At 37.8% G+C, this 116,472-nt stretch overlaps 1 protein-coding gene across 1 annotated transcript; it reads left to right on the forward strand.

Moving 5' to 3' along the window:
* The first annotated feature begins 5,449 nt into the window (after window positions 1–5,449).
* LOC150101202 (E3 ubiquitin-protein ligase LNX-like) lies at window positions 5,450–87,667 on the forward strand. The gene is made up of 10 exons (XM_090401733.1): window positions 5,450–5,620; window positions 38,294–38,504; window positions 50,487–50,590; window positions 51,416–51,499; window positions 60,014–60,140; window positions 65,536–65,614; window positions 73,093–73,123; window positions 76,340–76,459; window positions 79,671–79,837; window positions 85,009–87,667. The coding sequence occupies exons 2-10, from the start codon at window positions 38,372–38,374 to the stop codon at window positions 85,283–85,285; spliced, it is 1,122 nt and encodes a 373-aa protein (XP_090257859.1). The 5' UTR covers window positions 5,450–5,620; window positions 38,294–38,371; the 3' UTR covers window positions 85,286–87,667.
* Window positions 87,668–116,472: the final 28,805 nt, after the last annotated feature.

Raw genomic sequence — 116,472 nt, forward strand, 5'->3', positions numbered from 1 at the left:
AGCTTTAATTTTAGGGAAAAAGTGCGAATTATATTGGAGTAAATACGGTAATTTTTTTTAGCTTTCAAATTCTTAAGTATGGATCATTGGATTTTTAAAACGCACAAAGGAGAGCAATATAGCAGATAAAAGAGTAGCTTTAAGCAAGAAAACGTTGATATTGCATCTGGATCAAATGAAATTGATGAGAGTGTGTCGTCTGACATCTCTAGAGAACCAACTAGGAAGGAGATGAAAATCTTCGTAAGTATGATATGAATTACTGGAAATGTGGAATTTCATGGACGGGAAATGAAGAGGAACCTATTCCAAATAAATCATATTTTTTTGTTTACATGAACATAAAAATTCAAATAAAATAGGCATTTACAATGAAATATACTTTATTTATTATTTGATAAGGGAATACTTGGTAATAATGAAAATTTAAGAAGGGGTACGCAGATATCTTGAAGTTTGAGAAACACTGCAGTGGGGTAAAAGGACCCCTACCAGTTTCAGAAAAACAAGTCCCCTGTCACACAGGAAAAAAAAAAAATCTGTGGCTTGCTTCTATGATAACGCGTCTCAAATGGACTGGCCCTTCACATCCCGAGCTAAGTGAATGCTTGAGGTATGAAGAACAGCGCGTGTGAGACGGGGAAGGGGGGGTCATCCTTAAAAACAACATGAAACTCAATCCGGTATGAGGGCAGTTTCCCCATAAAACTTATCAGAAACATTGAGGGTTTATCACATAGACCAGTGTTTCTCAACCTTCTTTCATGTGTGCTCCATTTTTAATACAAGTTTTGGTGCCCCCCCCCCTTGCAATTCTTGTGTTGGGACACTGGACAAAACCTATAAAAGTTAGCCAAACAACAAAAACTAGGAATTAATTAAAAATTTTAAGCATTCGTACAAATTTAAATCCGTCATCAAATCTTTCGAAAATTGTTTAGATCTGGCATCACTGCACAGCCCGTTGAATCGTATCGGCCTTTCGGAAACATTCGCGATACGAGAAGTCTCGAATGTTCTGGAAGTGTTTCTGCGAATATAAATAAGACTCGGAATGGCAAGACGGCACTAACAGTGAGAAGTCGATGTTCTTCGCTATTTTACTCCTATTCGCAACGACTGTGATACAAATTCTATAAACAATCTTTGGTGTAAAAAGGGATACATCTTTAATTGGACGTAAGCGGGCATCTGACGACTGTGGAACGTCGACGTCAACAAATTCAGGTTCACGAAATATCACTACGAAAGTAAAATCAAGGAAGTATGCAGCGAAATATTTAGATTTCGGTTTCACAAAGACTGAAGAAAATGATGAAGAAAGACCACGGTGTGTTATTTGTTCGAAAATGTTGGCGACTGATAGCATGAAACCGAATAAACTTAAGACATTTGGAAACACTTCATAAGGAGTATGTTAACAAACCTCGAGAGGGTCTTTGCTGCCAAACTGAAATGTTTTGAAAAGCAAAAACTAGCATTAAAAAAGCTTTGTCTTTAAATGAAAAAGCTTTACTAGCTTCTTACAAAGTTGCGTATAAAATGGTTTGGTGCAAAAAGCCCCACACCATAGGAGAAGACTAATTCTGCAATTGATATTGTTGGAAACTATGCTTGGAGAAAGTTTTACTAAACAAGTATAGTGCATAGCTCTATCAAATGATGCTCGGGGAATTGGTGATATATGCGAAGATATGCAGCAACAGCTTTTGTCGAAGCTTTGTGACCAATTATTCTCAATTCTGCTTGACGAGGCAACAGATGGCAACAAGGATTGTCATTTAATTGCTTTGTTCGATTTTGCGATGGATTATCAGCAGTTGAAGAGTTATTGTTTTGTAAACGAATAGAAAGTAGAGCCACAGCACTTGAATTGTTTAAAATATTGGACGATTTTATATGCAAGGCAAACATACAGTGGAAAAATTGTGCTGGAATTTGCACCGATGGTGCTCGAGTTATGTCTGGAAGGTTTAAAAGTTTACAAGTCCTTGTGAGGGAAAAATCCCCACAATGCATTTGGACACATTGCATGATTCATAGAGAAACTCTTACTTCAAAAGAAATGAGTCCTGGTTAACACTGTGTTAACAACAGTTATCACCGTGGTGAATTATAAAAACATGACTCTTAAAATCAAGACTGTTTTCTGCGCTTTGCAAAGACATGGCTGGAGCGGAATATTCAGCGTTTCTATTTTACTGCTAGACAAAATGGCTATCACAGGGAAAGTGTTTACGAATTAAGAGACGAAATAGCAATCTTCTTGGAAGAGGAAAATCACGAAGCAGAGAAGTTGAGAGACCACTTATTTGTGATGAAATTGAGCTACTTGGTGGACATATTCGAAAAACTAAATGTAAAAAACTTTTTTTATAAAAGTTTTTTTTACTTTTTGTAAAAAAAACTAGAGTTATGGAACTAAAAGGTAAAGCAACAAAAATTAGAAATGTTTTCAAATGTGGATGAATTTATCACAACCTACAAGGCAGAAAAGAGCAACCCATCAAAGTTTTATTTGCAACTATTGAAAATCATTTAACGATGTTGACGAAGAATTTTCGAAACTATTTTATAACCGACGACAACATGATGACAATGTACGAGCGGGTTAGAAACCCATTTCAAATTACCCCTGAAGGTTTCCGTGTTGATGAGGAATTTTCTGCAGGAAAGTCAAAAGCTTTTCGTGTACTTCTTCCATTTCCAACATCTTATCTTTGTGAAATCTTGTTTTCTGCAGTGGCTGCCTTAAAAACAAAATAAATCTCAGCTAAATCTAGAAAAAGAACTAAGAGTGTCAATTTCAACATCACACGAAACGTTTGCTCCGCAACACAGCCCAAGGAAGCCATTAATTTTTAGTTATTGTTTAGTTTTAATTAGTTGCTCGGTATATTTTGCAATGTTCCCGTAAGCAGTTTATTTTATACATTTTATTATTTTATTTTCAGAGTGAATTTTATGTTTTTTTGTCAAATAGTTTTGCAGTTTTTCTTTTGATTTCCACTTTCTTAGCGCCCCCTCCCCTCCCCATTGACAAAATGCTGTCTTTCATGCCAAAGATGACCCCAACACCTTAGCTAGAGAGAGAGAGAGAAGATTTGGATGTTGGATCGATAACTGTTAGAAGGTCTTATAGTATACGGCAACATGGCTACGAACGTTAAATGTGGGTGAACTTTGCGAATTTGTTTAAGCACGTTTTCAGTTGAATGGACAACGAACGTGTTTGGATTTCTGCTTCCTCATATGACTACAGGGTGGTGTGCATGACGAATGATATCGTACGGCAGTAAGATGGTGGATCGAGTAGAAACCTTCCGTCTTCCCGAGTGTTTTCGTATCACAAAGATGCTTTTCTTGTTCAATTTCCTAAATGGAATGAGGTGCGCTACTGCGACCCACTGGGTCAGTTATGTGTGACGTTCCATCGAAACGCCCTCCGTTGAGCGAAGGCGACATTCACCGTGCGAGTAACACGTGTGCTGCCAGCCGCACACGAAAGTGGTTAGGGTGCTACATGAGCATGATCTTGCCAATGATTTTTGACTACTGAAAAGGAATCTTGCTGACTTTGCAACCGAAGGAAGTGTGGATTCATGAGGTCGTTTTTCGCGCATATTCATTTGACTGGCATTACAAAGTGCGCGTGTGAAGATTCCCTGGTATAAAAAGTAAATAAATAAAACGCATAAATTAACAGCAAGCAACTGTTTCTCAAATCGTTGGGGGGGGATAACAAATGCAATTTTTAACACTAAAATAAGAAGCTAAAAAGTCCTTTCTTTTAGTTACGTCTCGCAGCTGTATTTACACTTACGCGATCATTAATATCGTTCTTGTTTTTTCTTCTTTCCTCCCGTTTCTCTGATATTTCAAAGCACGGAGGAAACGAAAAAACCCTCTCGGTTTACAGAATGGCAAAATATTAGAATTCTGTAGTATGAGTAGATCTCCGTAGCAACTTCCACGACGCCAGATCTAGTTATAGACTGCAAGGACTCTTTCAAGCCTTGTCCAGCTACTAGCCTATTGTAAGGTCAATCATTCTTTTGAAACAGCAATTTGAGGGAAGGGAGAGCTCCCAAAAGAAACGGAGGCGTTTAACCCAGCGCCGCACTTCATCGAGCACAGCGCAGAAATGCGCAATATACTTCTGCCAAAGGATCATTCTCTCTCTCATACACACTGCAAACCGTGAGAAAGTATAGTTTGATCGCGATCAGATCAAGACTGTAGACTACGAAAAATCAAAGAATCTTGGCACGTGAGAGCAGCAGCGGCCCGCATTGGATTTGTAAGATCCAAACCGAAAGTACATTGAAATAGCATTTCTGCTGTTCGATGTGAAGACTTGAATATAAAAACGCGACAGCATTTCAAAACATGAGGTAGCAGCGCATCGTTCGAGGGGACTGCAAAAGGTGAAGGGGGCGCTTGCATCGTATATTTCCCCATCCTATCATAAGGTGGCCGTATTGAAATATTATTTCAATCACATTTGGACCACACCACTGAAGGCGAATCTGATTGGCGAGAGGGTCTCGGCCAACGGCAATGGTCAGCATGCTGTCTTTTTCCGACTGCCAGCGATGCAGAATTCTTCCACAGCGCGACCTCGGAAAAATGCACGAATATCGTTGGAGGTCATTTGGATGAAGACTTCGTCACAATGGAGGCCTAGGAGCGATTCGTGCCTTCTTTATGAGCTCCACCCCTTCCCTCAAGGAAGGCCAAAAGCCGTGAAATTATCCGGAGAAGATTTCTGGAGAGAGAGAAGGGAAGAAAATTGTATCGCTGCATAGTTGAGTGCCGAAATAATAAAACCGAATGCGGCGAATCCACAAACCCGCTCAGCTTCAAACCAGACCGGATTATTTACATCATTTTCAAACCCGAGTCTCGAAATAACAAGCGGGTTGCTTTCGTTTACTGTCAACAACGAACCATCTCAAGCCTGGAATGTCTCTCTCCTTCTCTCTCTCTCTCTCTCTCCACAACTTCCGCGGAGTTATGAGGGAACAATCTCGGTTAACGGTGTCGGATGAAACGTTGCGTCCATTCAGGAACATTTGCTTGAGGAAAAACATCTTTATTTTGTCAGACTGGCTATGAATAATGAAATAAGAAACGCTAATTCGCCGAAAGGAAAGAAAGAAGAAGGATGTTTACAACGATCAATAAAAATTGCGTTTCTGTCTCTTCTTTTAAACTTTTCCAACTCCCAGCGGAGCTCCTCTGTCGACTTTAATGTATTGATCGCTGTCCGCCCACGAGGTGGCGCTGCTCAAAGTACACTGCGTGCGTAGACAGCCAGGAAAGAGAAGACAACATGAAATCCAGTGCGAGCCGTCAAACTGGCGATATTGAACGACCTGTGTTTTCGGGATTCTCATCCGATCGTCTGCAAACGGTGGAAGTATTTCGCTTTCTTTTTCATCTCCGCTGCGGCTCTCTTCTGTCGATGGCCCTCTCGCTGTTTTAATCGGTTACTTGTTGATCGTTACAAGCAGGGTTTCTCTCATCATCTTGATGGTTCACCGAACGTTTTCTTAAATATGATTGCGTGAAAGATCAGATAAGTTACGAGGACTGTGTGGAGGATTACTTAGGAAAGGTAGGTCTACGTCACAGTTTCATTTTTTTTTTTTAAGTACAGCATTTCGCAGCTGGTAATGTACGTCATTACTTTACATTCATCGCCGAGATCTATTCTCGACAAAGCCATTTCCAATGACTTGAGATGCGTCCGCTATTCCGTGCTTTGTTTCCGACACATGTAGAATGGATATCTTTCAATTATTTCGCAACACAAATTACACGAAGATATTTTCGTAGCGAATTGGATATTCTACTACAGGATGTAGTCTGGTGAACGAATTAGGATCATATCAGATAAAGCAAATTTAGATTTACGATATTCTCTTCCAAGTCGACAGACTCAGGAAAGCTTCGATATGCAGTGGAAGCAAACACTATTGACGCAAGGTAGGATAGAGCAATTGAAGATCGGCTCATAACATGTGTTTCAAGTAGAATTAAAAAGAGGCGATGTTTTCATTTTAATGCCCCCCCCCAACTGCAGACACGCAGATGAATGAATAATAAGAGAGAGTCAAGTCGGTTATGTCTCCCAGAGCGCGTAGTCCCTAGCAGATTCGTCCATTTTTCTGTTTTGCAGGAGGCGGGGGGAGGGGACTTACCGTCTCTATATGAGAACAGTTAACTCACCTTCAGCAGAAAAGCCCTTGTCCTACGAGGAATTCACACAGTGCAGAATAGACGCGATGTTTTTGCACAATATACACCATTAATGAGAATTGTGTGCCCATCAATATTTTTTATAGCTTAGAGCTATGAACGTAATGCTGTCACTCTCCCTGTTATGATTTTGGATTCGCATTCATTAAGCTTCAGATGCATGCCGTTTACATACATTGCCTCGTTCTGAAAATCATAGGAAAGAGGAGAAAGCGGATGATCTCATTTACATTCACACCGTGTTGCTGATAGGAGCGTTTATCATGCGAGGGTTATTTCTCAGAAGAAGGGTTGTAAGCAAGAAAAGAGCAGTCAGAAGCGTGTGAAATATGGTGGGGGAAACTGGAGATCGGATGTTTTGTATGGAAAATGATGGATGAGTAGAACGTTGTCAACTAAAGTGATGAATGTGCGGGGAGAGAGAGAGTTTAAGATGCCGAATGGTAGGCATTGCAAGAGGTAGGCTGAATCTTTCAAGATGAGTCTTTCATGTAAATATACCTGTAGATTATAAAGCAGGGAGAAAGAGATCGAACGAAGGAGGATTCGATGGTGTGTGTGTGTGTGTTATCTGAAGAAAATTAGCAGCGGTTGCATTTTAGAATTATAACCGGAGACGTAGGAAGTATATCCCGGTATCCGTATGGAAATGAAAGAACAATCTGTCAGGCAGAGTTTTTTTTGTTTGTTTGTTTTCTGATAGGATTAAGAATGATGCTAGCGCCGTAGTTCGGACTTACGTTGATCTCTTGGATATAAAATTAAAATTGACTGCACTCTGCATCGCTTCGCTTTTCCCCCTTCTTTTCTGGTTGTTATTGTAAACGAAATGCGATTTAAAACATGCTTACAGTATGTTTTACATCATAATACCTTCGCTAATCCTCTTCACGAGGCTGTGCAGTGCACTCTTTCAGTGTGCAACAGATCGAAGGACAACAACTGACATTTCAATACCACCTTTGTTATCTGCGTAACCATTTCGTTACCGTTTCAATACCACCTGCCTCCGAACCATTTTCGGAACTGACTGATCGCTCATAATTCAAGTAAGCAAATCTGTATGCAGTAATCCGAACACATCAGTGGATTCGGATTACTGAAGTTCCTTCCTTACTTTACTTGGAAGTCGTCAACGAAGCGATCCTCATCTCTGATTACCATTCATTCACTGAGCAAGTAGTGTGTCGATTTTAATCCCTTTCGAATGTGCTTCGATCTCATCTCTCTCAGTAGGTATCGACGACACTCTTTGAATGGGAGAACCTGGATTCAACTTCGGTCTAAAGCGTGAAGAACTTTTACAAGGTTCCACGAGTTCTAGACGGAATTTCAGCTTAAAGTTTAGCCGGTCTCATGCGGTGTGTCTTCCTCCAGAAAAATAGGCACACACGGGCGAGAAAAATACAAGGAATTAAGACATAATACAGTGGCTTCATAGTCTTATCTGTTTCAGTTGCAATTCCAAACTAACCAACTATCTTAGCTCTTCTACTTCCATCCTAAAATTATTTCGCTACTCTGTCTCTTGCAATACAACCCACCAATATAAGACACACTTAATTGATATTCAGCTTATAATTATTCATGGAGATTCCAAAACATTCTTCATAACTTTCGATTATTTATCCGCAGACAATCGACTGTCGTCTTCAATGCAGGCTTAAATAATCCTCATTCAGTAACTCTCCTACTTGACGATGTTGCTCTTGCAAGCCAGTGCCCCATCCACATCGAATTCATTAACCAATATTTCAGCTGGATCTCCCATGTGTCAATTGTCAAACGCCTTTGTTTCTTTACTCAGTGCGTTTGTCGCGTTATCATACGATGAAAATAAATTTCCTACCGCCTTTTATTCCCGAAAAGGAATAGGCAAGGCGGCGATACCTAAGTTTTAGACTGGGGACAGAGCCAATCACAGACAGCTGATCCAAGGCTATCAGTGATTTTAAATAGGCATCCAGGAGGAGAAGTACAGCAGATAACTACCGTCACCTCGTGGTACTAACATTATAGTATTGTTTGAACCCACATTATTTTAGACTGTCTGAAATGCGAGTTCCACTGTTCGATTTTCTGTTTCTTAAATTATTAAAATAATTAGTAGCTTTAATAATTATTAAGATAGCATCGAGATTATTTACTATTCCAAAACCACCTCCGGTTTAGTGTAAAACGTTTACCTCACCATCATCAAGCCTTTGCATTGAATCTGATTGTAAAAGGTGGTCGATGATTTTGATTCCCCGATGTCATCACGCCGCCACCTTTCATAATTGCGAAATAAAATTAAAAACTAATACTCTGACAAGGCAATCATTAAATATTTCGTACTTTATGTTCGCCATCCTCATTGAACAAAGTAATTTCCCACTATTTCTGATGGGCACACACAAGAATTTTGATAGTATTTTTCTTACATTGTTTTCCTAAACTGACATCCTTATTTTCTTGTTGAGACCACCATGGAATAAAAGGTTCCCCCACCTTTTATTCCATGCTCTTCAATATAACAGTCCACAGGTTTTCTTTTACTTTATTTTTACGAGAATCCTTGCGAAAAGTTGTAAAACCTATGGTATAGTACGCCCACAGATACGAGACCCTTCGACACTTCTGCGCATGTAAAAAGAAGGAGAATCCATTCCGATAATAGGGTAATCAATCCGTCTTGTGAGATGAGTTGTTTATTATTAGACGTCGGAAAATTAACTTCTCTTTTATGATCATTGCAGTTTTTAAAGTGGTAACTATTTTGCTTGTGTAACAATTGGGAAATTTTACCTATAAAGCACGTGATTTCGCGTGTTGTTGACCAATTCGTTCATCGCCTTGTTTCTTTTCTCCCCTTCAGCATGAATTGATTATTCTTGGCAGTCTGCCAACGAGAGCTTCCGCTTATGTGGGCGTACTTTATACCTAGATAATTTCTGACCCTCAGCACGCCATGAACAGATGAAGGTTACATCATCTGGAAAGGTACGTCATTGTGTTCTAGAAACAGGACATGGAACTTTTCCAAGCCACTGTAGGACTCCAATAAGTGGACCGTGGTCTCAACTAGATGAAGTTCACTCACCACCTCCTTTAAAAGATATCCATGGCTGCACGAGGATGCGAATTCCCCCCCCCCCCTCCTTCCTGTTGAATACAGAAAGAGTACGCTATCTACTCCGACAACCGGATCTGCGTAACCTCGTTTTTTCTCCCCCTCAATTGGTAACATTTTATCCATTTCACTCCCTCTGTATTGGTATCAAAAGGTGCAGGCAAAATTTCGGAAAGTCGTCACTAGGGAAATGTTTTACTCGGGGAGCAGCGCAGGCTTTAATTAGTAGATCACCAATTCTTATTTTTACAGTGAAAATGAGAGCATTCTTTCTGAGAGATTCACTGCTTGCTTTCCTCTCAGATTACCAAGAGATCTATGCCCTCAGTTTTTCTTCATTATATTTAACTTTTCCGACCTGGTTCATATTTTAATCGCAGTTCCTACTCACCCCGATTCGGATGTTTGTTGCATTTATAAAATTAACAAAATAAAGCAAAATGAATTACATTCCGTAAAATAGGCAGAATATCAAGAAGGAGAAATGAATAATTTAAATTAATAATCGCAATAAATGAAAGTGAGGAACTGGAGATCACTTCCACATCTCCGGTTCCCCCGCTCCCCCCCCGAATGCTACGCCGGACATCAGCGGATGAAACAGAAGGAAATAAGAAAGGTTTCGGATCTACTTCGTACACTCGTGAGCCAAAATATTATGACCACCCGGTTTATTTACGGACTGAACTCGTGGGCATTACCGGGTCTCCTCGTCCCCACCAAACACCCATCAACCGCTAATTCTTACCTTGGAATTGTTTCGGACCAGGTTTTGCCGTACACGACATTATGGCCGATGGATCCTTTCGAGTAAGTCGACGTCCCATGTTACGAGGTTCGCATTGTACAAGCATCATTCGAAGAACACGTCCGACACTGCACGTGTTCCATCGAACATTCGTGGGCTCATGTGGCACGCAGCATCCGCCGGTCCATGCCATTGTCTCGCTTTGTCGGTGATCTTCGGGAAGTTATTCTGTCTCGTTGGTCGGGAATACGTGAGGACACCGTCCGTGGTTTAGCGGAGTCAATAGCAAGCCGGTGCAAGCAGTTATCTTGGCCAAAGCAGACCCAACACGCTACTAGGTAGTGGTCGTAAGGGCTGTATGGTTCGGATGCCAAATTTTACTCTGCATGTCCTGTTTGTGAGGGAGCCCTCACAAACAGGACATCAACAATATAAACATGGAACAGTACAAAAATTCAGATGAAAATTTTAATATAAGACTTCTGAAATTCTTTAACAGGGTCTTAATTTCTAGAAAACCTCCAAATTCTTAGGGAAAAAAAAAACACTGGTTATCCCAATATATATATATATATATATATATATATATAAGATTAGTGCAATGACTTTAGGGGAATTAGTCTGCTAAATGCAGGATACAAAATATATGCAGGAATATTACGAGAGAAACTAAAAATAGTATTGTAGAGGAGAAATAAATTACTAGAAGAGAATGGATTCCGAAAAGGTCGATCTTGCAGAGACTCGATTTTCACTCTAAAAATATTAATTGAAAGAGAGAAGGATTTTTAAAAAGAAACACGCGTGGCCTTCGTTGATTATGAAAAAGACTTATGAAATTAATAGACAAAACGTATTTAAAATATTAACCGATCTAAATATACCAAACCAGCTCTTACGGACTATTCCAGAAATATACCCACGAAATAAAATGGCAGTCAAGTGAGAACAAATATCAAAATGGAGACATATCGAGAGGAGTACGACAAGGATGTACTCGATCACCGCTATTTTTTTAATATATATATAAAATTTTAACAACCTGGAAAGAAATAGCATATCCCATGTGGTAAACAGTTTAATATGAGAATATCAAAAGTAAAGACAAAAATAATGGCTTTCAAAGGAAAAACCTAATAAGAAGTAAAATAGATAATATTAGAGGAAGTAAATACTTTCAAATACCTGGTATGTGACTTATCATATGAAGATGAAAAAGATATAGACATTAAAATATCAAATTATGTTCAAGTAAATGGCATAATAAACAATCTATTTAAGTCATCCTTGATACAAAAACACAAGAATTAGACTATAATATCCTGTCTAAACCAACTGTATATGAAAGTGAAAATGGACCTTAAAAAAGAAAAATGAAAAAAAATTCAAACAGCAGAGATGAAATTTCTCTGAAAAACAGTTGGATGTACCAAGTGGGACCATAAAACCAATTAACTACTATATAAGTTAATATAAACAAAAATGTTTAGAACAGTGGACAATAGCAGACTGCCAGAAATTTTATATGGATATAAAATAAATGGAAAAAGAAAAATTGGAAGACCAAGAAAGTGATGGCATGGGACCAGAACAGGCCACTTGGCCTAAAATCCATGATGGGAAGAAGATTTGTAGAATTCTCGTTATTCTTGAGTACAAACAACTGTGGATCGCTGCCAGAGAGGGGCTGTTAGGGTTCAAAATCCAAAACATTTCAACATACTGGAAGTTTGTTTGGCACATCCTGAAGGAATTTTGTCGAAGTTCTTTTTTGGTGAATCAAATCTTTTCGGTTGCTTTTGTTTATTGTATTCAACCATCGAAATGCTACAAGTCAGAAGCACGATCTCTCTCTCTCTCTCTCTCTCTCTCACACACACACACACACACACAGATGCTGGAAGTAAAAGTCATCTCACCAATAGGACATACGGTATTTTTCCACACCTCGCAGGGTCGTCGTCTTCCCATTCCACTACCGAAATCCTCGCTGAATTTAAAAAAAAAAAGCCAATTCGAGGGTTTGTTTTACAGTCATCCGATCACACAATGGATCAATAATGTTCTCCGTCAGAACAGCAGTTTGTGTTTAGTATCGAAATAACGCGACACAATCCGCATGTTTATGTCAGAGATGCGTCATCTAATATGCAGCAGCGTTCAAAGGCAGCGAGTTTCACGCAAAACTTAAAAATGTGAAAGGAAAAAAAATACTTTGCGTTGCACGCATGAGTCAACTCATTAATAATTCTGCGAGCGCATCGCTAAGGCTCTTAAGAGTTGTTAAGATTTAGAAGATGACTGGAAGATTTAGGCATGTTTTCCTAGAGGAGACACAGCCGGAAGGATGAAGTCATTCAGTTCGGGATGCTCACCTCGTCAAGCACACATCGGAACATTCCGGCATATCTTTCCGTCTGTAAATAGGCGACAACTGATTGTTTCCTTTGTCATCTAATATTTCGCATAGCCATCCGTGATGTCACCTGCTCTTCTGCGCACTGCTCTCGACGAACGTGATGGGACACGAAGTACATTCTTTTCATTGAATACGTCGTTACGTCTAAGTGGGAGTTTGCTGTTAGGCATTGCACAGCGGAAAATAATAAAATCCTACCATTTCCGACTACACGATATTAAGTTAGTGAGATTTTTTCACGCCATTTACGGTGTATGCGAGAGAAAAACAGCGGAAGCACCGACGCGCTTTAATGGGGAACACCCAAGATTCGATTCATAAATATTTAAGGACTGTTTTCAGTACGTTGGAAAATACACTTGACAAGAATTGTGACAGTCAACGCATTTTTAAACGTGCGTTAAATATCCCATGTTTAAATGAAGCGGGACACGCGTGTCCCGCTTCGCTGCTTCGTTCGGTAAACCTCAAAAAGTTTGAAATAATTCTGAATGCGCGTTGATGCCTTTTGATCTCCTCTCATCTTCGACTTGCTCTCTCTGATCCTGTTTGTTTTCTGGAATATTTTTATCGTTTCGTTGTCGGTTTTCAACGATTCAGTACCGTGTGTAGAGCAGGGGTGGCCAAACTGCAACTCGCGAGCCACATGCGGCTCTTTCACATTAATGTGCTGCTCGCGGAAAATTTTTTGCATCATATTTAATACAACACGTAAATAAAAAACAACAACAACAACTGAAGCTTTATAATTATTTGCTATAAACTAGGAGTCCACTGGATTACGTTTAATATTGGTAGTGCTAGATTTGAGTCAGGGATTAAAAGAAATTTCGGATCAGCGAGGTTACAGAGGAATTGTGCTGGAGAATCAATAATCGGGCAAGCAGGTGCTGACAATGTTTGGTTTTAGTGGGCGTTTGGGTTTGTGGTCATTGAAATTAGCAGTGTATGTGTGTGCCTTCAGCTTGGCTATTGATGAATCTGCAGACATATAAGACAACCCACAACTGATTGCATTTATCCGTTACGTTTTTTCTGATGTAATTGTGAGAGAGAGGAGATGTTGGACTTAGTGACACTTAAAGAAACAACTCGTGGCGTTGGCATTAAAAATGCGCTTGACAGAGCTTTAACGAATGCGGATATTCCATTGGATAAACTCGTCAGTGTTGCAACTGATGGAGCGCCTGCAGTAGAGGGGGGGGGAATGCAGGATCAATTGCACTTATAAAAAGTGATCTCAGCTTTCCGGAGTTTCTCCCTCTTCACTGCAGCATTCGTCGGGAACACCTGGAAGCCAGATACTTCAAGTGCGAAGATGTTAAGAAATCTGTTCTTGAAATGGATGCGTCTTTCTGCTGCATTGTGAGGTGGCTTGGAATCTGTTGGAGCCTATTATTACTCTTCTTGAAGAAAAGAAAAGATTCTATCCTCAACTAGAAAATGATCAATGGATGTAAGATTTAATGTTCCTTATTCATATAATGAATCATGTACAGACTCGCAACTTGGCACTCCAGTGGAAGGATAAGATTTATTTCTGATCGTACTCAGACAATTTTCTGCTTTCACAACAAAATAAGAAATTTTCAAACAGACAGATTTTCAAGAAACTTCGGTTACCTTCTCAATCTAAATAGAAGAGTCGACACATTCCCTGATATTGACATAAAAGACCACAACTTGGAAGAATGCAGAAGATAAATCACAAGGGCTGCTTGATCATTTCCTACACAGGTTTGAGGACTTGCTGCAGCTGAAACCCTCCTTCGTCCTTCTTGTAAATCCATTCATGGTTGATTCGATCAGTGATGGTTGTCCAATTCTGGTTACGGAATCATCTGCTGTGGAAACGGAACTAATAGCAAGACCTGGATCTAAAGAGGATCCATAAATCCTTGGTCTACAATTGAGTTCTGGGAGCAAGTTTAAGAAATGCAATACACTGAACCGAAGAAAACCAGTGTGCGACTTCTCAGTTTTCAGCGCAAAACTGCCGTGAATCTCCGTAATGAAGTTTGTGAAGTCAAAGCATCGTGCAATCCTTAGAAATCGACACCTTACGGAACTAATTCGTACAACCTCCACGAGTCACAGTCTCTGGAGACTCACAAAAATCTCTGCTAGCAGTAAAGAACCCGATAACTGTCTGCTTGTGTCATACAAATGTTATGATAAGACTCATTTTGTAAGTTGGTATCTGATTAAAATATCTCAAGTTTATTGGTTTACATATTTTCCTTATGTTTTGACCAGATTATTTACTAAGACAAATAAATATCATTAAAAAGATCTGTTTTTACCCCTTTTATTTTTGGCATGTTCATTTAATGCTATCGTAGCAAATCTGTATATTTTGCTTAGATGTGTCCCCAATGCATTACCGTATTAAATACACTCAATATAGTTAAAACAATGATGAATGTATAAATGTATTCTGTAATTTTTAAAATTAATACAAATTAACAGTTCAAAACCTACATCCATGAATAATTATTATTACCTGTTTTAATATTTATATCCAATTTTTGTAACAAAATATCACAATGAAAACGTGCGTGCAATATTTGTTCGGATCTCGCGGCTCTCAGACATCTCAAGACTTCTCGTATGTGGCACTTACGTTACGCATGTTTGGACACTCCTGCTGGAGAGGATGAAAACTGCTCCATTACGAGTAGGGCGAACTATTTCTGGATTTTATTTTATTTTTTCTTTCTTTGATTCAGTGGTGGTCCAGACGGGAACCAATGCTAAAAGTGATTGTTAAGACAATCAAGTCCATGGAAACAGAAATAAAAAAACCTGCTCGAGTGTATTCACAGTCCTTGAACGTTCTGACACAAATATCACGTTTCATTCCCGTGCGGCCTAAAAAGTAGATTAAATTTTTACAACGATGCGGGTACCGAGTTTGTCGTAATGTATTTGAACTAATCAAACGAAACAATAAAACGTCTTGTAATGGTTCTGCGTGTTCTTTGTTTTTATTTCTCGTGAGCTAAGAATAGATTACCTGGAAGCTTCATTTCCTCTCCTCGGTGACAATAGCGGAAGTCCAACATTTTCTTTTCTTCACAAATGCTTGATTTCCGATCTTTTTTATATTTTTATTCAGACTACGAGTCTCCCCCCCCCCCCCGAACAAATGCTGGCTAATCTAATCCGAAACAGATTATATTTGTACGTGGCTTCATAGTTGTGCTGTCTCAATATTTGCCTTTCGGTTATAGAGTAGGAATTCAAGTTGAAATCTGTCCAAAACGTCAAGTCTTTTATAAGGGCTTATAAACAGAAACCTCTCAGAAGAACACACACGAACTGAACTCAGCCATCGTCGCTTCGACTGCCATTCAGAGTCCTGCACACTTGAGTGGTGTTTCAATAAATTAACTGCAGACTCTTTAATTTTTGGACATTTTTTTTCTCTCTAAATATCGATCTGGTTGGTCGAGTGGATAATGTGAGTTTGCTTTCCAATCAATAGGGATGCGTCTGTTCAAATGCCCCTGATTTGAACACACTTTTAGTGAGAGATGAATTTCATCACCAGTACGAAACCTGCTAACTGGAGGCCTGAAGTGGTTTGAAAAAAATTCCACGACTGCTGATGTATAGAATAGGGTTTCCAGGTTATCTAATCTTTATTCGCTCAGGGTACTAATAAACGATGAATTTTTAAGTAGATTATACTATATATATTTATACGAAATGGAAATTTTCGATGCAAGCTTCACGTGGGCTGTGCGATCTCCGGAGGTATTTACGTCAAACTACAGAGAATTTGTGTTTTGTTTTTGTAAAGCCCCATAGAACTCACTTCATCAATGTAACCAACCATTGATGAAGTGAGCATTCAAAGGCATCGACTCAACTTTTGCATGCTGTGAATAGCGAGTTGAGTTTGATTGGATTGGATCCATCTTGACACGGTCAATCAGAATGGGATGAGGACTCATTTAAGAAGAAGGTGACCCATCCCTTATATTAAGAAATTATCCACGGTTTCCTCTGAAAAATATACGCATTTAAAATGCGGACATGCTTTGATCGGAAACCCACCCGGTATCGTTGAAGGAAGGTGTATTTCTATAGAATTCATTTCTGGTTCCAACACAACCACTCATTCCACTAAACTGATCATGGACACTAATAGATAGATAGAGAGATTTTCTGTTCCCGGAAAAAAAGGTTAAAATACGCATTCATCAGCAGGTCCTTTTTCTCTTCTTCTGCACATAAGGAAGTGTCGTCCAATTATACAACTGATGAAGCGAAACTTAAATTATACCAATACCTTCCTTTTCTGTCTGCGATGATCCAAACGAACAATTCCTTACCCAGCTAACTGTCTGGCTTCTGTTTTACTGAGGTGGGATATAAAACCTCACGAAGGAACAATTATATCTACTGGATAGCATTGACTTTCTATTAAATATTCTTTTTCGATCGTCTAGCTCTTGAATTCAATAATCAAAGATTCGTTCTTCTGGGCTTCTCTCTTGCTGGAAATTTCCTCATAACATCTCCAGCGTATTAAATAAATTGGTTAATGGGGAAGAATCCTTTTCATGGGCACAAAGTGGAGACTTTGTGATCGGATTTTATTTCAAATTCAGTTTCCTAGAAATTATGACACTATGAGACTCTTCGCTCCTGTTCATCAATCCCAAGTCGTCTCTTGTATTTCTTTAGAGATTCCAAACCCCCTCTTATCTGTTTAACTCACCCGATTAGAAATATATACGACGTTATCAAACCTTATGACCTGCTGGATGATGAAGCAAAGAACGACTTGCAGACACCATTTCCATTTCTAGAGGCCCATATTAGTAGCAGAAAGGTTTCTGTTTATAATTTCGGGTTTTTTGATGAACCCTTTTATGTTAAGGAGGAAGATTTCTGATTTGCGATGCTGTGTTAGATTTTTGCCGACACATCAGGTTGACTTGCACAGTGAGCAAGAAGCCACGGCAAGAAAAAGTGTTGAAACTGATCGGCTCCAGGTCGGCAAGGGAATTGGGATGTCTACTTTCTCCTCACCTGTTTAGTATGTATGCTGACGACATCATGCACGTAGAATTGGATGAGCCTCAGACAGAAATAAGAACAGGTGGCAAACTGATCGGAAATGTGAGGCACGCTTATGATTACAGCACTCCTTTGTCATCACAAAGGAAGAACTAGGGCGAATTCTTGACAAAGTTAATGAGATTAGCAAGAACACAGGACTTCAACTCAATCCTAACAGATCAATGATTGTGGTACTCAAAGGAAATAACACAGAATCTCTAAGACAAGTGTACCTCAACGGAAAAAGAATTGAAATCAATAAGTTGGAGTACCTGGGATCCATTATTAATGTGAAGAATTGCTGTTCAGAAGATATCAGACGAAGATTAGGAATGGCTAAAACGACAGCCAGAGACTTCTCTCAAATCTTGAAGGATGGATCTATCTCCATGAGAACAAAGTTGAGGATTTTGGATGCGGCTGTTTTTCCAATAGTAACTTATGGATGTCTTGGAACCTAAAGAAATCTGATAGAAAAGGATAGCAGCTTTTGAGATGTGTTGAGGATATCATATACTAAAGGACGGTCAAACGAAGGGGAGCTAGAAAGGGTCGACAGAACTTTAAGGCTCCTTAAAGATAGTGATAGAAGAAAGAATACAAGTTATTAAATTGGTGAACAGATCAAAAAAGTCTGCTCCGTAAGCTAAAAATGGAACTTTTTAAGCCACCTGAGGCTTAGTGTAAGTGGATGGTGGTTTCACATCAGGCAATGAAAATCATCTACTGCCTTAACTTTTTTAAAACGAACATCCATGCCGTAGTGTAAATCGACTCTGATGGCATCTTTTAGTTCGGGAGGCTGTCCATCAGGCGGACTCGGCCAGCAATTTAAACCGAAACCCAATATGGATCCACACATTTTAGTTAAAATACAATTTTTCATTAATATCCTAACGAAAGCTTTTGTGCTTGTGGGGAGAGGGAAGATGGATAAACAGATGCTTAATTAACATTGAGAAACTCATAAAATGATCTCTGACTGTCCATTTTCTAATGACGAAAATTCCTCCTGAGATATTCAAGTCGATGGCACGAGTCCCAAACTTCAGGTATTGAAACCTGAGTGAGAAGTAACCATGGCGACAAAAGAACGCTTTTTATGTTCATCTCACTCACACACTCTCACTTACACAACCAAAGGCGTGTCACATGTGGAGTGATAGTTGCGTGAAAGAAATGCGTCCAAGACTAAGTGCAGACCATGAAGAACTCCCATTCTACCTGAATTCCGTCCAAAAAATTGTTAAAATGCATCATCCATTAGTAGCTACTTGGAATGACGGTAAGTAATCTGGAAATCCTGTTATAGTGACCAAACACAGATGAATTTTATCACCTGGTCTGAGGCCCTGTGACGGTTCACACTGGGTGATGAAGTTCATCTACCACCTAATGACATTCAACAAACATCTATGACTACAGCGGGATTCGAACCAGTGATGGTTTCAGTGGAAACACTATCCATTCAGCCAACAAGACGGGCAACGAAAACAGTCAGGAATCAAGATTCTATTCTTGGCTTGGCTCTTCCAAAACTGAATGGGAAAAAAATGCAGTTACGAGTTGTAGAAGATGCTCAGTGTGGAGCTGGAGATTCCCTCGAGCCACTTCTAGGTTTTTGGCTTCGGCTGCCTTGACACAGTTGAAGATCGAAGACGTAGGGGAGTAGTCTGGGAAACGAAAGCGGTCTTCACTGTAGCAAGAATTGTTTACATTCGGTTGGAGTCATCGTTCTGGTCAGGAGAGTGGAAACAGTAATCGCATCCGACGAAGGAAAAGCAGCAGTCGCAGATCGCGTTGCTGAAGGGCAAACACGAAGGACTGATAAGACACAAGCGAGTCGAGTTTAAGGTCTGGAATACCAACACGAGAACCGGTAATTCCATGGGAGGAAAATTGGTTTAGGGTTAAGAGTATTCGGGAGGATGACGAAGATGATCAGTTTTTTTTTTTTTTTTTTTTTTTTTTGAGGATGCTAATTAACATTCTGTTATAATTAGTAGATCAGGTTCAGATGTTAGTGGTGCTTCGTATCATTCATATTACGGCCACTAATGTTGAACCCTATGTGAAAAAAATTTTGATTTCTTTTTGTTAGATTTTGTCTCTCGATGTTTTTTGCTCACTAATATTCGAAATACAAAGATAAGCGGCCAATTAGAGTTCATGCAACGCACCAAAAAAGCAGTGAGGAATTTCTCTCTCAAATCTGGCATCCAGCACAGAGCGATGACGTAATTCTGGAATTACGTCATCGATCATGGCATGGATGCAAATTTAATAGTCCTGGGAGTTCACAGTATACAACTGAGTATTAACAGAAGTCATAGCAAGATTTAGAGCCATTAGCTTCCTGGTTTAGACCCACCAAGAACAAGCATCGCACTGCGTTCATTTAAACGGAAACGACGAAACTTTCCCCATTAGTTTAACTGGTAAGCGATAACACTTGTTACGCAGTCCACATAGCAACTATCGAAGCAAAAGAAGCTTTGTCAGTCTCTAAAGCGAATACACTATACATGCGCCCGAAGGTTTATCCCTTTCTGCTTTTGTATGAGCGCACATGCGCAAATACATCGACTATATTGATGGTTTCCTGAACAAAAGCTTGGTTTGAGTCTGTTAGTCTCTAAATTGACAAATAGGCGAACAAACACAACGCTGATGGCCTCCCTTTAAAATATGAGATTTATTTATATTTATGAACAGATTAATAATATACAAATGCAGCAAATGACGTAATCGCTTTAGAAACAGACCGCACAAAATCGTCTGCTTTTGTAACAGCATTTGACTACATAACCACCATTAAAAAGAAGAAAGTTCAATATTCTATTGTATGTACACGAACTATTATTAAATAAAAAACAGAAAAATATAATTAGGAAAAGCATTATAAATTCTGAATATTATGAAAAAGGAAGCAATAATTAGAACAGTGTAAAATCTGTCAGAGGACACGTTAACATATCTGTAATTCAAACCAGCGTGTTAAAAGCGACATCGCTAAATTCAAATTAACTAAGTAGCTCAGAGAAGTGCAAAAAAACAGAACATGCCGCCTTACATCACCGCGAAATCCACGGAAGTACTGAATAAATTCTGGGTGTTTTTAAAGTCACGTTTGTACATACTAGAAAAGAATGTATTAGCTTTATACATCAAACACTTTAAAAAAAAAAATCAACATTAGTTTCGTTGTCCAACGAACATTGTGTTGCAGCTGAATGCGATGTTGGCGCAAAAGGATTAATCAATTAGGGAGTTTGCATAGTAAATATTACGTTAGCAAGCGGCATCTACGTGTTAATATTGATTTAACTCTCGTGTTGCGCGCGGATGGCCGCGTGTTGATAAGCAAAATGGAAGTTAAATTAACACGGGTTTCAAGTATTACGTTGTTGATTTTTTATTTGAAAAAGATTATGCGTTTCAAAGAATAAACAGTGAGGAAGAAGAAAAATAAGTTAATTTGCTCTTCAGTAATAAAATGTTGTTGGCCGCCTATTACAAGAGTTACAACAAGAGAATTAAAAAGTGGATGTAAACAGAAGACTGCGGGGAAATCTACATGCAGTACAACCCACTTTAAATCCTCCGATCTCGAGGAGGGATTAGAGTATTAACCACTTGCCTTGTGTCGCACAGCATCTCAAAAAAAAACTGCCCTTTGATCGGAATGATGTGGATTCGCATGCCTTGCGAGACGCTACCTTTTATAAGGGCTGTCGACTGAACACAAGTTGGTTGGCCTAGTATTGAAGTGGGGGGGGGGGGGGTCTTTTCTTCTCTCGAATTTTTTTTTTTTCTATGCTAATCACATCTACGAGTGGATAGACAGAAAGAATAACCCATGGTGGAGAAGCACCAGACAGTCATTTCTCTGCCGCTTTAATTTTTCAGGGATGGTTGATTGCCTCTTCATTCTCTCCAAACTATAAGCGGTCCAAAAAGTTGGCCTAGCGAGTGGTAGACGTCATAACGGATGACAAATAACACTGTTCGCAACCCATTCCACAACACAGAAGGGAGGACGAGTGGACACGATGAGTATTTCGTAAGGTCGTTAAAGTTGAACCCAGAGGCGTAGCTAGGGGCTCGGCACTTTGAACCTTTTTGAACTTTTGCAGTTAATTCTGAAATAGTCTCGAGAACTCATTTCCAAGTATTGTAATACTTCTGAATTTTCCTCACAATTGCTGTAAGTATTTCTAGTTGTGAGAGGAGTTTTTCTAAATAAAACTGATTAAGAATTACTTACATTACTATGAAATAGACTTCGCCAATGTCATCGACGATTTGCTAACAGAAAAGCAAGCAAAATAACATTTTAGAATGTTGAAATTAAAGTTTTACTTCAAAAATAAATATAGTGTTTTAATTTATTTCCCTCTACGTCGTTTTGACTTTTTGCAGTATTTTTGGTGCGTATTGAGAGGGGCGACAAAAGCTCTAACTACACCACTGGTTGAACCTTCGGACTATCTAGAAAGACGAAATATTCCAAAGAATAAAGCAGAGTCAAATGTGAGAAGGAAAAATTTAGTTGGACAACTAAAGAGTAACTAAAGATTTATTTTCGTCCGTAAATCATTCGGTTCCATAAGAGATCGGCGTTTTTATTGACTTGGGCCGCAACCATCTCGTCGTCCTCCAACGTGCGAGGTTTCCAACTGCGAAACATTTCCAGCGCGCCTTGTTTCAGAATTCGAAAAGTGCTTGAAAGTACTCAAATCACTCCTGTAAGATACTTCACGAGAGTGTCAATCGAATAGTTTAAAAATTAAAAATACTTTTACTGAAGTCGGCAGAGTCAACTTCCATCAGAGAAATAGCGTCGGTGATCAAATGACGCGCATCGAGAATATCTTCCAGTTGAATTCCCGCACGCGCAACTACTCTCGAACTGAGGGTCGCATTTGAAATTCTGTGGCAGTTTAAGAAACGGACCTCATCCATCAAAGTTCAGACGAACGCATCGAAAAATTTACTCGTTAGAAAATACAGATTATTATTTATTCATTCTTACCTCATAAGTTACAAGAAAATCTTTTTTCTTTTACATGAAAGTTATCACGTGACACTACGAGAAAACGAAGTCTTCGCGGCTGCTAGCAGAACAAGAAATTTCTAACAAGATGTGACGCGCGATGACGTCATTTCCGTCGTTAAGTGCCAACCATGAAAGTACCTAAACATGCAAGAACAGCTGAAAAAAATTTTTAATATCGGAACACCTCTCAGATTGAATCGCAAGAAAACAGTTAGCAAAGCAGCGCCACCTGCCGACTATGAGCATGGCTTATTGTTAAACGTGTTGGGAAGAGTTTGGTAGGTTCGAGAATATTTTTGGGAATTGGGCTGGTTTGCGAGTACAGAGGAGCTGTGTTTAGTTTCCATGAGGGGAACAGTAAGTAGGGTCTTCTCGTGCTTATGGCGGACTGTCGGCTCTTGCTGCTGATGATTCAGAACAGCGTAATTTGGATTCAGTTTTCTTGGAAATCGATAATGGTGACCTTTTCGATTTGAGGGGTGTGTCGAGACTGTTTTACATGCAAGAATATTTCACTAGCGGATAATTGTTCTCTGGAAACTGGACGGTCTGTTTTGGGAACGCCAATTTCCTGGTGGAAAACTCCCACTTCCGTATGAAGTCAGTTAACCGATCCTCAATTGTGAATGCGACTCGAGTCCTAAACGAATTCAGACCTGCGGCGGTTCTTTTGACTGTGATTTAGTTTTTAGTTGTCTTTGAGGGAAGGGGGGGATGGTCTTCTTAGCCAGCTAGTAGAGAACGTTGCCAAATTCATTTGCATATCTTTAGCAAATTTGGAAATCTGAAGATCAAAAACTGTCCAACTGAATCCATCGCTAGAACGGCCTTGCTCGTTTTGTTTGTGTCGCTTTCAGTTCGCCGAGTAACAAGATCGCACTGCTCGGTGTTTTCTTTGCCAGTTAGCGGCGCACTTGGTGTCGGCGTGTATTACTCGCGTGTCACAAGTTTTCGTGACAGGAGGAGGCCAACGCAATGGATGCGCTTTTGTATTTCTTGTAGCGTTATCTGAGGGGAAAGTTCGGGGTGGGAGTTTTGCGATGCAGGCAGTGCCGGATTTACGTATAAGCTAAAAAAGCTACAGCTTAGGGCCTCAAATAAAAAAACAAAAAGACCAGCTGATGTAATTTAACTGATTAGTAGGGGGCCTCTGGGTTTTGTATACCCTAGGGCCTCAGCAAGTCTAAATCCGGCCCTGGATGCAGGAAACGTTTTTCAACTCGTTTGGCAAAAATATAAAGAATGTATTCCCAAAATCCAATCAGCGGATAGCTCTGAACTATGTGGCGAGTTCGCAAGCATTTTAATGTCCACTGACGGAGTAGGCATTTCACGAAAATCCCAAAACGCAGAAGACTTGCTTTCGCCACCAAACAGCACGATCTTCGAATTTCTTTGGCGCTGGTGAATCATGGAATGTCGCTTGCTTTCAAGACCAGATTTCAGGCTCAAAAACTCAATCGCTACACCCACTTTCATCCCTACTGACGTCATCTTCTCCCCCCTAATTCCACTTTCGCTGGTACGTCAACCGATAGAACGGAAAATTCATTAAAAAAAAAAAAAAGAATAAGTGAGAATATTTTAATTTGGATTATTTCCTTAAAAAAAGAATAATTGGTAGCACTGCTGTCCTCAAGGCTTCTTTCTTCAACAACAAATATCGCTAGATAATTTAATAATTTCATTCCCCACACAGATTCCTTTATTCCTATATAAAAGAAATTATTTTCTTAAATTTCGTAGGTCCTTTATCTTGCATATAACAAGAAACAACTTCTCCAACAGGGTGCTGACACGCATTTCTTTTTTGCAGCTCAATAATGCAATCAACTTAACGCGACGAGAAACACGAAAGTGGCTGTCGCTATGGTTCGTAGCAGAAGAAAACAAAAATGACAGAAAAGTACATGCGCTGACGTCACTAACGCTACTAAGTGCTCAAACAAAAACAATGAAAGAAAGAAAAGTAATTCGAGTGTAGTAATAAAGAAACTGCAAGAGAAAATTAGCTCCTGTTTTTTTTTTGTTTTTATTATTATTTGTTTTGTTTAACTACCGAATTGCAACGCCACCTATTCTCGAAATTACAATGAAATAACATTAGCAGTTCATTCACTTAATAAAAAGGCATAAAATTGTTGTAAATAAGCAGTGTCGCTTGCTACGTGCAGCAGGAAATATTCTCGATTTATGAGGTAGAAATAATTATGACCGCTAGAAAAGAAAAGTGCAAACAGCAGATTGGACCGGCAAGGCGTAATTTGGGAATGATCATATAAAAGCGAGAAAAAAGAAGTATTTGTTACATTCTACACGAAGCGCTTCTATAAGAGAGAAACTCGTAACTTATTCAGTTTATAAAATTACATGTAATTTAGAAGAAAAAAAGTGTTTCGTATATCTGTGGCCTTTTGAAAATGTAATAAATATCAAATACTACTTTCAATAATTAATATTTTTGATTTTAATAACAAATTAATGTTCATTTTCTCTTTCATCGTGTATAAAAAGCTTAAACTGAGGAGCCCAACCCCCGTAGTTTTGGTAAGTTAAAGCTCTGTTGCTAATGCAATGAAAAACAACTTGCGAGGATTAACGTCTGCGAGAAAGAGGTGACGTCACCAAACCTTCCAAACGACAAATACATAAAATAAAATTAAATGTAGCAGATTGCATGTGACATCGGAAAAACGAGTAAATGAATAAATGCTAGGAAAGAAACCAGTAAGGTTCAGAGAGAGAGAGAGAGAGGGAAGTTGTTAGCCTGTTCACTGTCTTTAAAGGTCATGGTTAGTTCATATAGAACCGCAGGCTAGAGGAATGTGATTATTTTCTTACGGCCGCACCGGTTCCGAAATCATGTATGACTGCCTCATTTTCTCATAATTCGGTCACTTCCACTTACATTGCAGCAAGCAAACTTCATTCTTCTCGAGCGCCCCCTTGTGTGTGTGTTTTATTTTAACCTTTATCACCTCGTTAGTTGCACTGCTTTTTTTTTTTTTTTTTTTTTTTAATGCCAGTATACCAAGCTTGTCTATTGTCAACTTCCTTAAATTTATTTAAAATACAAGAGATACTAAGGTGTATTTAGAACACCCTAGGAACCTTCGACAATAAATTTACCACGTTTACCGTCTTGTCAAATTGGTGGATTTGCTGAGAAATCTGTTAAGTGATTCAACTACTTTAAAATGGGTTGAATTAGATATGAAAATTGTATAAGAATTCCACACAGAAACACTTCAACATTATTACTTTCTTACTACGGTCGTAGAAGAAAGAGAACCGAAGCGTAAAATACTTGAATTGAAACCAATCACAATCTCCAAATCAGAATCGCTGACTTTCTGATCCACCGCGTTCATTCGTCCCAAGTATTCAGGGGGTTTAACCCTAAAGTCTCTTACAACAACAACAACACACTAAACATGGCATGAAACTGTAGTGTAAACTCGGCACTTATAATGCCTCAACGGCTTCACTGGCTACACAACACGAGGTTGCTAATCCATCGAAAGGGCACGTGCTGTATTTACCTAACTCGATTCGCTATCTAAAATGCGATCACAAACAAATTACCGTAATATTCTTTTAAACGCTTTATCTCGCACCCTGCTAATTTCATAATGTTTGTATTTGTGACAGCAGCTGCAAAATGATATTTGAATGCAATTAGCAGCGCTACGGCACAGAATTACTCGATAAAGCATAGCGAGTCCGGTATTAGCTGCCCCACTTACAAGATCTAAACTTCCCTGTTTAGCATCCGTGGAGGTGAGTGAACAACATTAACAAGTCCCCTATTAGTCCCATTACAGCAGTTAATTGAACATTAATGAAACTCGAGATCCAATATGTGTGTTCGCTTGTATGGAAAGACGCGCGTCAGGCTTAATACGGCTGTCATTTCGGCTTCATTGATTATGACAGCAGCGGAACTGCTGCAGACGAGCTCATTATCTGAGCCGGTGTCTGACAAGCTTCACAGTTTAGCAGATCGCGTTTTTATTGCTTTTCTGCAGGCAGAAGATAAAGCGAAATGGCGTCTAAGACAACAGCAAATGATCGCGCTTAAAAAATATGGAACATTCTGGAAGCAGTGTTAAAAAAAAAAAAAATTTTTTTTTGTTAAAAGGCAGCGCTGGTGTAATGCTATACAGTTGCCTTCACAACATCGCACACGTCTGCCCGCCTAAAGAAATCCACAGGGTATAAAACTACTGTCTTTCTTGCTTGCAATCGCCACTTGACATCAACACACACAAGTAATAATCAGCGTCTGTCTCAACCCATTCTGCTTGCTTTTTAAGAGTATCCTGAACACGAGAATACACTTAAATCAGCAGTCAATCATCTCATAGTTGAAAGAACTGCCGACACAAACTGTGTCGCTGGATTTAATAATTCAAATGATCAACAACGAAAAAGAAATTTCCATTAAAATAAACGGGGATTTCCACGTGCATATTTATCCATATATTATGAAGCGCACACACCGAGAAGCATTTTCACCCCCAAAGCTCTCTGGGATAGCAATTTCTCTTTTGAAGATGAAAGACTGAAATTATCGATTAAAAATTAAACTTCACGGGAAAAATATCCCACGAAACTCTTCAGTGCATTTAAGTTGCTACTGTTGGTTAGAAGATGCGAGTTGAAATCCCATCTGCGTGAAGAACTTTCATAAACTTACTAAAGGCAAGGTGATCGGCCTTGGATGGAGGTGGAACGCTGTCCCCTTTACGAAATTCAAGTTTTTATGAATTATATTAATGCAGTTCGAGATCTTAAATGGTGTTGGGTTGGGATGTTACTTTTTAACATTTTATTGGCGATGATGTATTTTTCACATATCGGAAACTAGCGCTTTATAAAAACCGCCGCAATGGGCTGACAAGCATCAAAAATGTCGACTTTGCACTTCGGTCACAGGATCACGTAATAGACACAAATGATCAATTAAAACAGAGCGCTGTCTCCGAAAAAAAAAAAAAAAATGCACCGTCTTTTCTCCATGTTGACCCGCGCCACGCATGCGTAATGTCCTTTAACGCCTAAGTTCGCTTTCAGAGAAAGAAAAGGAAAGATCGAAATCGAGTTACCTCAGCCACGCTCGAAGAAAAAGCATCCCCACCAGGGACTGAACTGGACGGTGTTGTCGAGATGTAATCCAATACGGAACACTTTCCGAGAGATGAAGAAGTAGACTTCCCGAAGAGCATTCAGCCAAAAACGGCTTTCATTTAGCACTGTCAAGTAGAGGTGTTTACTCGTTGCAAATAAACCATCTTTACAAGAAAAGTGGGTTCGGTCTCATAAATTTCTTTTGTAACTTTCATATAGAAACGTAACATAACTCAACAGAATGTTCTCGAACTTTGCGATGTCGTGACTCGCAAAAAGTAAATTTTCTCTTTCAAGTGGCTCGCGAACTCCAAGGATGGAAACGATGGGGAGCGACTAAAAGAAAATGAATCGGCAATCTGCATTGAACTGCTTTCTGCAGCACGAAAGTCTTCTTCAACTCTTTCAACTTATGTACTGGCGCGCGAGCTGCTCTCACCAACGTTTCTTCCATAGAGGATTAAACACCTTTCGTAGCCTGTCTGTTATGTTTAGCTAATACGGTCTGCATTTCGATACCGTCTGCAAAATGACATTCCTTCTTTCGTATTATATGAATTTACTGCAATTTTACTTCCGATGAGAAAAAAACTGGTCTCATTTAGCACTAAAATCGTACCAAGTGGTGAGATGACCACTCTGTTTATTTTCTATTCGTTCCTTTAGGCGGCTGGATTACTGTTCTCATTCTTTTGATTCAAAATAATGAATTGATTCGGAAAATATAATTACTGCCATAAAACTATTAAAGCGATACGAAATCCTCATGTTAGTCAACAACGCTAAGATGATAAAAATACAACGAAATAAACATACAGGCCTGTCTCGTGGGATCACATGACAGAGGGAAGCAGACGCAATGTTATCGTGGTTGGAAATAAAGTAATTTATGATAAGCGTAGAATTAGGCAATGCACGAGGAACGTTAGCTGGAGCTTAAACTCGAGCTCTGCTGGAAATGGTGAAAGAAGATTGTAAAGGTCACATGGGGGATGTAGAGTCAGACATTTCTAGAACAGTCTCCAAAAATAGCAATCCGAGTTATTGGATGCTACCGAGACAGATGATAGAAACACTCGCTGATACGCGAGTTTCGGAGGTAGAAACGCGGAGGATCAAGCAGGCAGACGAAACAGAAATCGATGTGCGGGGCCATACTAGAGCACCATGAAAAGATGCCTTCTTTGCTAACTCTGATCTCTCCCGGTGTTAAATTGCGAGCGTTTTTAGAGGAATGATATTTAATTCTTATTCCTTCCACCTTTACGATTCGATCATCAACCAGTCAAGTGAAGGAATTAATACGCTCGGCTTTAAAAGCTAACGCGAGCAACTTCACGTGCGAATTTTTCCATTCCATGTTTCTCTTCCGATTCCATTTTTATTCTGATAAGTCGAATGAACGTCGAATAATTTATGCCATTTAGTTCCCCTCCAACTCCATCAGTGGAGAGAAATCGCCCTTCAAACTCATACACCGATAGAATCCCGAGATGAATGGAAATCACAAAAAAAGAAAAAAAATAGGTCATCAGAATCTGTGGAAACCCAAACGCTATTTGAAGGGGCTGATGGGGTGGACATTTCGTGCTCGACATCGAATAGTTTGCGGACTGATGCTCTCCTTTTACATCTCGTCCGGACTCCATTACGTTTTAATGCTGCCACCTGTTAAAAGAAGTTCTTTCACTGCCTTCCTCACGTGTTTTTTTTTTTTTTTGCTCGATATTGAGACCACTGAAAAGATTTCGATTTCTACTTCTTCCTCGGCTGCATACGGCACTGCGAAAGTAATTCCTGCAAAGAACCCACATTGAATACGTTGGTTACCCTTTTCTGTTTTCAGAGTTCGCACACTTCTATTGATGCACGAATGGGAAATGTTCCCGGGGAAATTCCCATTTCCCGGGGAACAATTGTCCTCGCCCTGACGCTGCTAAAATGTCCTTCGAAGAACGCTTTCCCTCCAGCGAAGTTGAAAGGCAAAAAAAAAAAAAAAAAAAAAAGAGATCCGTTGGGACCGGTGAAAGGTTATTTTAAAGAGATGAGTGGTTTTGGATATGAAGATTGCGGCTTACGAGATCTTAGAACAGTGTCACCAGAGGAACGAACGGAATCCACCTCCGACACTTCAAATGATTATATCGTATGGATTCGTATTTACACTTGGCCCATCTGAACTTGTTTCGTTCAATTACGGATAGGACTGACGGGTTTCAAGGATAAATTACTTAAAATTTATCTAAAGCTGTAGTTTGACAGATATCCCTGTCGTTGTCTAAAAGGTCGGATAATTATACGAAATATATTGGATATTCTCTGCATTTAATGTCTTTTTCCAATTTTAATTAAATGAAGACAGTTTTTCACGAGCTTCGAATATCAGTCGAAGTTACATTATCAGATCGTCCAAAAATTTTGCTTTTATAAGGCTTCCAATTGCCGCATTCTTTAACAGAATGCGAATTCCGTTTCGTACCAGAACTAAGTCTTCGCCCAAACAGCCATTTGAAATCTCCCTCATTACTACGGCGAGGTCCTGTCTTTAATCATATTTTTTCTATCTTTTCCCTCCTCGTTTGTTTTCAGGGTGTTCAAAACTTGTGCCTGCCAAGTGATATCCTTTCTTTCCTAAGCTTTGTTTAGTAGGTGATATCCTTATGCACATTGGAATATTTTGTCCGTAAATTACGTTCGTACATCTGGCGGTTTTGTTATTCGCAAAGATTTAAAAAAAAAAAAAAAAAAAAAGCCAAAAAACCCCTGCCGACTCCAGCTGAAACTGGCTAATTCATCTTTCGTCGAAAGCCCTTAAAGGTTATCCGCATTCTAGATGCGATTCGAACCCAGGACTTTCAACCGAAAAACATCGTCGCTATCAAGTGCGCTACAGCGGCTCTATTCCTTCGTTTTCAACTATTCTTCGACAGATTTAAATATTCTTGTTCTGGGAAGAGGAGGAAATACAATCTTTGAGAAATTAGCTGCTGTTTCCCCAAAAGAGAAGTTTGGGATCATCACAATAATTGAACAACGGTGTTCTTCATATCCCCCCCCCCCACCTCCAATGAATGAAAGTTAAAAATGCGCGTAGAGCAGGAGGAGATGTGCATTTGCGCGCTGAGATAACGGTATTGTGAGACATAACACATCGAAGAGGTGCGATCTTCATTGCCGTTAGAGAAGTGTGCGAAACTTTTGTCTGCTTAGATAAAGAAGAAAAGGAATGGACATTATTCGATTTTTTTGCAGGCTCCGCGCCCACGAATCTTTGGAGTGTTCAGAAAACAGCAGGCAGAACGAAACCATTAGCACTTTGTGTGGAAGAGCGTGTTGTGTACGTCGAGTGCGTGCTGTTTTCGGAGTGCTCCGTTAGTTGCTGTGGGCAATGGGCGAAATCAGAGAATTTTTTTCTCTCTCTTTTCCCCCTCCTCTTTAGGAGGAGCCAGTCGCTGCACACGATTTGGCAGACCACTACGAGCCATCCGTGTGATAGGAATGAAGCGAATGACTTAAGATTTAATCTGGATTAATTCTTCAGAGACGAAGATCCCTCGAAGAACCTCGAGCTGTTTCCTCTTAAAATGCTTCGGTACAAACATCAATTAGCGTGATTACCTAGAAAAACTAAATTTTTATCGTTTTCATTAATTAGCTCTACGGCCGCAGGTTGAACTTTTACGGATCACGATGCAAATGTAATCAGTCGTGTTAAACAAAGTAGAATAATGCGCTGCTTTTTAAATTTCATTCCAACGTGCTGTAGTCGTGGCCAACTCGTGGACGGCATTCTTTTATTCAGTCGGCTGAGCGAAAGAAAAACTAAGGAAGCAGGTTTTAGTTTTAGCTTTGACGTGATTGGTTTGACACGAAACAAGTTGCTTCGATTAGCCAAACCAGCAGAGGATAAGCTGACAGAGTGAAAGGCGTCTCGCCGGTTTGCATGATGATGAAATTCGAGTGTCCGGGAAAGAGTGCCACCACGTGAGAACAAGCAACAACCCATTCTACGGATCCCAGAAGGAATTCGAAGTGCGGTCTTTCCATCAAAAAGGCTTTAACTGGGCGATGCAGGATGATGGAGCGAAGAAAAGCGTCTAAAAGATAATTAATCGTTTAAAACATAATTTTACACCCAAATAGCAAAAGAACGTTCGTGTTTGAATTTTACGTTTCGAAAGTGACGGCGAACTTACAAGAACAGAACCTTTTGGAATGCGAGTTGCCTTGGTATTTAAAAGACGATGAGCACCAACGATTCAAAAACGGTTTTCAAAAAAGATTCAAAAAAGAGTAATAAAAGATGAATATACGAGTTCCTGACAGCCTAAGCACTGCAATACTATGTAAGTCGCACTACCATCGCAACTTGCGACAGTGGTCGCAATGTCAAGTTCCAAAAGGTGTGCTCTTTGGCTACAAAGTTCTGTTAATAAGCTAAAAACTGTTAGCTAAGACAGTATTAATAGAAACATTATAATGCAATGTCCTAACAATGGGGTTAGCAAACTTCTTTAATCTTTCCCTCAAAAAACACTCCCCCCCCCCCCAACGCCTCCTAAAACTTTACATCTATTACCGCACTGTGCCTAGCAGTAGGAAATTTCCCGGAGTCGCAGTTAATAATTAGTTTTTTTTTCATTATTTTTATAATTTTATGCGTGATGGCAGAAAATACTGAAACTAATTCTTAATTAAATTAACACGTTCAAAAGGAATGGGTCTTGCTTCTTACATATCTTAGTCACACTTATTTGCTCAATGACGGTGCAGGATCTTTCTATAACTCTGTTTTCCATCCTCTTATTTCGGTCCTTGAGAAGTTTTTTTGTGTCCTCGATGATTCATTGAATTCAAAAAACGAACTTTGGGAAATCCCTCACTGTGGGACGCCATTAAATTATACGCTTGTTTTAATCCTTTATCCAAGAGCGATCACACAAAGCGCGTGCGAACTTTTGTTTGTTTACCCTCCGGTAAAAGCTTAAAATAAGAATTAATTTCTTTTCAAGAAGATCTTTCTGAGCGAGCGAAGAACTCGACTGCGCATTTCCACATCAAAAGCGACTTCACTCCTCATTCGCTAAGAATACCGCAGACACGGAAGATTTTGTCGTTAAGATAAATCTTTGCAAAGCGACGTTTAAGAAATTTCGAGGGAGTTTTAAACGCATTTTTCTTCTTTCTTTAAAGAATTTAATTCAAAACGCGTTGATTTTCCACATCCTGCTGGAGAGAAGACTGCACAGGAAATAATTCGGCCTCGGGTCGGAAAATTGGCTACCTTGACAGAGAGGATCAAGAGACGATGCGCGAGCAGTGACACGGAGCACGAGCTACGATTGAGATGACACGAAGCACAGTGACGAACGCAGAGGGAGTTTTCTTCCTCATCCGCAGGTTAAGAAATGTATTATATTTTCATGAGTTTCCTCTCCAAATATTCTTCAGTTTCAATAGTTCCCCCCCCCTTTTTTTTTTCTTATCTGATTTTTCGGGGCTAATCTTCTTGAATGGCAGGCAGTCTCTACTTGAGACTGCCTGCCATTCGGGCAAATATCAGAATGGGGGAACTGGACAATGAGACTTATTTGTGCCTATGGTCCCACAGAAGGTTCTACTAACAAGTGGAGGAATTTCTTGATGCTGTAGAAAAAGCAACTGACACAATGAAAAAGGAAAAACTGGTCCTTGTTGCGGATCTAAATAGCAGAGTAGGAAATGATTGCGAGACATACCAAACTATTTTGGAGAAAAGAGCAAAGCTAATAATAATAGCAATACATGTTGGATTTCTGCTCAGGACATGGACTGGTTATTACTAACACCATGTTCCAACATAAAAATGTGCACAAATTCACATGGAGAGAAGAGGCTAGGAATAAGAAAAATCTCATTGACTACGTTATTGTTGATAGTGATGCTTTCTCCCTGATGCAGAAGTATACTGATCACCATTTAGTCTTGAGCAGGATAAAATTGAATTTCATATCGAAAAGAAGAACATGTAAGAAAGTTTTAAAGCGAATAAAAGTTGAGCAGCTCTCAGATGTGAACTGTAGACTAAAATACACAAACATTATTCAAGAAAAAATGAGCGTTTGAGAACAGCAACCAAACCTTGGAGGTTCAGTGGCAACCCCTGAAGAAAACATTGATTAAGCCAGAGAGGCATGTGTTGAGGTTGTGTGCAAGGATAAAAAAAATCAGAACTCCCTGGTGGACACAGGAAGTTAAAGAGGCAGTGAAGGAAAATAAGAAAGCATATCAAAAGTTCCTGGCAAATAAGTCAGCTTGTGCTCTTAGAGAATACAGAGACAAATATAAGAAAGCTAAACACTGTGTAAAGCTGGCTAAACAAAAGTCATGGGAGGACTTTGACAAGAACACAGAAAATAAATATCAAGAAGGTGGCAAAATATTATGGAGGTTGTTGAAGAAGCTTAAGAATGGAGGAAAGAGTGCTGTAAAAGGAATTAGAGATAATAAAGGTGACATGAAAACGGGAGAAAAAGATATTCTTGAAGTATGGAGTAATTACTTTGAAAAACTGCTAAATGAAACAAGCAGTGATGACAGCACAGTGGTAAAAAACACTGACTAGGCATAGTCAGGAATACATATCCATACTTGAAGTACAAAAAGCCATCAAAATTCTGAAGTGTGGAAATGTAGCTGGAGTAGATGATATTCGACCAGAAATGCTGAAGTATGGTGGTATAAAAGTCTTACAGTGGCTGCACTGCATAGTTCAGAAAGCCTGGACAGAGGGACGAATTCCCGATGGTGGGAGTAGAGCTCTCATAGTACCCATATATAAAAAGGGAAATAAAACTGAATGTGAGAAATACAGAGGTATTTCCCTACTGAGAGTTCCTGATGAGAGTATACGTTAAAAAGTTAAGAAAGATTGCAGAAGGAAAGGTTGGTGAAGAACAAGCTGGATTCAGGCCAAATTGAGGCTGTCAGGATCATATTTTCACTTTACAACAAAATGTTCAGAAATCATGGGAATATAACAAAGATTTGTATTTATGTTTTGTAGATCTTCAAAAGGCATATAAGAAGATGCCAAGTGTAACCTCCAAGGTTTTGAATAGCTTTTCACCCTACAGTAGTGTGGTGTCAAGGGAGCATTATATCAAGCAATACTTACCCTTTATTTGAGTTGTAAGTCAGCAGTGAGAATTGAAGGAAGTAGAGGAAGATGGTTTAATATTAATTCTGGTGTGAGACAAGGATGTACATTATTCTGCTATTCATTATCTATATGGATCACATTATGAAGGAATGTGGTATTAAACATGATATCAAAATTGGAGATGTTAATGTCAGCTCTGCTTTATGCAGATGATGTTATACTTCTAAATAAATCCGCTACAAGATTCCCTGACTAAATTTAATAACTGTTGTGATAGATATGGCATAAAGGTCAGCAATAACAAGACAAAAGAAAATGAAAATAAGCAGAAGCATTGAAAATATCAATGCATCGTGAATGGAGAACCCGTAGAACAAATAAAACATTTCAGCTACTTAGGCACAATTTTTAGTGAAGATGGTAAATTAAATATGGAAATAGACAACAGAACCAACAAATCTGGTATGGTGAGATGTCAACTGAATAAATTTATACGAAATAAGAGAGAAATTGGTCGGAACACTAAATTAGCTGTATACAAGACAGTGTTCAAACCAGTTTTAACTTATGGATCTGAGAGCTGGGTCAGAAGTAAAACACTTGACCAAAGACTAGAGACCGCAGATATGAGAGTCCTGAGAAAGATTAGAGGCGTGAACAGATGGCATCAATGGCAATATCATATTAAAAATGAGGATATTAGGAAAGAACTTGACATTGTTAGCATCCAGGAATGCTTCAGCAGAGCTAATCTCAGGTGGTATGGTCACTTAAACAGAATGAGCGAGGAAAGATTAGCAAAACAAGTGTTCTCTGCCAAGTTGACAGGAAAACCCAGAGGAAGAGACCAAGATATAGGTGGATTGATACGGTACAAAGTGCCTTAGACGATAGAAATATAAGATCTGATAATGTTGGAGTCTTGACAGGTAACGGACTGATTTGGAGGAAAATTGTAGATAGGAAGTTAGTAATGATGTAAATTTTTCATGTAGTACTATCATATCCTGTACACTCCTTGAGGGTACATGGTAGGAATTTGATGATTTTTCGGTAATTTTTCTGCGCTCATTCAGATGCAGCGGTGGGCCACCAAAATCTTTCACCAGATTCGGAATGGTCTGCCAGAGAAACGAGTGAAATAATTGAAAATGATTGTCTTACTTTTGACGACTGCGTGGAATGACTATCTCTGGTTCAGCCACATGAAGAAATCCTAACATGACAGATACGGTCGGTATCGAACCGCCATCAGCTGTCGGTGTGCACGTCAATACGTCATTATCTCATCATTAAAAAAAGAACGACTAACTTCTTGCAGTTCCACGAATTCCAAATTCAATTTTAGTTATGGACTTGCCATTGTAATGCGAAAATTTCCTCATTAAATTGATCGCACGTGCCATTGTTTTTTTCCCCTTCCTCCTCAAAACACTCCGAAGTCCAGATTTCTTTTATTCATACGAGTGCTCGCAATTGTAACAACCCCTCTAGTTTACTGCACATTTCGCTCAATTAGCATGCATAAGAAATATGAATTCTGTATAATACATTGAAGATTATTTCGATTTGGGATCTTTCAGTCGAAGAAAGGAATACACAGTATCTGGTACCGGACTTGATCAAGTTGAAAACGTTAAATTTTTAATGTACAAAATTTTAAATGTCAGCAGCATATTTGGTCTTCCTTCTCCACATTTTCCCCAATTTTCAACTCGGTCAAGTGAGGCTCTAAAAATATGTCGCTCCTTCCTTCAAAAAATACATTTTTAATACTCTTAATACATCCAAATTAATTGGTTTTATTTTAATTTTATCCTTAGATGAACAGAGGGGCGGCTTCCTTACGATGAAAGCTTTTAATTGTTTGTCCATTCTCTAAAATAAGGGCGACATAAAAAAAATGTAAAATAAATCCGAGGCATTTTGGATATTTTAGCATTTTAAACAAATTTAGGGTAACATTCTTCTAAATGTATTCATTGCAGTACGCTACACTTTTAGCAGAGGAAAAAAAATTCAGATAACCGCAAATATTTCAATATTTCACGCGCCCAGTTATTGTTCATAAAAATGACAGTCATCTCTCGAGAGGGGGGAGAGAAAAAAATATATTTATTTTACGGAAGTATCTGTGCGATAGCAACGCATTTCTGTGAAGAAGAAGAGTCACGAAATGTGGGAAAGGCGTTCAAAGAAGCCTCTTCGCCGAAAAGAAGTAAACTGCAGATCTCTCAGGTGGAAAAATGAGCCTTTCCCATCCATCCAGTCACACTACTTGGAATGTAAAGTCGTTCATAAGACCAGAGAATTTCTTTTCTGTTGTTGAAAACGGTTCATTTCCTTCTGGCAGTATATAAAAAATACGTCGATTACAGTGATATTGAATGAAAGAGAAAAACGTGGGAATTTCGGCCGCGTGTTGTACATCAGATATTCCCCCTCATAAAACGGACACTTTCAATACTCTCGGGTTGCGTTTTATCAAAGCAAAATACCGACCATCAACAAGTGCGTTGTCTTAATGGCGTGTGTTCTTATGGTTGGTTTTTCCGGGATGAAACCCCTCCACCACCGTATGAGACTAGTTAACTCAACCTTCACATGAAACGTCCTTATATAATAAAGGTTCTTCGCTTCGGACAGGATTCGAACCCAGGTATTTGCAACCGAATGGCATTGGGAATGACGAATAAACAGGATATAAACAGGTCTTACGAGCACCGACTTAAACCAGCATTCGCAGTCGAAATGTCCCTCGCATTCTAACAGCATTTTCAACCAATTCACTCCGCCAAAAATATTGCGCTCTTTATGCGTTTCCTCTTCTTTCTTGCGCGATAGCGTCCTATTTCGTGTTATTACGGCAGTAATAATTGAGACCCTCTCCGAACGTGGTGTATCCGTAAATGCTAAGCTGCACTAAAACAGCGCTTCCCTTTAGTACAACAACGTTCGTATAGGAGGCACTCGAGCATTTCGCTGTATTACAAGTCATCGTTTCTGTTGGGGAAAGGAACTCGCGATTGATCGAATGCACGCGGGTTCACTCTAATCAAGAGAGGATTTACGGGACTCTGCAAGCAATGAATTGGAGATTGTAGAGAGTCAGAGAGCTAATATTGTCCTCCCTCTTCTTAACTGTTCTCTTCCTTCGTGTACAATTCTGCATAACAGAACAGCACGTGGCGACCGTGCAAATTTGCATAACCGACAACGGGCTACGAAGGGAATCGTGAAAATAATTGACGATTTTTTAAAAAAATATTTGTCTGATGAAATTATTTCATAAATCTAATGAAAGTTTTTTTTATAAAAAGGTGAAAAACTTTGGTGTTTTTCGGCAGGTCAACAGCACCAATATCCAGACCTGATGGAGACGACCTCGCAGGTACGAACCATGGAGGCGTGTTGAGATCGCCGTCATGGATCTTGAAGATCTACATTATGCTGACGACAGTGATGACACCTATGAAATTGTTCTCTTGAATGACAGCAGTATCCCCCCAGAAAATCGTCTCTCCCCTTGTCACGCCATACATCTTCCCCCAGCTAAAGGTAAGCTTGGTTTAATTACTTCCGGTCATCTTTTAATACGTATACACGAACAACTTCCACTAAGAGTATTTAAATGCTATGTGAGGCTTCAGTTAAATTGTGACAGGATCAGGACTGTGCTGCATGCGACTTAATAGGCACGTATTAATGCAGAGAGAGAGAGAGAGAGAAAGAGTGGATACAAGTTGCAACAGTGTGATTGACTTCTAGACTAGAATAGAGTTTAAGTTCACTATTCATATCATGGTAGCTGTGAACGTTTCTTCGTTCAGAGCTGCTGTAATGTATCAAGTATAAGTTGGCATACGGAGAACTCTGATAAATCGGGTAAAGTTCATTTCAATCTACCAATCATTGAAATGAACGTTTAAATGAAGAGAAACGACTGTTTCTCTTGTAACAGAGTTCATTTCGAAAGTCATGCCCCCCCCCCACACACACACACGCGTGTGTCAGTGTGGGAAGATGTACTTTCCCCACCACATAATCTGGACATGAGCCCTAGATTTCGATCTACTTCCTAAGTTGAAAGAACGCTGCACGGGAAAGGCTTCGCTACCATTGAAGGTTTCTTTGAAGCGACCCAACTCATCAAACGCAATAATAACTGAAGTTTGCTGACAAAAATGAACTTAACCAAACGCCAATTAGCAGCGATGATAAGCAGAATTGCGACCGCATTAAAAAGGTTCGCAAATGCAATTAAATATAAATGGATTAAAAGCCTGTAATTTTTAAATATTCGGTTTAATAACAGAAGTGCTGCGTGCAGAACTTCTGAAATGATTCCATGGGCAAGGTGAATAAACACAAGCCTTCTTTTGGGGGGACATAAACACTTTCCTTCGCAAGGGAAAACAATAATTCACTGAGCACGGACAAGCCGACAGCAAATCTAACAACAACAAGCCGAGTGACAAACTGATATTAATCGGAGATGAGACTGGCTGATAAGAGAAGCTGAAGATAACTTGAGCAAAGAAGACAAGAAGGACATGTTTACCAAGAGTAGGGATTAAGGATGTGATGGACAGATTGGATTCCTTACGAGATACAAAAGGGCACTCGCTATTTCATATCGGCACAAATGACATCGCCAGCAAAGAATCCAAGATTAATCAAACGGACAGTTAGGATAATCTCATTGAGGACATTACACAGCTTGGTTTGCACAGTACACACACAGTCGAGACGTATTATATATATACGTAAATTAATGTCTAAGAACAGCAAATCAATTTCCTTGAGATATCTATTGGGGATTATGATGTTCGGCTCATAACCACCTTTTTTCTTCGGTCTATTCCATGCTTCAACATCCCACACAACGAAGGCACTCTATTGGACCTGGGAATCAACCAAGGGATTTTCTGATACGATCATCCTTCAGATTGGGTACGGACTTTCGACTAATTAGTATAATTATCAATAAACGGTTTAATTTGGTCGTAAATACAAAGATAATGAATTTTTCGCCACTAATACTTGTGGCTTCTTGTAGGTTAAAAATAGAGAAACAAATGCAATAAAGGCAAACGTGAACTTCTATTACTAAGAAATAAAATCACGTGGGAACGGTTAGCTATAGTTCAGCCGTTGTGCAGACAGGCCAGACATCGAGAAGGTTTGAAATAAGACAAAGAACACATCGGAGGCAACTCTGTTTTCATTTATCCTACACGCACTTTATTGAGCGGAGAAAGCCCTCCGCGCTTTTTCACAGAAGACAACCTCCCAACATAAAAGAATCTACTACGGTAATCCTGGGCGATATCTGGAAATCGCTTATCAGATCTTTCCGTACATCGGCGAGAAAGGGTTAGAGATCGAGAACGTCAATGAAAACACACGCACTGTTTTTATTTTCAGAGGAGTTTAGTGATTCTCCCGATTGCACTGGCTTTTTTTTTTTTTTTTGCCTCCATAGCGCAATTGGAAGAACGACGGTACGTTGCGCCCTTCAATTGGAAAAGGCCTAAGTTCGATTATCTTCATGACAGGAGGAATTTTTATATGAACTTTTTCAACCTAAGGTGAGTTAGCCGATCTAATACGGAGGCAGCAGGGTTTTTTCTCCCAGAAACTCGAGTTTCATCCGCATGCAGACAAACAGGCCCTTCAGAATACACGCAATTTACAGACAAAAAAAATACTAGCTGTGATGGTGGTAGTGGCCGGTAGATGGCGCTGATGTCGTGTACTGCATTTTATAATGTTGTAAGCATTGCTATTATTTATAAACACAAACAAAATTTAATTTTAATTTTTTTCCTTGGGGTTGCTGCAGTGTCGCAGTGCTTATGTACGAGCCGCCACTGATTGGTAGTAGAGGTTCTGTGTAGCAGTGGAGACGGAGAGTTGTACAGTTGGTGTCCTCCAGCGATGAGTCTTCGGACTCCTTGGAGATGTCACGAATAATAATCAAACTCCAACTTTTCAGTCGGCTATTTGCACACATCGCTAAATGAGCACTAACTCGTGCAACCTCACTTCCAACGTGGTTTTTCGGTCAGGTTATAAACAGTTCCCACACACACACACGCACTGCCACTGAATTAGAAACCTTCATGCAGATGTACGTAAACGTCGCTTACACAGCTTATATGAAAAATGCTTAATCTCTTGTGTCACTCTGGCCAACTATTTAAGAGTGCTGCTGGTCAGTAATCGTCAATAGTGTTGGTCACAGTGAGAAAAGCAAAAGATCTTTTGGAGTTCGATCAAGTGCTTGTTGTGAGTACCCGTCTGGCTGGAGCCACGATTTTGAAAACAACAGAGCTGACCGGTTTCTCAAAAGCGAGACATCCCGAGTGTTTACTCAGTGGTAAAATAACCCACATTGCTTCTCTAAGAGGCATAACTATGGTCTTAAGACGGCCTGTCAGGAAAAGAGACGGCCGTCTTCTGAGAAGGCTTGTACGACAAACAGAACTTCGTGTGTGTGTGTGTGTGTGTGTGTGTGTGTGTGTGTAGCAGTTGGCGGAAGCATTTGATGAAGTCTGTTCTCGACCTATATCTCGCCAAACTCTGGGCACGAAGAGGATCAGTCGCAAGCCTAGACGTAAAATGAAAGTTCCTAATTCGATGACCGGTGTGTGCAGTGTAAGTAATGCTGTCGTTTATGTTTGCTTTTATTGCATTTACTTTTATGTAAAACTAGTGGGTTTTGTTATCTTTGTGTTTACGACCAAATAAAACCCAGTTTGTTTATAATTAACCTTCGTGGTGCCGAACCGAGCCACTCACAAGTAGGAAAAGTTATTTTGTGGAGTCCGTGGTACGAGGATACAACAGTGAATGGAAGTTAACGGTAAGGATTTTTTTTTTTTGTCTTACATTACAAGGTTATGAGGCAACACTTAAGATATTGCGTGGACAAAAGAAAATGCGTGTTTCCAACAGTCGGACCTTTTCAGACTCGCGGGGCACATTCAACTTTTATTTTTAATAATCAGGCCGCAAGCGTTTAATTAAGCGAAACTAGTAAGTGAAAAAAATATTTGAGCTATCAATTTAAAAAAAAAAACATCAGAAATATTTAAAGTACGAGATATGAAACAAGCATGAAAATGAAACTCAACGAAGAATTATTATCACCTAAAAACAATAAAATTAATCTAGATTATGCATCACAATTTGTGTTTCCCTGTCTCCCTTTTTTTGGCAAGCATCGATAACATTTTTGGATATTTTCTAACGAAAATGCGTTCTTTAATGTGCTCCAAAATGTCGGTTGTCGTCGGGTGAAGTCGCCTTTGTTATCCCCACTCATGATGACTCACAGGGTTGACTCCCATCAAAGTTACACGGCGATGTCAAGAAGTGTAAAATTATTTTTAATTTATTATTCATATTACGAATAATAAATTAAAACCATCGGCGGCCCGCATGCAGCTCGCGGGCCGCCGATGGTTTAGACGATCACGACCTTCCGAGGATACCTGGAAGGTCATGGGTGCTTAAGCGCCTGTTAAGACCACCGATGACGATGATTTTAAGAAAAATGGAATAATAATTTAAAAAAGGGATAAATCTCGTTGGTCTTCTAGCGAACAGCACCGAGAATTTTTCACAAGCCAAGCGAGATGGCTAAAGATTGAAACTTTTAATTATAATTAAAATGGCAGCAATCAACCCTAGAATGGCATGGGGACAGACGATCTGCACCCACCACGTTATATGAAGCAAGCAGAGGGAGTCGAACCGTTAACTATAGCAATGGGAGGAGAGGGACTTCGTTGGATATTCTCTTCCCTCGGCCACTGAAGCCTTCGTTAATTGGGAGAAGGGAAAATGACATTCCGGTCCATGAAAGATCGAAATGTAATATTCGGGACTTGTAAGTTCAAAATTGTTATAGGTAAAATAATGCCGTCTGTTTTTAAGGACAGCCCACCCCGCGGAACATTTAAATGCCAATAAAATTATAAGCGACTTGCAACGTGATTCTCTTCAATGAATCGCCATGTTTGTCGAACAGTTACTCAAGGATTCGACGCGGGTAATACAGGGTTCGACATCGTCTGTTTGGATTTTAGCACAACACACTCGTTTCAGGTACGCAATGAGGAACGAGCATGGGGAGGGCGAGGTAATGAAGTGGTGAAAAGAATTCGTAAGGAAGAAAAGAATTGTATTTTAGGGATATGCCTGGGGAACAGGTAACCAGTACGGTTCCACGGAGGTGATATCCACTGGTATTCGTGAGCGACTTCAGATATTCAAGATCAAAAGATACATCTTCCCACAGAAAGGCCTTATACGAGGTTCTTCGCGTGCTAGAGGGAATTCGACCCCCCCCCCTGTCTTTTCGACCAACCGGTATCGTCGATAGCAAATGACCTACAGAGGTTTCGCGTGCTGTTCGATAACGTGCAGACTTTCAAGGGAATCACGCACCGACCACCGTGTCGCAGATCTTAACTCCGGGAAAGATCAAATTCGTATCATAAACGATGCTCCCTTCTACTGACGGCACTTAAAATGGGTATCGCACGTGCGATGAATTGCAAAAATATTCCTGTACGAGTTACGATTAATTTATCGGACAGTTTTTTAAAAAAGAAATCTAACGTTAGCAAAACTACTCGACTATGGTACTGATGGAAATATCATTCTGAGTGTCGTCAATCGCAGTGTTATTGCACGGTTTAAGAGTGTTTTCTTTAATATACACGCCGTATTGAATGATGGGCACCAAATAGTACGATTAACATATGCTTCACAAAACTAGATGTTTGACCTCATCGGTCGTTGGCCTTGCTCGGCAATCTCCTAATTCTGTTTGTTGACAGATCTTACCTAGTTCGCTTTTTATTTCCCTCCAAGCGTTTCCTGAATACTCAATTTTACGTTGCGAGAGAATTTTACACGCCGTAAATAAATTTTCATTTACTGTCTGATTGTGCTTAGGAAAACAGATGGCTGACGAGTGAAGCACGTGAGGAACGCGTCGGAAACTGCAAAAAAATTCCACTGCGGAAACAATTTACTGCAACCGCTTACGATGCTCTCCACTAGGAGCAAGGGCGGATCGCCACCGCTGTGCGGCAGTAGAGGAAAATCCATTTGGTACGGCCATCGGGATGCTGCGTCTATCCTAGGCGGGGACCGAGCGGCATTTCAAGTTATACGTCTACTGCACCAGCAGCAAGACACGCGCCGCCGACACACACACACACACGGGGAGGGAAGGGGAGAGAGATTGTTTATTTACGAGGTGCTGTTCCGTCTCGATTCACAGCATGTGGTTCCGGCATTAGTCGGAAAACATCCCCTGCATATGATTCCCGGGATGGTCAACATGCCGCATCCTCCTCGGGTTAGAATCGATTTCTAATCTAAATGTTTCGCTAGCGGAGCACACGACTGCGGCTCATGAAAGCCAATTAATGTGCTGCCCTCATCTTCCTCGTCCCTTCCGACGCACGAGGACAACGCAGAAATGTTTACTCCGGCAGATTCGTCTTTATTTAGTTTTAGAAACTGGGACGAAATTATGCTGCCCCCTCTTGCTGAAGGCTTTTCATTCGAATTCGATCGATTGGAGTTGCGTATTTCTCTTGTTCGCGGCACGTTTCGCATTTCCCGACATCCTGCTTACGATTCAAGTTCTGCCTAGCGAAGGGCTCTTCGCGACTGCCTGCGCTGGATTTACACCCCATCTTAGAGGCTTTTTCTTCGAGCCTCTTGTTCACGTATGACCCCGAGGTTCTTAATAGAGCTGTCTTACGGAGGTTGTCAGCGAAGCGTGGAACTCGCGTTGGTTGTTTCTGCCGTGTTTGTGTTGATGGGAGACGGCGTGAAGATCCCGGACAAATCTCTAAAACAAAATTCTCAGTAAATGTTTGTTTTTTTTTTATGTTGTGATTATTAAGCAAATTTTGAATCCTTTAATCCTTCAACGTGCACCGTACTCTTCTCTCAAGTACAAGACATCGATAAAGAGAAAAAAAAAAAAAAAACTGAAAGCATTTCTTACACTTCAACAAATCACTATCGCATCTTCCTTCAAACTGTTCACTTCAACTGGAGAAGATGGATGGAGTAAAGTGAGATGATGATTTGTATGACAGTGATCATCCCTGATTTATGTTAATCAAAATTGCATTTTAATGTCTTAAAGTGCCTTCCATTTCTTAACCCATAAATTGGACATTCAAATGAACCACAGTATCATTAATTTTGCGTTCCTACAAACCACTCACGATACACTTAATGTTACCAATATACAGCTTAAACAAGAATGGCCAACGGCGATTTTTGAAAACCTCAGCAGCGGGCACTCGCATTCTGCTTAAGGTCACATCGCTAGTCTACGTTCGGTTGAAGTGTCAATCGAACTGTCCAATTCACAAAACGCCAACTTACATAGAACTCAGTAAGTCAAACAGATACAGTAGTTTGTATCATTAGACAAGATTTCACTCCCGCCTTTGTGCTCATCAGCATCATTTTACTTTCTTTCCAATAACTTAGTTGAAGACTCCTTCAACAGCCCGTGCAAGGGATGTACGACTCCTTAGCCCGTGGCGATAATGATCATCAACTGCACTTCGTTGTTTGCAATCAAACGACTCAGATGAACATGGGATTTCCTTTTTCCTCGCTTCCACCATCGCAGCCAGGGGGCTCCTTCTCACCAGACCCTCGTTGATATCGAAAATTATACTCCACGTGAAAATAACTGCATTTTCCCGAAATGCAGCACACGAACAAAAAGTAATTCAAGCAAGCATTTTCATTCTTCACATTTACTAAAAAGGTTAATGTGAAGTATCCTAAAAATATAGATTTGAAATTTACCGTATTTTTCTCCTTATAAGGAGAAAAATACGGTAAATTTCATATCATATCAACAGCTTATAAGGCTGTTATATTGGACGCATCGCATTTTTCAAGTCGAATTTGTTGGGGAAAAAAAAAAATTCTTCCCAGTATAACACAGATGAATTATGCATCACATTTTTTATGTAAATATTAATTTTTTTAATTTAAAATTTTAATACATGTATTATCCGTTTATTAGGTTAAAAACAATTATTCTTAAAATCATCAAAGAACAACATGATAATATAAACAAAATAATTTTCATAAATTTCATTTATCTTCTTTTCAAATCTTTATTCATCTTCACTCTCCAAATTTTCTGAACTTGATTCTTCATCAGAAACAGAGTCATCGCTGTCTTGAAATAAGCCATCCTTCGTACCGTCAAGAGAATTACTAATGCCACACTTTGGAAAAAGATTTTATAACATTTTCCGGTTTCACTTCGTTCCATCAACTCTTTTGCCCATTCGCACGCCTACGAAATTGTGGCTTCTTTCTTCTATCTTCCTCAGAATTTGGAGATCGCATCCAATTCTCCCCTCATAAATCCTTTAAACGGTTTGTTTGTTGATACAACTAAAGGTTGAAGTGCAGAGGAGAGTCCTGGGATTCCAGATATTTTTGCGAAGTTCATTCTTCACAGCTTCGGTTTTATGGCACCTAAACTGATCCCATACTAACAAAGCAGGTTTCTCACGTCAACTGCCAGGACGTCCTGGCCACACCTTTATCCATAACTTCATCCCTTCCTCATCCATCCTTTGGGATGTAAACTCCTATGATGAATCTGTGAAACTCGATCGTTTTATTTTCGAATTTGTTGGCATTATTTTTTTGATATTTTCGTTTTTGCATAAAATCATTTCTCTTCATAAATCTAAAGCAACATGATGGCCACCCTGTAAAATCGATAACATTTCTTTCTCGTCGAATAATCCTTTTTGTAGATACCCAGCAACCCGATCTTCTTTGATCCATTATCCAAGTTTTAATTCATTTTCAGTTTCTGGCCATTTTGTCTGTTTCTTTTGAGATTGTGTTTTTTAGAATTCGCTTCCGCTAATTGCTGCTCTTGTTTCCTCTAAGTTCGTACCATCTTTGCTGTAGGCAGAGGCCCAAAGAAGCCTAATTGCCTTTTTTTTTTCTTTTGCGTGCTCAATCACACTACGCTTAGACGCAATCGACAGCTGTCTGTGATTCGTGAAATCCACGAGTTAAAGAAATAATTATAATAATGTATCGATGACTAGTTTAAGTGCGTGACCGTTACCGACCGTGCAACTATTCAATGCACCGTAACTGGAATACATAAAAACGACATCAGTGTATAAGAAGCACCGCAAGATGTAGCGGTTTATAGATGCATTCGGCTTATAGGAAGCATTCTAACTTTCAGATAAATTTTAGGTACAAAAAAGTGCGTCTTATAAGGCGAAAAATACGATAATTTTGAAGGAGAGAGAGAATACTGAATATCACGATTGAATGATTAACCAATAATTAATTTATGAATCCTAACTAAGATTCATAAATTAAACGGCGTGTCTGCCAATTTGGTATTTTGGATTATTTATTCCCTGAGCACCTGTGGGGAACTGGTCAAAACAGCAGCTTTGTTTATTCTGTCAGCTCTTTCCATATTTGCTTGTTGCAGACAGAACCAACCGCTACCAGAGCATCACTCCGTTTTTCTATGAAGCCAACTTTCCTGACTGCGACAGGATGTTGCGCTTAATACCCCAACAGGAACACATATTTACTTCAGTCGGATATTTACTTTTTCGGCTTCATGAAAACTGCGCGTTGAGACCCGAAATATATGGCCGCTTCTATAAATGTTTTACTGAGAATGTTGTTTACAGTGTTTTCCACTTACCTCCCCATTTCGTATTTTAATTTCCGATTTTGTAATTTGATCCAGCCACTCATTATTTGGCCTAAATCCATTTTTTTTTTTTTGCTTGCATAAATCTTACCAGAAATGTCCAAATGCCAGCCATCCGTGATTTGGCCTTCTGAATGCAGCCACCGTAAAACCTTCTTACTTCGATATTTCAGGTCGAATATTTTCAGCTTTCTTTACCTGAAGCACTGATGGATGCGTTTCTAAGTTTTTTCCCACGAGTATTTACAACATTTCTCACCACCTTCATATTTATCTTCTTCCTAAATCTGTCGCTCGATGCGGTTTCAATTGCTCTTGCGTCAGTACAATCCTAATCTCACAGTCTTCCCACGACTTCAGTTTAGTTGCTTTTACACATTACTTGCCAGGACTTTTCGACATATTTTCTGTATTTCTCTCCGCCTCTAACACCGCGAGGTTCCGACTTCTCTCTTTTTGCAGACTTCATCATATTCTGATTCAATCGATGTGTTCTTCAGAATTTTCTACCACCAATTCTCTAAGGTTTGAGTCCATTCGCAGCGTTACGAAACTTGGTAACGTTCTTAATTGAAAAGGCCTAATAAATGCTGCTACATCCAGGTTGGAATTCCGGTCTTTCCAGATTTTTTTCCTCCAGGCAGAAACGGTTTGGCACAAGCTGGCCTCTGTTTTCTTTTATGTTTTGCACATCACTGTGTTCCGAGTTCCTATGAATTTTCCCCCCCTCTCCAGTAATATTTATATATTTGAGTCTATAATTCAAGACCGAAAGCGGCTCGATCTTATAACTTGGACCCGCATTAAATTCACAGCACATAATACACCTAGCATTACTTAAAGAAGTAACTTTGATTTAATAAAGAACAGCGTTGGTGTTTATTTCAAGACGGGATCCTGCATCTGCTTTAGTTTCCAGATTATGTATCGCATGATTTAGAACAATATTTATGAATGGCAGTAACCTACCCCGTCTGGTGATATCAAATAAGTGAATGTTTCGGTGTGTTTGAGTATTTGTTTATTTCTCTAGCAATTTACACCAAGTAGAGTAAATAACTCAAACTATTATCGTGTTTATGAATATGCGTTGATTAAACCCTAACTCTTGATGGAGCCGGCTGAATTTGATAATGAATTTTCTTTCTTTTAGGGGGGAGGGGGGGGGAATGCAACGACAAGTTGGAGACTATAGCAGCACCACGAGTAATCCAAGGATTAGATGATCCTTTTCATGTCACTCCAGGCCTTCAATGAACGCTGAAGTTGCGACAGTAGGAGCTGTCACCTCCTGCACGCAGTTTATTTTTGAAAGCAAACGAAGAACCCGCTGTCTGAGCTCATCGCTCTCGAGCTGTTATACATTCCATTAACTCCATTCATCAGAAAAATGGATTACAGCACATTTTTCTTTACCACTAATGAGAATCGTTAAGTTACCGTTTTCTTTGGATCTCTCGACTGCCCAGTTCGTGGCCTTGGAGAAAGAGCTGTCAGGGTTAATGAGTTTATAAAATTCGCTGGTTCATAAATGAAGTCGACTCAAATGGATAGATTTCATGCGCAACGTTTACCGACCGTCTCGAACTCGTCGCTTTCTCTTTCTGGCAAAATAAGATCTGCAATGAATACGTCGGTAGTTTGCATTCTTACGCAGTTGCTTTGGTTTGTCATTGATTGTTATCGTCAAAACCTGTAAAAAGAATTCCAACTCTGAGTTTACTAATTGGTTTAATTTAATCCGTAAGAATATCAGAATTTATTTATTACCCAAGCAAGGGACATCACTGAAGTTCCCAAGAAAATCAGTTCGTAGTTACCTCCGGTTTGTGCAGGGAAATTACTATAAATGTGTGATGGTACACCTTAAGACGAACTTCTACTTTCCGTTGTAAGTGGGATTCGCATAACATTCTCCCTCCCGCTTCTTACTTGAATCGAATTCATTACTTTTTAAAATTCCACAAAGAAAGTAAACTTTTTGTTTCCTTTCCATGTACGTGACATTTCTCAAAAAGGCTTAGTCAAATATTGCTTACAATATCTTACTTTCAAGGTGTTCCCGAATTCTGAATCTAGCACCCACTTAGGCGGAAGGATACATGCAGTATTGGGGTTGAAAATACCTGGTTTAAATACAGTGATGCCAAGACTTTTCTGTCCTCATCGACAGAGGCTGAATTCACTGGTCTCAGGCATGTGGCAGAAGTTTTTTTTTTCTCCGCGGAATAGCATTTGCCAAAATTGCGAAAAGGCAATTAAGACCATGAGGGGATTTAGCCAGTTTGTTCTGATTGTGTGGGATCTTCAAACTGAAATATGAAATCTCTTATCAACGGAGAAATGCCCTTATAAATGTGCTTCATTGCCTAAATATGAGGATCGGAATTCTTATTTCCAAATGAAGTTTAAGAAGACAGAAACCGGATTGACAAACTGTACAGAAATACACGAGACTGCCAGGAAAAGTGTACAAATGCGTATGGCCTTAGTTAGCCCACGTTTTCCACATAACCGAGTTCTAAATGCTCGCCACTGCTATGTAAACGAAGGTTATTCTATACAAAATATCCACGAGCACTACGCAGTTATTGGAATTGAAAGAAAGATGAAACAGATAGTGAGATAGTGTTCGGTAGTAACGTACTCCATGCGTTCAAAAGCGGTGGGCTGTTAACACTTTCCGCGCGCACAAATTAGGCAATTTAAATACATATGAAGCGGATTCTGATTCTGTTACATTTATTACGTCTGTTTGTTTGCAGCTCTTAGTAACATTCGAGAGTTCATCGAAACCACCATCGTTCTGAAGAAGGACAAGAAGAACGAGTTGGGGGTTAGTGTTGCAGGAGGAAACGACACCTATTTGGTAGGTGAGAAATCTTTTTCAAAAAAAAAAAATCTTACTTTTCCCTAATTGTCATAATAAAACTGTCACTTACTCCACATGGTTTAAATATTAAATTCAAATGCTAGCGATGTAATATTTAATTACAGATTTAAATATACATCACTGATTCTCATTAACAAAATGTGATAATTTTTAAAATTTATTAATAATTTAAAAAATGGTCAATAATATGTTTAAAGACATTTTAATTAGAAGATGAGAACGTCATTTTGTTTATTTTACTACAAACCTTTTATATCAACAAACGTAGAATAGATATTCCCTGGAATAGTAGTCGACAGCGATGATGTTAGCATGCAAATTTTTACAAGTAATCGGCGTAATAACTCGGAGATCAGAAAGAATAAAAATCTGAAATTATAGACAGCGTCGTCTGTTGGCCAAACCGCAAAGTATCTTAATAAGATCGAAAATGTTAAAATATATTTTTTCTTAACATAAAAAAAAAAAAACGCATGTGCTTTGAAATATTTCAAATTTTCTAGCGATGACATCACGATAGCGTGGAAAAACCACACAAATACAAGTTTTTAATCAAATTTCCTTTAAAAAATCGGTAATTTAATAGCTTTAAATTTAAACCATCGTCGGTTTTTTTTTTCAAGGTCACTCCTTATGTAGAGTTACGAGGAGGCTTCGGTAATCTATGAAAGCTCCGAACGAATAGTTCTGCAGGAAACAGATCTGTTTTAGTGTCCTGCTGAAATATTCGTTCAGTTGCTGCTCTGCATGTTAAGGCAACGAAATTATTCTAGTGTTAGTTGTAACTTTATTATTTTCTAGGAGCAAGTATGTGTGACGGAAGTTCACAAAGACGGAACAGCATGCCAGGATGGTCGCTTAAAAGTTGGCGATGTGTTATTAGCGGTAAGTGTCTGATTTATCAGTCAAGTTTCTAAGCTCATAAATGAAAGAGATTTCTTAGTTTATAAAATCGCTAACGAAAACTACTTCTTTGACTTACGAACTAAACAAAGTTTTATTATCTTAGAGTTCGGTGATTAAAAATAAAACCATTTCATGGATGTAAAGGATCAGTGCGAGTACAAACGTTTTGGGAAAATGATATCGTTCGATGATGACACGCCATTAATATACACTGCTTGGAAAGAAGTCAACGGACGCCATTGCGTGAGGAACAAAAAGCCATGGCTCCCACGTACATCTTATTATGGTGGTCTTTCGCTGCGATGATGGCCACAATCCAACGGAGGCATACTTCCACAAGATACCACAGTGATCATTGGGAATTTTGGACCATTCTTCCTGTAGGCATGTAATGAGGTCCTAGACTGTTGTGGGATCCTTGATCTCACCAGAAGCTCCAGTTAATCTCACAGGTGTTCGATAGGGTTGAGATCAGGACTTGTGGGGCGACGTCAATGTCTACAAACCACACAGTTACAGCAGCAGCCTTATAACACTGCATTGTCGTGCTAAAAGAGACTGGCTAGTTCTGTAGAAACGCCACAAAGTAAAAAAATTGCATTGTTCAGAAAACTCTCGAAGTTCAATATTCGTGGCACCACAAACAGAGGTCCGAGGCTAAACCAGGACCATGCCATCACCCCGTTAACACAGTTTTCCAAGCTTCCACGTCAGCTATACACACTCTTTGCACCAACAACACGATGCTGCATGTTGGTTCGGGTAATGTGCAACTCCACATTACCCGTGAGCCTCGTTTCTGAATGTTTTTGCGCAGATTGGCGTTCCAGTCGATGCCCGGAACTCTTCATTTTCAACGTGTCGGTGGACCAAGGGCTCTTTTTACTTCGTAGCACCCTACGGTCACGTTTGGTATGTCGTCCACTGCAGGTAGCACTTGCAGTTGACTCCATGCACTTCCATCTCCGTATGGTATCGCTGTTTGTTGACCTGGGATGGTGCAATTTGCCAACAGTTTGTCGAACAGATAGGCCTGCAACATGGCCTCCCATCGCCACGCCTCTTTCAAACCCCGTCAGTTCCTCCCTCGCAGCCATTTCACCCGAACACAGTTGCAATGATTAGGGCATCATATTTCTCCAGTTCATACCGGCTACAAACGCGTGACATGCACCTTGCCCATGGGTGTTCATCGACTTCTTTCTAAGCAGTATACTGCAAAACATGATTAACTACGGTTGGAACTAAATAAGTGATTTAGCAATAATGGCTTTAAAATTAATACCGATGAAACTGAATATTAGACTTCACCTTAACAGATAAACTAGGTCATAATTAACTACGAAATGGCATGAAACAACTTGTACTGGTACTCAAAATTGCAACTATAGTTGTTGTTGTTTTAAATCAATTAAGTATATTTGGGCGTCCATATTGACAGCAACCCGAAATGGAACTCCCATTTCACGTTTTTAACAAACAAGTTGAGGTTCGTAATTAACGGAATATTTTATGCTAAAAAATTATCAATGCAGCATTTTTAAGATGCTCATATTAATCATGGATCAATTCTTCACTGCAATGTTGTATAGGGTTCGTATACGTCCCTTATTTTACGGAATTGTCCCTTATTACGAGTTTGTGTCCTGGCGTCCCGATAAAACTCTTCGGGATGTAATTCGTGTTTAACATTCCCATTCTGAAACATAAAACATGTAATTGCCAAGAAATCGATATTAGTTATTGATCATAAAATTGTCTTATTAATTGACAATACTGACATGTTGCGAGAATAGTGCAACTAGCGGACGTTGTAATAACTAAGCACGGCTTATTTGATAGGAAACAGATCTGTTACGAAACGTAATTAGTTTTATTTTATATGCCTTTAAAATGCCAAAGAGAAAGTGTGTTCTCACAGAAAAGTTAAGGACTGAATACCCTTTTATTACACCGTGTAATTGTGATGGCAAAGTCGACGACAAAGTGAAATGTACACAATGAAATGCAATATTCGGCATACAACACGGCCGGCGGTCAGACATCACGCAGCACATCGCTACGAAGAGACACAAATTAGCAGAAAATGCAAGTGTGAGTAGTCAAGTGTCAGATTATTTTTCTAAAAAAACAATGGGTGAAATGGAAAGAAATCTTGCAGCTGATGAAGCTACATTTGCATATCATGTATGCGTGCACAACCAGAGTTTCAGTTCGATGGACTGCACGTCGAAAATAATCCGGAAACTATATGACAAAAAGTTCGCTTGCGGTCAAAAGAAGACTCAAGCTATAATTGCGAGTGTATTAGCACCTTGTGCAATGGCTGTTTTCAGAAACGAACTTGAGAAAGCTAATTATGTGTCAATAGTGATAGACAGTTCTAACCACGATGCTTTCAAATTAGTTCCAGTTCAAGTTCGATACCTCATACCAAAAGAGGCCATCAAAACTATGGTTCTAGAGTTTTTAGATTTACCGAGTGAAACTGCAGACCAGCTTACAGAATATGTATGGCAACTAGTGACAAAGTGGAATATTGAAAAGAAAGTTGTTGCCTTGTCAGCAGATAATACTAATACAAATTTTGGTGGAAGTTCCAGACAAGGAAAGAACAATGTTTTTCATAAATTGAAATCAAAATTGAATCGTACATTGATAGGAGTTGGTTGTTCATCCCATATCATAAATAATGCTATACAATGTGCAGCTGATACATTGCCCATGGACGTTCGAGCTGTCATTGAAAAATTTATCAGCATTTTTATATCTATACTGTTAGAGTGCATACACTCAAAGGTTTTTGTGACTTTTTAAATACTGAGTACAAGACAGTTTTAGGGCACTCCAAAACGCGATGGTTGTCTCTGTACTCTGCTCTAAAAGGATGAATGAGGTGTAAGAAGTTCTCAAATCATATGTTCTTTCACTTGATAAACCACCATTGCTTCTAAAAAATTTCTTTAGTAATCCAGTTTCAGAGCTAATAGTCACATTTCTAGAATGCGGATCTGAAATGTTTCATGCAACAGTTTGTGCAATTGAAGGTGAGAAAGTCACTCTTGCCGAAGCAAAATCCATTATTGAAAGCCTCTTAGAGAAACTTCAGCAGAGACGAGATTTTGCAACAAGGAAAGAACAATCCTTACTGAAGGCATTAATTGGAGATGGACTCATCACTGAGAAGAATTATGGTAATTATAAAAATGAATGTTATAACACCTGTATAGAATACATCCAAGAATGGTCTTCGGACACTCTTACTTTTGAAAGTTTGTCTTGGATTTTATTGAAGAATCCAGAAGCCATTCTCAGTTGGAAAAGTAACAACCATTGAAGAGGTCTGCCCAAACACAAAAACCAATGAAACTGAGCTGTTTGATGAGGTGATGATCTTGAAAAAAGGCAATTACAGAGAAGAAAGAAGAAATTAAAGCAAAATCTACAGGAGAAATTTGGTATGAATTATTCAACAGTGTTGGAATAAATGAATTAATAAATTTGAAGAAGATTGTTGAGTCCTTCTGCTGCATTCCTGGCACAAATGCTAGTATTGAAAGACTGTTTTCCCGGATGAACTCCTTGTGGACAAACGAAAAGAATAGGTAATCTGTAGAAATTGTGAAAGCTCTGCTCATTGTTAAGGTGTTTTTCAATAAGGACTGTGTGGAATTTCATAACTTGGCAAAACAATCATTCTTTACTCGAGAAAATATAGTCATCTGAGAAGCATATCACAAGCAAAGATCAATGATTAAGTATTGTTTAAAGTTCAATTTTAAGATTGCTAAAATTCTTTTTCCTTTGCTAATGTTCGTAAGGAAAGCAAAAAAATTTTGTTGGTTTATTCAAACCGAAAAAGTGTCCCGTATTTTTTTCTTCAAAAATATATGAACCCTAATGTTGTATCACCCGTTGGGGTGGAGATTACTACAACAATCTGCTTCCTTTGATTCGAATACAAACAGAATAATCAGAGCTGTAGCATTTACTAAGATTGAATCTTCGCATATTCAACTAGTCACCTGTTGGCCGTTCTTAATATTTTGTCATTAGAGAAACTATCTATATAACTGTATACTATATGTTGGAAACAACATTGTATATTTTTCTGTATATGATATAGGCTGTAGTTTGCTAGTAGTTCCCAAGGCAAACAAAAAAATTTTCACAAATCTTTTCAGAACTTGCAACAAGCAGCTGCAATAAACTGCCTAATGCAGTGTTTCTCAAACTTCGGATATCCGCGTACTCCTTGTTAAATATTCATTATTACCAAGTACCCCCTTATCAAATAATAAATAAATAACGTATATTTCATTGTAAATGTCTATTTTATTTGAATTTATATGTTTTCATGTAAACAAAAAATGATTTATTTTTAATAGGACAAAATTTGGAAGAGGTTCCTCTTCATTTCCCGTCCATGAAAATCCACATTTCAAGTAATTCATATCGTACTTACGAAGATTTTTCATCTTCTTCCCAGTTGGTTCTCTAGAGATGTCAGACGACACACCCTTATCAATTTCATTTGATCCAGATGCAATATCAACGTTTTCTTGTTACTTACAGCTACTCTATATTGCTCTCTTTTGAGGGTTTTATAAATCCAATCTTTAACCAATGATCCCTACTTAAGAATTTGAAAGCTAAAAAATTACCGTATTTACTCCAATATAACTCGCCCTTTTTCCAAAAATTAAAGCTAAAAAATCGTGGTGCGAAATATATGAGGGGATTTTCAGAAAAAAAACTGAAAATGGTGTGACTTACCAAGAAGCTCCTACTCACTACTTTTGGCATCGAGAACAGTTTCTTTGTGTGCATCGTCAAAGTCATCTACCCAAATAGCGTCATCTTCTTTCCCATTATTTCAATCAAACGTTACCAGTAATTTACAAGACTTGAGATACGTAGAGCAGCTATTTAGTGCATACGATTTGTGCGGTATTAACAGAAGATCAAGCGAACCAAAGACAAATTAGCATTTCAATAGTTGAGTTGAAAAGAATTAGCATTACTTATGCTAATTCCCTTCAACCGAATTCCATAATATCTGAAACACATTCACTATATATTTTTTTTAGTTTTAACACGTTAACGACGGGGGGGGGGGTCAAGCAAAGCCATATGTTGCACCGGTAACATATGGTTTTTCTCGAGTCTATACAACAGTTTCTGTTGGAGGGGAGATGCGATTCATTAGTTAGTGCCGTTTTTTATCCCAGTTGTCTCTAATTGCACTGTTTGTTGAGAAATATGATTCCATGCGTTAATGGTGCATAGCCGAAAATTTCCACGTAACCCCCTCCCCCGAAAACCTTTCACGTATCCTCGTACCACACTTTGAGAAACACTGCCGTAATGAAATAAAACCTGTAACATCATCATACTCTTTTAGAAAAAGATTGAGAGTCCACCTCAAGGGACTAAATAATATTGACTTTTATTTTAAACGCATATTGTAGAAAATTACTCTAAATGTTATATTTCAATTATTTTTTGTATGTATTCGTGTGCCCTCATAGGTATACTAATTTAATTTTTAGTGACTTATCGCCTACGGCCCTTATAGCATTTTAACATTTTTCCGTTCTTTATTCCAAGTCTTTATTTCACTATTTATACAGTATATATATTGCTGATTTTACCAACACACACACACACACACACACACACACACACACACACACACACACACACACACACACACACACACACACAGTATGTAGTATTACTTTTAACTAATCTATTAATTATCAGTTGTATTGTTCTAAATACTTGCTGCATCTGTTTATATTTTTATTTGTAGTACTTATTTAGTTTTAATAAATTACTAAGAACGAAATGATAGTGGCAGAAGAAAAAAAAAACGTAGCTGAAAAATATGAAAACCCCCCATTCAATTCAAATACTAAAACGCTAAAATTTAAAACGAGCATTAATTAATTTTACCATTATTATCGGATTGATCGCAGCTTTCGGGTTAGCGCTGTTGCAACTATTTAAAAAAAATGGGAAAATCAGCAGTAATGCACCATAATATTCAAATTGTTCTAAGAAAAGCGCAAATAAAATAGATAAAAAAATAATTATTTTACGTTACAAGAGCCCCACAAACAACCCGACCTGTCATAGTCTCGAACTCAGAATCAAGTTATCATATTGATAACTTGTTTCTGAGTTCGAGACTATTTTCCTCTTCTGCCACATTGTCATACTGAACATTTTAATTTTTAATGAGTAATTTAAATGAGGACAGACGAGGCTCACCCTTTCCGTTGGTCCTCCTCATCTGTTTAACACTGGAATTAACTGCGAATTTTCAAAGCTGATAGTCGAATAAATCAGAGAACAATCACTGATTACTACTGAGCGTAGGGTTATCCCAATAGCAATTTCCCCGTGCCAAACGTAGAAGTACACTCGTTTACAAGTTTTTTGGAAAATGATGTCAATTCTTCTCTGCTCTTCGGATGGAAAAATTTGGGTTCGAATCCTAATAATGATGTACGGAATTTTATAAGGGATTTCAACTGCAAGTAAGTTGGCTTGTCGTTTATATTATTATTATTTTTTTTTTTATTCCTCAAAATAAAATGGAGGTGAACACACGTAAATTAACAGACTACAAACTGACCTCGTGGCCAATTGTCATTGAAATCTGTCATACGCTTGTGGAAAGTATGGTCCGTAGGATTGCTGCAGTCATCACAGCGAAAGGAGGCCCTACTTTATAAGGTGGGTGCCATGGCTGTTTTGTTCCTCATTCTATGGTGTCTGTTGACTTCTTTCCAAGTACTGTTAATCCTTGTAGTAATAAAAAATTAAGAAAATTATTTTGTTTATCACAACAGTCCGATTCATCTCCCCCCCCCCCCACAAAAAAGATAATATTCGTTTAGTGTTATTTTGGAATTACTCTCCACACCAGTATAGCTATGAGCCCAGCCTAACTGTGTGTTATATTTTCGTCGGTTTGTCTGTTTCGCAGGATGAAAAACGAGGATTTTCCTGCAAGGGAAAAGATTTCTATCTTCGTATGAGACCGGTTAACTCACCTTCGGTTGAAAAGATCTGATTAAAAGATTCCTTGCTTCATAGACAGGATTCGAACCCAGGTATTTGCAACCAAACGACATCGTCCGACTAAGTTCCGTAGCTTTGCGATATTTGGACTAGGCTTAGACCTCGCCGGCTTGAACTGCTTCTCAAAAATCGAGCACTGCGATGTGCAGATGTTTCATGATGGAAGCGGCCACGTGAGGTTTACATCACCTTCTCCCCTGCCAAAAGAGGAAAAATAAAATGCTGGCACAGTTAGGCAGCCATTTTTTTATCCGAGGCACTTGAAACGTAATCTCAAGAAATAATCCCGGAGCGTTTCGGTTCCCATAAACGGGCATCACCGATAGTCGAACACCCACTGCATTAAATTCAACTGCAGCGAGCCCCGGAATTGAAGTGACAGCACCCAACACCTTCGATATTATTTTTTCTTCCTTCGGTACAAATTTCTTCAGCGAAGAAAATGAATGGATTGTTTACATACTACTTGGATGCTCCTTAAGAGGATTAAAAAATCTTTCAGGTTTCCTTTCGCCATGTCATTTAAACTAATTAAAGTTCCGTCCCCCCCCCATAAAAAAAGGTATTCGAGTGAGTGTTTCAAAACGCCATCGTCATGTCCAATCGCTACATCTGAATCGCCGTGCAAATACAAACAAAAGAAAGTAATTAAAGATGCACGGCAATGCAAATTAAACCGTTGCAGCATTTCTTTCTATTGCCTCCCCCCATAGAACGCCAAATGAATATCGGAATATGAAATTTGAAAAGATTTCGCTCTGAATGAAGATCACAAGAACTGTTTGATTACGCTGATTGTACGTGGAGGCAGAGGGACACAAAAACTTCATTATTTCTGCCATCGGGGATCGAGACAAGTCAACATCCTTACTGTCAGTGCAATGCCAAAGCTCTTCCCTCGCAATTTCGAGAGAAACGAAGGCCACAAATCGGAACCGCAACTCATAAACAGCTCTCCTAAAGTGCTAAATAACAACCCAATCTGCTACGAGTAACAAGAAAGAAATTCCACAGCGGATTGTTCCCATTTCGCTGATCAAAGCAGTTCTCGATCTTCGTTTCAGTTACATTTTCTCCTACATTCGAACAAATGTTAAGACACTGAACCAAGCGACTCCAAATTGATAAACCGCCGCCGAACGAATACGACGGCGAATAATTTACCGACGGTTGGGTAAACCGAACCAAATTTCCTCGGGACAGAATTAAAAGCGGACCGCTGAAGTTTGGATTACCGACAAATTTTGACGCGAGTTCTGAAGTTACGGTTGCGTTACGATAGGGTCGTTATGAAGCTAATAAGCTCATTTAATGCTTCGCGTATTCCATTTAGAATGCAATCAGAATTCGTCTCGAATTTCCCCTTTCCTAATGACTTCTTTGTTTTATCCTTCCTTGCAGGTGAACGACGTTTCTCTACGTGATGTCAGCTCTACGGATGCAGTGAAATTCCTTCGTGAAGCTGCCTCTCCTGCAAGACTTCTGGTACTCAGGGAGAATCCCCAGTCGCTCTTCACAACGAACGAGAGTAAGATTTATTTGCATTTTCTGTCTAAAACAAGTCATTCAAACAACCTGCTACTGACATTAAGATTTTTACATAATCTTAATGTTGGCACGGAGTTGGGTATTTTGCTTCCATTGGCAAAGCGCATTATACCGAACGTTAATGCTAAATTACTGAATTCTCTATAAATAGAAACATGACAGTTCTTTCAGCTGCTTGCACTTCATAAATTTATAATAAGCAAACAAAATTAGAATTATTGTAATATATCGAATATTATAATACTTTGCACGCATTCTGTAAGCAGCAAGATTATGGCACTGTTGGCGTCTTTACTTTTATTAAAAATAACTTTTAAGATGATTTTTGAAATATTAAAAAATTTTCTTAATTTGGCTCTAATTGTTGAAAGTCGAAATACTTTACACCCATTAAAAGAATGGGAGAAGGATTTCTCGAAACAGTAATAGAAGATCAAGTTCCTGGAAAAAGAGGAAGGGGCAGTCTCACAATGAGAGGGGTGGGTGGTGTGTCCGGAGTAACTAATCTCCAGAGAGTTCAAGCCTCCAGAAAAGCATACAACAGCACCACCTGACGAGGACTGGTGTGACGCATTACTGAGGTAAATGTCAATCCAAGGAGAGATCTGATTCTATCTGGTGATGTGTGTGTTACTGAGGATGAGGGAAAGTGAGCTAAGATCCATTTTGCAAAGGAAAACGGAGAACTGCGTTTTGGCGGCATTGAAGATGACCTGGTGCATTAGCCGGGTTATATTAGCTCGGAACTCGGTGATAAACATCATCATTGATTCGACAGCCCTGCGTGGGCACTGTTTAGAAATTTCTGCCAGCCTTCCTTATTCAATGCCCAATTCCTCCAATTTTTGGCCCTTAAAACCTTAATATCTTGCATCACTCCATCTTCCAATTTTAATTTAGGTCTTCCAATTTTTCTTTTCCCTCCTGGCTCAGCATTAAACATCTTCTCAACTATTCTATTACTATTCATGCGTATAATGTGTCCAGTCCAACTTAATCTATTTATTTTTATGTACTTAATAATGTCCGGCTCATTAAATAATCTGTATACTTCATGGTTATATCCCCCCCCCAACACACACCATTCTCTTGTGTTGATCCAAAAACATATCTGAGAATTCTTATTTGAAACCGACCTAGCAATCTTGCATCTGCCATTGATAATACCCAGTTTTCAGAAGTAACACTGGTCTGTCTTACAAGTACTTTGTAAGACCAATGTTTTTCTTGAGATCAGATATGACTTTTAGGTGTTTCCTAAGTCCACAAAAGCATCTATTTGCAGAACGAATGCGTCTCTATATCTCAGTACTGATATCATTTTTTCAATTAACTTCTGATTCCAATATGTACAATTTAAAATTTATAGGAACTAATTTTGATTTGAGAAGTATTATTATCATAAATCTTTCTAGTTATTGGCATATACTTTGTTTTTTCTTAGTTAATCTGCAAATTCATCTTTGCTGCCTTTTCTAAGCTCATGAATGTTTCTTCCATTCCTCTTCGTGTCGATATCGTCTGCATACGCCATAATTTGTACTGACTTGTACAAAACAGTTCCCCTTTATTAATGCCAGCATCTCTGAAAACCTTTTCAAGTGCTATGTTAAACAGTATGCAAGCTAAGCCATCCCCTTGTCGAACACCATTTTTTATCCATATTGGATCAAACAACATGTTCTGAATTTTGATGCGACATCAAGTATTTCTCGTTGTAGCTTTAACTAAAGCAATAAGTTTTCGTGGAATCTGCAGTTCCTGCATTGCAATAAATAAGTTAGATCTGAAATCTATGAAAAAGGTGGAGTGTTTCACTTCCGAATTCATTGCATCGGGTGATTCACCTTTTTCTTCCCATAGAGGATGCAGTGGAAGAGTGGCAAGTCTGATGTACTAACTGCCTAAAAAAGTATAATTGGAGGACTCGACCCGTCTCGGACGGATGAGTAATGGAACGCGTTTCGGTTTGTTATTTATGAACAAAATTCCAACACAGAAAATGATTCACGTATATTGAGTTTATTTTTCTTGGTATATCTCAAAAGACTGATACATTTCTGAAGGAATCGTAAAAAAGATCATTTATTTTCCTATCAGTGATGTTTTTACGAATAGCTCATCTTTACAAGCACAAAATCTGAATTCCCAACGATGTCTTTTCCCACTTGGAACGAAAATCAACACTCGAAGAATAAAAATCTCCGAACTTGCAGCATTTAAGGGGAAGACGAGTTTAAACAATCTTTACGGCCGTTTACACAGAGAAGATAAACGACCAAAGTCGGTGGCAATGCTGTCGAGAGATGAATTACGAGGCGAGTAATAAGAACAGGAAATAAATTGCCTTCGGGAATGCCACCGTTAACGATTTAAAAATGAGACGGGCGAGGGGAAAAAGAATCTCTCTTTCTAATGGGGAGGGGGGTCAAACAAGGATAGAAAGAAAACTTGAAAAACTATTTACTACTAATTATTCCATTTTCGCTCATTCTAAAAGGCTGCAGAACGGATAATGCTCAAGTAAGCGTTATTTTTCTAATTCTGTCTCTCTCAGCACCAAACACGCCTTACTTTCTTCACAGAAACCAATCACGGCTTGTTTACGCATTTTGTCGACCATGAGCATCCTTTTCCGGAGTGCTGCGAAAACGTTCACCCTATCGTGCAAACTATTTATCATTAGGATTTTTGGAAGTACAGCTTAGACAGAAAACGATCTGAAAACAATTAATAATCTTAACAGCGTGAAAAAAAGGGATCCTCGAGCTAATTTATTTTTTTAAATTTTATCAGTAATGTAAAATATTTTTTAAGGTTCTCCGGACTGCGCCAACTTAGAAATTGTGTCAGAGAAGTTCCATATGAAACTGTGTAGTGTAATCTGCGATCGTACATTAACTAGTACGCATAATTAAGCCGGAAAATATACGTAAAAGTTGTGACATACCGATGCAGCAAAGCGGGGTACACCAGTGGACGAAAGAAAGTACTACTAGAGTACTGCATGCGCGAGAACTTGAGTTCGACCTATAAAAGAAAGACGGCTTCTGTTCTAAGCATGTTGAATATTTAAATCGAATCCTTGCTAACATGAGGAAAGAAACGTATGAAATATATTTAAAATAATCACTGAAGTTCCTGATATCGAGAAACTACTGTATTTAAAGCAGGTCAATAAAACATTCTCGGTACAACCGCTAGTGCAAATTATTTTTATTTACTTTCTTTTAATTTTATTTATTTTTTTGTCGACTTCTGTCAGAAATGTGCATTTTCTTCTCTTTTTTTTTGGGGGGGGGGCGCTCCTATTTTCCACTCAGTTTGCTTAAAACAAACCATCGCAGGAAACAAAACTAACTGACTTACACATATATAATCGTTGTATCGATTTAATTATGTTGATAATTGTATTGTAGTTTATTGGCATTGCGTATACCTTTTCGTTAGGTTTTATTCGACGTAATATACAAAGGATCATACACAAAAACGACAGGATCGCTCCCACCCAAAACAAACTGGCCAGGGAACATTCACATTTGCAGATGTTATACACCTCGGCTTATAGACGTAATACACTATCTTTCGCTAACCAACTAGCATTATATTAACCGCAAATCAGAAACAAAAAGTACAGGTACGATTTCAGTAAATTAAGGTTGGGATGCTGCACTTTCCTCTCATGTCCTTGACTGTGGGTTCATATCGGATTAAACGATTTCGTTTGCTTTTGAGCGTTCTCTTCACATGCAGACCAAAATGATAAATACTAGAATATTATGAACTGAATGAAAATATGCCCTAAAATCAAATAGTTTACAGTTTAAGACGACTTTCATGAAAAAAAAAGTTCCACAGATATGATGGTACTGCTGATATCAAATACCTTCGATGGAAAGTAGCACACTATTTGTAAAAGTCCACCTCCGTTGTTTCTCAATTTCATACGGGTGACAAACCATGCAGCAACAACAAGCAAAAGCAACTCGTGAATAATACTGGAAATGGTCAGGCTTAGAGTTCAACTTCCAGTAATATGCAATCATAAAGTGCAATATTAGAGGTCAGTCAGTCCGTGAGAGTGCAAAAGCAGAGCCCCGAGATCAACTGCTGCTGATGTCATTAAATGTGATGGTGGATTAATAACCCAAGAAAGAATCGTCTTCTTCCTATGGCTCTACAGCCGAAGTTGAGCCTTGGCCTCTTGGATTTGTCTTCAAAACCTGTCTGTCCAGGACCTTACAGATATTCCAATATGAGGTTGCCATCTTCACTGATGGCATCTATCCGTCTTGTTCTTGATTTTCCTCTTAGTCTTTTACCAAGAATTCCACCATTTATACTCTTGTTTTTGAATTTCATCATAATAGATACTGTAGGTTCTTTATAGAGTTCATATAAATCATGGTTGTATCTGATCCTCCAGAGGTCATTCACTGGGTCAAATATTTTTCTGAGAATTTTTCTTTGAAAAGCCGAAATCAAATTCTCTACCCTCGCCGTAAAAAGGAGAATATCACAGCTGTAGAGGTTTGTGCTAAAATCTTATATACTGAATTCTAAGGCTGTTTTTTTGTAGAATGGAAGGGGCTGCTGAGTATAAGCGAAATATCCCCAAAATAATGCTTGCTTGGAATTGCGTGGCGCCGAGCTCACCGTGAATGGATAGGGGATCGTTTGAAAGATTCGTGAGTTACGATGCTTGGTCTTTGAATCAAGGTACTGCAGCTGACAAGGTACTGCAAGAATGTATAGTCCAAGTGGGGATGGGCATTGGAGTGTTTTTCCTAGTTTGGACTAGTACCACTTCGTGTCCTTTAAAAAATAATTCTGTATTGCTTATGCTATGCAGTCTAATGAAATGACAGTAGAGAGCGCTACAATGTCTATTAGGGGGTTCGGTTCCGATCCGAATCCTACAGAGAAACATAGAATATTGCAGAATCTTAAATTTTTCATGACGAATTAGAAGGGGGTTGAGGGATAACTCGCCACATCTGACTTTACAGGAAGAGAACCACATTTTGGCGGTGGAAAAGGTCAAAAACACCCTCAAGGACTTCATCCAAATTTGTGGAAAACTGCCCAGAGAAATATACGATTGCTGCCAGAACCTGTAATGGATTTGTCAAATACTCAAGGGTATGGATAATTTGAGCAACACGGTGTGTGCTACAGAAAGATCAGCATGCAATTCTTTTAACATTCATCTTAATAAATACAAAGAACTTTAAGTTCGTAAATTTGTTGTGTAATACGTTATATTTTCTGTATTCATCTTTATTTTCTAATCATAACAAATAAAATAACCCAATTTGGTTATTTATCTCAACTTTCCTTTATAAATCGGCTTTACGTGCCATGTATCTTTTCAGATCCCTCCAAATTTATTACGGTTGAGTTGCGGAAATCCAGCATCAAGGACCAACTGGGAATTAGCATCATGCAGAGAACGTAAGTATAGATTTTGTTTATTAAATACAAATATTTGCAAGTATTTTAATTCCATTCTCTTAATTCGTAACACAGTAAATCCTTTTCACACTCTACACTGGCATGGGGAAGACAACCAACTTGGTCAGATGAGAAAATCTCCACTGAAGTCAACTTGGACTACTCGCCCACATTCACTCATTTTCAGTTTTTTCACGATTGTTATTTGGTCATCAAGAGCAAAGCGAAAAATTTCCCAATTCTACTTGAGAAAATGCAGACGCCACTGTTTCATAAGAAAGCACATTTTCGTCTCCTTTTCTTGAGGTAAATTTAAAACCACCGATAGATCAAAACACGACGCCTCTGCTAAAACCTCCGAAGTCTTTTGCGAACAGTTACTACCATGATTAAGAAGCTTCTGCAACCCAGTTCTTGGATAATGAAGTATTTTGCTTGGAACCATAGCATTCAAGTATTACAATATTTTATAAACAAAAGTTAGGTTGAGAGATGGAACTGATATTTGTTGATACATTTCTGCGCTTTTGCTTTCAATATTTCAGATAAAAAGATTTGATAACTGGATTCTATTCATAACAAGGACACGTTGCTATCTGGCCTGAGACGGTTTCAACAATCCAACTCCGAGATACAGAATATATTTTACCATCTCTTCATTTTCTTCTTTTGCGCATATACTGTGAGAAGTATAATTTATCAGTTTGTTTAAACAAATCTTCAATTCTTCGAAATAATTGTGAAGATTTACGACTTGCTAAAAGTGTGGTACTACGGCAAATGCATTCCATTAAAATTACGTTCAGTTGTGGAGAGAGAGAGAGAAAAAAAAGTTATTCTTCCAACTATTACACTTGCTCCATCACATACCAATCCCAGGATGTTTGAACAGATTGTTGAGTAATACACTTAAATTTTGAACACATGCCAGCAGCACTGCAACCTGTTAGACATCCGGACCCATTAATTCTCACTTCTTTTTCTTCAAATATTGAAGAAGTGCCAAATAAGTTTGTCGAAATGTGAATGTATCCACAAGAATACTGAATGACCATTTTTATAATGCATTACCTAAAAGATCATTCTCAGTTTGTAATAATTGATTTACATTAATATTTGAGGCTTGACGGATTGCGCTAGTTTTGAATCTGGCCCTTCAATGAAGGGACTGCAACTTGTGTAGCTACGTCGTGTTCTTAAAAAACGTGGCACTTTTAATTTATATTTTATATTTGTGTCCTGTTTTACTTTTTTCATTCAATTTTCTAACCCTCGTTCCTGACGATAAATAAGCAGACATTCTTGATCAACGATCGGAACTTAGAAGGACGTGAATGAACAAAAAATGACACGACGATGCGCGTAGTCGTTTCGGTAAATGTTCCCCCCGAACGAAAGGGTAGTTCAGAAGAAGAACACACCGAAATGGCCACATACCGTAATGAAACCAAGTTCTTATTTGTTCTGTCCTAATCGAATGTTTTGATTTCCAATACGTTTGTCCCATTTGTACTTCGTTGTAAAATTACAAATTGAAAACCTGTTCTCGTGATTTTATTTCAGCACATTTTAGGTTTAAAGATTTTGTGGCTGTTTCTCTATTCTCTTCTTTGGCGTGAGGAATTTATCACTCCTATTTCAAAGTTTTATATAAACCTGTCTCGATTTTTACACCATTTTTGTAAACATTCCAACCCAAAAAACTTACAGGAAAATAGGACTCAAAACGAATGCTCAAATTAATTTAGCTTGATTATCAATGGCATCGCCTTCAAATGAAACAAGGTTTGAAAGCTAGGAACTGCTCCAAGAAATATAATAATCGCTTAAGAATTTGTATGTTTTACTTAAAATAATAATAAAAAAATCTAATTAAAAAAGGCAAAATTGGGAATTTCTCCCCAAATTCGCGTTATCGGTATTAGTGTCGATCTGGAATATTAAACTGCATGAATTCTGAATACACTGGATTGAAAACACATCCTTAAAATCTCGTTACATAAAACACGTCATCAAAAAAAGAAAAAAAGGTGTGATCGTGAAGACACACGTTCGTTTTCTGAAGGTTGAAAGCGTGAGTTGCGGCATAACACTCGGGCCACTATTACACGTCACTTGTTTAATATTCCAAAGCGTTCAGGGAATTGAAGATGTAAACTACTTTCTAAATTAGAACGTTAAACAAACACATTCTGACCTAATGGTAACGCTGTAGTCATCGTGCCGCTATTGCTTTTCTGCTCGATGTGCGGGCACCCAAGTTTCTGTGCACGTGACGAAAAGTGATAGAAAGCAACTTTCTGAAATTGCACAGCCACCCTGAAAAATCACCCCCTCTTCCTGCATTTTTTTTTTTTTTTTTTCTTGGCGAAGAACTCATCATCGCGTGCTCTGATTTCTCCCTGTGATGGTCTAATTTTGTGCATCCTTCAATTATTCATAAAAATCTCATTGCTGTTGCAGCTGCCACAATCTGACTATTCTCTCTCTCTCTTTAACACTCCAAATTTCAGAACCATATGATCGTGTGGGGTGATCGTCACTTGATAATAAAATTTAGGTTGGGTTGCTTCCCCCCACTTTCTTTAGAATAATCATGCGAGCATTGATCGTAAGAATGGATGCAATTTCAAGGAAACGAAGAAGAGAAACAATTTATTCAATCTAACTTTTCTAGTAGTGTATATCAGATTTTAATGTTACAACTTCAACTGTTTTTTTTTCCTTCTCCCGAATGCGATGGTGGGTCAAGATGCCACAATATTCGCATCACCAGTGCGTTCACAGTTTACGCGTGTGTCCCAGAACAACAAAGAACTTTGTCCATTCTTCAAATACTCATTACTGCCTCACCGATCATCTAAATAAACAGCAGACTACTTTCCGTTTCGAGGCTATCTAACCTAAGGACCAGCATCGAGAAATTAGTTAAGAAAAAACATTTACATAAAAAAAACATCCAACATCTGCAAGCACGTGCGCATTTAAAACACCCAGAGCCACGAATTTTAACTGTCTAAAGATACACAGTGTTAAAGTCGAGCATCGACCCTCCCGAGATTGCTACGAGGGGCATTTCGAAAGTAATGTCTGTTGTAATACTTTTACATCCAAAAGAGTGCTTCAGTGAAAAAGTAAAAAAATAATAAAAAAAAAAAATTTAAGTCTACTTCTTTTCATATCTCTGAATATTATCTCCTTTCCTTTTAGTGCATTTTCTCCACCACAGTTGTACTACTACGACTCTGAAAGACTAAGCTGTTTGCGAAACCCTTTTCTCACCTGTGCATTTTCAAAATGGATATCAATTTATGTACATAAAGCAGACTTCAAACTACCTTTCGCTTTTTTTTTATTATTTCACTGACATCTTTTTTTGGTGTTTTCAGGAAGGTCCCTCATACTTCTAAATTTTATCTTCAACATAAATTTACAGAATAATTTTCCTGCGTAAAACTGTTGACGGCGAATTCGTGTATTATCTTCAGACTTCAACCAAAATGTCTCGAATGTTCAATTGTTTTTTGGTCATTTAAATGTTTTCACATTTACAACCAAAAATTTTTAAAATTAATTCACGCAAGCATTTGTACTGGCAGTTTTCTTCTGCTACACACTAATTTCGGATGTGAACGAAGCTTCCAACATGTGCATAAGGTTGGACGGCATCGCTTGACGCAGTTCAGATTGCATCTGTCTACTTCTCCACTAGTCAAGAAGCAAGCACTTGTCTTCGCTTCAATGTTTTCTGGGTTTACACGAATGCAAAGTAGGCCGAGGCTGTCTATTCTTGATTCACGTGATTGAATTAAAAGACTGAAAACAATAATCCAAACACTTGTACCGAATGGATCGCTGAAATATGGAAAAAAAAAAAGTTCGTTCCTTGGAAGCTTTCGATCCCCCTTTCCTCATCGGCCTCGATTTCTCAAGAAGTCTGCCAAGAATAAACAAGAATCACAGTATTTCACGGCTGGTTTTAGCGGAAATCTTCACTTAAGATAAGATTAAGATAAGATTATTATAAGATAAGCAAGAGATAAGAAGCATCTTATTCAATATCCGCCTCATGATCCAGTTGCAGTTTCTGTAATGTTTTGTCATTTATATTTTATTATATTGCTTTATGATTTTTACTCCGTGTTTCCCCTCTTACTTCGTTAGTTTTCGTGGTTGCTTGAACTTGTACAAAATGCCTAAATGTTCTAATCTTAACTCACGTATAATACTATTATTTAACTTTAATCCTTTCGTAATCTACTTAGCTTCCTCCCCACCTCTTAATGCCGTAATGTATGCTCTCACACGTGCTAGTATCGTATACTGAGGAAAAGCTTTTGGCTGGGGCCATATCCTTAATCTAGGTTGCTCTCATTCAAATGTATTAATCCTTAAAAAATTATTTTTGTAAACGACTGCGCCATTAAGGATCGTGTAAAAGAATTTTCTATCTTTCCTTTATATACAAGAGAATAATTTAGCTAAGTACGTAACCCTTAAATCAATTTTATCTCGAGCAACTCCGAATTACTCAGTCGTGGCTGTTACTTACTAAGGTCACACAGATTCGATTTGTTTTATGAGACATTGCATTGGCTAACAAAGATCAGGCAAGCTATTAACGAAACCAAACATGTTTATTCTAACTAAGACAATAAATATACAAGGGAAATAGGACATATCACGTGTCTGATTCTCCACTCATTCATTAAACAATTCACTTAAAGCATTAGGCAAAGAAATTATTATTTAACACACCCAGGAAGTCCGAGGACTCCATTGAGGGAAAGTACGTGCTCTACAACTCCGTCTTCACCATTCAATCACCAACTAACCGCAACTACACCAACGCCATCTACTGCCGACCACCACTGGTGGTATTTCCACAGATAATCACAAACATCCAAGCCCACAGCGAGATTCGAACCCGCAGCCTTTTGGCTGGAGAGCAGATACGCTATCCACTCAGCCAACCAGGCCGGGTTCACACTCAACTTACTAAACAACGTGGATGGATTTTTGCACACATAACCTTACTCTCATTACAAACAATAAAAAGCAAAATTATACTATACACGTTCTAAGCATTATATAACACAAGCACTATTCAACATTACAATATTCTATATTACACATTCAAACTGACTTCCAGCTTTCTGACCTCTTCAACACATTATGCCATTAGTTAAGTAGAATTAACATCTCTCGTCTGTACACACAATCTAGGCTATTAACCTAAAGCAATCTACTTCCAAGCTCATTAAATCATGTACAGTCCTGAATCAAAAAAGGGTTAAGGGGAATTCCGCTGGCTCCTTTCTTGTGCAACGGCTGTGATCGGGCACTATCCGGCGGTTGTCGTCTTGCAAATTCCTTCCTTGTAACTTGAATGCATTTTTTTCGTCGCTGTTAGGAACTTCGCCGGCTGCTACAATCAGCACGAACGTGGATCGGCACATTCGTCGAAGAATTTCGCGGAAGGATATGTTGTAATACTGCCAGCGAAGCTCCCCCATGATCTCCAGAACAACTGCTAGCGGGACCGCGACTCCAGGAAAGATTGCCACAGGAACAAAAAATGAGAGAGCCCTTTCGCCCCTCAATCTCCGCCTTTTATATCATTGGCCGTCCCTCCAAAAAATTCCCGGATTTATTGAAAGCGCCCTTATCACCCCCCCCCTTGCATCAGGTTTTGGCGGCAAAACTCATAACCCGGTGACCTGTGGGACTGTTGTTGACCTTCAGTTTACTAGCCTAATCCTGTCCGAGCTTTTTAGTTACAAGTGCTTGTGGTTTTACATTCAGTTATTCTAGCATTATGTTACAAAATTTAATACATTTCTAATTATATGTATTTTGATGGCCCATGTACAATCGATATAGGTGGAAAATATTTCTATTTGTTAAAAATAGAATTTACAGTTCTTTTTCACACTTCTCTTTTCCACTAGAGTTTATTTCGCGACCGGGAAGTTGTTCCATGGTTAAATTGTTTCTCAAAATTTTGCAATTAACGATGAACACTACAGAGATACATTCATCCACCTACTTTGTTTCCTTTGTATTTGTGAACTCTCAAATTGGATTTGCAGTTACTCTCCCGGTAACTGCAAATCCAATCCACTTTCGCCCATGACAGATTGCACTCATCTCTCTCATTTGAGACACTATTTGCACTATACAACCAAACTTATAGATATTCTATAAGTCCTAAATTCTTATATAAGGGTATTCTGATAACAAAATTCATGATAACGCGCAAGAAATAAGACATGAATTCATGTCTTATTTCTTGCGCGCGCACACACAAACCTTTCATTCTGATCGTATTTTATTAACGACATCCCACACGAGATCTTTCTTCTTGTTCATTGCAACCACAGCTCTCAGCACAAACATCGTCGACATCTCTTTCACTACCGCATTAGTTTACCTTTAAATGCATGCAAATCTGCCCAAATCTTGAACATTTTCAAATCAGGAGTGTTCTCTCTTAAACATTTTTGATTTCACGTAAAAGAGATCATCTGCACCAACCACCGATCCTTCGCAGATTCTCGTTTACACTCCTTCATGACGAAATTGTTTCCGCAGATGTTTACATGAATCACTGAGCATCATAATGTGCAATTAATTTTGTGACGCGCTTCTATTATCTGTGCACGGACTAATCTCCGTGTTCAGCATTTAATTCCAGACACACACCGGAAAATGATTTCTTCGTTCATTTAAACTTAATTATTTCTCAAAAACCACAATGTCATTTTTTTTTCCAAATTTAATTAATACATTTAACTTTTCCTTTCTTTTCAGCCCATCTGCAGTTTTTCTATTTATTATCAAAACCTTACTTTGAATGAGAGACATCAGCAACTGTTTTAGTTATATGCTCCTGGTTACTTTTGCAATTCAAATTTTGTAAAAAAAAAACTACGCCTACATAACACACACATTAGCTAATAAATGACATTTAGCAAGGCTGTGCTTTATATACTACGATATTTACATTTTCAAGCAAACTAAAAACCAGCAGACGATACGCTTCTATTTTAGAGAATCTTCTGCATTAGCGTGGTAAAAAATGCGGATATAATATTCAATACCTTCTAGATATTTAGAAGTAATCAAATATTATAAATCAGCATTAGAAATTGAATCTTATAGATTCAATGAACATGACGCAAAGTATAAGTTTTATGTTGCAAATTATTTCTTATTTTTTTTTTGTATTACATTTGTAGTCGTCTATGAACTTAGGCTTTCATTCTGAAAACAAAATGCATCAAGTCAAGTAATTATTGACAACTGCTATGTCGAACAGCTATCGTATTTTATGTTTCTGTTTTTCTAAATAAAAGCCGAGTTTATTATTTAATATAATAAAACCAAAATATTCTGCTTCAGTGCTCTAAATGGAATATCACAAAAGGCTTTTGTAGAACATTTTCGTGTTGGTAATTTAAACTTTTTCTTTTCAGGAATGGCAGAGGAGTGTTCGTCACGTATGTCGTAAGTATTGCAATTCGTTAAGTGAAATGATTCTTTTAATTAGCATTTGAGGATATTAAATTTTACATTTTAATATAGTTTTTATATTGTCGTAAATATTTCCGCTTTCTTGCCCTTGAAATGTTTCTTATTAAATGGAATGACCAGTATCATACTTGTCAAAGCGATTATCCCCCCGCCACACACACACACTTTTCTTTTAAGTGCGTTTCGCAAAATACGTGTTAGATTCTTATTATCTATCTGTACGTGGGATATCCCTTGGCGCTTTACTAGTGCAGTTTGTTTCTTTGTATACATATGTGCATACTCCAGATGATGACCTTCATATGAAGGTCGAAACGTCGAGTGTATATATTTTGGTTTATATTAAACCAAAGTTTTACTCTAACACGGCAGTTGTATCCATACTTTTTCGTAATGAAATGCGCCTTCCTTTTTCATGATAGTCTGATCATTTCGTTGCTTTAATGTAATTTATTACTAAAGAGTCAAATATTTCACATTTCTTTGAGATGATATACGCCGATTAATTTGATTCATGGCTTTGTGTGTTAAAATAATAATGTTAAGAATTCTCCCTGCATTTTTAAAATTACTGAAATGGTTAATGTGCAGTTAACAAATAACAAAATGTTAAGATTTTGATGTTGGGCGGACAAAGCCGAAAAGGCGATTCCCAGTACATATGACTTTAAAATGTTTTTAGATTAGTCGTATTTCAAGATCTCCTAGACAAAGTATTACCAGACCTGCAAATAGTTCCATGTCTGCCAATTAGACCTGCAAACTGTTGCTTGTGTGATCATTTTAGTCTCACATCAAGAATGATTCCGATTTTTTTTTTCTTCTAAGAAAAAGTCTGTTTCCACAGGGCTTACATCGCTGTACCATGTGAAACAATGGAATGCATACTACAATCCTAAAATGTCATTGGATTTCCCTGCAATTAGGGAAAATAATTCCTATAAGTAATATGCAAACATTACGGCCTAACACTTCACAGTTGATTGCAAAGTTCGATCGATATCCGTGCCTTATGATTATAGGGAAAAAGAGTTAACATTTGTCAATTATTTTAGGGCATACCATTAACTTTTTACAAATCACAAATGGTATTTGTAGAAAGTTAACAGCTGTCCCTACGTCAACTATCCTTAAGCAAACGAGAAAATCCAATTTTGTGAATGCTGAGGACATGATGTCTGTAATGTTTATGTCGAGAAGGATAAGAGGTTAAGAAAAAAAAAAGTGAAAATAATCGCTATTTAGAGTTACCAGACACAGTTAAGGTTATGAGGCCGATATATCACGTCTCTTATAACTGAGCGTATTCTCTGGCCGGATTGCCACTCTACGGAAGGGCAAACCCAAATTTCACATGCGGGGCGAAAGAGCCCTCCTATCTCTATGTTTTCGAAACCAGTTAACTCACCTTTCTTCGAAAGCCACGATATATTGTACACCATCTATTGACTGCGCGACGTAACCGCATGATTTTGAGAGCTTCCGATGGGGCAGGAAGATTTATGTTTAGAAAGACAGGTTGGTTTGCAACTCAAATGCTCCACGAAATGTCTTCTGGCAAGAAAAAAAAAAAACCTCTAGCAGCGTAGATATGTAAATTAGAAATTAGAATCGGAGACATTCCCAAACAGAACTGAGCTTCATAGGAAGGGGAAGTCTGTTTGCATAAGCGGTGTTAAAACTCTTTGCGAGTACACTTAAGATAAGTAAATTTGGAATCGTTGTCCAGTGTCGTCAGTCTTACTTGAAGTTTGCGTATACAGAAACCTCACACCCGAGAAGTTACTTTGAATTCCAAGACATTGTACTTTTTTCGTTGCTTGAATTTCTTTCAGAGCCTCCGTGACGCAGTCAAGTTTGATGATTCCCTTCAGTTGGAAATACTTGAGTTCGAATCCAATCTGGAACAAGGAATCTTTATCAGGGTTTTCATTGGAAAGCGAGTTGGCCGGTCCCATACTGGGGTGCATTTTCCCCCTTCTTCCGGAAACAGACAAACCAGTCAGAAACACACGCATATACAAACAGTAAGGAGTAACCACCCTGAAGCTAGATCCACTGGATCTAGCTTCAGAAGCTTAAAAGAGCAGAAGAAATGCCATCATTTCCACATCATTCAAAGATGAAGATTTTCGGTCCATCTACAAGCATAACAGGAAATGACCAAGTAAATGGTCGCATTTTATTTATGAGAGGCGAAGTGGCCAACTTTTATACCCGTAATGTTTTTCGATCCTGCCTCATTTTCTTTTTTAAATGGTTAAGTCAGCCACTTTATCTGTTCCCAATTGACACCGGGCCAAAGTCATCCTTTCCCGTCACAGCAAATGACATTCATGTGGCAGGCCGAATTCAGATAAGTCAAATTGCACTCCTAAGAACTGCGATGGTTTTACTCCAAGAATTTTAAATATTTAATATCTTAACATTAAACCATCTCATGATATGATTCACATATCCACACAGAAACTGCAATTATTCTAATATTCTTTTTCAGACCCAAGCGGTATATAATTTATTATTTTGGGAAAAAAAAATAAAAGAAAGCAGTGCATATCTCCAGCTGTTTCAGTATCACGATCGGAATTGGCATTATTAAGCGCGTGCATAATTTGTTAAGTGCTGGAAATACTGAGAAATCCACTGTTAATTAAATGTAATTATTTAATAATTTAAATCTTTTTCTTTCCTGGAGTTAAGTGAGGTACAAGCCAAATCCTCTGTAATTAGCAAGATTATCATCGACTTAATTTTGCTCATCTGCGAGGGCCGTTTCGGAAGCACGAATTCAAAAGAAATGCATTTCAGTATTATCACTCCGTGTTTTTTTTTTAAAGCTCGTGAAAAATAACAGCGTCGATTAGTTCATTATAATTTTGAAATAATTTAAAAAAGGTCTTCATAAGAACAGAACGCATTCTTTACATAAAAACTTCATTTGTCATTTTTAATGATTCTCAGAAGGATTATGGACAAAATGTTGCCGATAATTTTCAGTTGGGTATTTAATGAACAGGAAAAAAAAAAAAAAAACTCTTATCTGTGATCTTTCCTGCCGTGAAGGAATAAGCACTAACGTGTGTGTTGCGTTGATATTTCTGAAACATTTCAGAAATTAAAAAATAAATAAATGAATTTTTTTTTTTTTTTTTTTCAGCGCACTCATTTCTATCATTTCTGTTCTTGTAGCAGCCTGGAGGAATAGCAGCGAGGCACGGAAGGAGAATCATGCAAGGGGATCAAATACTCGAGATAAACGGTCAGAATGTAAGAGACAGCAATCAGAAAGATGTCGCTCACATGATTGAGGTTAGTTTACTTAGAGGATAGTAAGCAGATATTGTAGGTCATCACTATGGAACAAATAACTTTATTTCAGGATAATATTCCAGTTTTTTTTTTTTTTTTTTTTTTTTTTTTGTCACCAATGGACATCTTCGTTTCTGGACCTTTCTGCAGGCCAGCAATTAGTAAAAGAGAAAAAAGTGAAAGCATGAATCTAGACCGGGACATTTCAATCCGAATATCGAGCATGCAGCTAGACAATGAAAAGCATAACGCGAAATCGTGAATCTAAACCAAACAGCAGCACAACACAAAATTATGAACAGACATCAGAAAAATATCCTTTAATTTCGTGGAAGTATTTCATCCCATAGAAAATAAGCAGCGTTCAAACAGCAAAAATTTTCTTAATTTCCAGATTTAAATTTTATTGCGTTTCCATTACTTTAGATCTCATCCCCCCCCCCCCCCCCTATTTATTCGGACTTATTCTCTGTAGTTCGAATAGTGAGGAAAACACCATTCGCTAATCACCAGAATCTGCAATGTGGTGTAGATTGATGCGATATACAAAAAATTAATCCCAAGAATGTCTCAGAATTCTTTAATCTTTCATATAAATTCAAGATTTAAATAATTCCGCCATACAAATCATGATGCAAATTCTCCATCATCAAATTCCTGACATGTACCTTCAATGAATATACAGGATATTATGATAGTACTACATGAAAAATTTACATCATTACTAACTTCCTATCTACAATTTTCCTCCAAATCAGTCTGTTAAATGTCAAGACTCCAACATTATCAGGCCTTATAATTCTATCTTCTAGGGCACTTTGTACCGTATCAATCCACCTATATCTTGGTCTTCCTCTGGATCATTTTCCTGCCAACCTGGCAGAGAACTTGTTTTGCTAATCTTTCCTTGCCCATTTGGTTCAAGTGACCATACCACCTGAGATTAGCTCTGCTAACGCATTCCTGGATGCTAGCAATGTCAAGTTCTTTCCTAATATCCTCGTTTTTAATATGATATTGCCATTGATGCCATCTGTTCACGCCTCTAATCTTTCTCAGGACTCTCATGTCTGCGGTCTCTAGTCTTTGGTCAAGTGTTTTGCTTCTGACCCAGCTCTCAGATCCATAAGTTAAAACTGGTTTGAACACTGTCTTGTATACAGCTAATTTAGTTTTCCAACTAATTTCTCTCTTATTCCATATGAATTTATTCAATTGACTTCCTACCATACCAGCTTTGCTGATTCTGTTGTCTATTTCTATATTTAATTTACCATCTTCACTAAAAATCATGCCTAAGTAGCTGAAATGTTTTACTTGTTCCTCAGGTTCCCCATTCACAACATAGTTGACATTTTCCACAATTCTACCTATTTTCATTGTCTTGTTATTGCTGACCTTCATGCCGTATCTATTACAATAGTTATTCAATTTAGTCAGGGAGTCTTGCAGACTTGTAACGGATTTATTTAGAAGTATAACATCGTCCGCAAAGAGCTAAGATTAACATCTCCAATTTTGATATCAGGCTCAATACCACTTTCCTTCATAATGTGATCCATATAGATAAATGAATAAGAGGGGATAATGTACATCCTTGTCTCACACCAGATTTAACATTAAACCATCTTCCTGTACTTCCTTCAATTCTAACTGCTGACTTACAACTTAAATAAAGACTAAGTATTGCTTGATATAATGCCCCATTGACACCATATAACTGCAGCGTATTGAATACCTTCTCTCTTCGCACCTTGTCATATGCCTTTTCCAAATCGACAAAACTTAAATACAGATCTTTGTTATATTCCCATGCTTTCTCGACTATTTGTCGTAAAGTGAAAATCTGATCCTGACAGCCTCTGATTGGCCTGAATCCAGCTTGTTCTTTACCAAGATTCTCTTCCACAACCTTTCTTAACAGATTCTCAAGTATACTAGCATAAATCTTACCAGGAACACTCAGTAGGGTAATACCTCTGTAATTCTCACAATCAATTCTATTTCCATTTTCTTATATGGGTACTATGAGAGCTCTACTCCAATCATCTGGAATTCGTCCTTCTAAACTATGCAGTGCAGCCACTACTTCAGCTACCTTTCCACGTTTCAGACTTTTGATAGCTTTTGTTACTTCAAGTATGTATATGTATTCCTGAATGCATGCCTGGTCAGTGTTTTTTATCACTGTGCTGTCATGACTACTAGTTTCATTGAGCAATTTTTCGAAATAAACTCCATATTTGAAGGATATCTTTTTCACCAGGTTTCATGACACCCTTATCATCTCTAATTCCTTTTACAGCACTCTTTCCTCCATTTCTGAGCTTTTTCAACAACCTCCAGAATATCTTGCCACCTTAAGTCTTCCGATGACTTTTGTTTAGCCAGTTTTATACAGTGTTTAGCTTACATTTGTCTTTGTATTCTCTAAGAGCACAAGCTGACTTATTTTGATATGCTTTCTTCTTTTCCTTCACTGCGTCTTTAACTTCCTGTGTCCACCACGGAGTTCTGATTTGTGAAGTCGCTCGTTTAAGGCAAGAGTGGCTAAGGCTCCGTACCAATTCAAAGAATGACGGGATATTGCGCCCTTCGATTGGAATAAAACCAGAGTTTGTTTCTCGGGTTTTAATGTCAAAAACATACATACCTAAAGATGTTTCTCGTCATGAAAAACAATCTTTATTTTTTATTATTTTTAATTGAATGCGTGTTAGCTGATCTTATACAAATTAGTTTTTATCCTTCCTCAAAATCCCAGTTTTTTTACTCCGCATATATAGAAAAATCAGTTAGAGAACATACGAAATGTACGGATTAGAAATGCTATGTATTAATGCTACTGATGGGTGGTAGGTGGCGTAGTATAGATGGAGAATTAAGTAGTGGAGACTGTGAGTGTGCCCTTAGAGACATCACGTATAATCTGAAAAAAATAAAAACTTGATTTTGTCAGCACATTTTGTTTGGAGATAATGTCACAAGACTTTTGATAACGTATTCCTTAATTTTACATTGAATCTTAACAGGAATATATGTTTGTAATTTTACCGTATTTGAAATTAAGGATATACTTGTCTATTTTAAGACTATCCCACTAAAACAAATACTAGTTATTTTCTCCCCATTAAGTAGATTATTAGAATACATAAGCAAGCCGGAATGTGCAAGATTGATGTTTTATGTGTTTTTTCTGTTTCCTTTATAGAATTTAGACGGAGCAATAGTTTTACTTCTCGGTCGAGTTCCCAACTTAAGCAGTGCCATCCAGGAATGGGCAAGGTGGAAGGCGCAGCAGTGTTTAAGGACACGGACTAGCACGTGGTCTGCTTACACTGCAAATGCAAAAGAAAAATTACAGACGCAAAGACCGAGGTAAATTTACTCGTCTAATGAGGCTAAATTGCACGCTAAAGTATTAAAGTAGATGTTTTCGTAAAAGCCTATTTCATATTCAGAACTGCTTTTCAAAAAATGAGCAACTAATCCTCTTTTATAAAACAGTTAAAATGGAATCAAAAATTAAGCAGTTTTACCATTAGCTACTGTTTCCAATATTTTATATATTTTTTTTAGATGTATAAAGAATCGACAACACTTAATTCAATGTACGCAATACATCACTTACTAATTGAAAGTGCAACAGCATTTTTGATATCAACAAGAATCGCTATTTCTGCAAAACAGCAACAAAGCTTCGTTAGCTTTCAACGAAGTGCTTCACACAAGTGAAGTCATATGACATTAAATCGGTGAAATTGCCTATTTCACACGTGGGGCGAAAGAGTTCCAACACGATACTCATTCTTATTGGTATTAATATCAAATATATCGTGACTTAATTTTGAAAATAATATGAAGAAATCTAATTCATCGTACTTTATCTGACGCCCCTTTTGTTACTTAATTTACTAAAGTTCGATGTTTAAATTTGTGTCCTTAAGTTTTTAAAGGGATTTATCTTCAACCTTGGTTTCATGCGATGATTCTGTCCAATACACTACTGAAATGTTTTATTATAGATAGTTATAAGACAACATTATCCTACACTTTATAGCTACTTCCTATTTTTAACAGCTGTAAAAGGTATTGTTTAGTTCCCCCCCCCCACCCCGCCAACAAGTATATTTTTCAAAAGTTCGGTTAATCATAGCACAGCAGTTAGACCAATTCATCCACAAAACAGAATGTTTGGATTATTCGTCAAATCCCTGTACTCGTTCGTTAGAGTTCCTGTTAAGTGGCAAGAGGAGGTCACCATTGTGGTTTCATGTCTAAAATTCTTGGAGATTTTAAGCCAAATTACAAGAGCTTTATCACACCCAGTAAAATACATTTGCTATTATTAATTGCAAATACCTGAATATGGCCACCGAACTTTGGTTAATACACAGCTTAGCACCGTCACCTTCTTCCGTACACTCGATTCAAGTTGCGAAAGCACTTGCACAGAATTCCCGACTGCAGACGCAGACTCCACTTATCGAGACCACAACACACCACTCAATACGTAACGGAAGTTAACATGCGATTGTCGCCGAAGCATTTTAACTTGACGTCACCTCATCCCTCAACCTTCTCCCCCTCTCAAACACTATTGTGCATTTAGACCAAGCATCGTGGCAAAGCTCGTTCGTCCCAAAACGCGGCCTTTCTACTGATGCTTAACATTTCACTCGTGTAGTAGAATTTATTTAATACTTTTCTGTAAACGGGAGGAAGAGAACACACGACCCCATATGCATTGATTTATGAAATCAGCTGTCCTGGATTTGAACTCGAGATATTCCCAGCGATGCGAATTAAATGAGATCGTCCCAGAACGACAGAATCCATCTGCTGGACAAGAATAAAGCAACCTGTGTTTTCGGTGATGAAGTGGTACGATTACTTCCGTATCTAATCGCCCTCGGTGTAGGCGTCTCCAACACAGTTGGCAACATAAACATCGTATCCTACATGGCTGTCTTCTGAAGGAAGCAGCCTGCTTCTTTGTCAGAATTGAACTCTCCATTCGGATTAGCTGTGTTTACTGCCCTGATCGAAGCAAATAAGCCGAGGATGATCAGATACTGAATTCGAGTGCCAGAAGTTTCAAAAATCATTTCACAGAGGCACAGAATTTTCGGTTATATAACTTGGCTGCAATAATTTTCTCTCAAATCGTTTCCTTCTTTCCCCGTTTATGGAACTGTAATCACAGTGAAACCCTATAGTAAATTATTCCTGTTCAATAGACCAAATAAGTGGTTTTTTTTCATCTCTGCTCCCTAAAGTTTTCACCGTTGCCATTAGAATTTGTCATGGCCATCTCAAAATTATTGCTGCCAATTGGGGCACTCGAATATTCTGAGCACGACATTTTGAGGAGTTAAATCACTGTACTGTATTTAGCCGAAAAAATTTATTACTAAGTTGAAGGGAGGGATGCTCTGGTTTGCTTTAAGATGAATTTTCACAGTGCTGTTTATTATTTCTCCTATGGTGGTTGTTCGTGATTTGTTTCCAAAACATTTCCACGTGCGTTTTTTTTTTTTTTTTTGTAGTTCCTTTTCTACACTCAACCTCTAAGTGAAGGTCTCCCGTTTGCTTCGTCGAATGCACTAACAGTCATCCGGTAACGTCACACTCCGTCACGAGGGGAGAAGGGAATTAATCACACATGTCAAAAACATTAGAAAAATTCCGAATGTACTTTCTATTCGAAACACAGCTTCTTGGCATTCCGAAGTTAATTATAAAAAAAAAAAAAAAAAGGGGGGGTCCTTATGCTCATCGAACACAAATAGACTCGAAACAATAGAAAACAAAATCACGTGGATGTTTCTGTACGTTCTTTTTTTTTTTTTAATGGAGGAGAAAGGATCGAAGTTCTATGATATTTTGCTAAACAGGAAGTCTACATTCCCACCATCGCTGAGGTCCTTAAGACGTTTCTTAATAACAACCTTAATAAAATGAAATGCCACTCGGTAGTAGTTTTAATGTTAAAAAATCTTCAAAAAGCACATTAAAAGTGGAGGAGAAGCTTTTTTTGTAAATCTATTGAACGTCTTTGCTTCAATGCTCAGTTTGCAGCGAAGCAAGCGTGTTAACGTTAGTGTGCCCCAAAACTAAATAAATAATTTGGAAGATCACGATCTGCAAGAAGATAAATGTAAACGTGATGTACATTTAATTGCTTTTGAGATTTGACGTTCAGAAAAATATCACAAGCAAAGCACCCTTTAGCTCTTCCAGCACCTGCTGCGCCGTAACTTAAAAAAATCTCCCTGTAATCCCAGGTGAAAGCATTTGTTTTCAACCAACCTCATCTGATTAAACAGAATGAATAAAATGATTTCGACAGAGATTTGAATTTAAATAGCGATGCTTCGATCTCATCTGGAACAATCGAATCAACTCCAAGGGGGGGGGGGGATGGAAAGCGAAGCGAAACCATCTTTGTATTTTGAGGTGAAGTAAGGAATTTGTTATTCCTACCGTGGTGCAGATGACCTTCATAGAAATCAGTGGCAAAAAAGGCCCTGCCACGGGCGCAACTAGGTTTGGGGCGCAAAATTTTAAAAAATAAAAATAAATAAATAGATATAAGTCCGCTATTTTATACTGTATTTTTAAATTTCGGCAATACGCAGCTTTAGACACACAAATTCTGCAACTCATTTTGATGGGGTCAATATTTAACATATTGCATTTAGTAAAATTTAACTTGTTACATTTAAATTTAAAATTTTTTTGTCATTATTAAGTTGGGGGGGGCACAATTAGACACAGGCGCTTCATACCCTCGTTACTGTACTGATAGAAACAACACGAACTTCGTGTCCCTATAAACGCCAGCTACATCTGTAAACAGTAACCGAGGGACGTTTTTTCTTTTTAAACGCCAATCCCTGTTTAAGAAGAGAGGAAAGCAGAAAAGACGAAGCACTCTCTCACCAATTCCCCCCCCCCCCCCACTTTCACATAGACGCTTGGTCTATGTGAAAGTATATTTCCACGGGAATTGTTCATCTGAAACAGCATCAATAATTCCCCCGCTCTGTACTAAGCCCATTGGAACACGTACAGCTGCCGGAGTTTGAAAGAGGCGTTGTGATAGGATGCCATGGGGGGTAGGCCTATCTATTCGAAAAATTGGGCCATCCCAAGTCAACAAACAGTGACCATACTGCGACAGAAGCGCAAGGAGACTGCAAGTGCTACCCACAGTGGACGAAACACCACACTCACCGAACTTGACCGTAGGGTACTACGAAGGACAATATGTAAAAAAGAGCCACTGGTCGTAGGCCACGTTGAATGCGGGGTTCCGGGCATCGAATGGAACAAGAATCTGCGCAAAAACATTCAGAACCGAGGCTCACAACATAGGGTTCCATGGTAGAATCGCAATATGCAAGCCCCACATTGCCCGAACCCTTAAGTGGTGCAAAGAGCATGTGAACTGCATTATAGTTACGGTTCACGTTGCAATCCTCTAATGAATGGGTGTGGCGGATGCCCTGTGAACGTCTCTTACTAGTGTGTGTGTAACCCTAACTATGAAATTCGGAGGTGGCGGTGTAATAGTATCGTCCTGTTTTGGCCTTAGACTTCTGTCTATGGTTTCCCGAACGATGAACTCCGAGAGGTATCTCAACATTCTGGACAAAGCAGTGCTTCTTACTTTGTGGCGTTTCTACGGAACTGACCATTGTCTCTTTCAGCAAGACAATGCACTGTATCATATGGCCGCTGCTGTAACTGCGTGGTCTGTGGACATGAACGTTACCACACTTGACTGGTCTCCAGAGAGCTCTGATCTCTACCTGTTAAATATCTGTGGGATGAACTAGAGCGTCAGATGAGGTCCATCCCACAACAGTCCAGGACCTCATCACATGCCTACAAGAAGAATGATTCAAAATTCTCATTGATCGCTACCGTGCAATAGTATGCCCCGTAGGATTGCTGCGATCATTGCAACCAACGAAAGGAGGTCCTACATCTTACACTATGGTGTCCGTTGACTTCTTTCCAAGCAATGTAGATGATTCAGAAATAAAGAAAATGTTTTGGACAACACCTATCGGCACGAGCGTTATTAGAGTATATGCAGTTCCTAAAAAAAGTAGGTTAGTAGGTCGAGGTCCAGTCGTCGTTTCAAATTATCAGTAAAATGCATTTCCCCCTTTTTCTTTCTTTTTTCTTGAGAGTTCTCGCTTGAACTAATAACAATTGATATTTGTTCAACGAGTATGGTTATTTAGAATTCCAGTCTGTAAGAAAATTATTCTACTTATGTGTGTTGTGGTATTTTATTTCTATTTAGTTGAACACGTATCGGATTATAAATTTTTTTTTTTTTAATTCAGTTCTAGCTCTGCGCCACGTCATATTTTTTTTCTCGATTATTTTAATAATTAATAAAGTACTAAATTAGTTTTTTGATGCATATTAAAATTTAAATTAAAAACATTAAAATTTAGTTTGAAAGAACGATCATATTTTTTGATGATCTTGATACATACATTTTTCTTTTCTTTTCTTTTCTTTTCCAGTCTGCCGGTGAGTAAAGAAAGCTATGCTCTGGGGTTCCCTAACTGTGTCACTATAACGACGGTGGGCTCTCCGGTGAGCGATCATCCCATCGCATTTCCATCTCGGGAGCACAGTCCGAGTTCAAGTATTCGACGATCTCGACTGAGCATCGTAGCGGAGGACACGAAGTACAATATAGTAAAGGAAAACGAAGAAGACGCCCACGACGTGGAGGAATACAATAGTAGAGGATCGGAGAATCCTCTCTTACCAAGTATTTTAGTAACCAGTTTCTGAGTTACTGCGAGTGGAGCTAAACAAGCTGCACATTTACACCAAGAAAAAGTAAACCCGTTCCTTAAAGGCTGCATTTCCTTTTGTGTAAATGTACAGCGAGTTCTCTTTAAGTAGAAATCCTTCTAGCAGCACAAGACCTTCCTCCTATTGCCAGAATAATCGAGGGAGCGCATTTTTATACAGGTGAATACCAACGCGGTGAATTTGGTATATTCCACTGCAGTAGAGGAAGAACGCGATCCTCTTGGGAAGGGGAGGGGCACTTTTTATAGCCAGAACTAAAACTGAATACCAGACTAACGTCAGTATGTTTTCTTCGTGTGAACTCATTTTCAAGCACGTGCACTGCTGTGGGAACATTCGCCTTACTTTGTCACTGATAGTGGAATGTGCTGGACACCTTCCGCGCGGTTCCCATTACAGAGATATTATATTTTATAACAGAAATCCTCTCTGAATGGGAAATTAGGAATTGCATAATTTCTTACGGAAAGACTGAAACAAACACTACGCTCCCAACTCCTTTTCTTCTTCGAATTTGTTCTTCTAACGAAAACTATAATGTTATGTTTTGTAAATGAACACTTAAAACAATAGAAGGTCGATAGAGTACAATATGATTGCGTGTGTTTCTTGTCATGTTACTTTATTTTTCTGTACGGTACTAATGCAGTAGTTCACACAATAAGCCTATCATTGGAAATCAAGTCATTTTTTTCAGTGTGTGTGTGTGTGTGAGTAAATAACTGTGAGTTTCAAAATATATGCTTCGTCTTGTGTTAACTGAAATTCAGAATAACCAAATGGATATTCTTTTCCGTGGTTATCTTTAAAACAAGACTTGGTTGTCTTTAATTTAGAAAGTGGCAGACTACACTCAGTAGCCACTGCATTATGAACATCGGGTTCATTTTATGCAGCACTCTGTTTAGCTTTTTAAGACCGTCAACATTCGCCTTGATATTGAGACCGAAGGTAAAGAATGCGTTCTGTCAGAACACAAGATATTTCTCTCATCTGCAAAACAATGGATGTGTGTTGGGGGGGGGGGGAATAACGGCACCAGACTGTAACGTCAGCCGATAATTCTTCACTGGGATTATCATCACTATTGAGTAAGATGGTGAGATACAAAGAAACTACTTTAGTGTTTCAGGAATTACTCCTGTGCGTTGTATCCAATGGCGCATTAAATTTGCTGAAAAGTGGCCATCCAAAGACGTTGACATTGAAAGATACTCCCTCCACGCGCGCACACTTCCGCAAAAATTCTTGTTGCAGTCAGACTTCGATAACTGGTATCTGGGGGTATTCCGGGAAACATGCCCTCAAGATTCTTTACAAAATCTTTGGTGTAATAAAATCCCTAATACATAGTGGGCCAAAAAAACTCCATAAAAAAAAAAAATCTAACGTCAGCTAACTCGTGGGCTATTCTTTAATTAGCACGAAACAATTTAATTCGGATTAAATCGCATGAGTTTAAATCTACTCTCAAAGTGACTAAGTTTGGTATTCTTTTGCTTAACGTAAGGAGATACCATTTTCTGTTCTGTAGTGATGGAAATGTCCTAAAACAAATAAGCTGCTGTCGACACATTTGATCATTGCAGTTGCACCGAAACCTTTTTTGCATCATTACTTTGAATTCTGTTTTCAGACCACGTGTTTCGTCGAATGGCTCTGTTACCTATGAGCTACTCTTGATGAACCCCATGATTTCTGGCTAACACTTTTTGGTTTTGATAAACCACTGTTTAAGGTTAACATTCTGTTCAGACCTTCTGCTTGTCTGTACTGTTTGCAGAAATTAGTGTTTATTTTTAGGGCGTTCATAACCACATTCCCAGCAGGCCTACTGCTCGATGTTTGAGCTACAACACTTTAATGGCCGGTAATCGAACACAATAACACGTATTATGAACAGTGTTCGTAATCAATGGTCACTGAGTGTATCACACATACTAACGTGTATAAAACTTTAATGCAACAAAAACTGAATGCCTTGCAATAAAAAAAAATATTACTTTGACCTCGAGCAATCGAACTAAAGAAATGTGCAAGCTTTGCATACGCATATGGGAAGCTGAGCCAATCATTGTAAATATATACGGCGAAAGAAATCTGAGCATATTGCTGCTACAATAAGGTTTGCTGTTATAAACATTCTTTTAATAAACGTTGGTACCAACTATTACAACAATATAAAATATTAAGATTCTAAAATAATAGTGAAAAATAAAACGAGCTTATTTTTATATCAGCTGTCATAAGACAGGCTTTGGAGAAATGTAATTATTCTTCGAGAACCTTTTTATCATTATTATTATAATTAGGTGATATCATAGAATGTTATGCCTCTAATAAATACACGTATCAAATTTGGAAATGTAATTCTGTAAATAGCAAATCTAAGATTCAGGAATAGCTCTGAAATTACTTTTGGATCTCAAGAAATAAAAATAATGTTGAAAATATACAATAAAGAAAATATCAACACTTGCCTCCATTATTGATTTATTTCAGCAGAGAAAGCTTACCCAGGGTAAAGAGTGATTAACATCAAATCATGCAAAAATTTATCTACAAGAGACACCGATTGAGTGAAAGGCTTCGTACATTTCGGGTTTTTAACACGCACTGAAAATCTATAATAAACTAAAAGAAAATTTGTCTTCGAGGTCGTAGCTATTTTCAGTCACTTGATCCATTTCCTTACAGCGTCAGTCCCGTGAAATAATTGGACATTTGGGAATTTTAGTAAATTTGATGAGCGCTCTCACTTTTGGTTTAAATCGAATATATCAATAATTAAATTATCTAAACCAATACCAAAATTGTACGCTATGGTTATAAAAACTGCTAAGAAATTTCGAGCAAAACAATGTCTGGAAAGTATGAAATTTCAAAATGCATAATTGAAGAATGTAATTTATTCCAACAGGCCCAAAACCTGCGCAGTCAATTGATTTCCAAGAGTTCTTTCGCTATGGATCAAGTAATTGGAAGATTTAGTATTGATATCTGTATTGATAACTGTAATGAATTCAGATGACAGGAAGCGAGAAGCACAATAAACAGTTGAATTACTTAGGGATCGCTCTGAAAGGTGAACTACTGCATACCATACAATGCAGTGGCGCACTCAGGATTTAATCTTGGAGGGGGTCGAGCACTCAAGATTTAATCTGGGGGGGGGGCGAGTTGAGTTGAAGATTTGAGAATACACGCTACGCATTGCATACGAGCTATGACTGAGCATCTGCAGTGATCGCCAATACATGATACCCGTGATCTCCTCTGGCCCGGCTCGGGCAAACGAAGTAGCGCCCGAGCACTACTTCATTCGTTCACTGCGGCCAGGATTCCAGAGTGCTATAGGGTATTCCCACCTTATGTGATCATAATTCATAAGTAGCATAGAAATAGAAGGCACAACATAAATTTAAAAATAATAATAATTTTAATTAGGAAAATATTTTTAAAAATTTGTCTAGTGTTTTTTTTTCTTTTGGGGAGCCAGGGTGCGCCTCCTCCTTGCGCCTCTCCCTGGGCGCGCCAATGCTCCAATGAGACACAGGTGAACTGGGGTGCTGAGGATATAACATGATCGTATTGTGCATATAGCAATAGGATAATATGGAATTTCTACCATGTATAAAGAAGAAATAAGGGAAAATTGGAAAATTGACAGTGCTTCTGACTAGGTGTCTATGTCTCTACACTAGCAGGATCCGAGGGGGGGGGGTTGAAACAGAAGAAGATATTTTAATTACATAACGGAGGCTCCAAACCAAAGAAGAATTATAGACTAATCAGTATCTCTGGGATAGTGGATAAAAGTACCTGAAAGTTGTTCATGTCAGATTTTGAGGCCATGGATAATAATGTGATAATCTATGACAACAGCACCGCTTTATTAATTTACTCATCTTTGTAATAACGTAACAAATGAGTATATAAGGGAAATAACTACGCGATGATATTGCTGGACGGAAGGCGTAAAATAGAGCAAACGATGATGAATATGAAACCTTGATAACAGGGGGGAGATAGGAACAGAATCGAGGAGGGGACCGTAATATACAATCATAAGGCTCTGTGCTTGGACCGCTGCTCATTCCTATGCTAACGACATTGGCAATGATTTCGAGGAAGATATTCGGTCGTGGGCTGATGATGCAAAATTAAGGAAGACAGCAGCAAATTAAGATGTAGAAATCCTAGAGGATTTGAACAGACTAATATCATGGATAAAGAACAACAGCAATTGGTTCGATATTGGAAGTATTTGGGGGAAGCTGTGTATTGCAATGATGGGCTATCCAAGAAAGTGATGATAGTAGGGATTAGAAGTGATGATGGGAAGGGAGTTAAAATTCAGAAAGCATAGCAAGAATAGGCAGAATAGCGCAAATGATTATTAGGGATGCTTGAAAAATACATTGACAATAAGGAAGGTTTTCTCCATTTATAAATACTTGTTACGACCAGTGGCGTAGCGTGATCATTTCGGTTGGGTGTGCTGTAATGTTTTCTGAGGGGGAAAGGGGGGAGCTCGGAGACAAATAAAAAAAAAAATCAGCTAACGCCTTTTTATTCCCGTATGCGGGAGTAGGCGAGGCCATTTAGCCCTATCTAACTTTTGGAGACTGAGTGGGCAGTTCAATCTCCACTGGTACCCAATCAGGGACAGATGGCCCAAGGCTATCACTAATTAAGCGGTACTCAGTGAAGAGAGACGGCTCAAATGTGCCGCCATCTCGTGGTCCCTAACCCTAACACAATATATTTAATGTCTGAAATAATGTGGGTTTTACGGTCGCTTTTCTTGAGTTTACGGGACGAAAAACCCGAGTTTCCGGGAGGAAAAACCTGCTCGCCCGTGCCAGAGATCGACTAACTCGGGAACCGGTCGAAAAAAGGCTTAGAAAAATTTCCTCTAGTCGCCGACTAGACTCGAAACCAAGCCTTCCTTCGTGCGGCCAAGCGCGGTGGTATGCAAACGCCACATCCACTGAGCTACACAGGCGGTCGGAGACAAATAATTACATCAATAAATTTTTATATTTATTGATTTAATTAAATAATTATATCAATAAACGTCTTTTAGCTTTTTTTATGTAATTGTTTGTCGATGTAAACTAAAATACATTATTTTCATTTTTAGTTATTATTTATTTAGTTATTATTATTTGACACCTCCAGGGAGTCCAAAGACTCATCGAGGGAGAGTGTGCCAACAGCATCGAACGATTGTCCCCCTTCCAACTACTAACCGCGCTCAAACTTTCTTAACTGAGCCATTAGTAGCAGAGGCTCTACCAATCGACCAACCTTTGCCGGCAATTTTGCATCGATTTTAATGATCTTTAATTCTTGGGGGGGGAAGGTATTCAGAATTAATAGTTTTTAGCACAATTTCATATATTAAAAAATTGACCGGCATATTTCATTAAAAATCAACTAATTAATTAATCCTAAATTAAATTATTTCAGCTTAAAAGCAAAAAAAAAAAATCATAAAACTAACAAGTAAAATATTAAATTACATACACTTACCTTTTAAAAATGTTTTTTTTTTTTTTTTTTGTTGTTGTTTAAATTTGTTTCACTATAAATTTACAATTCACACTTCACTTTGTAACTTACTAACAGAGGACAAACTAACCGGTCGCTTTTCACCAATCAGAAAAGCACGTGTTCTATGGCTACCCCGCAACAAGCCAACCCATAATAAAATTTTAAGACAGACAAAGCGTTCCCAGGGTTGAGGGTGCGCGATTACATATCCAATCAATTTTGCGATTATAATTTGTGGAATTTTTTAATCGATCCCCGGGGGCCCATGACCGTGGGATTGCATTTTATCGACGTATGAAAGTTTTGAGAGGACATAACGCATCAGTACTCATCTTAATTGGTCCAATACAATTAATTGCAGGATAACTTTGAATACTTCTGCATAGACTGGGGGAACAATCTATTTATAATTGATTAGAAAACAGCAATGAAGAAGAATGCTATATTTGGTTTGGTATATTAGAAATACTCAAAGATGAAAATATGTGAACCATCATTTATAACACATGTGAGAATAGGAAGGAATAAGTGCGAGTAGAAACACTTTCATTAATGGTAAACGAATAATTAATAATTATCATTTGTGATATGTGTCTCCTATAAGTTGCTGGCTAGAGCGAATAGCGCGATCCTATGAATTCTAAACATGAATAAGTGAATTTATGATGGCATACTTAAAAAAAAAAAAATTATGAGAGAGAGAGAAAGTATTGCAGGAATAAATATGGTTTGATGGAGCAGCAATTAATCATCTCGTAAAATTTGTTGCACGTTATGTGTATTTCTCTGGTTTGTGTATATTTCGCTCCGTTTTCCAAGAATTTTAATTTGTTTACTGAGACTCAGTATCAGTGGCCGCCTGTACTTAAGCACTGCGACACTGCACTACCCCCAGGGAAAAAATTAAATTTTGCTTGTGTTTATAAATAATAACAATGCTTACATTATATAAATGCAGTAAAGGTTACAGCTTATGTTTTGACATAAGCTGTAATAGTTAATTAATATCAATAGTTAATAATTGGAATTGTTCGATTAACGCTTTAGATTACGAAACAAATGCACTGAGATCTAATGCCGATTTTCGTTTGCCCTTGTCATTGCACGTTACGTCATTCCCAACTGTAACTGCTCAAAGGGCAGTGTATTTTTTGTAAGCTTACGCGCCTTATTTCTGTGAGATATGAAACGTTTATTATTCGTGCGTGTGTCTGATGAACTATTTTTTGTAAATCTTATTTTATTTCGTTAAAATAACATATAATTATTTATTATTATAGATACAAGGCTGAATTATGACGAGTGTCACTGTTGAAAATATTAAAAGAATAATATTTTTCCAATTATCGTTACACGAAATAAATGCACTGCGATCTAACGCCGATATTCGTTTGCACTTCTCATTGCTATTGATATGAAACTTTTATTATTGGTGTTTGTTCGTGGTGAGGATGAAATATTTTTAATAAAGGAATGTTTAATATGTAAATTTATTTATTAATAAACTCGTTACTGATTAGGGAAAAAGTTTTTTTTTTTTTTGTATATGCAGCACCCTGACTTTTCACGGCCGCCACTGCTCAGTATACATAACATCCGATCATTATCGGAATTATCCACACTTTTGGGAATTACTAAATTCTTTAGTTTTTTTTTTTTTTTAGTATCAGCGGTTCTTCTGTCTTATCAATTTCACACATGTTGGTATTTTGTTGTAGATCAACAACGTCTTATAATACACAGAACATTCATTTTTATTCAGGAATAGATATTTTTTACTGTCTGTTCTTTCTGAAGACTAGAATAAAAATGTCTCTATATACTGTTAAAAAACTTTGCAACCTCAACAGATGCTATACTGCACAAGCAAAAGAAAAAATTCGCATTTTTCTCCTAACATTCACTTTCAAATTTTCAGTTCCAGAAAACATGTGTAACAGCTGTTTGTAATAAAGCTATCAGATATAATAATCTCTCAACTCATGACAACATTCAATTCGATTGGCTGACACAATAACCAATCATAGCCAATCAAGCACCTCCATAGCGCAATTGAAGAACGACGGTAAATTGCGCCCTTCGATTGGAATAGGCCTAAGTTCGATTCTCGTTGCGACAGGAGGAATCTTATCTGGACGATTTCAATTGAAGGTGAGTTAGCCGATCTCATACAGAGGTAGCAGGGTTTTTTTGGTCCGGAAACTCGAGTTTTTCATCCTGCATACAGACAAATCGGCCCTTCAGAACACACGCAACTTACAGACAAAAAAATACTAGTTGTGGTGGAGGTGGGCGGTAGATGGCGTTGATGGAGATGATTCGTAGTGGAGGTTCGGTGTAGGGGTTGACACAGTTGTAGGTGTCCTCCCGCGATGAGTCTTCTGACTCCTTGGAGGTGTCAGGAATAATAATAGGTGCTGAGTGAGCTGAAAATTTAAGCTCACCTAGTCACGCCTCCTCAGTAGTTTAAAAATAATACAACACTAAGAATTTGACACACTGTGCCCTCTTTACATCTTTTCGAATGGCTCAAAGGTATATGCATTTTAAAAGCACACCCAGGCTATTAACACAAATGTGATGCATCGTTTATGCGGCGAAAAGCGCCTTCTTCATGAAGCACTAATTCTTTATTATCCTCGTGAAGAGGACAATGAAGCATTAGTACAGTATATTGTGTTCAATTATAGGAATCGCATGCGAAGTCTGCAAACAGTTGGGCGAGTCTTTAACGGGAATAAATGCAAAAACATAATATCGGTGATACTGATATTTCGTAGATGAGCACTGCACACCTAGCACACCTAAGTGACTAGAATATTCACCCCTGGTTAAGACACATCTAGATTAACTATGCTCAGATATGGTCACTTGGATTTCTTGGAGATGGAGGATCCAGAGGTGATCGAAATGGAGACCGGTTCATAAGCATGCTCAGCATGAGATTTGGCGGTCTTCTGGTTGTAAAATTTGGCTGATGAGCATCAAAGAGGGGATATAACAGTAGTGTATAAATTCTAAAGGAGCTTTGTAGTATTCATGTAGAAGTTGCTCAATATTAAACATGGACTACTTTAAAAAATTTTTTTTTTACATATGATTTATATGTTTTTATAAAACAATAAAATAATTCAAATTATTCATTCTGTATTGGAATTATTTCCTGCAGTAACTGGTAAACATATGAAACTATGTATCACCATTCTTCCCTATTATCCCACGTGAAGTACAATGCCTACTTCTTGCATTCTTTGCTATGAGAATCTCTATCATTAGAATGATTGTCCAGAAATTTTTGTGATTCCTGGGATGCGTTGACTATGAAAGCATTCCAGGCTATGTTCAGTACCAAACTCTGAGAAATGAAACAAAAAAAAAAAAAATATTTCAAAGAAAAATTCTTTTTAACAAACATTTCAGTTATAAAACGCAACAAATATGAGCAATTTTGTTAGTATTAAAATATAAAAATATAAATGGATAACTTGAATAAGTACACTCTTTTACTAAACATTCCTACATAATGGATAATTTGTAATGAATTACATATACTCAATTATCCATTACAATAATTGATATTAATGAGTTTTGTTTTCTGTTCAACACTGATATTGGGGCGAGGCCATAGATGAAAAGGAAGTTAATATTTGTTGACTCACTTTGTGGCTTGTTTCAATGTCTAATATTCATGAATTTCGTAAATTCAAATATTCACAGTTGTACTCTAAATGCCTTAAGGGTTGTATAACAGCATGTCCTGTAGTTGGTATTTGTTTTGTCTAATTTAGTTACTAAATGAATTTGATTCAAGATAGTTGAGACACCTTAGAAGATTATCTGTCAGAAATTTCATCACAATCCATTCACAGTCAATAGTCAAAAGGAAGGAACTGATAGGCTTTGTTCTGTATATATCTCTTTTGTTGGTTCTGTTGTCATCCATTTGCATGATTGTTTGCATGATAATATTTTCCACATTCATTGAAAGCTTTTTCAGACATTACATCCAATGTAAGTTATGTCTGTATACTCTGGGAAATCCCTAAAATTTTGGTGGAACCCTAGGGTTCCAAGGAACACAGTTTAAGAAACACTGTTCTATGATGTAATTCATTATGAAAAATTTCACTTGCATTAATTTTATAAAACCCCTTCAATATTACACTTTTGTGATAGGAGTGATGACAAGGGGCCGTCCCTGGAAGTTATGAAAGGAAACTGTGAGCAAGAGGATGAGTAGTTTCTTTGTATGGACGGTGGTTGAACCGTGGAATGCATTGCCTGATAGAGTGGCGAGAGCGAGAACGGTCAATGAGTTTAAGGAGTGGTATGATAGACTTTGTGTTTCCCAGGAAGGACCTCCGACGATGAGTCTTTTGACTCCGTGGAGGCCTGAATAATAATAATAATACACTTTTTATTTTTATAGTTATAAAACAACCTTGATGTCTTTGTTAAGTACTCATGTTGAGTCCTTTGTTCCTGTTATAAGAAAATTTGAAAACTTTTGCATAAATCAAAAATAAAAATTCTCAACTATTTCCTTACATTGTAGAAAGACAATGCTATTACACCAAAGTTCCTTAAAATAAAAAAAAAACATTTTTTGGACAAAAACTAATTTAACACACACAAAAAAAACTTTCCTTACTTTAACTGAACGAAAGAATTACTAATACAAGATTGCCTTACCAGGAACAGATAATTATCTGTATTTTTATCATTCACAGGTAGTTGCTGAGCCACCATCGGGCTCTGGTACTCAAGACACATATTAATGTCAGTCAAAGCATGCACTATTGTTGATAAAACTTGAAAAAGAAATTTAAGGAATGAGAGAACAAATCAATAAGTAAGCCTATCCCTTTACAAAGTTGTCAACGACTTATCTTCACACATATTCTCTCACAAGCTGAATGGAGTATTTTGTCTAAAGGCTTCAATTCTGGCAAATGTAGGAAAAGATCAGAACACAATTCCAAGAAATGAAACCAATGTAATATGTATAAGAATGAGAGCAATTTAATTTTAAGCCATCTACAAGAAATATCTCCAAAGCAGAAGCCAATACCCTCAAACAGCATTTGTAACAACTGATATTTTGGTGCTGAAGGTAGACCAAGGTAATGCAACTATAATTCTATATTCTAATGATTCGGAATCTAGAATCATAGTTGCTGACAGACCTGCTGAAAGAAACCAACACGTATTGATGGTTATTACAAGCTGATCCTACTTGGGGCATCCATGATAAAACAAATGACTTGATCAAGGACCTTTGCAATTAGCCTAAATAAATTAAAGATCAAATAGCATCAAAACACCTCATTCTCCCAGGATCTATGGTACACCCAAAATCCATAAAGGATATTATTATTATTATTATTCCTGATACCTCCAAGGAGTCCGAAGACTCATCGCGGGAGGACACCTACAACTATCTCTACACCTAACCTCTACTACGAATCATCTCCATCAACGCCATCTACCGCCCACCTCCAACACCACCACAACTAGTAATTTTTGTCTGTAAATTGCGTATGTTCTGAAGGGCCGATTTGTATGTATGCGGGATGAAAAACCCGAGTTTCCGGGAGAAAAAACCCTGCTACCTCCGTATGAGATCGGCTAACTCTTGTTGCATTTGGTTGCAACAGGATGTCCAGCTACAACCAAATGTAGATGTAAGATATTCTCTAACAACGTATTATCCTTGCTAAATACTTAACAAAACTTCTTATACCTCATGCCAGTAAAACAACTTTTCACATCAACACCTCTTAAATATTTCATTTGCAAGGTGAAGGCAACCATTTGGTCTCCAATTAGATGTAACAGGTGAATTTATCAATGTGCCCAAAGAAACATTACTGCTACCACAAAAGCTATTTCTTCCAAACACCATCAACTTTTCCAGATAATGTCTAAATACCTCTTTCAATTTAAGATAACTACTATAAGCAAAAAAGGACCAGCCATGTGCTTATCCATTTCATGTCACTTGGCTAATATGTATATTGAAAAGATGACCACTATTAAATAATGCACTAAGCTGAAAATATCACTGCATAACATGGCCATATTTTCTGGCCAGTCTATAAACACTCAACAGTTCCAACAATTTTCTTAACCACAGCTTAAACCGAAGCTAAAATTCACTTTGCAGAATATATTAAAGAAAACAAAATACTTTTATTCCTTGATGTACTCATCTCAGTCTCAGAATAAAGCAGATTACATTCTCAGTATGTGTGAAAAAATAAAAATAAATACTGGTAGATATTTACATTCTATTTCTCACTATTACCACTGCCTGTCCAAAAAGTGAGCAGTCATAAAACTGTTTAAGCGTCAGGTGATAACAAAAATTATCTTCAGAGATCACGGAGTCAAAGATTAATCAAGGGAGTTCCCTTATGGGATTTCACATGCACAGCTCATCATACCATGCCTTAAATACATTCATGCAAAAGATCTGCTTTTTACTATACTGCTCACATCCTCCTTATACAGCTTCCACGGATGACCTATTATTCTCCCCCTATCTCCCACCATTCTATGAAAAACCTCAATGTTAATCTGATAAGAATCCCTTACCACCTTATATCTGTCATATTCTTCCTCCTCCTTGCTGCCAGTCTCTGCAAATTGCATTTTCTCAACCTTTCTTCATACTCAACATTCCAGAGACCAGACATTACCTCAAACCGCCTGGATCCTTTCCAATATCTCTTCATCCTTTTTACAACCAGGTGACTAAATATGGGCACAGCAGTATGTGGCCTAATCAAGGCCTCATACAATGGAACCATAATCTCCTGACTTCTACAAGTCAATCTCCTCTGCATCATTGCCAGAATTCTTTGCATTGTCCTCACAATTTCAGCCACGTGTTTTCTAAATTTTAGGTCCCTATCTACTATTATCCTCATCCATAGCTACTCCTCATAGTTCCCAACTTTTCATCATTTAACAACTGAATATTCCATTCAGACCTTCCCTAGTATCATTAACATACATAGTAAACAGCAGTGGCCCAAAAACAGATCCTTGAGGCACGTTACTGATGACTTTCCTTTTCCTAGATGTTGCTCCCCCATATGCAATTTGCTTATCACCAATCTCCAATACAAAGCAATGATCTATTATTCCATCCCATCTGTTTCAGTTTAGTCTCATAGTGGATGATGAAAATCATCCACTATGAGACACATTCATAAAAATAACTTTATATTCCCCCCCCCCCCAAAAAAATAACAAACCCAGAAATATGCCTAATATCATCAAATTCCTGATGTTATCTCTATACATGGAATGAGAGGAAAGCAGGACAGTGCAGGAACTAGGGATGGATAGATGACAAAAGGGCTGGTGGGAGCAAGAGGAAGGGATGTAGGTAAAAAAAAGAAAAAGAAAATGTTTTTTTTTTCATATACCCTCAACAGTTGCACAGGATACTATGACAGCATCACATGATTACATTATTACTAATTTACTATCAACAATTTCCTCCAAATTAGAATATATTAGTCAGGACTCCAATATTGTCTGATTTTATATTTTAGTCTTCCAACTGTATGAATCTATCCGAATCTAGTTTTCCTCTGGGCATTCTTACTGCCATCTTAGCATCAAACACCTCTTCTGCTACTCTTTCCTCTCCAATTAGATTAGCTCTGGTCACAGGAATGTGTGAGCAGAACTAATCTAACTGGAGAAGAAAGGGGGAAAAACATTCCTGAATGCTAACAATGTCAAGTAACTTCCTAATATCTTTATTTTTAATATGAGTCTGCAATTGATGTCATCTGTTCACTTTTCTTGGTACTCATACCTGTAGTCTCCAGTCTTTGATCCACTGTTTTATTTCTAATAAAGCTCTGATTCATAGGTTAAAACTGGTTGGAATCTGGGTCTTGTACTACTTTATCATTCTAATTTCCCTCTTATTCCACATAAATGTATTCAGTTAGCTTCCTATCAGACCAACTTTGATTATTCCATTGCCTATTTTCATATTTAGTTTGCCATCTTCACTAAAAATTGTGCATTCTTCACTAAAAAAGAAAGACCCCCCCCCCAATGTTTTTCTTTTTCTGATGTCCATTTAGGTGTAGCTGATATTTTCAACTGTCTAACAGTTTTGTCTTTTTATTGCTGATTTTCATACCAAATTTGTTGTATTAGTTATTTGTTACATTAGATATTAAATTAATTAAAGAATTCTGCAGTGATTTATTTAAGAGTATAACAGAGTTCAATTTAGTGTCCCATTTATGCCATAAAATTGGAGGGTTTTGAACAGCTTTTCTCTTAGCACTTTGTCATATGATTTTTGAGAACTACAAAACTTAAATACAGATCTTTGTTATATTCAATGAGTTCTTAAATATTTGTTTGAAAGGGAAAATCCTTATCATAGAAACTTCTACTTAGCCCGAACTCAGCTAGTTCTTCTCTAAGTTTCCCTTCCACAATTTTTCTTACTCTTCGGAAATATTCTAGCATAAATCTTACATGGAACTGATCATCTGTTGCGCCTGAAAGTATCTTCAGGACTGGGGTAAGGTGGTACAACACCGGGAAACTCGTTGCAAAGGTGGAGCAAGCTAACATCACTCCTAACTCAGTATCTCCCATAATGCAAAACACATCTCCTTGCGGATATGTATAATGTTATGCATTAAGGGAAGGGCCACTACCCAGACTAGTTTCGACCTTTAGTGAGGTCTCTTCAGTGGGAGCCAGGCCTAAGTGGAGATACCAAGCAGAAGCATTAGCAAGGTCATCTCTACCTATAGGAGTTGCCAAACGGTGTGCCACCTTTTTATTAAATTACTCTGGATTTAGAGAAAGATGTTGAAAGTTTATTTTTCACTTGGTTAGACTATAATAAATTTAGTTTAATCCTTTATCCAAGTGTGAGCAAACAAAGTTTGTGCCTGAAAGTATCTTCAGGACTGGGGTAAGGTGGTCCAACACCGGGCAACTCGTTGCAAAAGGGGAGCAAACTAACATCACTCCTAACTCAGTATCTCCCATAATGCAAAACACATCTCCTTGCAGATATGTATAATGTTATAGTCAGATGTGTTATGAGGTGGCAGCGAAAAAAGGGATAAGTTTTCATTGTGATTTATTAGAGTTTTGGTTTTGAATTTGTGGGGAGTCTAGGCCGGATGAAGCATTTGGTCTGTGGATGGTTTGCACTTGTTGAATTTGTACTTTAGCGTGTTTTTTTTAATTGTTTTTTTTAGTACTTTTTTGTGGTGTTTGAATGGTGGAGGCAACTGCAATTCAGTTTGCTGATGCGTTATTGCTGAGTCTGCCATCATTTAAGGACTACATTTTACATAGCATATTATGAGATTTTACGGTATGAAGTGCTTTTGGCATGTTTGCATCCTGGTAGTTGGAAATGTGGCAGGCGAGAGTCCAGGGAGTGCAAGTCTGCTTAAATTGTAGAAAATGGAAGGAACTTGTTGATATTGAAATTAGCACAACAGACTTCAGCAGCTTTATGTCAGAAATGAGTGAATGCCAATTGAGAAAAACAAGTGGCATGATTAGGGTGGGCAGGATGAGTGGCATGCGAATAAGAATATAAAATTAGGGAATGTAGTGGGTTTGAAAGATGGTGCAATTTTGGAAGATTGTGTTGAGTGGGAGGATGAATATCAAGTGAGAATGAGTTGCTTTGAGAGAGATGGATGCACTAAGAGATGAGGTGGAACATATGAGGAATGAGTTCCTGTCAGATGTCTTCTCCCTCCATGAGATTGACTACCATGAGGAATGAGTTAAGAAGCGTAAAAGATGAGATTGGGAGACTGGAAATAGCAGGATGGCATTTCTTCCTACAGTTGGGGTGTGTCACCATGTGGTTTTGACTTGGCAGATGAATAGACATGCAGGAGTATCAAAAAGAAAGAAATTTGTGGAATTATAAAGCAGGTGATTATAATAATGTTAGAAATCAGTTTGGGCAGTTTCATGGATGGAAGAAGGGCAAGATATCATCAGTTCGTAGGAACTCATGAAGAAATATTGATTAGAAGCAATCGCAAGTTGTATAAAAGATAACATAATTCCCACAAATTGTGGAAAAAGATAACATAATTTGGTAACATATTAAACAGGAACTACAGATGAAAAAAAAGTTATAGAAGAGAAATAAGGAGAGGGGTGGAGAGCAGGTGCATGAAGAATATGACTGATGCCAGGAGAGTGATGACTAGCATGGTGAGGAAGGCAAAATTGAAATATGAGAAGCGATTAGAATGTGTTTCAAATATTGAGTACTCTGGATGTCGATAATGCAATGGAACTTAATGTGATAATGAACTCATAGCTCTGTTCACTTGGCTTTTCAATGAGAGTCTGGCTACTGGGATGGTGCCCAAGGAGTGGAAGGAGGGTTAGATAGTATCACCATTACATAAGGGTGGTAGTAGACTTAAGATTTTGGAGAAATTAGTGAGAGATCATATACAACATTGTGCAGATGAGGGTAATGTTATCTGTGAAAGTCAGCATGGGGAGTGGGGGTGCTCGTTTTACTAATCTGATCACCTTTTATAATAAAGTAACAAGAGTGGTTGACGAGGAAAGGCACATGCTACCAATCTTTTTTATTTTTACTTATTTATGTATTTATTTATTTTGAAAGGCATTTGCAGGGTGCCACATAAGCTGATATTTAAATTACAGCTTATGGATTTAGATGTCAGGTTAATAATTTAGATTGGAGACTGATTGACCGATAGCCATCAGACAGTTCAGTTGTATATGAGAGAGTGGTATCAATGAAGCAAAAGGTTGCAAATGGAATCCCACAGGGCTCAGTATTGGATCTGTATTATTTAACCTTTATATCAATGACACTGTCAATGGATTGCAAGGGGGGGGGGAATATTCAGTTGTTTGCAGATGATGTGAAGTTGAGAATAGTTATTAGTAATAGTGCAGATATGGTAGCCCTCCAGGAGGATGTGAATAAGCTGGAGAGATGGGCAAATAAATCAGGCATCAGTTTAATTCAGCTAAATGTAAAGTCTTGAAGTTTGGGATACAATGATGGGAAGCTGCTTACTCTGTTGGAAGAACTGTACTGGAGGAAGTGGGAGAGGCAAGGGATCTTGGGGTGATGATTGGGAGAAACCTGAAGCTGAGGGGATATATTGCAAAGGTGGTAAAGGTAACCCAGAGGATTACTGCAATACAGAGATGGATGCTTTCCAGCACATACAGAAGAGTTGTGGTTTGTATAAAGCCTTGGACTATTCCGCTCAGATTTGGTCCTCAGGATTTGATGGAGAGAAATTAACCTTGGAAAGAGTACAGAAGGAGATGGCAAAAATGATATCAGGGCTGTACAATGTTAGTTATGAGTACTGATTGAAGGAATGGACTGCAAAGTTTGGCAGACAGAAGGAGAGGTGATATGATTATGACATTTAAACTGTTTAAAGGTAGTTACAGGACGACTGATACTGGGGAGCTCTTTCATATGGTAGAACAAGGAGGAGTGAGAACAAGAGGCAATTCCTGATAGGGTGGTGAAAGCATAAACAGTGAATGAGTTCAAGGAGTGGTATGATAGTTGTCTCATATCAAGGTACCTACCAGTGGGTGGCACCATGAGAGGACAAGATTGGATATTAAGTAAGAAGTCCTGTTAATTCTCCACATTCTTAAAAGGTTATATGGAGATCTCCTCCCTATTTTTGACCCTAAAGTGACTCTAATGTAAAAAAATAAAATAAATATATCACAGCCTTCTTATGCAGGGAATATCTAAGCTCCTTCTACATCATTATCACCATCATTGTCTATTATATGATGATGAAAGGGGTATCTGAAGACATGCATAATGCTTCACAAATGCAAACATGTGACATATATGTGACACACACCAGGGGCGAATATTCCAGATGTGCTAGGTGTGCGGTGCTCATCCACCAAATAGCAATATCATTGATATTATATTTTTGCATTCATTCCAATTAAAGACTCCCCTAATTGTTTCCAGACTTTGCATGATTCCTAAAAGTAAACACAGTATTATTGTTATTATTATTATTATTATCTGAGACCTCCAGGGAGTCAAGGACTCATCGAGGGAAGCTGTAAATTACCCAACCCAGCTATCACACCTTCCCTTAAATTCATTTACACTAGATGCACTCACTATCCCTAAGGGCAAATTATTCCACTCACTCACTGTTCTCTGAGAGAAAAACCTAGCTCTTACCCCTTTCTTGACTAAGAATAACCTTAACTTCCATGGATGCCCCTGTGTTCTCTCTCCGCCTTCCATATAACGAAAAATTTCATCATTTGAAATGCTATAACACCCATTCAAAAGTTTATAGATCTCTATCATATCACCCTTCTTTCTCCTGTTAACCAGAGTCTGTAATCCACATACTTGCAATCTGTCCTCATAATCTAAATCCCATAATCTGGATATAATCTTTGTAACTCTTCTTTGCACCCATTCCACAGCTTCTTTATCCCCTTGGAACCTGGGAGAACAAATCTGAGCACAGTAATCCAAGTGTGGTCTTATCAAAACCTTATAAAGAGGCAAAATGACTTCCTTATCCTTACATGTCAAGGTTCGCTTCAGCATAGAAATTATCCTCTGAGTTGTATTTGCAACTTTTGCTATGTGACCTCTGAACTTTAAATTCTTATCCACCAACACACCAAGATCCCTTGCCTCTTCAGTTTCTTGTAGAATAACCCCACTAATATAATATGCCGCTGGATCTCTAATCATGCCAAAGTGTGTAACTTTACACTTACTAATATTAAACTGACAGCCATTTTCGTTTGCCCAGATTTCTAGTCTATTCAAATCATTTTGTAATTGCTGAATATCAGTAGCATCCTTGATTGCCCTGCCTATCTTCGCATCATCAGCAAACAATTGCAAATCAGATGATAGACCCTGCTTGAAGTCATTAATGTATACATTGAACAATAATGGCCCAAGTATTGAACCCTGAGATACACCACTGGTTACCTTAAATCTGCAGATTCACACCCACTGTATACCACTTTTTGATATCTGTCTGTTAACCATCCCCTGATCCAAGTCAATAGATTATGTTCTAATCCCATATTCTCCAGTTTACACAACAGCCTATCATGTGGTATCCCATCAAATGCCTTAGAAAAATTCAGCATTATCATAGTGTATCCATTTCCTTTATCCAACTCGGCTGTAACATTGTTATAAAATATGAGCAAATTGATAAAACATGACCTTCCTTTAGTAAACCTATGATGTTCCCTGCAGAGTATAGAATGATTGTCTACCCATTTCTGTATGCGAGTTTTTACTAACTTCTCTAAAATCATCACTACCACACCAGAAATACTAATAGGTCAGTAGTTAGACACATTAGTTTTTGCACCATCCTTGTGAAATGGAACTATATTACATTCCTTCCATTCCTGAGCTGAGACTCAAGTTATGCAAATGTGCGAAAGGTCTAGCCAATTCAGCTGAACACTCCTTTAACTAATGGGCAGATATTCCACCTGTCCCTATTGACAAATTCTTATCCAGGTTATGCTAAAGCTCTTCAACCTCATTTTCGTAAACTCTAACTCTTCATCCAACGTAGCAGTAGCACTGTGCACCATACTACATACACCTGGTTGATATATCTTAGCAAAGTGAGCACTCGTTAACTGAACAATCTCCTTAGCTTCCGACACTCGTGTACCATCTGCATTCAATAAAGTTATTCTTCTAGATTCATTCTTTCTTTTGCTTGTGACATAATGATAAAATTCTTTTGGATTGCATGGCCAATTTCTTTTCATACTCCATTTTAGCTTTTCTCACAATACTCGTTACTTTTCTGGCCTGAGCTTTATATATTTCATAATTCCTCTCACTCTTATTCTCACAATACTCTTTCCACATCATCTTCTTCTTGTGGATTTCTAGCTTAATAAGGATTATAGCTTAATATACTAATGTTTCATGAAGAGGATACTCTTCGACGTGTAAACATTGCATCACATTCGAGTTAATAGCCTGGGTGGACGTTTAAAATGCATACACCTTTGAGCCCTTTGAAAAGAAGTACAGATGGTGCAGAGGGTCAAATTCTTAGCGTTCTGGTAGTTTTAAACCACTCAGAAGGCAAAGCATAGTAGCTCTGAGGCAAAGCACCTAGAGGTTGTGATTGGTTATTGTGTCACCCAATCCAACAGAATGTCATCAATTGTCATAAGTTGCTGTTTTTGTGTTCTGAGTTTCATCTGGTTTGCATACATGAAGTGTGAACTGATATGGTATGCAAGTTTTTATATATAATATAGACAAGTTTTTAATATATAATTTTTGATAAATTTATAACATTTTTTGCTCATATTTACAATGGGAAAATGTATTGTAGTCAAAGAAGAGGACAAGTAAGCCTTGTCCTCCTCTTCCAAATTTTACACTTTTAAGTAATTCAAATATAACAACCAAATATAGAATTCTTCTTCATTATTGTTTTCTAATACACAGTATTTTAAAAGAAACACATTTTCCCCAACTCTGTGCAGATTTGGTTAGAATTAATTAATAAATTAAAGTATTCAAAGTTATCCTGCAAGTAATTTCATTACACCAATTAACAGGAGCACTGCTGTGCTATACACTCTTAAAACTTTCATGCATCGATAAAAATACAATCATACGTCAAACTGACATGACTTTTGTAGCGCAAGTTGCATAAGCAACAAGAGCACACCCAACTGAAATGGGCATATGATGACACTGAAAAAAAAAAAAAAAAAATATATATATATATATCTATATATATATATATTTTCTTTTTTTTTTTTTCAGGCTTTATGCAAGGAATATCCATAGTTGCTGCGTGATCATTACTATCATCATCTTCTATGATGATGTTGAATATATGAATAATGATAAAAGTGATCTGAAAATACATGCAGAATGCTTTATAAGTATGAACAAAATTAATATGCAATATAATCCCCCTTCCACCCCAAATACAAAATAAAAAAAGTTGTGTAGCTGTTCCAAAGATCTTTGGATTCAACCAGGTTATCAATCAAATCAAAGTTAGTGCTATAAACCAATGGCTCTCTTGCTCCAAGAGAGGATAAAGGATCTTTGGAAGATAAGAGTCATTTATAATCATTTTTTTTGGCCTCAGAAATTTTCCACGAAATTAATGAGGCACCAAAATCTCACATTATATTAAACACAGTATCAATTCAGACAGAAAGAGGCCCATAGGATTCACCCTGAAATGAAGTACCTAATCCTCAACAAAAACAGGCTTAAACTTTTTGATATAATCATCTTTTCATAATTATCTAGCATGTTATCATCCCTTTTCAGCAATTCTGATTACACACAGAACTTTTGACTACCAGCTTTTTTATTATGGTTTTCAAAACTAACTGGATTCAACCAAATCAAAGTTAGGGCTATAAACCAATGGCTGTTGAATTTCCATATATTCTGCAATATATTCTCAACCAAAATGTAAAACTTTAGGCCACCACAACAAATTCTATATTTAATATCTTATATAATATGTATACAGAGTGGCCCATAAGTCAGAAAGGGGTTTAAAATGTGAATAACTTTTATGATTAATAATTTTTTTTAATTTTCAGGTACAGCAGTCCCTCCTTATCCATGGAGGATATGTTCCAAGACTCCTCAGAGATACCTAAAACTGTGGATAGTACTGAACCATATATATATATATATATATATATATATATATATGCTTTTTCCTATACATACAAATCCATGATAAAGTTTAATTTATAAATTATGCAAAGCAAGAAATTAACAACAATAACTAATAATAAAATAGAACAATTATAACAGTAAACACAATATACTGCAATAAAAGTTATACGAATGCGAATAGAATCTTAGAAACATCACCATACATTATTATTTTTATTTATCTGTTATTTTATGAAGTCGAGAAGTTTCACCTTTTCACTTAAAAGGAAGCACTTTATGGCTTCTCTTTGGCATCTGAATCGTCAGCATCACTACTCTTGTGCTTTTTTGCCATTATTAAGCAAAACAAGGGTTACTTGAATACAAACAATGCAATACAGTAACAGTTGATCTAATAACTGGTATATGAGAACTACTCAGAATGGCACATAAAAACTTATGAAATGTTGACTTCTGGAATTTTCCATTTAATAGTTTTGGATAGCTACTAAGTGACTAATGGGCAGTTAGCATATATGGTACAGCATGGATACACTGGACAAAGGGGATGATTCACATCCCAGGTAGGACAGCGTGAGATTTCATCATATTACTCAGAACAACAAAGAATTTAAAACTTATAAATTACTTATTTCTGGAATTTTCCATTTAATATTTTCAGATTAGGGTTAACTGAAACTGTGGAAAACTATTACTATTTAACTTGTATATTAATGATATTGGCGAAGATTTGGATGGAGATATTCAGTTGTTTGCAGATGATGCAAAGTTGGGACGAACCATAAAGAGTAGTGAAGATGTTGTGGCCTTGCAAGAAGACTTGAATAAATTGAGTGATTGGGCAAGCAAATGGGGATGTGAGTTCAATGTTGCAAAATGTAAGGTTTTAAAATTTGGAAAACAAAGATAGGATGCAGAATTTATGCTTGGTGAGAATATATTGTTGGAAGTAGAGGAAATAAGAGATCTGGGAGTGATAGTGGATAAGGATCTAAAATTTAGGGGACACATCGCCAAAATTGTGAAGACAACACAAAGACTTCTGGGAATGATGAGGAGGACACTGACGTGTAGAAGTAGGGAGATTCTTGTTCCATTGTATAAGGCTTTGATTAGGCCACACATGGACTATTGTGCCCAAATTTGGTCACCTGGTTTTCAGAAGGATGAAGAGATGTTGGAAAGGGTCCAAAGGCGACTGACTAAGGTAGTTTCTGACCTCTGGAATGTCGAGTATGAGGAAAGATTGAAAAGATGTAATTTGCAGAGTCTAGTGGAGAGAAGGAAGAGGGGAGATATGATAGAGACCTACAAGTTGGTAAGGGGTTGTTATAGGATCAATGGTGGAGAAGTTCTACAGAGAATAGTGGGAGATCAGGGGAGAACCAGAGGTCATACCTGGAAACTGTATAAAGAGGGTGTGAGTAGGGGAGTGAGAGGCAGGTTTTTTTCGTGCAGAGTTGTGAATGATTGGAATGCCTTGCCTGAGAGTGTGGTGTCTGCAAGGAGTTTGAATGTGTTTAAGACCCGGTATGATGAGATGTGTGTGAGATAAAAGGACCTCCTAGATGAGTCTTTGACTCCATGAGGTCTTGTTTAATAATAATAATAATAATAATAAACCCATGGATAAGGGGGGGGGAGGATATAGTATTCTAAGGAACATTTGGGAAATTAATCATGGAAACGTTCACAACCCAACAACAAACCAAAATTGTGCAATTTTATTTTGAAAATTAGCATTCAATTATTATTAACTGGCAATTAAATCAATATCATCAATTGGCTGCCGTGTTCTCAAGATATGATGGCTCCTGACTTCTTCCTTTGGAGGTTATCTAAAGGAAAAGGTATAAGTGAACAAGTCCCAGATAATCCAACAGCTGAAGGACAACATTCATGATGTTGAATCATGAATGTTCAGTCAGTTCTTTTTGACTGACAAACCAAGAAAATAGACAACAAGTTAATTTAATGGAGAACACAACATGTTTCGTCAAAATGACTTCTTCAGGTGTGGTAACATTTAAAGCAAATTTTAAAAAAAACATAAAAACACTGTGCTGTTATAATAACAGACTTGTAAACAGAAGTTAAGTTTGAATTGTCGTTATAGTCCGTTCTATAGTTCTACTGTTGTGCAAATGCGAGCGCATGAATTCACGCGTAAGCCAGTATCTAATGGCAGAGCTATGCGAGTCAGGTAGACTATAACTGAGGTTGCTTTTGATGTGAGAAGGGTCTAGGACAATTTCTTTGGATTCCACTATGTTCCACTTCATCATGACAAATATAAATGTTTGATGTTGCATTCAAATCTACTCCGTGTTGGCAGCCTTCATCGTTTGTGTTCACTGAAAATAACACGACTTGAGAGTGCACTTGCTCTGATTCCATTGTATGAAATGTCTCTCTGATGTTTTCCTCTAGCCATAGGAGGATTGACTTCATAGTCTGGTCATAGTATGGCCTCCCACAATCACATATTATTTTATATACACCTGGGAACTGAAGATGGTTATGAGCAATTTTTGGGTGGCTTAGAACTGACCTTAGTTTTGGAAGAGTTGAAAAACATGTTTTTATATTACATTTTTTCAAAATTCTTCCTGGTTTCTGGGATAGTGAGCTAATGTACGGTTAAGAAATATAACCCTTGGGGTAGTTAGGGATTTCTGTGTTGTTTCAAGGGCGCTGGTATAGTTGCCTCTTAATGTTTCTGGAAGAGTATCCATTATTTAAGAAAGTTCTTTCTAGATATTTTAGTTCATTTTTTAGTTCTTCATCGGCCAATACTGAGCAAGCATGGTGAGCCAATGGGGAAATGATACCTAACTTTTGTGGGATAGTGATGTGAGGATGCATGTAGGTATCTATCTGTGTGTGTTGATTTCCTGAAGATTGAGATCCTTAAAGAATCGGACATAGTAAGCTTCATGTCTAGAAATGAAAGGGAACCATTTTCTTCAATCTTGACTGTAAATTTTATGTCTTGGTGGAAGTTGTTTCAATGATTTAGGAAGATGTGAAGATTCTCTACACCATGCTCCCAAATAAGGAATATATCGTCCATATAGCGGAGCCATGTTTTAGGTTTTAATGTTACTTTAGAGATGGCTTTTTTCCTCAAAATCTTCGAAGAAAATATTGGCCAGTATTGGAAACAGGGGGGCTACCCATAGCTAGTCCTTTGTTATTCTGATATTCTTTTTATAAATTTCCTTTTCGAACTTAAAATAGCCTGAACTAATACAGTGTGAGAGGAGAGCAAAAATCTTTTTAGAGATCTTGTTTTTTAAAAATGCGGAGAACATCTTGCATTGGAACATTTGCAAAAAGTGCTACAACATCAAAGCTTGCCATAATATCAGAATTCTTCAGCTTTATATCTTTGATTTTAGAAGCGAAGTCCATTGAATTTTTAATGTAAGAGAAAGATTTTCCTACTAGACCTTTTAAGGAGGATGCTAGATATTTTGATAATTTATATGTTGGTGAATCAATACTATCAACTATTGGCATGAGTGGACAATTTGCTTTATGCACCTTTGGAAGGCTGTATAATCTTGGAATAAGTGGATGTAAAGATGACCAAAGAGAAAGACGTGTGTTTCTTGGAAGTTCTGTTGTCGTCTTAAGGAGATTGTTTGCTCGATTATGTATCTCTCTCATTGAGGCTCGGTCTAGTTCAGAGTAGGTATCTGATTCTGGTAATGTCAGGATTTTTTTTTTATTTAGTATGACCATTGCATTGCCCTTGTGTGCTTGGAGGATAATAATATCTCTATTCCTTTTAAGTTTTTTGATAGCTAGTCTTTCACCAGGAGAAAGACATGAAAATAAGACGTGACTTTCAAGTCACGTCTTATTTTCAGTGAACACAAATGATGAAAGCCGCCAACATGGAGTAGATTGGAACACAACATCAAACGTTTATATTTGTCATGATGAAGTGGAACGGCGCATAGTTGAATCCAACATCCTAGACCCTTTTCACATCAACAGCAACCTCAGTTATAGTTTACCTGACTCGCATAGTTCTGTTATTAGATACTGGCATACATGTGAACTCATATGCTCACATCTGCACAGCAACAGAACGGACTATAACGACAATGCAAACTTAACTTCAGTTTACAAGTCTGTTATTATAATGGTACAGTGTTTTTATGGTTTTTTTTAATTTGCTTTAAGTGTTACCAAACCTGATGAAATTGTTTTGACGAAACATGTTGTGCTCCATTAAATTAACTTATCTATTTTCTCGGTTTCAGTCAGTCAAAAAAAGATGAACATATCTAATCACCGAGTCAATGTAACTAATGATCATCTATATATATATATATATATATATATATATATATATACAGGGTGGTTCAAAATTCCACGTACAAACTTTGAGGGGAGGTAGAGAACATCAGTATCAACCATATTAACATAGGAAAGCATGACTGGAAACGCCACCCGAAAGTGATAGGTAGCATTGTTCGCCAGCGCTCCAGGTGAGCAATTGGGGCTTCCTCATTCAAGCTTTCGACGTCGCACGAAGAACATGCATTGTTTTATGAATGCTGAGATGGCAGACATGCACATCGTTTACCATATTATGTATCCAACTACTATCGAACTGTTCAGTTACGTCTAATAAAGTTTTTTACACTACTTACTGCCTTGTGTTATTTCTGTATCTTTGTGTCCCTGTTAGTATCTTCCGGTGGCATTTTCAGTCATGCTTTCCTATGTGAATATGGTTGATTTTGATGTTCTCTACCTCCCCTCAAAGTTTGTACATAGAATTTTGAACCATCCTATATATATATATTGTTAGATCTAGAATAAGGGCTCTATCAAAAGTTAGAGCCATTCTTTCAAGATCTAACAAGAAAACAAAGTTATGCAGGAATATACTTGTACTCTCAAAAAAAAGGGAAAAAAAAAGAGGTAAACACATTATATATAAAAGAACATGTCACATCCTAGTTTGAAGATAATGAAAATTAAGAAACGTGGAATGTCTAGATTGGAATGAGCTGTAAAGAAACTTTGATGCTAAATTATGATGTGTGTTAATTTGTATGTCTAAGATAGAAATATATTTGTTGAAACATGAATGTAAATTTATATTATGTGCAAGACAAGTACTGTACATCCACCTGTTAACGAAAGTCCAAAGGCCACTATCTGACCACCGCTTGATGAGTGAGCGTTCGTGGAAAGCAAACATAACAACCCTTCCATGAAAGCAGTGCTTGATGAAGAGAGGAGAGGTGATGCCACCCCGGAGAACAAATGGGAAGGAGTCATGAGTACGATTGGAGTGCTGATAGAGGGTGCTGGAAAACAGGATAAAAAGTGCTCGCGCGTGATTTGAACACTCTCTCTCGATTTTTTCTGCTCCTGTGTCTTTCCTCATACAGACCAGCATGGCTGAGGACTGGAAGGATGCCTGGCACCGGTGATCTGAAACCTTTTTCACGTTTCTGATCGACCCGAGACAGACAAGGCTACCTGTGAGATGATGACAGAATTCCAGATTGAGCCAGTACCAATGTAAGATGGCAAAGGATCTCCTTTGAAGAAGAGTCATGTGAACCACAGTGACCCATGAGATGACCGAATGATTAGCAAAGAAGCCTGGCCATTTTCGTAGTGACCACGTGGCGGCAACCTTAGATTTGCGATGTCGTAAAGACAAGGTGGTAAAGTACTGAACTTTATTATTTTTTTGTATAATAGTTAATCATAGAGGAAAGAACAAACTTGATTCTATCCAAGAAGAGAGGAATCCTAATGCAAATTTGTGCTCAGTGTCCTAGTGTCTGTTTGGACTGATAGTTCGAGAACTGAACAATGTGCAGTTCCTAACTAGTACAGAGGAAATATAACATCTGAACGTTTAGTTTAACAAATTGGTAAGTTAATTGTGCTGCGTGTGAACCTAACTCATACATAAGATGTGGATAGTGCACTTGTAAAGTTGAATATTGCTTATTCAGTTAAAATGTGTTATAGTGTTGATAAATTGAGATGTTTTAAACTTAGTAGTGACTTTTTTTGGTAATTTAGATTGAAAGGGGGGGGGGAATTTGATTTCTTCACTTGCATAACTGATAACTGGGTCTCATTTAGCCATTAATAAATGTGTTTTGTTAACATATACCTGAGAGTTGTCTGAGCACGAGACTGACTTAACACTTGTAAAATTATGGACCTATGCAATAAGGGGATACCAAGGGAGTTTAAGAGTAGATTGGCCATGACTGTATTTCACGATCTCCAACGTTAACTATTAGTTGGATTAGATAGCATGTTAGTTTTGGTGAGTTTCTCAGGACAAGAAGTTTCTGTTCCTAGGTTCTGACTGGTGCAGCTCTAACAAATCAAATTTGTCAGAATTCAAAAAGGGAAAGCGCCCCCAGAAAATTAATCAGAGTAAATCTTAGTAAGCACAAAGGAACTGTTAAAAATTATAGTTAAGACAAAAAAAACACATGACGTAACAATATATGTAATAAAATTTTTACCTTGGGGATATTGTATATTAGGATAACCAAGTTATTTTATAAACTTGGTTATTTTAACTCCTAATATATATATATATATATATATATAATTTATTTTTTACATAGTTTGGAAACCCTGCTCTAGAGACCAAACATGGAAGTTTTTCAGGCCTCCAATAAGTGGAGAGGTAGTCTCAGACTGGGTGATGAAATTCATCTCCCACCTCAAGGCATTCACAAACATCTATGACCATGGATGGGATTTGAACCTGCAAACTATTGGTTGCAGGTTCAAAATTGTATTTAGTGAGTCTCAACTAGTGGAATAACAAAACCAGAGTATTTCATTTATTCCCCTATTTTATATAATAAATTTAAATTTTATTTGCTTTTTTCTCCCCCACCAGATAACAATCCAGGAGTGGCTAAATCATATATTTGTGAATTGTCATTCTAAATCATGACAGTAAAAAAACAGACAGAAAAATTCTCTGAATTTGCTATGATTTAATTCTTAGTCTTTCTAATAGCTGATACCACATTTACTTGAATATAACTCACACATTTTTTAAAACAAAATTAAAGTTAAAAAATTGTGGTGAGAAATATATGCGGGGATTTTTGGATATACCAAAATTTTTCAGGAAAAAACTAAATTGATGTTTATAATTAAATCCTCAGTATTCATTATAATTTATAATTGCACACATTATTTATAAAATGAATGCATTTAAATTTTAATTATCAATGTTATTTACATGATTGGCCGCTCACCTTCATCACACGATATATTAGAATCTTTAGCGACAACACTTCTGTAATTAAATTAAAACAAAACTCTATCATTTTATCATTGTTTGTTCTTTTATCTTATCTTTGAGTTTAAAACTAGCACTGTAACTTGAACATTTCTCCATATTTCAAGCAAAAATTACCAGTAATTTACAAGACTTGAGATACATTATAACAATCCTTCACGAATGACTAGTGAGAAGTGAAAGCGGAGTATGAAACAGGCAGCAAAAGTAGGCTGGTAGAAATAGCGCAGCTATGAAGACGTGTGTATGATTGGTGTGGCAAAAGATTGTGTGACTTAACAACAAAGGCAAGCTGACAATAGTTGAGTTGAAATGCTGATTTTCTTCAACCGAATTCCAAAATATCTGAAACTGCCATAACAATATACACTATCTATTTCTTGAAGTTTTAACTTTTTTTCATGTGCAAGGTACCTGCAAAACTTTTTAATTTCTTTTTTCATAAAGTAAAATCAGGGGTGCAAGATATGCATGAGGGCGAGTTATATTCGAGTAAATATGGTAGTACTGTAACAGTATGATTCATTTTCTTTATATTTCAGACCAATTTTAAAAGGAATTCTGCGTGTTTAAAATTGTCAATTTTTGAGCAGTTTAGGATTTTGGTGTTTTGCCTATATTGATTTTAATGATCATTAAAAGAATGTGTCTGGACATAAGTAAATAAAACTTTATATTTTTAAATTAAACTGCATTTTAAAATCTTCTCAAGTATAATTTTCATTGGAAAATTTTCTAGTATTATTCACAAATTTTATAAATTCCACCAAATTAGCAGATTCTACATCCAGCTTTAAGAATTCATCGCTAATAATTGCATACCTGCAAGTAGGAAAAACGGGAAGAAATGAAAAAAAAAATTCGTTATTTCAAAATTCAGTAAATCAATTTATATAAAACTGTAACAGAAATATTTATAGTTTCAATTGGAGGATGAATATTGGCACTCATGCCTATGGCATTCCAATATTTTAGTAATAAAATATTGAAAGCTTATATAATAAAAATAATATTATCAAATTCATATTATTAAATAAAACCTTTCACTAATTATTTTTATTTAGAAAATAAAATCATGTTATGACTTGATATAACTTGATAACTTGATATGTAGATGCATTAATACTTCCAGTATATATTATCACATGCTTAATAATTATGTATGGTTCCTTTAGGGAGTAAAGGACTCATGGGAAGGTGCCTTTAGGTGCTTAGAAACCTATCATATCCTTCTTGAACACATGCACTGATGGCATGCTCCTGATATCGAACAGTAGTCCATTTCACCTGCTGTCTACACACCATGGAAAAAACCTGAACCTCATATTTCCTTACTATACCCTAACTCAGCTTCCAGGGATGACGCCCCAAGTTCTTCCTCCACCTGCCACGAGCAAAATGTCATTTGTATCTAATACTGTTCCATAAGATCTTACAAACCTGAATATTTCTATATCTTAAATAATAATCTATTTCTCAAATTTTGAAGATCCTATTTCTTCAATCTGTCCTCATATGCACAACTGCACAAGCCAGATATCAAACTGGTTACCCTCCAGTTGAAATCTCAGATGACTACATATGAGAACAGCAGTCCAGATGTGGTCTTATCAAAACTCCGCAAAGCAAAGAAAATACTTCCTTATTCCTACAGGTTAGCATTCTTTTTTACATCACAGTTATATGATATGATGATTTAACTACCTTGGCAATGTGACCTTTAGAGTTTAACATTCTGCCTATTTCCTCAGGTCTCTTTTATTGCACCCTTGTAGTAAATTCCCATTAATATAATATTCCGTCTACAGTGTCCTCAGTCTTAACCCTACATTTAACAACACTGAATTAACACTCATTATCATTTGTCCATAAAACCACTATGTTCAAATAAGCATGCAGAGATTCTGTATTATCTGTATTACTTATTACCCTTCTCAGCTTTGCATCATCAGCATATAATTCAATCTAGATCATTACCAATATCATCAATGTACAAGAAACAACAACAATAATGCCCAAGTAAAAAAACAAAACAAAACAAGTAGTCCACTGGTCATCTTATTTCTCTCAAACTCAACAACTACATATATCACTTTCTGAAAATCAGTTATTCTTGTATATGTGTCACAAGGCTATTGAACTTTAACAACCTACTGAAGCCTAACAATTTCCTGTGTGGAATCCTTTCCAATGCCTTGGATACCAAGGCACCAAAAAAGTACACACATTTCCCTATCCAACTCTGTTGTCACTAATAAAGAGTGTGAGCTGATTACTAAAACATGATCTACCTTTTAACAAAACCATGTGCTGTCTTCTATAAGAATCAAAGTACTATCAACCCACTTATGACTGTATGCCATTACTAGCCACTTAACTGCTTCAGTCCTTGGTTCATTCCTGTAAAATGGAATTATTTTGCCTTCTTTCCACTAATTAGGAATCTTGATTGTACTGATTCACAAGACATACATTCAGGACATTCCAAATTCTGTTGCACATCCCTTCATCGCCAGTGTTGATATCCCATTCAATTCC

This window comes from Typopeltis vanoorti, chromosome 12 (assembly GCF_054136105.1).
Source record: "Typopeltis vanoorti isolate ZY-2024b chromosome 12, IOZ_Tvanoo_1.0, whole genome shotgun sequence".
Lineage (NCBI taxonomy): Eukaryota > Metazoa > Arthropoda > Arachnida > Uropygi > Thelyphonidae > Typopeltis > Typopeltis vanoorti.

Excerpts from the sequence above, each read along its gene's own strand:
- LOC150101202 (XM_090401733.1), top strand. The coding sequence starts at position 38,372 with ATGGATCTTGAAGATCTACATTATGCTGACGACAGTGATGACACCTAT. Across the intron at positions 38,505-50,486 it reads ACATCTTCCCCCAGCTAAAG|CTCTTAGTAACATTCGAGAG; the intron begins GTAAGCTTGGTT and ends GTTTGTTTGCAG. Across the intron at positions 76,460-79,670 it reads ATGTCGCTCACATGATTGAG|AATTTAGACGGAGCAATAGT; the intron begins GTTAGTTTACTT and ends TTTCCTTTATAG.